The sequence below is a fragment of the Xenopus laevis genome, chromosome 7L, assembly GCF_017654675.1.
Source record: "Xenopus laevis strain J_2021 chromosome 7L, Xenopus_laevis_v10.1, whole genome shotgun sequence".
Lineage (NCBI taxonomy): Eukaryota > Metazoa > Chordata > Amphibia > Anura > Pipidae > Xenopus > Xenopus laevis.
The window spans coordinates 100870654-100988182 of record NC_054383.1 but is presented as its reverse complement, the minus strand read 5'-3'; the positions used below and the strand labels follow the sequence as shown (position 1 = coordinate 100988182).

Below are 117529 nucleotides of genomic sequence, written 5' to 3'. Positions count from 1 at the left end.
GTATGCTTCTCCTTTACTCGTCACACATGCACCTATCTTATCGAGCAGATATAATGTGACTTCTGTAAATCCGCATTAAAGGGTTGTTGACTTTAAGTTAACTCATTATATGTAGAGATGATATGTCTGAGACATTTGCAATGGTTTTTCATGTTCGTTAGTGTTGTTTTCAGTATTTGTTTTTTCGGCAGCTTCCCACATTTAATTTCAGGCAAATGTTGCTAGCTCAAATAACCCTAGCAACCTGATGATTTGAATAGGAGACAGCATATGAAAATGGAGAGGTGCCTGAATGAGAACATTTTTAGATAAACATCAGTTTAACCCCATTGAAACTGGAAAGAACAGAAGAAAAAGGAATTAATCAAAAACTAATATAAAAAAAATAAACTGTAAAGTACAATAAAAAGTGCTTAGAATAGTCCATTCATATACCATACTGAAAAAAATTTAAAGGTGAACGACCCCTTAGTAAAGCATTAATGGGAAACTGGTTTAATAAGACTACAGCAGACCATGGACTAAGGGTGCCTAGTAAGACCTGCATTTCAGCTACTTCCTTGCTGGCCTGATTGTTCCACATCTGCATATATGAGCTCTGCGCGAGTAATGACATGCCAGGTTTTACTTACTGTTGCTATCCCATACAGGGCCTCCTTTTTCTGCTTGCTTTGCCTACTCTGTCTTTTGTAAATTTATGTGCCCTGAATATGGTACTGGAAGGTTGAAATCCAACGCAGTATGTTTTAAAGGGTTCTTCGCCTTTAAATTAACTTTAGTATGAGAGAGAGAGAGAGAAGATATCAGACAATTGCAATTTTTCATTTTTATTAATGTGGTTGTGATTATTTAGCTTTATTTGCAATTTTTGCCACTTGGTTGTTAGGTTCCAATTACCCTAGCAACCATGCACTGATTTGAATAAGAAGCGGGATAAATGAGCCTCAATAGAAAGAGGAAGTAATAAAAAGTAGCATAACAATATTGAGCCTTACAGGGCATTTGTTTTTTTTTGATGGGTCAGTGACCCCCCATTTGAACTAAATAACTCAGAAGAAGAAGCAATAATAAAAGAATAAAAGATCTTAGAATTTGCCATTCTATAACTTGCTAAAAGTTAGCTTAAAGGGGGTCACTTTTAGTAAACTTTTAGTATGTAATAGAATGACCATTCTAAGCAACTTTCCATTGGGTTCATTTTTATTTTTAACTTTCATAATTATTTGCCTTTTCTCCTTCGCTTCCAGTTTCAAAAATGGCGCCGCTACCCCATTGATAAAGCAAATTCTATATTTCTAGTAAGGTCCCCTCAGTCTGAAAGGAGTAGTATAGATAGGACGTGCCTAGAGCGCAAAGCTGGGAGGCGCCCAGGCAGTAAGCCTCCTTGTTGGACTAAGTCCGTTTCCCTTACTTGCGCGACTCTAGCTTTTTTCGGCCTTTGCGCACGCGAGCGTAGATTCATCGCCACATGCAGCAGACAGCACCACTAAAGGTTGCCAGCCTCAAGGGCGTTCTGCCCAGCGTGGCCCGGCACTGTTCCTCTCCTATTAAACAATCCCGTTTCTTATTCAAAATAAATGCATGTTGCTACAGAAATTTGATCCTAGTTACCAGATATTTATAAAATGAGAATGATGGAAATAAGCAGCTGCTTAAGTAAAAAGCTAAATAACTCAAAAAACTACAAATAATAAAAAATGAAACCAATTGCAAATTGGCTCTAATATCACTCCTACCATCATACTAAAAGTAACTCAAAGGTAGACAACCCCTTGAAGTTAAATCCACCCATGTGCACAGTGACAGATGCCATTCATACCAACTAGATGACAGAATTGCATTTAGTATTATCATTTTTTTCTGCCACTGTAGAAATGCTTCCTCTGTGTTCGCCTCATTCCATTCTTAAAGGAGCAACTAAACCCCCCTGTAGCCAAAAGTCCCACTGGCCCCCCTCCGCTGCCTACCCTCTGCACAGTCTTACCCCCGAATTGTGTCCTCTAGAATTACTGACCCCACAATGCAGTAGTCTTCGGGTTTCTTCCCTTCAGCATATTTCCGTTACTGTACGCGCATGCACCAGTGTCGGAGAACCGGAAGATTTGCTCCATTTGCGCAATGCGCACTATGCACTGAACATATGAGAAGTGCAGAAGAGCCAAAGATGTTGCCCGTGAGCTCCGCTGCTCTGACTCTGTATGTGCTGTCAGTATTTCTAGGGGGACACAATCGGGTACAGACGTGTAAAGGGGCAGGCAGGAGGGGCCAGCGAACGGGCCAGTGGGGACTTTTTCGTAGATGAGGGGGTTGGATTCCCTTATCTCTTGTGTTTCATGCTTTATCAATAAACAGATCTTCCATGCAGCAATGTGATAAATGTTATGAGGAAACAAGTTTAAAGCAGACACACTCTAATATCTTCACACGAGAAGCCTAGAGTGCACCAGGTAGAGTAGGCAACCCCAATATATAGAATAAGAAAACTCGTGGACTCAAAGGCAAAAGGAAATGCAGGTTGTCCTCTTGCTTTTATTCTTTGTGCAGGTGGGCAACGATTTGGGGTGACCCCCCTTCAAGCAACTTACTGACACATAAGTGCAACAAATATAAAGCAGTGACCAATTAACATAATTAGCCATACACAACTTACTCAACATCAGTTTAAAGCAAAGCTCTCGACCTTTGTATAGCATGTGAAAAAGTTGTTTTTTAAAAAAAACTTTAAAAAACATCACACAATATACATAAAAAACATGTTGTTTAAAACACAAAAATTCTGTGACAAAGTCCACTCGTATATTGTTGCACTAATGTCAGTAGTATGCTTGATTATAAAGGGTCCACCCCCAACTTGCACGTACATTACTGGAGAAAAATACTTCACAGGCGACAGTCTCCAGCTTTCTCCTCAAAAAATAATTTGAAAACTCAGAAACAACCTATTTTCCTTTCTTTTCCCCTCCCCTTAATGGATGTTTGATACAAAATGTGAACACTTTGGCAATGTATAAAGGTGAAAAAACATCAGCCATCACCACTTTAATGCCATCATACTCAGTGTAAAATCACATGTATTTATCAATCTATGTAATGAGTTACATGAATGTATAGCAGAGGATAGAATTCTAATGTGAAACAAGTTATTATTTTGCAGACGAAAAAAAAAGCTTAGCAGTGCAGCTTTTCATATAATCTTTTACACTGCTTTAGTAGCGGTATAGGATTCGTTATCACAAAACCCATTATCCAGAATGCTCCTAATTACGAAAAAAAGGCTGTCTCCCATAGACTCCATTTTATCCAAATAATCCAAGTTTTTAAAAATGATTTCCTTTTTCTCTGTAATAATAATACAGTACCTTGTACTTGATCCAAACGAAGATCCTTATTGGAAGCAAAATCAACCTATTGGGTTTATTTCAATGTTTACATGATTTTATAGTAGACTTAAGGTATAAAGTTCCAAATTACGGAAAGATCTGTTATCCAGAAAACCCCATATCCTTAGTATTCTGGATAATAGGTCCCATACCTATACCATACATTCTTTTCCCCCTGGAATTTGTCCTGTTATGACAGGTGTGTTGAGAGGTACAATGAAATGGCATCATTTTCAGCGCTAGTGTTTTTATTTTGTGTTCTATTTTACACACTGATATAAAAGTACCTCTTAGACATCTATGCTCAAATTCTGATGAATTATTCATTACAGTGATGCTCATGTCACCCTATAGCTGTAGTAGAATAACAATGGATACACTGGGTGCTGTGGGGATTGCAAAGTTCTTAACCTCCTGGTCTTGCCTCAGGTTTGAACCTGATTAATTATTTCCTCCATTCACTAAAGTTGGTTCTATAAAAATGAATATCATCTGATCCTTACAGCAGAAAAGGCCAGATGTAATTGTGGAATATTGGTTGCAGGGCAGTTATCAAATGGAGTGGTATTACAAACAGATTATGTTTAATTAATTACCTGGTATGTTAGATTTGCATGCACTTGATTGCAGGTTGAACCGAAACATGTATTAGTGCAAGTAACTTTGTGAATAACATGTAAATGTATACAATTTTGCACCTGTGTAAATGACCTCTATTCTCTTTAACTGTGTGTGTGTATGTACATACACATATGCATATGACTAACTCTAAATTTCCACCCTTTTTCTTTGCAGGCAGTTTCTAGCAAAAACACAGACAAAAAGTCTCCAAAGAAGTTGGAAAATGATGAAAAGGGTCTGATGGAATCTGATGAACAGGAATTCATAAGCAAAACCGACAACATAGCGTCTAATGAAAGCAATGCTGGAAACGTTAATACATGTCCTTCTGCATCCCCCTTTTCTGATTTGAATGAGGTTTCACGTAATGGCTTAACAGATGACCGTGAGGATGGAGTAGGGTTTAGTCACAAAACATTCTCTGAGCCCTCTAAAGTAAGAGAGGTTTATCTGAATGGCAGTCCATTTGTAGATGAAGACAGCAATCAACCGATGCCTCTGGGGCTCTTTTTTGAAAATGCAGATCTAATGCAGGTGAGTTTTCCTTGATGTCTATCAAACATAATTTTATCATCCATCCTAATATATATTAATATTGCATCAGCACATTTATGTAGTTATCTGTGGAGGTTGAGCATTACCAAATGTCCTATGAACCACCAAGCAAATTGACTGGGTCGTACGTGTGCAGTTCTACATAAACACACAGACTGACACACTTAATATGCACTTGCACATCTTATCCAGAAAGAAGCTCACCTGCAAGTATGGCATAGTGCTGATGCTTTAAAGGGGTCGTTCACTTTTGAGTTAACTTTTAGCATGATGTAGAGAGTGATATTCTGAGTCAATTTGCAATTGGTTTTCATGTTTTATTATTTGTGGGTTTCTTTGGAGTTATTTAGCAGCTCTCCTGTTTGCAATTTCAGCAATCTGGTTGCTATGGTCCAAATTACCCTAGCAACCATGCATTGATTTGAATAAGAGACTGGAATATGAATAGAGGTCTGAACAGAAAGATGAGGAATACAAAGTAGCAATAGCAATAAATGTGTAGCCTTATGGAACATTTGTTTTGGATGGGATGGGGTCAATGCCCCCCCATTTGAAAGCTGGAAAGAGTCAGAAGAAAAGGCAAATAATTAAAAAACTATAAGAAATAAATAATAAAGACAAATTGTGTTGTCCAATTGTCCATCCTATAGCATACTAAAAGTTAACTTCAAGGTGAACAACAAGATAATCAGTGCCACTGCAAAAGAAACCAGAAGATAGTAATAAGAAGTATATAGGGACAGAAGTGAGACTATGGTGAGTAGCAGAATGTATAAATGGGAAGAAAAGCAAAATGATTAAAACAAAAGGAGGCTGCAGAAGCTGGAGATTTAGAGAACCACAAGGTGAACCACAGGAAGAGGTAAGAGGTATAGAAATATGGGGGGAAAATGTAAAAATGCATGAAAGAAAGGATATCTGGGATGAAAAATGATGTAAGAGAAGCACATAATAGAAATGCTGGAATTGCAAAGGGATAGTGGAGTGTAGGACAATTGGTCGGAACTCACCCAGACCTTTAGAACTCTCAAGTAGCAGGTGCACGTGCAAAGTTGTCCACTCCAACTGGCTTGAATACTTAAAGTGATACTGACAAATGTTCTACATTAAAAGTTACCTATAGGTCATGTTGATCATTTTTTGCTGATAGTTCTGCTTAATTGTCACTTGAAGTTTCTAAACCTGACTGTTTTGGCAACCTGACTGTCACTTAACCTGTCAGTTTCTAATGCTAACGGACTCCTACTGCACAAATATAGCAGCCCCCTCATAGAAGAACAGGGTATATGGATTTTTTTTATTATTCTATCTATTCAGGCCTCTCCTGTTCATATTCCAGTCTCTTATTCAAATTAATGCATTGTTGCTAAGGTTATTTGGACCCTAGCATAACCCTAGCAACCAGATTGATGAAAGAGAAAACTGGAAAGCTGCTGAATAAAAAGCAAAATAACTCAAAAACCACAAATAATAAAAAATCAAAACCAAATTGTCTCAGAATATCACTCTCGATATCATACTAAAAGTAGCATGCAGTCCTAGCGGCTTCTGTAAATTGTGTTCTATGATGGCAAGTGAGGTTGGGGTTGGCACAGAGCCAATAAAAAAAGCTACAAGATGAGCCTGGCCAAAATGGACTTGAAAGAACGCTGCATGACTGGATCCATTTTTGCCGTGTCCTGTGAAGTTTTAAAATTCGTACAGATGCCAAGGGCTACTTTGGATTCCTTATCCATTTAAATGCAATAATCTATTATTATATATTTTTTTAAATTATTTTTCCCAGTAGTCACTATTTATTTTCACATTTCATGCACATTCATATGATTAAAATGTTTGTGGTTTCTGTTAGGACCTGCTGTGCCTTGTTGTGCTTCGATGCGCAGAAGAGAGTTCAGAAACCTGCATTTTAGAGCAAAGGAAGAGGAGGAAGATGATGATGATGATGACTATGCTGACGGCTTGGTTAATGAAGGAAATATTTAAATAAGGTATGGGTTTTGTTTCATATTTTTGTTGGGCAACTGGCACTGCAGGCACTTCTTATTCATGTAAATGGGAAAGGTGTTTCCTATAGCTGCCACTGGTGTGTTGGTTGGGATCAACCTGAAACACACCTGAAATGAGTGGAAAGTGACTGCAGGAGTCCAGAGCATTTGACGTGATCACAGTGGTGCATTGGGCCACACATTTTTATTTATAGGTCACAAACAAAGATGTGAAAAAACACTGTGCTCCTGATACATATACACTATTAATTTGCAGTACACATGTGTTAGGATGACACACAAAGCACTAAGTTCAAAAGGAGGGGGGGTCCTTGCTGCAGGGGGCTACTTGAAAGCCTCCATACTTGCTATAAATGAATCCAAAAAAACACTCCTTAAAAATGTAAAAATGAATACATGAAGTGCCCTTTTTTTATATATATTTTTTTTTTTTTGGATTTGCATATATTAATTTGAGCAGGACAGGGGAAGCAGGTGGGCTATTCTTGTTCACCTACCTTGAGGCTTGAGCTGAGATTTAATTGATGTATATACTGGACTGCAGGGCCAGACTTCCAATCTGTGAGTTCTGGCAGGCTGCTGTAAGATGCTGGAGACAGCCATTGTTTATTGGGCAGGTGGAAAGCTGAATGAGCTTCTCTGTACTGGGAATGCCAGCAGTGGCTTAACTAGATATTACTGGGCCCCACAGCAAATTATTTTTCAGGCCCCCAAAATGTTTAGAGATTGACTTGTTTCTCCAATATTTATTGAAATTGTATATGAATTAGGGCCTCATGGGGCCCCTATACCTCCTGGGTGCCCCTGCAGCCACAGGGTCTGCTTCCTCTATAGTTACACCCCTGAATGCCAGGGCCTGTTCTGAATCCCAGTCTGGATTTGCTGGCCTGTAGCAAGAAAGGCAGCATTACTGTACTTTGTATGTACCAGATGTATTCACCAGACATGAAATCAAGCTGGCCATTGGCTGCAGACCTGGCCACTACAGATTGAGTTGGTAGCTTATTGGCCTATGTATGAGCCATAACCGGTCTGCCCAGGACCCTTATTGTGATCTGACTGTTGGCCCAGAGGTAAGATGTTTGACTGATTTGGCCTCCCAAGTAGTAGGCCAAATTAGGTTGATCCAAAACAAACCCCCACTTGTTTGGCAACCTAACCAATCAAAGCAAATCATCTAGTGCCTGGTTAACTTAATTGGTGTGAAAGTGCTTGTGTAATTGTGTTAAACCATACATCAAACATATTAAGGCAATTAAAATGATCATTTTCTTTTTCTGTTCTAGGATTCTGCAGAGCCAAGCTTGAATGTGTGTGTCCGGGGGAATCCAGAAGTATAAATATTTGTCCCAATCCTAAACTTCAGAGTCATGTAATAAGACACGAAGAACAATGTTGATTCATTAGAGTCTTTATTAACGTAATATTTTATATTAAACTCAAAATGAAGTAGGCTGTTTAAGCCTAATTTTTCCCCCCCTCCTTGGACCCAACACACTCCCTAGCTAAACCTGACAACTTGCAATGGTTTGTTTCCACAAGGTATTTAGCTGTAAATGTGAGTTGTACAAATCAAAAAAAAGTTTCTGGAGCTGGGAATGGATTTGTGGTATTTTGATGTATAGTAATTTACATTTAATAGGATACATCTAGATCTTCTACAAGTGGTTTATATGCGGTAGATCCTAAACATATCTTAGTGCAGCTTTTTTTCTCTCCTTCGATTGCTTGTGTAAATTGTTTTTATTAAATAATTTGAATTTTAAAAAGCTTTATTCTGAACTGACACCAAATAACACGGTAAGGCATAGATGTAAAATTAAATTTTAAGACAGCACTGTAGAAACACTGGTGCCAAATGAGGTTACATCTAAACGGTTTATTAGTGCATCAAACATGAACTCTCACGTTCCCCTGGACTCACAAGTAACGTAGCAGCTGCATGGACAATGTTTGTATAGAATCTCTTTTCTTCTGAGTATGTTTATAAAACACCAGAAAATATAAGTGCAATTATTCTTACTTGTATCATAACCAAAGATATACAAACTGTTAAGCAAGGAATAAGAGATAAAATTTGAATTTCCCAAAACTTCAGCATTTCTAAAAGAAATCGTACACTTCTAAAAAAAATGGCAATGACAAAATCCAGGAACTCAAGACAGTTCTTAATATCTAAAATGTCAAATATTATAACGCCAGAAATTAATGTGTTAATTTGTAATAGTTTGAAAGTGCCTGAAAATCATTTGTATGTCACTGGCCCTGACAAAAATCAATTACTTAAAGGGGTTGTTCACCTTTAAATTTACTTTTAGTATGATGATATTCTGATACAATTTACTCTTGGTTTACTTTTTTTTTATTATGTTTATAATTTTTAAGTTATTTAGCTTTTTATTCAGCAGTTCTCTACTTTTCTGTTTCAGCAATCTGGTTGCTATTGTCTCAATTACCCTAACAACCATTCATTGATTTGAACATGAGACTGCAGTATGAATTGGAGAAGGCCTGCATAGAAAGATGAGTAATAAAAGTAGCAATGACAATAAATGTGTAGCCTTACAGAGCATTTGATTTTTAGATGGGGTCAGTGACCCCCATTTGAAAATTGTAAAGAGTTAGAGGAAGAGGCCATAATCAAAAAAATACAGAAAAATAACCCAGAAAAAATGAAGGCCAATTCAAATGTTGCTTAGAATTCGCCATTCTATACAATACTAAAATATGATTTAAAGATAATTCACCTTTAAGTTAAGACCCCTCCCAAACGTCACTGCTGTCTCCAGTACAGTCCTGTTTGCTCTACCTGTTCCCAAATAGCAGAGTAGCACAGCAGGGGTTAAGGGTGTAGGCAATTATTTGAAGAGAAGATTGAGTGATGCAAGATGGAGCCAACAACCCCTGCTGTACTCCTCTGTCGTTTGGAAACAGGTAGGGCACAATAGGTAGGGTCCTTACCTAATGAAATGACATTCATATTCCATTCATATTTCCATTTTTCTTTTTAATGGGATATTTTACACACATTTATTTACATGCTTGGTTCATAAACCAGTTTATATACAGGTCCTTTTCAACTTAGGCCTCCAGTTTTGCTTTCTGTAATAATATAAACTATTCTATTATCTACTTACACAATTAGAATATTCTGATTAATGCAAACAGAATGGGGGACTCCTTTCCCAGTCTTGAGATACACTGGAATATAAGGGAAGCGATTAGAAAGATTTATAACAAATCTTTAATGTTGAGTTTATTTGCTGATCAGAATTATAAATATGCACAAAATCTGTTAAGGATCCGTCCTGTGTATTGACAAATAACGTCAGGTAACTTGTAATTGGTATATAAGGGTGTTTTTTGTTAAAGACTGTACTAGTGATTTGGGCTTGTCCTGCATTTCTGGTACATTTCATTTCTTGTAGAGGCCCAAAGGGCACATGTAATTTATGTTGACAACACGCTTTATGACCAAAATAAATATTGATTGTTCTGTACATGTTTCTTACGTTATTTTGATACTTGGCTCATAATCAAATTCTGAATGTAACCGACTTTAAAACATTCATTCAGGAGTGTGTGTGTGTGTGTGTTTGTGTGCGCGCAGTACCGCATAGCCACATGGATTAAAGGAGAAGGAAAGCTACAAAGGCAGTTTATTACCAATAGATTAGCCACAACAGTGCAAGCTAGAACACCATTTTTATTCTTTAGAATGATTTTCCATACCTGAGTAAACAGCTCTAGACACTCTGTTCTCTAGGGTAGCAGCTGCCAAATTAGCTTGGTGTGACATCACTTCCTGCCTGAGTCTCTCCCTGCTTGCTCTGAGTTCAGATTACAGCAGGGAGGGAGGGGGAGAGGAGCAAACTGAGCATGCTCAAGCCCTGGAGGTTTAAGTTGAAAACAGGAAGTCTGATACAGAAGTCCATGTAAATACGATATAAGGAAAGAAATGCAGTGTTTCTTTTGACAGAGGACTCAGAGCAGCATTACTTTGAGTTTGCTAGTGTATTTATATAGACCTTTCTGATAAAGCTTACTTAGTTTTTACCTTTCCTTCTCCTTTAACTGATAGGTCTGCTGTATTCAGAGCAGATTCAAAAGTCTGCTTGTTTCGAAGTGATAAGCCTCGGTTTTGGACTATGCTCACTGCGTTTTGCATTTCCAAGTCCAGAAACCGATGGCTTTCCCCTTCGATATAGGGTTGCCTGCATTGGGCAGCACTTTATATAAGATGGAAGGGCAGGGGTGGCATGTAGGCTTACACTCACCTCCTAACTTGTGTGTCATTCAGACGTGAAAATTAAGAAGCGCGAGGAGGAGCAGCCTACTGCCTGCTCTGAGGCAAGCGGTAAGTACAGGGCTCTGCGGGCTCCTCCTGGCACAGCTTCTGGTACAGTAACTATACGTAAAATATCTCTAACAGCATATAGGTAACACAAAAAACTTCACGGGTAGATTCATTTTAGATATTTGAAAAGGAAAAACACAAAAAGGAGAATGTAATTAAAGGGGTTGTGATATTCTGAGACAATTTGCCATATGTTTAAATTTTTTATTATTTGTGGTTTTTGAGTTATTTAGCTTTTTATTCAACAGCTCTTCAATTTGCATTTTAAGCAATCTGGTAACTAGGGTTCAAATTACCCTGGCAACCATGCATTGATTTGAATAGGAGGCTAGAATATGAATAGGAGAGGCCTGGCTTGAAGAATTAGTAATAAAAAGTAGCAATAACAATAAATTTGTAGCTTTACAGAGCTTTTGCTTTTTAGAAGGGGTCAGCGACGCCCATTTGAAAGCTGCAAGTGTCTAAAGAAAAAGGCAAATAACTGTAAAAAAATAATAAAAACCAATTAAAAAGTTAATTCAAATTGGCTGTTCTATAACATAATAAAAGTTACATTAAAGGTGAACCACCCCTTTAAATTATCTTAGAGTGCCATTGCTTTTATCAAAGTGACTTTTCCCTTTGCACTTTGCTCCTGGCTATTCTCCATTCACTGCAGCCTCTCACTTCTCTATTCTGAGAACTTTCGATGAGCTTTTGGAAATTCGTTTTTTTCCATGGTCAACTATCAGCCATATGTGCTCCGTTCAAGAGCAACTGGAAAAATTTGCCTCTGAATTAAAAGGTAAAAATCTTGTCAATGTGCATTTGATAAAATTAAAACAATAAATATAGTGTGCTATTTCAGTATGTATTCAAGGCCAGACTTCAGACTCAATTGATGTGGGATAGGAATTCATAAAATACTCCCAAGCAGTTACTGTCTTGTGTAACTGCTTATAAATATATAAAGCCCAGTACCTATTGGAATGTAGGTGACCCTGCATTTTGTCACCTGTGTCACCTACAGCATGCCAATGGCACCCAGCACAAAAGGAAGACCTCGGCCTTCAGCCCTGTGCCGTTATATGGTCATTGAACTCCTTGGTGACTTATAAATATCCCTTTTTACAATAGGGGAGTAGATGATTCCCTATATAAACAATGTATCACCACCAAGGCACCTTCTTTTAAAAGACAGCTCAAAAGTTTCATGACCAGTATAAAACCACTCGGTCGGCTGAGGCATAATTTCGGGGACTCTTCCTGTATTTTTGACACACGACAGCAGATCTGTCTCATACTGCAAAAATGAATGTCAGGGAATTGAAATGTTGTTTATTTTTATAATACATACAAATATTATTTCATAATAAAGCACCATTTTTTGTGTTATTTCCCTTTCAGAAACTCCCAGCTGTAATTGAGCACTTTGCACTAGATCAACTAGTGACAATGATCAAGGTACAATTCGTAATTCGACAAACTACTTTAAATTAGGGATGCACCGAATCCATTATTTTGGATTCGGCCGAACCCCCGAATCCTTCAAGAAAGCTTTGGCCGAATACCGATCCGAATCCTAATTTGCATCTACAAATTCGGGATGGGAAGGGGAAAACATTTTTTACTTCCTTGTTTTGTGACAAAAAGTCACACGATTTCCTTCCCATTCCCTAATTTGCATATGCAAATTTAGATTCGGTTCGGCCTGGCAGAAGGATTTGGCTGAATCCAAATCCTGCTGAAAAAGGCCGAACCCTAGATTCGGTGCATCCCTAATGTTTCCATAGTAGACAGAAATTAATAATTTTTATAAATAAATATTTAAATATTTTGAATAATTTAAAAAAAAAAAAAACAATTAATAATTGAACAGGGTCGGCCTGGGACACGGAGAAAAAACCCGACGGACCCCGGTTCTTGTCGGCCCCGTCGGCCCAGACCGGCTCTCTGGATCATCAGCAAAAAAAACGCATGTTAAAAAACCTGCTCATGTGCATAAAAAGAAACAGTCAGACCCTGTATTTAAATACCATTCCAGCTGACACTGTTAAAATAAGGTTGTAGTTATGGTAGTGTGGCAAAATACATAAAAGCAACAACCTTGTCATGTGCATTTAAATGAAAGAAGTGCATTTAAATGAAAGCATAGTATGAAAAATAAAATTTAGACTTTTGTTTGCTAAATACATAACATGAATTTATTAACATGATTAAATCTAAGGCCAAAAAGCTCTTTGCACTGATATCCAGTTGTGTCAAGATGCGCTATGCTGCCCCAGTTCAATAAAATACATTTAAACACTAAAAAAAGCACAGGACTGTTTTGCAATTTCAGGTACAAGACAACACTGCGTTCCCTATACTCATTATATATAATAATGGGGCAGTCTTTGTAATATATTAATTGTACCATTTCTTATACAAATAATACACAATAATATACATGTTGTAATGGTATCATTCCCTATATTGAGAATGGCTACTGAATAAACACGCTCTCATCATGGCAACAAAACCCACTGCACTTTATTCTTCAACTTAATTGAATTTAACTGAACTCAGCAACCATGATTTAACTTGCTGTTATAACTGCCCTGCCTGGGCTGCATGCGTGATGTCACAATGCTCTGAATCTCACAGCTGTTCAAACAAACAGTTGTCATTATGATGTCATAATGGACAAAGTCAAGGTGTACAGCTGCAGCCCAGAGATTTCTCATTCTTGATCAGGAGACTGAGGTGAGTAGATCTCTGTATATTTGGGAGAAAACTTTATTAAAAATAACCGTTTTACTGGTACAGTTTGAGCTTTGAGACCACTAGTGGTATCATGAATATGGTAGAATTTTAATTCATTGACTAAAATGGAGTCTGTGGGTGATAGCCTTCCTGTATTATGGAGCATTCTCAAAAACAGGTTTCTTGGTAATGGATCCCATAGCTGTAAATGTATATATACGCACACACTCACACACACATATATACATACAGTATATATATATATATATATCACAGTCCAGTGAGTATCCTCACTCCAAGGCAAACTCTATTACGGCCTATTTAGCCGGGGTGCATGGTTAAAATAACCTTCAATTCAAGAAAACCGGCACTCCCATGTAAAAATTCTCAATCATTTATTCCGTTGTACCATTATCCAACGTCCTTGTTAGGACCTTTCTCAAGGATGATACAAAAATACATTGACCAATCTTTAATAGTCTAACACATTCAAATTCTCCAATGGGTGCTTGTTATCTAAACCTGTTAATGAAGTGATTTAACCCTTGTGACCATCTTCATATATGTAACAAACAGGGGAAATTTGTGCTCACCACCAGTTTTTAAAATCATTAGGCGGGGGTGCAATGAGGGTGTGACCACAAAAAACATATAGACAAATACAAGAGTCCTCTGCACTCAACCCATTATCAATATATTTAAGACAGCGACATTTTGTGCATACTGCTACTGAAAAATGCCTTACCCTTTAAACAAAACAGGGATTGTTTGTCCATATATTGCAATATATTTAAGCTGGCCAACTACGTCAAAGTCATCCCATATCTGGCCAGTCCTATGCTAAATTTTCATCTGATTCATTAAGAATTCTATGGTTTAATTATACATTTTATAACAAATTTTATAACCCCTCCAACTATAGTCAGGTGATCCCACTGGTGTCTAATAAAAGGGCAGCCAAGTTTGGGAGTTTTACTTTGAAAGCAGCTAGTAAGTTGCAGGAAAAACGTATTCGTCCCTTTTATAAAATGTATAATTAAACCATAGAATTCTTAATGAATCAGATGAAAATTTAGCATAGGACTGGCCAGATATGGGATGACTTTGACGTAGTTGGCCAGCTTAAATATATTGCAATATATGGACAAACAATCCCTGTTTTGTTTAAAGGGTAAGGCATTTTTCAGTAGCAGTATGCACAAAATGTCGCTGTCTTAAATATATTGATAATGGGTTGAGTGCAGAGGAATCTTGTATTAGTCTATATCTTCATATATGTGACATAAAAATATTTTTTACCCAGATATAGCGATGGGCGAATTTGCGCCGTTAAGCTTCGCCGAAAAATGTGCGAATTTCGTGCGAAACTGCGAAAAATTTGCGAAACTGCGCCGGCGTCTCGTCCCGTTTTTGACGCCGGCGTCCGTTTTTTTCGGAAATTTTTTTGACGCCGCCGAATTTTTGCTGCGAATTTTCGCGGGCGTTTCGCAAATTTATTCGCTGCCGGCGAATCACGCAAATTCGCCGCGAATTCGCGCCTGGCGAATAAATTCGCCCATCACTACCCAGATAGTGTTATCATCATGAACACTCATCGCATATACATCATAAATACCATAAATATCATAAATTAGTGTATAAAAACGTGTAAAAAAATTTACAAAACATTTTGTGATATCAAACAGTGTATAATTTTGTCTACTTGTAAAATTCATTTTGTCCACAAGATGTCACCGGTGTGTTTCATAAGCTCGTGTTACAGTGCTCAATTAAATTCCATATGTTACTAAAGTGTCCTAAAAGGAAAAGAGAAACAAAGTTGTAGCTAAATTGTATCCATAATTTATACAACATTTCCTTTCACTGTAAAAGCCACAGAATAAATAGAAAGTTTGTAAAGGAACTACCAAACTCTATTTATCCATTTAGATCAACTCTACAACTTACAACTTGATCTGCCCATTCATACCTTTTGGTGAGACGCAATTGAGTTCATAAATCCAAAAGGCTTCCCTTTTCAAAAGCGCTTTTCCTACATCACCACCTCCTGGATGCATTTGTATGTGCTCTATCGGCAGGTATCTAAAGGAGGAGGCACTATGTTTGGCCTCCGCCCAATGCTTGGCCACCGGCTGTTGGGCTTTGTCCTGTTTCAGGTCGTCTTTATTCTTATTTTTGACTCTCTCTGGGTCTAACGCTGCCCTAATACTCGCTCGATGCCTATCCTTTCCTTTAGCTGCCTCACCGTCTTGCCACAGTACAATAAACCACAAGGGCATTTGATTATATATACCACTAGTGTGGAGGTGGGGGCTGTTTGGGCCTCATATATATATATATATATCGGGATATTACATAGAACAAAGTATTGGGATTACTAAACTGTTTCTTTACTAAATGGTTTTCTTTTTTTCTCTCCACAGAAGAATATTTTATCGTATCAAAACAACAAAAAAAAATCTAACATCTAACAAAAAAAACAACTAACATCAAAATGTGGAAAACTATTTTCAAATGTTTTTGTTTTCGCAAGGTAAGGACGTTGTTTTTTCTACTATAACATGACATAATTCATTTAGTGAATAACTTCATGGGGGAGAAACTTGTCCTCAAACTCTGTTACTGGATTATCTCTGAACATTGTTCTGTTTGTGACAGTTGCTAATACTATAACTAGTGATGAGCGAATTTGCGCCGTTTCGCTTCGCCAGAAAATTTGCGAAACGGCGAAAAATTGGCGAAACGGCACCGGCGTCTTTTTGACGCCGGCGTCCGTTTTTTCCCGACGCTGCGAATTTTTGCGGGCGTTTTGGATTTTTCAATTATTCACTGGCGGCGAATAGCGCAAATTCGCCTCAAATTCGTGCCTGGCAAATAAATTCGCCCATCACTACTAATAACATGATGATGAGATAGAGACAGACTGACTGCTCCTCAATATATCTGTATTGTGCTACAGTCACTAGTGCTGTTTCCATTCATTTTTGTTATATGATTTGGCTTTAGTATAGGGGATACAATACGTTCTACTTGTGTTTGCATCAACTATGTCATTTACAGGGATGGGCGAATTTTTTCGCCTTGTTTCGCCACGGAAATTACGCCCATAGACTTGCATGGTGGGAAAAAAACAAATGACGCCCATAGACTGTAATGGGAGTCGTGACATTTCGCCGGCGGCAAATTTTTGGCGAAACTAAACGGGTCAAATTCGCCCATCCCTAGTCATTTAATACCAAATCAGTCACTACAGATTACTGACCCAATAATCAAATCCTTATTACCATATTTAGATTGCTGATAACTCCCAATATCTTGTGATTTGAATTCAGCTTCACCAAATCCAAAAACTGAAATTGTATTTAATATGTGCTTTTATTACAATCAAATACATTTATGTGTTTTCTATTAACTAAGGGAAGTTGGATTTATATCATTTATATAATTATAGTTTTCCTATTTGCTCATTTCTTTTTTGTAATAATTCTTTTTTGTCTTCTTAGAAAAGAAAAGTTAATCATCCAACCAAAGAATCTGTTGTGGTAAGTGATGAAGAATTGGACAACATTAAAAGAAGTGACACAATTTTCCTATTAGTACTATCAAAACCAGATTATTTCCTTGCCTATAGATTTATACCTTGATGAAGCTGCACCATCAATTCTTACTGGTCCAAAAGAAAAACACTGGGTAAACTGGATTTAGCCCGTTTATTCACAATTGGCAACATTTCCCAATTATTTCTCATCTGAATAATAATGTCCATGACTTGATAAACATGGGCACCTTCCTTACTTTTAATGTCATTTAATAGTGACATTCAGCTACAGAATAATCCATTACCATTTCCATAGATGGCACATTTCATAACGGCATGGACTTTATTGTTAAAACCGTTTTCTTTGTTGATGAAAACTCATTCTCTCCTGTCTAAAGGAAAACACATTGATTTTATATTATTATCAAAATAAATCCCTATACTGACCGTGCATTTATTTAGACATTATTATTATATCATATTTACTCATATTAGTTATATCTAATTAAAAGCATATTTTTCCAAAACAAGCCACACTCCTTTAGTCATAACTAAGCATATATGATAGGCCTTTAATTGCATAAAGTAACACCACCAATTTTTCACTCAGCAGACTTTGATAAATAACCCCCTTATACCCTTGCCCCCCAACACATACCAGAGATGTGTGGCTCTAATCTACTTTCCTCTCTTAATCATGTACAACCTGTTGGCAATGCCACTTGTCAAGTAAGTTGTACAGAAACATAAAATTGATTGATTTTATGAAGTTGAGTGAATGGTTTATACAAAGAACATGCTAGATATTGAACTACAGCATTATAAGAAGTTCATCAACTAACTAACTTTATTCCTTTTAGGAATTAAAACCAGAGGAAGAACTGGAGCCGGCCATAACCATCTGCCAGGTGGCTCCAGAAACCCCTGATATTGACATCTGTCAGGTAAGAAAAAAATGATATGGTTAGTAATATTATAAAGAACTGTAATATTGAACTACAGCATATAAGAAGTTCATTTCTAAAGGAACTTTAAATTCCAGAATTCAACTCTGGGGAGCAATTGAGCCGGCACAACCAATTCTGGCAGGTGAGCCTGTCCAACCTCCATTCTGAATTGCTGCAAGTGCAATTTACTATGGTGTAATATAAGGGGTTTGGGTGTTGCAATTTTCTTTAACAAGTGGGTTCAGTTCACATATCTAAAATTTTATCTACAGGAGACAACACAGAAATCAGGCAATGACACCTGCCAGCCTGACTCGAAAACCAGCAAGAGAGTGCTGAAATAAACGAGGAAAACCAGCAAGTAGAGTGGCTGAATAAATCAAGGGAAATCAGCAAGAGAGTGCTGAAATTAATCTGAGGAAAACAGCAAGAGAGTGCTGAATAAATGAGGAAAAAACCAGCAAGAGAGTGCTGAAATAATGAGGAAAACCAGCAAGAGAGTGCTGAAATAATTGAGGAAAACCAGCAAGAGAGTGCTGAAATAAACGAGGAAAACCAGCAAGAGAGTGCTGAAATAAATGAGGAAAAACAGCAAGAGAGTGCTGAAATAATTGAGGAAAACCAGCAAGAGAGTGCTGAAAAAATGAGGAAAACCAGCAAGAGAGTGCTGAAATAAAGAGGAAAACCAGCAAGAGAGTGCTGAAATAATGAGGAAAACCAGCAAGAGAGTGCTGAAATAATGAGGAAAACCAGCAAGAGAGTGCTGAAACAAACGAGGAAAACTCAGATCAGATGAGGTATGAGCAGAAAGATCTAATTAAACCTTTATATTAATTTAGTTAATGATATCTCAACCTAGACTGTGTTGGAATCAATAAAGCAAATTTTCACACCGAGACTTGTAGGATAAAAATCCCACATTCAAAATAAAAACACAGGGCAGTATTACACAATGCATTAACATTATCTCACCCCTACGGGGTAGGGTCCTCCATCCTTTTGTCTCCTTGTCACTGAGCATTTCATTTGTATTGTAATTATATTTTATATTTATGTGAATTGTATTTCTAATACTGCACTTACTGTCACTTATTATTGCAGTGACCACTTGTTTGTTACTACTAATTTATTGTTTTGCTGTACAGTGCTTTGCCCTCAAGGAGTGGTATACAAATAAAAATATACATACATACATCTCACTTGCTTATATATAAGGCTTGATTCAGAATATTCATCAAGCTGAATTGATACAATAAGAGAAATTATGGTTTTTAAAAAAGGACACAGCCAAACATAACAATCATTCACCCTGCACCACAACTCTGCTTTCTTTACTTATTTATGGACATGAAGTTTGGGTGTTGCAGTTCTTTTTTAAAATCAAGGGTTCAGATCAGTCATCTAAAAATACATTTTCTTTGTCCTAAATAGGAGATAGCAGAGGAATCAGGCACCAACACCTGCCAGCCTGAAATCTCCAAAATCTCTGAGGAGCAAGTGGGCGACAACAACCAGGTAAGTCTTAAAGCCTTTAAAAGGGTTTGAGCAGAATTATTTAATTAAATCTTTCATTAGTCTATATTTAAATGGTCTGCTCTTCTGTTTAATGAGCTGCTGCTCAGAGACTGATGTAGCTGCTTGTAATTTGAATTTAGACATGTCTAAATGGCTTCTCAAAACCAATCACCAGTTAACTGAGAAGTCTTCTATTTTTAAAAGAAAAACAAAGCTCTTCTCAAAGCTAAGTATAGTTCAGCACGAACCCTGATTAATGAAATGATCTCGAAACAAAAAAAATGTAAACGAGAAAAATGTGCATTTTTATTTTTCAAAGTTTTTCTCAAGTTTTTACTGAAAGCTACCCCTGAAAACCCAATTTTGGAAAAACACAACTCGATCTTTAATAATGTACCCCCATAATGTCCGTTGAAGCACCTGCACTCCAGGGTTCAGTTTGTCTAACAAAAAAAGTTCTCTCTTTGAACCAAGATGTACCAGTAAATATAAACCATAGTATACTTTATATGTGTGAGCCTAGCTATGTTACTGAACATATTGACAACCCCTCTCCAGTAAATATACCTTTCCTTTTCCTTCAAATTATAATTTTAGCAGCTCCCCAAAAATAGTTGATCTAAAAAAATGTTTTTTGTCTTCCCCAGGCATATCAACATCTACTTGCAACTAAATACCCGGTAAGCAGCTGTAGAACTGTATTTTGGAACACTAAGCGACACAAAAGCTCTACTTTAATGGTTTGACTTAAATATTCCAGTCCTCAGCCTTCTCCCCTAATACACTAGTTCCCAGTTCCCCCTACACCCCCTGTGCTTCTTTCATGTTGGAAAGGTTATTTGTCCAACTGCCTTAAATTCAGTTTTGTATTTATCATGTTTTTTTTATACAATGCTATTTTTTTAGAAGCCACGGAGTTATGTACAAGTCCTGGAGCCCATCGGAGAGGACAGCTACGGTGTCATTTATAATGTAAGATATTTCAGTTAGTAGGTAATTTTTGTCATATTTTGGGTGATTCTGTAAATACAGCCAATTAGTTGTACCCTCTAGATTTGTCCCTTCTTTGTTTTCTTGTGCTTCTGAAGCTGCCAATAAACCTTCCCATATCCACACAATATATGCGTTTGCTTTTCCATAATGTTCCAAACAGTAATGATCACAGAGATTCTTTTGCTTCTTTTGTTGTAGGGATGGCACCGTAAAAGAACAAAAGGAGGTGGCAGTTACCATCATGAAAGATGAAGAGGTAATGTGTCTTGATACGATTACTATAATTAAATACTAATAAGCTTTTTTGTAACACCTACATTATATTTATAGTAGTAGGGTAAGTTGCTAAGCTAATAACTATGTAACTGTAAAAATAAGTGAATACCATTTGAGAAATGTATGGGATTAAAGAAATAAAAGAACTGAGAGTGTTAATCATATTATGCAATTCTCGTGTAGGGATATTACAATGTTGACGTTTTTTTAGAACTACAAGTTAGGTCGGGGTATTTGAAATAGTCATTTTATTGTATTGACTTTACTTTTTTTTTTTTTAAACTAGAAGCAGAAAGAAGTCCTCAATGAACTGAAGGTTCTAGAAACCATTTCTGGCCATGGAAACATCATTGGCTATTACGGGGCATATTTCCAACCTGCCTCTGTAAAAATGCCAGAATATGAGGGACTGTGGATTTCAATGGAGCGTTACAGTGGGACATCAGTAAAACAGCTCTTTAACAGCAACATATCCCACTCCTTGAAAGAGGGCTGGATTGCTTACACCTGCAAGGAGGTATTAAAGGTATGTCTCAAGTGAAACTCCTTGGTACTGTTCTGGATAAATCTAATTCATTAAACGGCAAGAAAAATATTTATATTTTCACTTTTCCTTTATTCAGGGCCTGTGCCACCTTGATAAGCACAAGGTGATTCATCATGACTTAAGGCCAAACAACATTATGATAACATCTGATGCAGAAGTGAAGATCAGTAAGTGATACCAAAAACCTGAACAAACGGATATTTATTTCTATCTTCATGGTGGGTTGTATTTATAAATGAAAATTAAAATTCCTGCTTTTGTTATACAATTTCAGGTGATGTCAGCTATGCCACCATTGGTGAAAGAAGTAATAGTACTGCAGGTGCTCTTCCATACATGGCACCAGAAGTACTGGCCAACACTAACTATAAGGTCATAGAATACACCTCTAAGGTATTGTGATGTCTTCTCTCTCGTTTTATATATAATGTATGAACTTATACAAGGTGCACTGTGTGATCTTTTTAACTCACTTCACATACCCCTCTCATAACAGTGAATACAAAGCTGTAATATGGTTTCTGTGATATGAGAGGGGGAATCTGAAGTGAAGGAGAGAACTGCAGGGCACAGGAATGTTAGAAACCAACTCCACTTGACTCTTTATGGGATTTTCCAACTCTGTGTGACACACTCAGCCTGGGGTGTTTGGGGTCATTTTTTTAAAGATCGCATCACTTCAATACTTGGAATTAAAATTTTACATCCTCTGATTTTACATTTTACATTTGGTCCCACCAATATATCATGCTGAATGAATTTTCCTGATTTTCCAACACATAATATGGGGGTTTTACTATATTTTCTTACAAAATAGAATTATTGTGAGGTTGCAGATGCATACATAAAAGAATCTGAATGATCTGTAATTGTTTTTTTCATGTGACCTGTGTATATTCTTTTCTAATAGTTGCCTTTTCTTCCATATTTCAATATGTAGGCTGATGTATGGTCACTGGGAATCTCCGCCCTTGAAATGGCAGAAGGATACTACCGTAAGTAAACCCCAGTGTGTGTGCTATAGTGCATAAAGAACTGTTTGTAAAAAGGTTAGAGGACATTTAGGTGTCACGCTTTAACACGGGATATTATTAAATATTGAAAACTATTGGGCTGGTTAGTAAGGGGCTGATTTACTAAAATTTGAATTTGCCAGTTCCAATACCGTTATTTTGTCAGTATGCTGGCAATCAAGTAACAAATATACAATTAAGTTAATTAGATTTTTTCAAGATTTGTTGTTTTTCAAGTAATGTTGTGATTGTCAATCATATTCTCATCTTGTATTTTCTTCCAACCTAGCATTCAGCAGATTTCCCAGCCATGCACGCATCAAAAGAATAATGCATGGTCCCGCTCCAGTATTGCTATGGGACTCATGGTGAGTGATTTCCACTGAAACAGGAAAAGAGGGTGTGGTGGAGAGGGTGGGGAATGAAAAGGAAATGAGGAGAATGTAGGGATATTGATAATGTGGTAAAGGGGTGTACAAATGTGAGAGTCAAGGAAACATTTGGGGAAATAGGCAAGGGAGAAGTTATGGCAAGGGGGACATTGGGGTGAAGTAAGGATAGGGAAGAGATAAATGGGAAAGAAGTAAGGGGGAAGATAAAGTGTTATATGTGTAAATGCTCAGGTGCAGGAGCTCATGCTTAGCTTAAGATCTTGGGGTTATTATCTGGCAGCCAATACAAGCCAGGCCAAGATGTTGGCAAAACCAGAGACATCATATTATGGTAGAAGGTAAATGTACTCTAATAATTTAGGGTTAGTAAGTAAGCAAAATAGACCCCCCTAATCAAGCAGATCAGTTGAACCATTAGAAGGGAAGGATCTCACTGTCTATTACCTTCTTGAACAGCTTTTGTCTTGTTATGCTTTGTCTGTGTTGTTAATTAGGCACAGAGTAACATGATCAAGATCACAATGTTTAACAAAAGGACTTTCCATAAAATAGAAGCTTATGGGTTATATAGGGCACATGGCTGTGCTGGTTCTATTTCCAGTCTTTTAAATGCATGAGCTCTGGGAATTTAGTTATTATACAACATGAACAATTATAATTTTGCATCTGTTTCTTTTTTCCAGGAGTGACAACTTCCATGATTTTATAAAGAAATGCCTCCAGAAAAATCCGGATTGGAGGCCATCTGCAGAGCAGCTACTGTCACACCCCTTCGTTTGTAACATCTGGAATGAAAGGGGTGTGAAAAGTAATATCAAGTGGCACCTGCAGAGAGGTAAGGGAACTGTTGATTCTCATTATAGTTCACTTGATGTATAGACCATATCCATCTACTGCTCTTATTCATACAATATTCTCTGGCTTTCATAAATATACTATAATTCTGTAACTAAAGCCTATAAAGCCCATAATAAAGGGTGAGATTGTATTAGGGCAGAGGTCACTGAACTAGGCCAAATCTATGAGAGAGATAAATATGATGAGATGGGAGAAAATGTTATTAGTTGTAGTAGTTATAGTTGACCTTTAAATTAGCAGCAAAGGGAATGAGATATAAATAATAGTAAACAAATGTTTAAAAAAATAAATTTCAGAATTATACACATACCGTCTCCATGGCTAACACTGAGCAATCTCTCCTTAGAAATGAAGCACTGAAGTAAGAAAACATCATGGCAGCCATCGGGGGAGGGACGGGGGCACATGTACAAGGGCCCTATGTCATATTTGGGCCCCGCAGAAAAACTTGGTCCCGATGGCAGCTAGAAGATTGACAACAGCGATTCACAAGATTTACATCAATATTATATTTTAAATAATAAACATATTAAAAATACATTGGCCCCTATTGTATGTTTTTTAATTGGGAAACATTGTTAATAACCTCCAAGCCCACTCATATCCATCTTCCTTTTAATATTAGTTTTAATGACCTGGACAAAATCCCATAAACAGTCTTATGTGCTTGTTTTATCCATCCTGGTCCTGCTGGTAATTCCTGTGTTCTATTAATGGGTTCCATCAATATCTTTTCTTGCAGCAAGTGAGATGGCTAGTGCCATTTTTAACATGGTGCAGTGTGCCAGGGTAAATGTCTGCAATATTGTATTCCCTCTAGCGCTCCAGAAGAGCTGTTCATTTCAATATAGATCTTAACCTTTTAAATGCCACAGATCGTAGAATCTACGTTCTGTGGCAAAGGTACTTGAAATGCCACAGAACGTAGATTCTACGTTCTGCAGCATTTCCTGGTTCAGGAGCGGAGGAGCGGCTGTTAGAGCCGCTCGCTCCGTTCCTGCTCGATCCCCTGCCCCTAGGCAACGAGCAGAGCAGGGGATCGAGTGGCCCCTGGGGCGCGATCGCCCAGGGGCCCAAAAACAGCAGCAGGCACGTGTTACTTACGTGTCCTGCTGCTGCAGCCTGCACCGGATCGACGATCTCCGCCCCCACAGCACACAGACAGGAACCACGAGGCAGATGTCTTCCAGGGGCTCTTCCTGATCGCCTGTAACAGTCTCCAGCGACTTTTTCAGGTTAGTGCAACAATTACACACACAAACACACCAACACACACTTATTACAGTAATACACACTTAGATTCACACTTACACACACTTACACATACATTTTTGGGGATTGGGGGGGTCACTTACACTCACTGCACTTACACACATGTGCACATGCACACACGCGCACATAACATGTAATTTACCATTTGTACACACGCACACGCACATACATGGCATTGTGGCTTTTTTTTTTTTCTTATCGCATCGTTTCTTTTTTTGGCTGAAAAAAATGTTTTATTGTCATTACGCATAGCGTATTCGCTAACCGTACTGTGCAATACCTTTTGTATGTTATTTCGGTGATTATGTTGCAATTTTGGGTATTTTGGTGCATTTTTAGCCATTTTATTGAATTTTTAGCCATTTTATTGCATTTTCAGCTCTGCATATATTGTGTTCACTTTTTTCTAGCCGTATAACCTGTTTGGCCCATCTAAAATATTCAAACTGTGATTCTGACGGCCGATAACACTAGTCTGGAAAAAAAACATTGATTTTTGTGGTTTTATTGGATTTTTTTGCATTTCACCCTTTACTGCCTTATTTTGTTTTGCCTTGTAAATTTTATCTACTATATATCCATTTGGGGGTCTCTGTGCGCCACATAGTTTGGTATATCTATGCATATTGGGCATCAAAGTGTTCAGTAGACCTCTGGCGTTCATATTTAGGATGTTTTATGCTGATACGTTACGAAATGTGGGGCATATAATGGGGTAAAATTCAAGCTTTCTGACAATTTTCAGAAATTTGATAAAAACCGTTATGTTCAGCATTGCTTTGCAGTTTGGCAATTTGCAGTAGAAACACTTATTTACCCATATTGGATTCGTCAGAATGTGTACTTTCTGAAAATATATGGTTTTCTGGGGTCTCTGTACTGTTAGGGGGGTCTAATGTCGCATATTACACACACCAGGTGCTTATATTGCAGCAGCCAGCGCGTCAGCCGTGAAAATGTATATACACTATTGTCATTTGGTGGTCTCTGTGCGCCGCATAGTTTGGTATATCTATGCATATTGGGCATCAAAGTGTTCAGTAGACCCCTGGCGTTCATATTTAGGATGTTTTATGCTGAAACGTTACGAAATGTGGGGCATATAATGGGGTAAAATTCAATCTTTCTGACGATTTTCAAAAATTTGATAAAAACCGTTATGTTCAGCATTGCTTTGCAGTTTGGCAGTTTGCAGTAGAAACACACATTTACCCATATTGGATTCGTCAGAATGTGTACTTTCTGAAAATATATGGTTTTCTGGGGTCTCTGTACTGTTAGGGGGGTCTAATGTCGCATAATACACACACCAGGTGCTTATATTGCAGCAGCCAGCGCGTCAGCCGTGAAAATGTATATACACTATTGTCATTTGGGGGTCTCTGTGCGCCACATAGTTTGGTATATCTATGCATATTGGGCATCAAAGTGTTCAGTAGACCCCTGGCGTTCATATTTAGGATGTTTTATGCTGATAAGTTACGAAATGTGGGGCATATAATGGGGTAAAATTCAAGCTTTGTGACGATTTTCAGAAATTTGATAAAAACGGTTACGTTCAGCATTGATTTGCAGTCTGGCAGTTTGCAGTAGAAACACTTATTTACCCATATTGGATTCGTCAGAATGTGTACTTTCTGAAAATATATGGTTTTCTGGGGTCTCTGTACTTTTAGGGGGGTCTAATGTCGCATAATACACACACCAGGTGCTCATATTGCAGCAGCCAGTGCGTCAGCCGTGAAAATGTATATACACTATTGTCATTTGGGGGTCTCTGTGTGCCACATAGTTTAGTATATCTATGCATATTGGGCATCAAAGTGTTCAGTAGACCCCTGGCGTTCATATTTAGGATGTTTTATGCTGATACGTTACGAAATGTGTGGCATATAATGGGGTAAAATTCAAGCTTTCTGACAATTTTCAGAAATTTGATAAAAACCGTTATGTTCAGCATTGCTTTGCAGTTTGGCAGTTTGCAGTAGAAACACTTATTTACCCATATTGGATTCGTCAGAATGTGTACTTTCTGAAAATATATGGTTTTCTGGGGTCTCTGTACTGTTAGGGGGGTCTAATGTTGCATAATACACACACCAGGTGCTTATATTGCAGCTGCCAGTGCGTCAGCCGTGAAAATGTATATACACTATTGTCATTTGGGGGTCTCTGTGCGCCACATAGTTTGGTATATCTATGCATATTGGGCATCAAAGTGTTTAGTAGACCCCTGGTGTTCATATTTAGGATGTTTTATGCTGATAAGTTACGAAATGTGGGGCATATAATGGGGTAAAATTCAAGCTTTGTGACGATTTTCAGAAATTTGATAAAAACCGTTACGTTCAGCATTGCTTTGCAGTTTGGCAGTTTGCAGTAGGAACACATATTTACCCATATTGGATTCGTCAGAATGTGTACTTTCTGAAAATATATGGTTTTCTGGGGTCTCTGTACTGTTAGGTGGTCTAATGTCGCATAATACACACACCGAGTGGTTATATTGCAGCAGCCAGCGCGTCAGCCGTGAAAATGTCTATACATATTGTCATTTGGGGGTCTCTGTGCGCCACATAGTTTGTATATCTATGCATATTGGGCATCAAACTGTAGACCCCTATGTTTATATTTAGGATGCTTTATGCTGGTAATGATACATGGACAATACGATGCTGGAAAGTTGAAGCTTTGAGGCAATTTCCAGATATTTCACCAAAACCGCCAAATTTGGCAAAGCCTTGCGACTCAGTAGTTTGGAGCAGAAAGGCATGGGTACCCATTTTAGATTCCGTAGAATGTGTACTTTCCAAAAATATATGGGTTTGGGGGGTAAATATATATTTCTGTGTTTTTACCCCGCAAAAATGCAGTCAATGTGTTGATTTTTCATTAGCTGAAGTTACCCACAGGACTATTTGTATGCGCTAACTTCATTTTGGGGCCTCTAAATGCCAGATACTTTGGTAAACCTATGAACAATGGCCACCAAACTGTTCGGAGGAACCCTGGCAATCATATTTAGGGTGCTTTTTCTTGGTGCATAACGATACATGGGTGATATGGTGCTGAGAAGTTGAAGCTTTGAGGCAATTTTCAGATATTTCACCAAAACCGACAATTGTGGGAAAGCCTTGCGACTCAGTAGTTTGGAGCAGAAAGGCATGGGTACCCATTTTAGATTCTGTAGAATGTGTACTTTCCAAAAATGTATGGGTTTGGGGGGTAAACATATATTTCTGTGTTTTTACCCCACAAAAATGCAGTCAATGTGTTGATTTTTCATTAGTTACCCACGGGACTGTTTGTATGCGCTAACTTCATTTTGGGGCCTCTAAATGCCAGATACTTTGGTAAACTTATGAACAATGGCCACCAAAATGTTCAGAGGAACCCTGGCAATCATATTTAGGGTGCTTTTTCTTAGTACGTAATGACACATGGGTGATATGGTGCTGGGAAGTTGAAGCTTTGAGGCAATTTTCAGATATTTCACCAAAACTGACAACTTTGGGAAAGCCTTGTGACTCAGTAGTTTGGAGCAGAAAGGCATGGGTACCCATTTTAGATTCAGTAGAATGTGTACTTTCCAAAAATATATGGGTTTGGGGGGTAAACATATATTTCTGTGTTTTTACCCCACAAAAATGCAGTCAATGTGTTGATTTTTCATTAGATGAAGTTACCCACAGGACTATTTGTATGCGCTAACTTCATTTTGAGGCCTCTAAATGCCAGATACTTTGGTAAACCTATGAACAATGGCCACCAAATTGTTTGGAGGAACCCTGGCAATCATATTTAGGGTGCTTTTTCTTGGTGCGTAACGATACATGGGTGATATGGTGCTGGGAAGTTGAAGCTTTGAGGCAATTTTCAGATATTTCACCAAAACCGACAATTTTGGGAAAGCCTTGCGACTCAGTAGTTTGGAGCAGAAAGGCATGGGTACCCATTTTAGATTCAGTAGAATGTGTACTTTCCAAAAATATATGGGTTTGGGGGGTAAACATATATTTCTGTGTTTTTACCCCACAAAAAATGCAGTCAATGTGTTGATTTCTCAGTAGCTGAAGTAAAGTCCTGATCAATTTGGATGTGCTAACTTCATATTGGTGTCTCTAAATGCCAGATACTTTGGTAAACCTATGCATAATGGGTATCAAACTGTTCAGTGGACCCCTGGCAATCATATTTCAGGTGCTTTTTCTTGGTACCTAATATAGTTTGGGATATGCGGAGCAGCAAAATAAAACCTTTGAAATGATTTTTCAGAATTTTGAATTTTTTTTTGAAAAACCGCTATTTTCAGACAAGCTTTTATGTTTGGTAGTTGGGAGTAGAGAGACATAGTTACCCATTTTGTAATCGGCAGAATGTGTACTTTTCAAAAATGTATGGTTTTCTGGGGTAAACCTACGGTTTCAGGATTTTTTGCCTTGGAATCTAAAGCATGCCGTTTTCTGCCTTAGTGCTTTCAAAATTCGGTAATATACTGCCTGGAGTTTTTGCTGTACAGAAATCCTAAATCTCCCTAAAACTATACATATCTGGTATTGGCACGTTCGAGAGACATAAGGCTTTCCAAATCAGTTGGATTTTCATCCCTAAAATGAAATATTTTTCTGGTATAAATTGATATACGATGAAAAATGGTAATTTTTCATTTTTTTTTGGTATTTAGCACTATAAATTTTTTTGCACAGGTGGAAATACATGAAAACTCAGGCAGATTTAGAAAGCTCAGTTTCTACCGAAAAAAACAATGTATAGTTTTCCTAGGTAAACTATAGGTTTCCCCTCAGAAAATGCCCCTAAAGTGAGAGAGCACAAAATGTTTCAAAAACGGCTGGCATTTCGCGTAACCAAAATGTGAAATTCTGCTGGCACTTAAAGGGTTAATAATAATAAATCATAATAATAATAAATCATACTAATAAGAAATAATAATAGTAAGAAATAGTAACATAATAGATAAGGTTGACAAAAGTACATTGAATTCAACCTTTTATAAAAAAAAACCCAATTGAACCTCTCCAATATACCTTGATGGAAAGTAGGCCCAGTCTCTGGATCAATTTTGTACTAAGAGTTCATTTTAGGAACTTATTTTCTCACTTTCCCACCCAACCCTTTCTTGAAGCTTTCTAATGTATCTGCCAGTAGAACTGATTCAGGGAGAAAAATCCACAACTCTTCCTGTAATAAAAATATTTTTTGCAGCTAAGATGAAACCTCCTAATTCAAATAGATGTCCTCATTCTTAGCATGTCATAGAGGATTGCCTCTTTTTGAACCCTGAGGGGTTAAAATGGTTGTTCTTTAAAAATGGTGTAGGGCCCCATAGGTTTAATGGCCCCCATGGCTTCAATTAATTAAAACCCATGTACCATTTATACTTATTTTGCATACCAAGTTCATTGGCCCTTAGGTTGATAACCATTTCTTGCATTACTGTAACATGGTGATTTGCAAGGGGTGGCCCTTCCATTGAGCCTGGAGTCAACAAGGCCCCAGAAATGTTAGGCCCTGAAGTGACAACCCCTTTAAAGAAGTCAGGGAACAGGGACCCTGAGAACAAGGTTAGCTAGTGTGCAGGATAGCCACTGTTGTAGCACTCTCTAGAAGCAGTGAGTCAGTGAGTTTAGTTATCAAAAGCAGCTTCAAGCTTCACCAAGTATAGGATAGATGGGAATAGGTCTCCTGTAGGCTCTGCTTGCTTGTAGTGAAGGTACCAAATACTGACAAGGGAAACAGGCTGTTTTTCTATCCTTGTTCAACGTCTATTGTAGGGATCCAGACCACATGAAGTACTGTAAACCTGGAAGGTGAGCCCTGAAAGTTGCACTTCTGCGTTTAAAACTTTGCAAGGGTTTCCCTGCATCTACATGTCTGGTGTGCCAGTGTGCTTCTTTTACATATATATTAGGAGGTTGCCGTATTGTCCATCATTGAGCACCAAACTTACTATGTAATATACAATAAGGGTGTCTGAGAGCCCCTGAGCATCCCATTATTAAATAAATACACATTCATCAAAATATAACAGTAAATAGACACTTGTTCCTGAACAGCAATTATATATATATATATATATATATATATATATATATATATATATATATATATATATATATATATATTACAATATATATGTATATTACAATAGACAGTGATGCAACTCAATGTTCTCTGCAGGAGATTCGTAACACCAATACTGTAACAAAGCATTGTTATCATATGGAACAAGGGACACAGAATGTATGATGCAAGTCCATGGATCGAATGTTCTCCCGGATCCATAAGGTTATATACGGGATTGGGGTATTGGGTTACAATCAATATTCCCAGGTTAGCACAGGCCCTGTAGTTCCATAATTAGAATAAATGCATCAATGATCTATCACCCTGCCTCTATACCACTTATCCATTTAGCTTTTTTAAATAGAAAATGAGAAATAATTTTGCAATAAAAAGACATGACAAAATCAAGAGTTGGGAACCAGATACTTTAGCTCCTATATATGATACTTGCAAAGGCAGCAAATGGCCAAGGAAACTCTAAAAGACAAAACACTGGGGGTTATTTATTAAAACTCAAATTAATCAAATTTTCTATTAAAATAAAGTCGACCTAACACATTCACGAATTTAACTCATTTATAAATAATTGTTCTTGTAAAAGTTGGAGCAAAATCATGTTGGGATAAAATTGAGCGTCAATTCGAATTGTGTTTGAAGGTCTGAAAACTCGAGTTTATTGGATTATGGGACGAAAATCCCAGTGCAGATCACGATGTCAAGAAACAATTTAAGGGGCATCTGCCATGGACTTCTTCATGACCTCAACTGGTTTGAGATGAAGTATTTAGCAGCTTTGGGATATAATAAATCTCTAAAAATTCGGTGAGTTTTCCCCTTCAAAAACCCAACCAGATAAATTTGAGGTTTAATAAATGGGCTCCTATAAGTTGAAGGCCCTTGGATGAGATTCGGTCAAGGAATAAGAACAGCCCAATTTTTGCACACCAAAGGGCCATAGATACATTTGACCACCTGACTAAACAACTGGATCTTTCAGTATGTTAACATTTTTTTTTTAATAAATATACATACAAATGGTTGTTACAGTACATGTATAAAGGAAGTTACTAGTTGGTGTAGACAATAAAATTGCTTTTCATACTCAAGCATGGCCTTTTGTTAGATATAAAGTTGTCAGACCAGAATCCTTGGCCTCCTGCTGGGGGCTTTCTATTGCTTAATTGTACAAGAATGTAAGATTATTGTGGGAAGAAGTGACCAGCAAATGCCAATCAGTGATCTGTCTGTACTTAAAGCTGCGTACAATAAATTTGATACATTAACTTACCTTAGTTAATTGTTACTGAATGTTCAAGCATATTATTGGCCAGATGGTGAATCAAATTATACTGACCTGATTTTATTGCCCCCTGTAAAATATTAGGGTCCTGGGCACACAAGTGGGGATAGTTGTATCAATTACTTCATGTGATTTATCAGCAAGCTGGCATATTGTTAATGGTCTCTGTGGAAAGGATATATTGGAGTGGCATTTGGTTCACTGTGGCTAGTACGGTATGAGTTATTTTAAGGAAATATAATTGTGCCAGTGTCCTAATTGAAGCAAGAAACCCTTGAACTGTGAGGATGGACTCAGGATCTCTAACAGTCCTACTACATTTCTGGGCCACCCAGCAGTTGGAGATGCTGTTGTTACACCCGTTTGCTTTGAATGCCTATTACTTCTGAAACTATGGCATGGCACTATGATAGGATTGGCAGTTTGTCAGTATTATACCTCCTAGTAAAAGTGATTATTTATATCTAAAGTTATTAGATGAAAAACAATAATAGGATGGCTGGCAGCTTTTACTAAACTGTTTCTTATGACCGTTGTGGTTTTTCCAATTTGGCTATTGAGTTTCTACATCTGACAGTCTTTTTTTTCCCTTCTACTCCTGTTTTCCCATTGATTCCTTTAAAAATAAACTGTCAATTGATTGGCTGGACCAAATCGTTTTATAACCTGATACAAATTTCTTAGAGAATATCTTTAATATCTCCAGTTCAACTGTATGAAAAGAATATACTGGAATTTGTTGTACTTAGTTGTTCATGTCATAATTGTGACATTCCCCATGCTGGTATTTTATACATGTAATAGTGGAGCTTTGTCTTTGCAGATTTAATATGCATGCTATAATGGCAGAAATTCCATTATTTACATAAATGACAGCACATTCCCTATGCTAACTTTAGATGGGTATTTGCGGTTACTAAATTTATGAGTAATTTCAGTCAAATTATTTCTTGCACTTGTTTATACTATTCTGGTATTAATAGCCATTAATGGGCCTTTTAATATTCAAATGCAATGAGAAATCATGACCTGGAATAAGTCCATGATTAATCAGAGATTTCACTTTCAACCCCTGTTACAGGGCAACCCTTTTGGTATATATACAACATTCAGCTCATAGGTCAAAGGACCAACAAAAAGGAATATCAATCTATGTATAAGGTGTCAGTCATTTACGAGGGGACCTGCAGATAAGGTACAAGATAATGTGGGTCAAAGAGGCAGAGTATAAATTAGGGCTGAATTATTGGAGTGTAGAATCAAAGGAATTCCATATGATCTCTTAGTCCATATCTAGGCATGTTGGTATTTCGAACCTGGTGCAGTCCTGATAAGTTTCTAATAAATAACTATTGTATGTGATGATGTACTAGTTGCCCTTTAGAACTGTCCACTTTAAAATCTTAATCCAGTTATGATTTACCGCTTGCAAATTTTCCAAGGCCCTTGGGGCATATTTAAATACAAAGCTTCTTGGTCCAAACATGTATTCATCTAGCCAAAGAGTCGTTTAGATACTGTACATTGAATAGCATATACTGTTTCCAGTTATTTTAGCTACATGAATTACTATATTAGCTGTTAAATTTCCTCCATAACTACAAATCAGATCACTATGAGCTATAAGCAGGCCCAGTGCATGAAAATAGAGAGAGAAAATCCAGTATTTTAGACGAAGTATACAGGGAGCCTGGTTTGGTTAATTGCTGCAGGTCAGTGCTGACCAACTTCTGTGGTACCGAGGGCCGAAATTGTTCTGGCCTACGTGGTAAAGAGTCGATAATGGAAGTCAGTGTTGACCACTCCCCCTTTTAAAGCACATCCACTGTAAACCACACCCACATTACCACAAGAACTTTTAAGATCATATCCACATTAACGGTGATAGCACACCAAAAAAACAGATGGTTGGTGCTGACTATAGGGATATCCCTCATCATTCATATGTGAAAAATGTAAGTTGTGTTAAATCCATATGCCTCCTCCTCTTCCCCTGTGGATTATACAACCGAGTCCCAATCACTTGCACAAAACCAGTGCAGTGCAACTTTTCACATAGTAGGGGAAAAAAATCTAATATAAGGTTTAAGTGTCCATATTACTGCATACTACAACTGTACAATGATGACACCATAAAAGGGACTACAGATTTATCGGTATGCCGGGGGGGGGGGGCATAAAAACATTTGGAGAGTTATCAGAAATGTCTGTAATCTGGACATGATACCTTAAGTGAGCAAACATTTAAGTTGTCAGTCCATAAAAATGGGCAGGCTGAGCCCAATACTCTCATTAGGTTGTTTTCATTAGGTTGGATTTTATCCTGTTAGGAAACTCTAACTTAACTAACTATACCCCCCAGACAATGTAGGTCTCTATAAAAAGATATTGCATAAAACAGCCCATATGTAAAAACCTGCTTCATGTAAATAAACCATTTTCATAATAATATACTTTTTTAGTAGTATGTGCCATTGGGTAACCATAAATAGAAAATTGCCATTTTAAAAAATAAGGGCCGCCCCCTGGGATCATAGGATTCACGGTGCACACAAACAAAGCAAACAACCCATATATGTTCGGTCACATGAGCCAATTAAAAAACAGAGTTCAGTCTTTTGCTTCCCACACTTCTTTCTCTTACACTTAGAGCTGCGGTATTTCTTGTCTGGTGATCTCTGAGGCAGCACAGAGACCATCATAAAATGGGGGTTCAAGGTACGAGATGTAAAAGGGCAATATTTACTTTAATATATACAGTAGAACCCCCTTTTTACATCCCCTGATTTTAAGTTTCCCCTCATTTTACATTGTTGTTTTGTGGTCCCACCTATATTTATGCATAATACGTTTCCCTGATTTTACATTTTCCTGGATTTTATATAATTTTTTTCTGGTCCCCTGAAAAACGTATAATGGGGGTTCTACTGTATACCAGTTTGGTAAGATTCTTTAATATGCCACTTAATATGATATAAACTATCTGTTGCTTAAATATTCATTTTGGGGGTAAAGTTTTCCTTTGTGAGTTGTAGCTCGACATCCCAGACAAAAATACTAAATATCAAATAAGTACAGGATGTTAATCTTCTGATATTAGTGGACCTCCTCTAAAGGAAACCGCTCAATATTCACTGGCATAGTTATTAAAAGGGTGCTAATAGATTTGATAGAAATTTGATAAATATCCCTATTAAATTAGGCAATCTACACCCACCTGGCCCCACTCCCTATACAAACAAACTCAGCCGACCAACTGCTGCCAAAACCCCACCACTTTTTGCAGCAGCTTAGCCCACTCTCCATCAATGTGGCTCCGGATGGGAGTCCTGCTAGTACAAGTACAAAAGAATCACCAGACACTCGACAGCAGGTGAAGTGGGGCGAACCCCTGCGTGTTTAATTCAAGTCTTGTGATGTAACATTTTAGGGGTGGACCCCTTCGTCAGACATGCAAAGTAGCGTGCACTCACCTCATAAATAGCCCTCATAATTAAGAACAATTACAACATGTTAACAATTCAGATTTCCTGATGCAAAGCACAACATGCTTGCCAAAAACAATAATTTACTAGTAACCACTTGTGTATTACATAATATGATAAAAGATAGCATTATGAATAAAAAAATTGTGAAAAGACATTATGAATAAAAAACTGTGGATAAAACCATCCTGTGATCCGCATATATGTGAAAGTGTCCAGTGCTTTCTTCTTTTACATTATCAGTTAATCCAACATGTTAATGCAAGATACAATATTGCCTAAAAACCAGTGATAATAAAGTTAAAAACATTTACACATATCAAAAAGAGTACAAAGTTTAAGAACAACAATACTAATAATAAAGGAAAAGGAACTACTTCACCCTGAGTGAAAACTTTCCCTGGTCTTAGTCTCGTTCACTGAAGGGGATAAATGAAACATTGCAACTACAACAAATTAGGTACAGGAACATAATAGATACAAATAGATTTATAAGTAACAATTCAAGTTAATCTCCTCGTTTAACCCTTGTGGCTGTTTTGCCTGTAGCAGCCATATCCAGAAGCACTCCTTTTGTAATAGTCTCTTTTTTATTTCCTTCTGGTTGCTGCCATTTACTTTTTCTAAGATTTGCCATCTCAATTGATAAACCCTATGTCCCTGTTGGTGAAAATGTCGTGCCAGAGTAGTTTCTTTTCTTTTTTTTTCCTCTGACCCTGTTCTTTTCTCCTCTTTGGGGGGTACATGGTTGCGGATAACTGATTTGTGTTCGTTTAAATGTATTTTTATACTTCTGCCTGTCTGCCCTATATCCGCCAACCCACACGGGCATTTAATACAGTACACAATGTTAGTACTGTTACAAGTAAAAAAAACTTTGACGTTATGTTTCTTTCTTGTTACAGTGTAAAATATGAGTGTTCACAAATGAATCCATAAATGCATTGGCATATGCCGGTGCTTTGCATCAGGAAATCTGAATTGTTAACATGTTGTAATTGTTCTTAATTATGAGGGCTATTTATGAGGCGTGTGCACGCTACTTTGCATGTCTGATGAAGGGGTCCGCCCCCAAAACATTACATCACAAGACTTGAATTAAACATGCAGGGGTTCGCCCCACTTCACCTGCTGTTGAGTGTCTGGTGATTCTTTTGTTCTTATACATATTGGAGAGGTGCCGACCTCTCTTCCGGACACCAAGCTTAGAAATTGGAGAGGCTGGGGAATCAGGAATCTTTGTTGTAAGCTACAAGACCTGCCAGTACCCCACTGTTGGAGGCTTGGAACTGGGGGCCACCAAAAGTGTACGAATTTGCCTTGTGTAATACAAAATATAAATTAGCGGAGAGTTAAAACTGAACACTTATGGGTGAGAGTTGGGGTCCCTGATCTTTGCAAAGGTGTAAAACTATGTATAAAAATAAAGAAAAACAAAACTGGATTGAGATGTATATATTTGGATCTATAGCTGTAATGGGACAGTTTGGCTGAAGACGCTGTGTACAAAGCACCAATACAAAGTGACACTTGCATGTGGTCCAGGTTCCAGGTACTGAAATAATTCGGCTTTCTCTATTACTGTAATGATTGATGGAATGTTTAGAAGTGCAGGCATCTGCATCAAAGGAAAGTATTTAGTATTTTTGAAAAGGAGGAATAGTAGGGAGCCTATACAGTATCTAGTAGAGTGAAGTCCAAGGGTCTGGCCACACAGGCAGAGTCGCCAGGCAAATCTCTTCTTCGTGGCGACTAATCTCCTTGATCTGCCTTCCGCCAGCTAAAATGTAAATTGCCTGGGGGCAGGCACATGGAGCGCTTTGTTTTCCGAAGTCGCCCAAAGTTTCCTTGTGAGGCAATTACGGACAACTTCGGAAAACAAAGCGATCCGTGTGCCTGCTCCCAGGAGTTTAGTAAATAACCCCCTTAATGTCATGTAACAAAGGTGGGTGTGGTTATGACATGACCAACGTGGATTTTGCTTCTCTTCCAATAAATATGTCTGATGGGGGGGGATATTATGGGGTTTTTTTCCAATGAAGGTTCCCAGGTGATTCATGAAGGATCCACAATAATTCATGTTTTCAAGGTTAATTTTTTGGTCAAAAATCCATTGTTCCGGTGAAAAAACACAACAACAAATTTTTCAAGTTTTTAAAAAACATAAAAAAAAAAATCAAATTTTTCGAGATTTATTATAACCCTACCCTAAAAATAGCTAGAATGACAGAGGTCCCTTAAATCAGTTTTAAATAGTTTTCATGATGTCGAGCTTTTTCAGAGGGTATTGCCCGAAAGTTCAAGGTTTTTTCCGCCAAAAACTCGATCAATTAGAGTTTTTGGGTCGTCAACCCCCGACCTTGCTGATTCATATTTTTCCATTCAAGTTCTTAAAGGGATACTGTCATGGAAAAGCAAGTTTTTTTTCTAAAACACATCAGTTAATAGTGCTGCTTCAGCAGAATTCTGCACTGACATTCATTTCTCAAAAGAGCAAACAGATTTTTTTATATTCAATTTTGAAATCAGACATGGGGTAAGATATATTGTCAGTTTCCCAGCTGCCCCAGCCATGTGACTTGTGCCTGCACTTTAGGATAGAACTACTTTCTGGCAGGCTGTTATTTCTCCTACTTAATGTAACTGGAGCAGTCTCAGTGGGAGCTGTTATCTGGTTACCTTCCCATTGTTCTGTTGTTAGGCTGCTGGGGGGAAAGCGAGGGGGTGATATCACTCCAACTTGCAGTACAGCAGTAAAGAGTGGCTGAAGTTCATCAGAGCACAAGTCACATGACTGGGGGCAGCTGGGAAATTGACAATATGCCTAGCCCCATGTCAGATTTCAAAGTTATAACTAAATGCAATTGTCACTGAAAGCAGCTTATATTGGCTACATTGCTTGTTCTGAGTGTAAGTAGCACAATAGCAGCTGATGAACAAACGTGGAGGAAACCGATGTGTGCTACATTGTTTCACGAGTCACAACCAGGGAAAAGAAATAATAACTCATTCTGCTTTCCAGTGCAAATACAGTTACAAATGTATAAATGCTGCTTCCATTGCGCAATAAAAATGTTTTGGGGTAAGATTCCCTTTAAGCAGCTAAACTGCAGCAGAATAAGCAGCACAAAGTAACATGGTAACATGGCACAATGGCAAAGCTACTTGTACCCTCAGAGCGAGTGTTCAGGCAGCTGAGCTCATTTCCCAGTCCCTTCTATCTTCTATCTACACACAGACACACGTGACGTTTCCTGCATGCCTTCTGCTTCACTTCCGCCAGGTTCTTGCAGGCAATTCCGTACTTCTGCTCGCTGTGTAATGTCCTGGTTCTTAACACCGGATCTTTTTTCTCGGCGGAGGTACAGCTACTATACAATTCTTATCTCCTGACACGCATGCTCACTCCTTCCCTGCGCTCTGCCGCATAACCAAGCGCTCCGGTTCGCAGCCGAACTCCATCTCCCAGAATGCTTTGCTTCAAGTCATTTCGCGCTTGCGCAGTACTTGGGTTGTTGTCAAGCGGTGGTTATGGAGATGGGAGAGAAGGAGCGGTGGAACGGGGGTCGGTTCTGTGTATCGCCTCTGGGACTCGGCTGCTGATATTTTGTGCAGCGATTAAAACTCAGGCCTTGCGACAGAAAGTCCGTCAGGCCTTAGGAGCGGTGAGGTTTGTTTTGTGCTGTGAATAATTCTGCTTGAACCGGGGGGATTATTGCGTGACCTGAAGGAGTTCCCGGCATTCGCCGCTTCCTGTCTCGTAGCGTCAAGGGCTTTAGAGTCCGGGTAAGTGATTTGGGCTGAGGGCGCGCACAGTTGCCTTTATGTCGGTTCCAGCAGGTTCCATGGGGCTGTGGGGCGTTACCTGCTGCTGCTGCTGCTGCCCATCACTTTTCATGCCTTAATACATAGCGAACAGTTCCCTTTGCCGGAACACTGGGCTCCTCCACTTCCACACAGGCCATTGATAGGGGAACTAGCGGTACATGAACATTCCATAGAAGCTTCATCATCACACAAATAACATGGTTTTTTTAAATGTCATCAATTAAAAATTCTAAACCATTTCTGAAATATTCGAATTCCTTTTCAGTCTCCTCAGCATCTGCCTCTTCATTGTTTCTTCATGCAGGAGTTGTGAGTGTGAGTGTGAAGGACATCTCAATCCAACATCTCTTATAGGAGGCTCCTTTTGTCTAGAACATGTGTTACAGCTCACACTATTTGTTTGAAGTGGAATTAGTGATTTGAATCAATTCTAACACATCTGATCACAAAGGGACCCCCCCTATAAGATCTATTGGATGTAACTGTCAGTGATTATCTGACACCCAACTGCTGCATGAAGAGAGAATGAAGAGAAACAGATGCTGAGAGAGGGATAGTGAGGATAAACTTTATTTCAGAAATGAAGTAGAATTTTTAATTGTATTTATAAAGTTTCAGTACGATGAAGCTTACATTAAATTTTCGTGATAGTCCTTTAAGATCTTCATTCTCTTTATTTGTACGTGACAATGTTAAGATTGGAGAAACTTCTTCATTTTGATAAAACAGAGTCAGGAAAGGAATCCTAATTTGCATGTGTAAATTAGGGGCAGGGAAGGAAATAACGTGACTTTTTGTCACAAAACAAGGAAGAAAACTTCCCACCCCTAATTTGCATATGCAAATTAGGGTTCGGTATTCGGCCAAATCTTTCACAAAGGATTCGGGGGTTCGGCTGAATCCAAAAAAGTGGATTCGGTGCATTTCCCTACCCGCCCCTAATTTACAATGGATACACTGGGTGCTGTGGGGATTGCAAAGTTCTTAACCTCCTGGTCTTGCCTCAGGTTTGAACATGATTAATTATTTCCTCCATTCACTAAAGTTGGTTCTATAAAAAAATGAATATCATCTGATCCTTACAGCAGAAAAGGCCAGATGTAATTGTGAATATTGGTTGCAGGGCAGTTATCAAATGGAGTGGTATTACAAACAGATTATGTTTAATTAATTACCTGGTATGTTAGCTTTGCATGCACTTGATTGCAGGTTGAACCGAAACATGTATTAGTGCAAGTAACTTTGTGAATAACATGTAAATGTATACAATTTTGCACCTGTGTAAATGACCTCTATTCTCTTTAACTGTGTGTGTGTATGTACATACACATATGCATATGACTAACTCTAAATTTCCACCCTTTTTCTTTGCAGGCAGTTTCTAGCAAAAACACAGACAAAAAGTCTCCAAAGAAGTTGGAAAAATGATGAAAAGGGTCTGATGGAATCTGATGAACAGGAATTCATAAACAAAACCGACAACACAGCGTCTAATGAAAGCAATGCTGGAAACGTTAATACATGTCCTTCTGCATCCCCCTTTTCTGATTTGAATGAGGTTTCACGTAATGGCTTAACAGATGACAGTGAGGATGGAGTAGGGTTTAGTCACAAAACGTCCTCTGAGCCCTCTAAAGTAAGAGAGGTTTATCTGAATGGCAGTCCATTTGTAGATGAAGACAGCAATCAGCCGATGCCTCTGGGACTCTGTTTTGAAAATGCAGATCTAATGCAGGTGAGTTTTCCTTGATGTCTATCAAACTTAATTTTATCATCCATCCTAATATATATTAATATTGCATTAGCACACTTGTGTAGTTATCTGTGGAGGTTCTGAGCATTATCAAATGTCATATGAACCACCAAGCTAATTGACAGGGTCATACGTGTGCAGTTCTACATAAACACACAGATTGACACACTTGATAAACGCACGCACTTGCACATCTTATCCCGAAAGAAGCTCACCTGCAAGTATGGCGTAGTACTGATGCTTTAAAGGGGTCGTTCACCTTTGAGTTAAAGGGGAAGAAAACCTAGTCGCGCAAACCCCCCACCCCCCCTCCCGTTTGTTGCTCCCTCCTCCCTCCCTGGCCTACCCATCCCGCTGGGCAAATGCCCCTAACTTGTTACTTACCCTTCTGCGCAGGTCCAGTCCAGGGAGTTCACCGACGACATCTTCTTCCACCCGATCTTCTTCCTGCTGTGAACAGCGCATGCGCAGTAGGATCAGTTCGCCGGCACGATCTACTGCGCATGCGCGTGACTTTTGGCGCATGCGCAGTAGATCCGTACCGACGAAATGCTCCTACTGCGCATGCGCCAAAACGCAGTTCACAGCAGGAAGAAGATCGCGTGGAAGAAGATGTCGTCGGTGAACTCCCTGGACTGGACCTGCGCAGAAGGGTAAGTAACAAGTTACGGGCATTTGCCCAGCGGGACGGGTAGGCCAGGGGGGAGGAGTCAGGGTGGGCAACAAAGGGGGGGTGGGGTGTTTGTGCCGACTAGGTTTCCTTCCCCTTTAACTTTTAGCATGATGTAGAGAGTGATATTCTGTGACAATTTGCAATTGGTATTCTTGTTTTATTATTTGTGGGTTTCTTTGGAGTTATTTAGCTTTTTATTTAGCAGCTCTCCTGTTTGCAATTTCAGCAATCTGGTTGCTATTGGCCAAATTTCCCTAGCAACCGTGCATTGATTTGAATAAGAGACTGCAATATGAATGGAGGTCTGAATAGAAAGATGAGGAATAGTGGAGAAAAGCAAATAAGACATAAGGAAACAAGAAAACAAAAGCAGAGAGCATGGAACAAAAAGAGGTTAGAAGTATTTTGCACTTCACATTTTATATACACCTGCAATGTATATGGATGTGGGCCTGTGCCCTGAGGCACTTGTGTAATTTAGCAACAGCCTTGTACACATATCCCAATGCTCATGCAAATAATGGTGGAACACATGCACACTAACCCTCTATGGAGGATTCTAATCTGCTCTATCATTGTGTGCTAAGCCGTACATAATGCATGTACTGACTCAGTTTTAATATATGTAGAGAAGTGTTATTATACAATTTATTTAAATAACATAGGGCACTGCCTTTCCCGATAGTTATTTTAGATTAGTGTTTAATGTTCTCCTGCAAGCTGTGCTAACGGAAGGCATTCGAATTGTGCTGCTGTTCTTCCCACAGCCAACAGCCCCATGGTATATAAGATAGAGGCTTCTGAGTAGTCCTCCTCTTGGTCCTAATCCTGAATTTAGACTTGATGCACACCTTAAGTGTAAGTTGTTTAGGGGCTTAGTTTGAAGTGGCTTAGGAAAGTTGGGTGTTAGAAGTAACACAGAAGGACGTTTTTAGTAAGAGTAAATTATTTTCCAACTTTAAATGAGGTGTCCAAATAAGATTTTATCTCCGACCTAAAAAGGTATTTCTGTAGAACCAACATGAAAGTAAACACAAAATGTCATTGTCCCTTGTATCTGGGGGTGGTTCTAGTATGTTCTAGAATGGCCAATTGGTCTTCATTATTTATTTTTAATAGTTTATTCATTATTTGCCTTTTTCTTCTGACTCTTTCCAGCTTTCAAAAGGGGGTCACTGACCACATCTAAAAACATATGCTCTGCAAGGCTACAATTGTATTGTTATTGCTATTTTTGTATATGGATTTTTATTATTCATCTATCTATTCGGGCCTCTCCTGTTCATATTCCAGTCTCTTATTCAAATCAATGCATGGTTGCTAAGGTTATTTGGACCCTAGTAAAACCCTAGCAACCAGATTCCGGGAAGAGAAAACTGGAAAGCTGCTGAATAAAAAGCTAAAAACTCAAAAACCACAAATAATAAAAAATCAAAACCAAATGCAAATTGTCTCAGAATATCACTCTCTCTATTCAAAAATGAACAACCCCTTTAAAGTTGGAAAATCCCCCGAAACTGGTGGCTCAAATGTATTGGTTTATTGTTACACAAGCCAGGCTATATTCCTCATAATTGGTGTTCTGCCACTTTTGACAATAAAACCAGGTATAATGTTAATGAATGAGTTGCTGTAATAGCAAACCAATAAGACTCCTTGTTTAAATAAAAAAAAAAAAAAAAGCATGCAGTCCTAGCGGCTTCTGTAAATTGTGTTCTATGATGGCAAGTGAGGTTGGGGTTGGCACAGAGCCAAAAAAAAAAGCTAGAAGATGAGCCTGGCCAAAATGGACTTGAAAGAACACTGCATGACTGGATCCATTTTTGCCATGTCCTGCGAAGTTTTAAAATCCGTACACATACTAAGGGCTACTTTGGATTCCATATCCATTTAAATGCAATAATATATTATTATATATATTTTTTTAATATTTTTCCCAGTAGTCACTATTTCTTTCCACATTTCATGCACATTCATATGATTAAAATGTTTGTGGTTTCTGTTAGGACCTGCCACCTGCTGTGCCTTGTTGTGCTTCGATGAGCAGAAGAGTTCAGAAACCTGCATTTTAGAGCAAAGGAAGAGGAGGAAGATGATGATGACTATGCTGACAGCTTGGTTAATGAAGGAAATATTTAAATAAGGTATGGGTTTTGTTACATATTTTTGTTGGGCAGCTGGCACTGCAGGCACTTCTTATTCATGTAAATGGGAGAGGTGTTTCCTATAGCTGCCACTGGTGTGTTGGTTGGTATCAACCTGAAACACACCTGAAATGAGTGGAAAGTGACTGCAGGAGTCCAGAGCATTTGACGTGATCACAGTGGTGCATTGGGCCACACATTTTTATTTATAGGTCACAAACAAAGATGTGAAAAACACTGCCCCTGATACATATACAGTATTAATTTGCAGTACACATGTGTTAGGATGACACACAAAGCACTAAGTTCAAAAGGAGGGGGTCCTTGCTGCAGGGGCTACTTGAAAGCCTCCATACTTGCTATAAATAAATCCAAAAAAACACTCCTTAAAAAAGTCAAAATGTATTCATAGCACTTAAAAAGAACAGGTTCTTTTTATAAGTCATATGAATACATGAAGTACCTTTTTTTTTTTTTATTGGATTTGCATATATTAATTTGAGCAGGACAGGGGAAGCAGGTGGGCTATTCTTGTTCACCTACCTTGGGGCTTGAGCTGAGATTTAATTGATGTATATACTGGACTGCAGGGCCAGACTTCCAATCTGTGAGTTCTGGCAGGCTGCTGTAAGATGCTGGAGACAGTCATTGTTTCTTGGGCAGGTGGAAAGCTGTATGGGCTTCTCTGTACTGGGAATGCCAGGGCATGTTCTGAATCCCAGTCTGGATTTGCTGGCCTGTAGCAAGAAAGGCAGCATTACTGTACTTTGTATGTACCAGATGTATTCACCAGATATGAAATCAAGCTGCCCATTAGCTGCCGACCTGCCAACTCCAGATTGAGTCGGTAGCTTATTGGCCTATGTATGAGCCATAACCGGTCTGCCCAGGACCCTTATTGTGATCTGACTGTTGGCCCAGAGGTTAGATGTTTGACTGATTTGGCTTCCCAAGTAGTAGGCCAAATTAGGTTGATCCAACACAAACACCCACTTGTTTGGCAACCTAACCAATCAAAGCAAATCATCTAATGCCTGGTTAACTTAATTGGTGTGAAAGTGCTTGTGAAATTGTGTTAAACCACACGTCAAACATATTAATGCAATTAAAATGATCATTTTCTTTTTCTGTTCTAGGATTCTGCAGAGCCAAGCTTGAATGTGTGTGTCCGGGGGAAACCAGAAGTATAAATATTATACTATAATAATATTATAGTACATTTCATTTCTTGTAGAGGCCCAAAGGGCACATGTAATTTATGTTGACAACACGCTTTGTGACCAAAATAAATATTGATTGTTCTGTACATGTTTGTTACGTTATTTTAATACTTGGCTCATAATCAAATTCTGAATGTAACCAACTTTAAAACATTCATTCAGGTTCTCTAGGATAGCAGCTGCCATATTAGCTTGGTGTGACATCAATTCCTGCCTGAGTCTCTCCCTGCTTGCTCTGAGTTCAGATTACAGCAGGGAGGGAGGGGGAGAGGAGCAAACTGAGCATGCTCAAGCCCAAGCCCTGGAGGTTTAAAGTTGAAAACAGGAAGTCTGATACAGAAGCCCATGTAAACACGATATAAGGAAAGAAATGCAGTGTTTCTTTTGACAGAGGACTCAGAGCAGCATTAATTTAAGGGTTTGCTAGTGTATTTATATAGACCTGTCTGATAAAGCTTATTTAGTTTTTACCTTTCCTTCTCCTTTAACTGATAGGTCTGCTGTATTCAGAGCAGATTCAAAAGTCTGCTTGTTTCGAAGTGATAAGCCTCGGTTGTGGACTATGCTTACTGCGCTTTGCATTTCCAAGTCCAGAAACCGATGGCTTTCCCCTTTGATATAGGGTTGCCTGCATTGGGCAGCACTTTATATAAGATGGAAGGGCAGGGGTGGCATGTAGGCTTACACTCACCTCCTAACTTGTGTGTCATTCAGACGTGAAAATTAAGAAGCGCGAGGAGGAGGAGCCTACTGCCTGCTCTGAGGCAAGCGGTAAGTACAGGGCTCTGCGGGCTCCTCCTGGCACAGCTTCTGGTACAGTAGTTATACGTAAAATATCACTAACAGCATATATGTAACGGGCAAAGATCTATACCATGTTGCAAAAAATCCACGGGTAGATTCATTTTAGATATTTGAAAAAGAAAAACACAAAAAGGAGAATGTAATTAAAGGGGTTGTTCACCTTTTGAGAACTTTTAGTATGATGTAGAGAGTGATATTCTGAGATAATTTGCCATTTGTTTTAATTTTTTATTATTTGTGGTTTTTGAGTTATTTAGCTTTTTATTCTACAGCTCTTCAATTTGCATTTTAAGCAATCTGGTTGCTAGGGTTCAAATTACCCTAGCAACCATGCATTGATTTGAATAGGCTAGAATATGAATAGGAGGGGCCTGAGTAGAAGAATTAGTAATAAAAAGTAGCAATAACAATACATTTGTAGCCTTACAGACCATTTGCTTTTTAGAAGGGGTCAGCGACGCCCATTTGAAAGCTGCAAAGTGTCTAAAGAAAAAGGCAAATAACTATAAAAAAAATAATGAAAACCAATTAAAAAGTTAATTCGAATTGGCCGTTCTATAACATAAAAAAAGTTACCTTAAAGGTGAACTACTCCTTTGATGAGCTTTTCTGGCTTCATGATGGTTTTATAGAGAGGCACTTTGCAGCATTAACCTAGAAATTTGTTATTTTTTTCCATGGTCAACTATCAGCCATATGTGCTAAATTCAAGAGCAACTGGAAAAATTTGCCTCTGAATTAAAAGGAAAAAATTTTGTCAATGTGCATTTGATGAAATTAAAACCATAAATATAGTGTGCTATTTCTGTATGTATTCAAGGCCAGACTTCACTCAATTGTTGTGGGATAGGAATTCATTAAATACTCCCAAGCAGTTACTGTCTTGTGTTTCTGCTTATAAATATATAAAGCCCAGTACCTATTGGAATGTAGGTGACCCTGCATTTTGTCACCTGTGTCACCTACAGCATGCCAATGGCACCCAGCACAAAAGGAAGACCTCGGCCTTCAGCCCTGTGCCGTTATATGGTCATTGAACTCCTTGGTGACTTATAAATATCCCGTTTTACTATAGGGGAGTAGATGATTCCCTATATAAACAATGTATCACCACCAAGGCACCTTCTTTTAAAAGACAGCTCAAAAGTTTCATGACCAGTATAAAACCACTCGGTCGGCTGAGGCATAATTTCGGGGACTCTTCCTGTATTTTTGGCACACGACAGCAGATCTGTCTCATACTGCAAAAATGAATGTCAGGGAATTGAAATGTTGTTTTTATTTATAATACATACAAATATTATTTCATAATAAAGCACCATTTTTTGTGTTATTTTCCTTTCAGAAACTCGCAGCTTTAATTGAGCACTTTGCACTAGATCGACTAGTGACAATGATCAAGGTACAATTCGTAATTCGATGAACTACTTTAAATTAGGGATGCACCGAATCCACTATTTTGAACCCCCGAATCCTTCAAGAAAGCTTCGGCAGAATACTGAACCGAATCCTAATTTACATCTACAAATTAGGAATGGGACAAAAAGTCACTCGATTTCCTTCCCATTCCCTAATTTGCATATGCAAATTAAGATTCGGTTTGGCCTGGCAGAAGGATTCGGCTGAATCCGAATCCTGCTGAAAGAGGCCGATCCCTAGATTTGGTGCATCCCTAATGTTTCCATAGTAGACAGAAATTAATATTTTTTATAAATAAATATTTAAATATTTTGAATCATTTAAAAAACACAATTAATAATTGAACAGGGTCGGCCTGGGACACAGAGAAAAAACCCGACGGACCCCGGTTCTTGTGGGCCCCGTCGGCCCAGACCCGCTCTCTGGATCATCAGCAACCAAAAAAAAATGCACATTAAAAAACCTGCTCATGTGCATAAAAAGAAACCGTCAGACCCTGTATTTGAATACCAATCCAGCTGACACTGTTACAATAAGGTTGTAGTTATGGTAGCGTGGCAAAATACATAAAAGGAACAACCTTGTGATGTGCATTTAAATGAAAGAAGTGCATTTAAATGAAAGCATAGTATGAAAAATAAAATTTAGACTTTTGTTTGCTAAATACATAACATGAATTTATTAACATGATTAAATCTAAGGCCAAAAAGCTCTTTGCACTGATATCCAGTTGTGACAAGATGCGCTATGCTGCCCCAGTTCAATAAAATACATTTAAACACTAAAAAATGACAGGACTGTTTTGCAATTTCAGGTACAAGCCAACACTGCGTTCCCTATGCTCATATACATTATATATAATAATGGGGCAGTCTTTGTAATATATTAATTGTACCATTTCTTATAAAAATAATACACAATAATATACATGTTGTAATGGTATCATTCCCTATATTGAGAATGGCTACTGAATAAACAGGCTCTCATCATGGCAACAAAACCCACTGCACTTTATTCTTCAACTTAATTGAATTTAACTGAACTCAGCAACCATGATTTAACTTGCTGTTATAACTGCCCTGCCTGGGCTGCATGCGTGATGTCACAATGCTCTGAATCTCACAGCTGTTCAAACAAACAGTTGTCATTATGATGTCATAATGGACAAAGTCAAGGTGTACAGCTGCAGCCCAGAGATTTCTCATTCTTGATCAAGAGACTGAGGTGAGTAGATCTCTGTATATTTGGGAGAAAACTTTATTAAAAATAACCGTTTTACTGGTACAGTGGGAGCTTTCAGACTACTAGTGGTATCATGAATATGGTAGAATTTGAATTAATTGACTAAAATGGAGTCTGTGGGTGATAGCCTTCCTGTATTATGGAGCATTCTCAAAAACAGGTTTCTGGGTAATGGATCCCATAGCTGTAAATGTATATATACGCACACACTCACAGACATACCTGTATATACAGTATATATATATACACACACATATATATCACAGTCCAGTGAGTATCCTCACTCCAAGGCAAACTCTATTGCGGCCTATATAGCCGGGGTGCATGGTTAAAATATATATAACCTTCAATTCAAGAAAACCGGCACTCCCATGTAAAAATTCTCAATCATTTATTCCGTTGTACCATTATCCAACGTCCTTGTTAGGACCTTTCTCAAGGATGATACAAAAATACATTGACCAATCTTAAATAGTCTTAACACATTCAAATTCTCCAATGGGTGCTTGTTATCCAAACCTGTTAATGAAGTGATTTAACCCTTGTGACCATCTTCATATATGTGACATAAAAATAATTTTTACCCAGATAGTGTTATCATCATGAACACTCATCGCATATACATCATAAATACCATAAATTAGTGTATAAAAACATGTGTAAAAAAATTGACAAAACATTTCGTGATATCAAACAGTGTATAAGTTATGTGTACTTCATTTTGTCCAGAAGATGTCACCGGTGTGTTTCATAAGCTCGTGTTACAGTGCTCAATTAAATTCTATATGTTACTAAAGTGTCCTAAAAGGAAAAGAGAAACAAAGTTGTAGCTAAATTGTATCCATAATTTATAAAACATTTCCTTTCACTGTAAAAGCCACAGAATAAATAGAAAGTTTGTAAAAGAACTGCCAAACTCTATTTATCCATTTAGATCAACTCTACAACTTACAACTTGATCTGCCCATTCACACCTTTTGGTGAGACGCAATTGTGTTCATAAATCCAAAAGGTTTCCCTTTTCAAAAGCGCTTTTCCTACATCACCACCTCCTGGATGCATTTGTATCTGCTCTATCGGCAGGTATCTAAAGGAGGAGGCACTATGTTTGGCCTCCGCCCAATGCTTGACCACCGGCTGTTGGGCTTTGTCCTGTTTCAGGTCGTCTTTATTCTTATTTTTGACTCTCTCTGGGTCTAACGCTGCCCTAATACTCGCTCGATGCCTATCCTTTCCTTTAGCTGCCTCACCTTCTTGCCACAGTACAATAAACCACAAGGGCATTTGATTATATATACCACTAGCGTGGAGGTGGGGGCTGTTTGGGCCTCATATATATATATATATATATATATATATATAGGGATATTACATAGAAAAAAGTATTGGGATTACTAAACGGTTTCTTTACTGAATGGTTTTCTGTTTTTTCTCTCCACAGAAAGAATATTTTATCGTATCAAAACAACAAAAAAAAAATCTAACATCTAAAAAAAAAACAACTAACATCAAAATGTGGAAAACTATTTTCAAATGTTTTTGTTTTCGCAAGGTAAGGACGTTGTTTTTTCTACTATAACATGACATATTTCATTTAGTGAATAACTTCATGGTGGAGAAACTTGTCCTCAAACTCTGTTACTGGATTATCTCTGAACATTGTTCTGTTTGTGACAGTTGCTAATACTAATAACATGATGATGAGATTGATTGCTCCCAGACTGACTGCTCCTCAATATATCTGTATTGTGCTACAGTCACTAGTGCTGTTTCCATTCATTTTTGTTATATGATTTGGCTTTAGTATAGGGGATACACTACGTTATACTTGTGTTTGCACCAACTATGTCATTTACAGGGATGGCTGGGCAAATTTTCTCGCCTTGTTTCGCCACGAAAATTACGCCCATGGACTTGCATGGCGGGAAAAAAACAAATGACGCCCATAGACTTTAATGGGAGTCAGTGACATTTCGCCGGCGGCAAATTTTTGGCGAAACTAAACGAGTCAAATTCAAATCAAATCACTACAGATTACTGACCCAATAATCAAATCCTTATTACCATATTTAGATTGCTGATAACTCCCAATATCTTGTGATTTTAAGGGTTTGAATTCAGCTCCACCAAATCCAAAAACTGAAATTGTATTTAATATGTGATTTTATTACAATCAAAAGCATACTGCTATCTACATTTATGTGTTTTCTATTAACTAAGGGAAGTTGGATTTATATCATTTATATAATTATAGTTTTCCTATTTGCTCATTTCTTTTTTTGTAATAATTTTTTTTTGTCTTCTTAGAAAAGAAAAGTTAATCATCCAACCAAAGAATTTGTTGTGGTAAGTGATGAAGAATTGGACAACATTAAAAGAAGTGACACAATTTTCCTATTAGTGCTATCAAAACCAGATTATTTCCTTGCCTATAGATTTATACCTTGATGAAGCTGCACCATCAATTCTTACTGGTCCAAAAGAAAAACACTGGGTAAACTGGATTTAGCCCGTTTATTCACAATTGGCAACATTTCCCAATTATTTCTCATCTGAATAATAATCAGTTGTCCGTGACTTGATAAACATGGGCACCTTCCTTACTTTTAATGTCATTTAATAGTGACATTCAGCTACAGAATAATCCATTACCATTTCCATAGATGGCACATTTCATAACGGCATGGACTTTATTGTTAAAACCGTTTTCTTTGTTAATGAAAACTCATTCTCTCCTGTCAGAAGGAAAACACATTGATTTTATAGTATTATCAAAATAAATCCCTATACTGACCGTGCATTTATTTAGACATTATTATTATATCATATTTACTCATATTAGTTATATCTAATTAAAAGCATATTTTTCCAAAACAAGCCACACTCCTTTAGTCATAACTAAGCATATATGATAGGCCTTTAATTGCATAAAGTAACACCACCATTTTTTCACTCAACTGTTTTTATATGTTGTGCTTACTATTATTAGTATCATTACCAAAGTTCATTTTTCTGATTAGATTCCTGGGTCTGCCCCCTCCCCAGCCAAGTTCCAAGCCTTTTCTAGTGGGCCGAGCTCCAAAAGTTTAACCCCATTTTGACATGAGAGCTGTTAGCTCAGTGCTCCCCATTGGAACATCACAATATTCCTAGAGGAGAACACTGATCTAACAGTCTCATATCATTGCTCTTAACCAGGATAACCTGGTGATACTCTGCAGGAAAGCAGAAAAGAAGTGGTATAAAGCCATGGGGCTGACCTCGGCATAGTTGATTGGGCAAAATGGTTACTATTAATGGAAACAGAAGAATATACCATTTAATATGATGTTTTTTGAACAGCTAACTATAACCAATGAACCCTAAATATGTGATATAAATAAGACTTTCATCTACGTTTGGATCATTAATACTTTGGGGGTTATTTACTAAACTCCGAATGCAATACCCCAAAGTTTACAGAGTTTTCAGGTGAAAATTCCAGAAAAATCTTAAAATTTGTGAAATTAGATTTTTTACCGCAAAGCAAATTTTCGGGAAAATGTAAAAATAAGCATAAAAAACTTGAGCAGACTTTGATAAATAACCCCCTTATACCCTTGCCCCCCAACACATACCAGAGATGTGTGGCTCTAATCTACTTTCCTCTTAATCATGTACAACCTGTTGGCAATGCCACTTGTCAAGTAAGTTGTACAGAAACATAAAATTGATTGATTTTATGAAGTTGGGTGAATTTGCTTTATACAAAAAACATGCTAGATATTAAACTACAGCATTATAAGAAGTTGATCAATTAACTAACTTTATTCCTTTTAGGAATTAAAACCAGAGGAAGAACTGGAGCCGGCTATAACCATCTGCCAGGTAAGCATAAGAGAGGAAGAGTAGTAGAGAATTTTAAAAAAATCACCCTATGTTTTATGCAAGATTGTAGTTTAATAATACAATGTTTTTCTTTCCCTTTCTTAACCAGGAGACTCCAGAAACCCCTGATATTGACATCTGTCAGGTAAGAGAAAATGATATGGTTGTAGAATAAAAAATATTTTAAAGGAATATTAAACCTAGATTCACTCAGGGGGGGAAAATTTGTTAGGCACCACCAACTTTTGCACTGGTGAGCAGGCCCGGACTAGCAATCTGTGGGTTCTGGCAAATGCCAGAGGGGCTGCTATGAGTTACCATAGCAAGTCAGTATTTAGTGGGCTGGTTGGGGCTATTTGCCTCTGTGTAACTGAAATGCCAGGGCCTATTTAAATTCTCAGTCCGGATCTGCTGGTGAGCCTGTCCCACCTCCCATTCTGAATTGCCTGCAAGTACAATTTGCTTATGGCCTCATATAGAGGGGTTTGGGTGTTGCAGTTCTTCTTTATTCAAGTGGGTTCAGTTCACATATCTACAAATTCTATCTCCTCTAAACAGGAGACAACGCAGAAATCAGGCAATGACACCTGCCAGCCTGAACTCGAAAACCAGCAAGAGAGTGCTGAAGTAAACGAGGAAAACCAGCAAGAGAGTGCTGAAGTAAACCAGGAAAACCAGCAAGAGAGTGCTGAAGTAAAAGAGGAAAACCAGCAAGAGAGTGCTGAAGTAAATGAGGAAAACCAGCAAGAGAGTGCTGAAGTAAACCAGGAAAACCAGCAAGAGAGTGCTGAAGTAAACGAGGAAAACCAGCAAGAGAGTGCTGAAGTAAAAGAGGAAAACCAGCAAGAGAGTGCTGAAGTAAACGAGGAAAACCAGCAAGAGACTGCTGAAGTAAAAGAGGAAAACCAGCAAGAGAGTGCTGAAGTAAACCAGGAAAACCAGCAAGAGAGTGCTGAAGTAAAAGAGGAAAACCAGCAAGAGAGTGCTGAAGTAAAAGAGGAAAACCAGCAAGAGAGTGCTGAAGTAAACCAGGAAAACCAGCAAGAGAGTGCTGAAGTAAACCAGGAAAACCAGCAAGAGAGTGCTGAAACAAACGAGGAAAACCAGCAAGAGAGTGCTGAAGAAAACCAGGAAAACCAGCAAGAGAGTGCTGAAACAAACGAGGAAAACCAGCAAGAGAGTGCTGAAATAAACGAAGAAAACCAGCAAGAGAGTGCTGAAACAAACGAGGAAAACCTCAAAGTCATCGATGAGGTATGAGCAGAAAGATCTAATTAAACCTTTATATTAATTTATTAATGATATTTCCTGAGACACATATGGACTTGTGCCTTATGAATCGGATAAAAGCAATATTTTCACACCAAGACTTGTAGGATAAAAATCCCACATTCAAAATAAAAACACAGGGCATGTATTACACAATGCATTAACATTATCTCACCCCTACGGGGTAGGGTCCTCCATCCTTTTGTCTCCTTGTCACTGAGCATTTCATTTGTATTGTAATTATATTTTATATTTATGTGAATTGTATTTCTAATAATGCACTTACTGTCACTTATTATTGCAGTGACCACTTGTTTGTTACTACTAGTTTATTGTTTTGCTGTACAGTGCTTTGCCCTCAAGGAGTGGTATAGAAATAAAAATATACATACAAACATCTCACTTGCTTCTATATAAGGCTTGTTTTAGAATATTTATATTCATTAAGCTGAATTTATACAATAAGAGAAATTATGGTTTATAAAAAAGGACACAGCCAAACATAACAATCATTCACCCTGCACCACAACTCTGCTTTTTTTACTTATTTATGGACCTGAAGTTTGGGCATTGCAGTTCTTTTTTTAAAATCAAGGGTTCAGATCAGTCATCTAAAAATACATTTTCTTTGTCCTAAATAGGAGATAGCAGAGGAATCAGGCACCAACACCTGCCAGCCTGAAATCTCCAAAATCTCTGAGGAGCAAGTGGGCGACAACAACAACCAGGTAAGTTTTAAAGCCTTTAAAAGGGTTTGAGCAGAATTATTTAATTAAAACTTTTCATTAGTCTATATTTAAATGGTCTGCTCTTCTATATAATGAGCTGCTCTTATCTCAGAGACTGATGTAGCTGCTTGTAATTTGAATTTAGACATGTCTAAATGGCTTCTCAAAACCAATCACCAGTTGACTGAGAAGTCTTCTGTATTAAAAAAAAACCAAAGCTCTTCTCAAAGCTAAGTATAGTTCAGCACGAACCCTGATTAATGAAATGATCTGGAAAAAAAAAATTCAAACCAGAAAAATGTGCAGTTTTCTTTTTTTCAAAGTTTTTCTCAAGTTTTTACTGAAAGCTACCCTTGAAAACTCAATTTTTTGGGTAAAAACACAACTCGATCTTTAATAATGTACCCCCATAATGTCTGTTGAAGCACCTGCACTCCAGGGTTCAGTTCATCTAACAAAAAAAAATCTCTCTTTTAACCAAGATGTACCAGTAAATATAAACCATAGTATACTTTATATGTGTGAGCCTAGCTATGTTACCGAACATATTGACAACCCCTCTCCAGTAAATAAACCTTTCCTTTTCCTTCAAATTATAATTTTAGCATCTCCCCAAAAATAGTTGATCTAAAAATATGTTTTTTTTCTTCCCCAGGCATATCAACATCTACTTGCAACTAAATACCCGGTAAGCAGCTGTAGAACTGTATTTTGGAACACTAAGTGACGCAAAAGCTCTACTTTAATGGTTTGACTTAAATATTCCAGTCCTCAGCCTTCTCCCCTAATACACTAGTTCCCAGTTCCCCCTACACCCCCTGTGCTTCTTTCATGTTGGAAAGGTTATTTGTCCAACTGCCTTAAATTCAGTTTTGTATTTATCATGTTTTTTTTATACAATGCTATTTTTTTAGAAGCCACGGAGTTATGTACAAGTCCTGGAGCCCATCGGAGAGGACAGCTACGGTGTCATTTATAATGTAAGATATTTTAGTTAGTGGGTAATTTTTGTCATATTTTGGGTGATTCTGTAAATACAGCCAATTAGTTGTACCCTCTAGAGTTTTGTCCCTTCTTTGTTTTCTTGTGCTTCTGAAGCTGCCAATAAACCTTCCCATATCTATACAATATATGCGTTTGCTTTTCCATAATGTTCCAAACAGTAATGATCACAGAGATTCTTTTGCTTCTTTTGTTGTAGGGATGGCACCGTAAAGAACAAAAGGAGGTGGCAGTTACCATCATGAAAGATGAAGAGGTAATGGGTCTTGATACAATTACTATAATTAAGGACTAATAAGCTTTTTTGTTACACCTACATTATGATTTGTAGTAGTAGGGTAAGTTGCTAAGCTAATAACTATGTAACTGTAAAAATAAGTGAATACCATTTGAGACATGTATGGGATTAAAGAAATAAAAGAACTGAGAGAGTTAATCATATTATGCAATTCTCATGTACGGGTATGACAACGTTGACGTTTTTTAGAACTACAAGTTAGGTCGGGGTATTTGAAATAGTCATTTTATCCATTGTATTCACTTTACTTCTTTTTTTTTAAACTAGAAGCAGAAAGAAGTCCTCAATGAACTGAAGGTTCTAGAAACCATTTCTGGCCATGGAAACATCATTGGCTATAACGGGGCATATTTCCAACCTGCCTCTGTAAAAATGCCAGAATATGAGGGACTGTGGATTTCAATGGAGCGTTACAGTGGAACATCAGTAAAACAGCTCTTTAACAGCAACATATCCCACTCCTTGAAAGAGGGCTGGATTGCTTACACCTGCAAGGAGGTATTAAAGGTATGTCTCAAGTGAAACTCCTTGGTACTGTTCTGGATAAATCTATTTCATTAAACGGCAAGAAAAATATTTATATTTTCACTTTTCCTTTATTCAGGGCCTGTGCCACCTTGATAAGCACAAGGTGATTCATCATGACTTAAGGCCAAACAACATCATGATAACATCTGATGCAGAAGTGAAGATCAGTAAGTGATACCAAAAACCTGAACAAACGGATATTTATTTCTATCGTCATGGTGGGTTGCATTTATAAATGAAAATTAAAATTCCTGCTTTTGTTATACAATTTCAGGTGATGTCAGCTATGCCACCATTGGTGAAAGCAGTAATAGTACTGCAGGTGCTCTTCCATACATGGCACCAGAAGTACTGGCCAACACTAACTATAAGGTCATAGAATACACCTCTAAGGTATTGTGATGTCTTCTCTCTCGTTTTATATATAATGTATGTAACTTGTACAAGGGGAACAGGAATGTTAGAAACCAACTCCACTTGACTCCTTATGGGATTTTCCAACTCTGTGTGACACACTCAGCCTGGGGTGTTTGTGGTCATTTTTTAAACATCGCATCACTTCAATACTTGGAATTTTACATCCTCTGATTTTACATTTTACATTTGGTCCCACCAATATATCATGCTGAATGAATTTTCCTGATTTTCCAACACATAATATGGGGGTTTTACTATATTTTCTTACAAAATAGAATTATTGTGAGGTTGCAGATGCATAGATAAAAGAATCTGAATGATCTGTAATTGTTTTTTTCATGTGACCTGTGTATATTCTTTTCTAATAGTTGCCTTTTCTTCCATATTTCAATATGTAGGCTGATGTATGGTCACTGGGAATCTCCGCCCTTGAAATGGCAGAAGGATACTACCGTAAGTAAACCCCAGTGTGTGTGCTATAGTGCATAAAGAACTGTTTGTAAAAAGGTTAGAGGACATTTAGGTGTCACGCTTTAACACGGGATATTATTAAATATTGAAAACTATGGGGCTGGTTAGTAAGGGGCTGATTTACTAAAATTTGAATTTGCCAGTTCCAATACCGTTATTTTGTCAGTATGCTGGCAATCAAGTAACAAATATACAATTAAGTTAATTAGATTTTTTCAAGATTTGTTGTTTTTCAAGTAATGTTGTGATTGTCAATCATATTCTCATCTTGTATTTTCTTCCAACCTAGCATTCAGCAGATTTCCCAGCCATGCACGCATCAAAAGAATAATGCATGGTCCCGCTCCAGTATTGCTATGGGACTCATGGTGAGTGATTTCCACTGAAACAGGAAAAGAGGGTGAGGTGGAGAGGGTGGGGAATGAAAAGGAAATGAGGAGAATGTAGGGATATTGATAATGTGGTAAAGGGGTGTACAAATGAGAGAGTCAAGGAAACATTTGGGGAAATAGGCAAGGGAGAAGTTATGGCAGGGGGACATTGGGGTGAAGTAAGGATAGGGAAGAGATAAATGGGAAAGAAGTAAGGGGGAAGATAAAGTGTTATATGTGTAAATGCTCAGGTGCAGGAGCTCATGCTTGGGGTTATTATCTGGCAGCCAATAAAAGCTAGGCCAAGATGTTGGCAAAACCAGAGACATCATATTATGGTAGAAGGTAAATGTACTCTAATAATTTAGGGTTAGTAAGTAAGCAAAATAGACCCCCCTAATCAAGCAGATCAGTTGAACCATTAGAAGGGAAGGATCTCACTGTCTATTACCTTCTTCAAAAGCTTTTGTCTTGTTATGCTTTGTCTGTGTTGTTAATTAGGCACAGAGTAACATGATCAAGCTCACAATGTTTAACAAAAGGACTTTCCATAAAATAGAAGCTTATGGGGTATATAGGGCACATGGCTGTGCTGGTTCTATTTCCAGTCTTTTAAATGCATGAGCTCTGGGAATTTAGTTATTATACAACATGAACAATTATAATTTTGCATTTGTTTCTTTTTTCCAGGAGTGACAACTTCCATGATTTTATAAAGAAATGCCTCCAGAAAAATCCGGATTGGAGGCCATCTGCAGAGCAGCTACTGTCACACCCCTTCGTTCGCAACATCTGGAATGAAAGGGGTGTGAAAAGTAATATCAAGTGGCACCTGCAGAGAGGTAAGGGAACTGTTGATTCTCATTATAGTTAACTTGATGTATAGACCATATCCATCTACTGCTCTTATTCATACAATATTCTCTGGCTTTCATAAATATACTATAATTCTGTAACTAAAGCGCCCATAATAAAGGGTGAGATTGTATTAGGGCAGAGGTCACTGAACTAGGCCAAATCTATGAGAGAGATAAATATGATGAGATGGGAGAAAATGTTATTAGTTGTAGTAGTTATAGTTGACCTTTAAATTAGCAGCAAAGGGAATGAGATATAAATAATAGTAAATAAATGTTTAAAAAAATAACAAATTTCAGAATTATACACATACCGTCTCCATGGCTAACACTGAGCAATCTCTCCTTAGAAATGAAGCACTGAAGTAAGAAAACATCATGGCAGCCATCGGGGGAGGGACGGGGGCACATGTACAGGGGCCCTATGTCATCTTTGGGCCCCGCAGAAAAACTTGGTCCCGATGGCAGCTAGAAGATTGACAACAGCGATTCACAAGATTTACATCAATATTATATTTTAAATAATAAACATATTAAAAATACATTGGCCCCTATTGTATGTTTTTTAATTGGGAGACATTGTTAATAACCTCCAAGCCCACTCATATCCATCTTCCTTTTAATATTAGTTTTAATGACCTGGACAAAATCCCATAAACAGTCTTATGTGCTTGTTTTATCCATCCTGGTCCTGCTGGTAATTCCTGTGTTCTATTAATGGGTTCCATCAATATCTTTTCTTGCAGCAAGTGAGATGGCTAGTGCCATTTTTAACATGGTGCAGTGTGCCAGGGTAAATGTCTGCAATATTGTATTCCCTCTAGCGCTCCAGAAGAGCCGTTCATTTCAATATAGATCTTAATAATAATAAATCATAATAATAATAAATCATACTAATAAGAAATACTAATAGTAAGAAATAGTAACAAAATAGATAAGGTTGACAAAAGTACATTGAATTCAATCTTTTTTAAAAAAAAAACCAATTGAACCTCTCCAATATACCTTGATGGAAAGTAAGCCCAGTCTCTGGATCAATTTTGTACTAAGAGTTCATTTTAGGAACTTATTTTCTCACTTTCCCACCCAACCCTTTCTTGAAGCTTTCTAATGTATCTGCCAGTAGAACTGATTCAGGGAGAAAATCCACAACTCTTCCTGTAATAAAAATATTTTTTGCAGCTAAGATGAAACCTCCTAATTCAAATAGATGTTCTCATGCTTATCATGTCATAGAGGATTGCCTCTTTTTGAACCCTGAGGGGTTAAAATGGTTGTTCTTTAAAAATGGTGTAGGGACCCATAGGTTTAATGGCCCCCATGGCTTCAATTAATTAAAACCCCATGTACCATTTATACTTATTTTGCATACCAAGTTCATTGGCCCTTAGGTTGATAACCATTTCTTGCATTACTGTAACATGGTGATTTGCAAGGGGTGGCCCTTCACCAAGTATAGGATAGATGGGAATAGGTCTCCTGTAGGCTCTGCTTGCTTGTAGTGAAGGTACCAAATACTGACAAGGGAAACAGGCTGTTTTTCTATCCTTGTTCAACGTCTATTGTAGGGATCCAGACCACATGAAGTACTGTAAACCTGGAAGGTGAGCCCTGAAAGTTGCACTTCTGCGTTTAAAACTTTGCAAGGGTTTCCCTGCATCTACATGTCTGGTGTGCCAGTGTGCTTCTTTTACATATATATTAGGAGGTTGCCGTATTGTCCATCATTGAGCACCAAACTTACTATGTAATATACAATAAGGGTGTCTGAGAGCCCTGAGCATCCCATTATTAAATAAATACACATTCATCAAAATATAACAGTAAATAGACACTTGTTCCTGAACAGCAATTATATATATATATATATATATATATATATATATATATATATATATATATATATATATATATATATATATATATATATATATATATATTACAATATATATGTATATTACAATAGACAGTGATGCAACTCAATGTTCTCTGCAGGAGATTCGTAACACCAATACTGTAACAAAGCATTGTTATCATTTGGAACAAGGGACACAGAATGTATGATGCAAGTCCATGGATCGAATGTTCTCCCGGATCCATAAGGTTATATACGGGATTGGGGTATTGGGTTACAATCAATATTCCCAGGTTAGCACAGGCCCTGTAGTTCCATAATTAGAATAAATGCATCAATGATCTATCACCCTGCCTCTATACCACTTATCCATTTAGCTTTTTTAAATAGAAAATGAGAAATAATTTTGCAATAAAAAGACATGACAAAATCAAGAGTTGGGAACCAGATACTTTAGCTTCTATATATGATACTTGCAAAGGCAGCAAATGGCCAAGGAAACTCTAAAAGACAAAACACTGGGGGTTATTTATTAAAACTCAAATTAATCAAATTTTCTATTAAAATAAAGTCGACCTAACTCATTCACGAATTTAACTCATTTATAAATAATTGTTCTTGTAAAAGTTGGAGCAAAATCATGTTGGGATAAAATTGAGCGTCAATTCGAATTGTGTTTGAAGGTCTGAAAACTCGAGTTTATTGGATTATGGGACGAAAATCCCAGTGCAGATCACGATGTCAAGAAACAACTTAAGGGGCATCTGCCATGGACTTCTTCATGACCTCCACTGGTTTGAGATGAAGTATTTAGCAGCTTTGGGATATAATAAATCTCTAAAAATTCGGTGAGTTTTCCCCTTCAAAAACCCAACCAGATAAATTTGAGGTTTAATAAATGGGCTCCTATAAGTTGAAGGCCCTTGGATGAGATTCGGTCAAGGAATAAGAACAGCCCAATTTTTGCACACCAAAGGGCAATAGATACATTTGACCACCTGACTAAACAACTGGATCTTTCAGTATGTTAACATTTGTTTTTTTAATAAATATACATACAAATGGTTGTTACAGTACATGTATGAAGGAAGTTACTAGTTGGTGTAGACAATAAAATTGCTTTTCATACTCAAGCATGGCCTTTTGTTAGATATAAAGTTGTCAGACCAGAATCCTTGGCCTCCTTCTGGGGGCTTTCTATTGCTTAATTGTACAAGAATGTAAGATTATTGTGGGAAGAAGTGACTAGCAAATGCCAATCAGTGATCTGTCTGTACTTAAAGCTGCATACAATAAATTTGATACATTAACTTACCTTAGTTAATTGTTACTGAATGTTCAAGCATATTATTGGCCAGATGGTGAATCAAATTATACTGACCTGATTTTATTGCCCCCTGTAAAATATTAGGGTCCTGGGCACACAAGTGGGGATAGTTGTATCAATTACTTCATGTGATTTATCAGCAAGCTGGCATATTGTTAATGGTCTCTGTGGAAAGGATATATTGGAGTGGCCTTTGGTTCTCTGTGGTTAGTATGGTATGAGTTATTTTAAGGAAATATAATTGTGCCAGTGTCCTAATTGAAGCAAGAAACCCTTGAACTGTGAGGATGGACTCAGGATCTCTAACAGTCCTACTACATTCCTGGGCCACCCAGCAGTTGGAGATGCTGTTGTTACACCCCTGTTTGCTTTGAATGCCTATTACTTCTGAAACTATAGCATGGCACTATAATAGGATTGGCAGTTTGTCAGTATTATACCTCCTAGTAAAAGTGATTATTTATATCTAAAGTTATTAGATGAAAAACAATAATAGGATGGCTGGCAGCTTTTACTAAACTGTTTCTTATGACCGTTGTGGTTTTTCCAATTTGGCTATTGAGTTTCTACATCTGACAGTCTTTTTTTTCCCTTCTACTCCTGTTTTCCCATTGATTCCTTTAAAAATAAACTGTCAATTGATTGGCTGGACCAAATCGTTTTATAACCTGATACAAATTTCTTAGAGAATATCTTTAATATCTCCAGTTCAACTGTATGAAAAGAATATACTGGAATTTGTTGTACTTAGTTGTTCATGTCATAATTGTGACATTCCCCATGCTGGTATTTTATACATGTAATAGTGGAGCTTTGTCTTTGCAGATTTAATATGCATGCTATAATGGCAGAAATTCCATTATTTACATAAATGACAGCACATTCCCTATGCTAACTTTAGATGGGTATTTGCGGTTACTAAATTTATGAGTAATTTCAGTCAAATTATTTCTTGCACTGTTTATACTATTCTGTTATTAATAGCCATTAATGGGCCTTTTAATATTCAAATGCAATGAGAAATCATGACCTGGAATAAGTCCATGATTAATCAGAGATTTCACTTTCAACCCCTGTTACAGGGCAACCCTTTTGGTATATATACAACATTCAGCTCATAAAAAAGGCAACAAAAAGGAATATCAATCTATGTGTCAGTCATTTACCAGGGGATCTGCAGATAAGGTACAAGATAATGTGGGTCAAAGAGGCAGAGTATAAATTAGGGCTGAATTATTGGAGTGTAGAATCAAAGGAATTCCTTATGATCTCTTAGTCCATATCTAGGCATGTTGGTATTTCAAACCTGGTGCAGTCCTGATAAGTTTCTAATAAATAACTATTGTATGTGATGATGTACTAGTTGCCCTTTAGAACTGTCCACTTTAAAATCTTAATCCAGTTATGATTTACCGCTTGCAAATTTTCCAAGACCCTTGGGGCATATTTAAATACAAAGCTTCTTGGTCCAAAAATGTATTCATCTAGCCAAAGAGTCGTTTAGATACTGTACATTGAATAGCATATACTGTTTCCAGTTATTTTAGCTACATGAATTACTATATTAGCTGTTACATTTCCTCCATAACTACAAATCAGATCACTATGAGCTATAAGCAGGCCCAGTGCATGAAAATAGAGAGAGAAAATCCAGTATTTTAGACCGTGCAGAAGTATACAGGGAGCCTGGTTTGGTTAATTGCTGCAGGTCAGTGCTGACCAACTTCTGTGGTACCGAGGGCCGAAATTGTTCTGGCCTACGTGGTAAAGAGTCGATAATGGAAGTCAGTGTTGACCACTCCCCCTTTTAAAGCACATCCACTGTAAACCACACCCACATTACCACAAGAACTTTTAAGATCATATCCACATTAACGGTGATAGCACACCAAAAAAACAGATGGTTGGTGCTGACTATAGGGATATCCCTCATCATTCATATGTGAAAAATGTAAGTTGTGTTAAATCCATATGCCTCCTCCTCTTCCCCTGTGGATTATACAACCCAGTCCCAATCACTTGCACAAAACCAGTGCAGTGCAACTTTTCACATAGTAGGGGGAAAAAATCTAATATAAGGTTTAAGTGTCCATATTACTGCATACTACAACTGTACAATGATGACACCATAAAAGGGACTACAGATTTATCGGTATGCCGGGGGGGGGGGGGCATAAAAACACTTTGAGAGTTATCAGAAATGTCTGTAATCTGGACATGATACTTTTAAGTGAGCAAACATTTAAGTTGTCAGTCCATAAGAAGGGGCAGGCTGAGCCCATTACTCTCATTAGGTTGTTTTCATTAGGTTGGATTTTATCCTGTTAGGAGACTCTAACTTAACTAACTATACCCCCCAGACAATGTAGGTCTCTATAAAAAGATATTGCATAAAACAGCCCATATGTAAAAACCTGCTTCATGTAAATAAACCATTTTCATAATAATATACTTTTTTAGTAGTATGTGCTATTGGGTAACCATAAATAGAAAATTGCCATTTTAAAAAATAAGGGCCGCCCCCTGGGATCATAGGATTCACGGTGCACACAAACAAAGCAAACAACCCATATATGTTCGGTCACATGAGCCAATTAAAAAACAGAGTTCAGTCTTTTGCTTCCCACACTTCTTTCTGTTACACTTAGAGCTGCGGTATTTCTTGTCTGGTGATCTCTGAGGCAGCACAGAGACCATCATAAAATGGGGGTTCAAGGTACGAGATGTAAAAGGGCAATATTTACTTTAATATATACAGTAGAACCCCCATTTTACATCCCCTGATTTTAAGTTTCCCCTCATTTTACATTGTTGTTTTGTGGTCCCACCTATATTTATGCATAATACGTTTCCCTGATTTTACATTTTCCTGGATTTTATATAATTTTTTTCTGGTCCCCTGAAAAACATATAATGGGGGTTCTACTGTATACCAGTTTGGTAAGATTCTTTAATATGCCACTTAATATGATATAAACTATCTCTTGCTTAAATATTCATTTTGGGGGCAAAGTTTTCCTTTGTGAGTTGTAGCTCGACATCCCAGTCAAAAATACTAAATATCAAGGAAGTACAGAATGTGCATTTTCTGGCATTACAACCTAGGCATCCCAGACAAAAATACTAAATATCAAATAAGTACAGGATGTTAATCTTCTGATATTAGAGCACCTCCTCTAAAGGAAACCGCTCATTATTCACTGGCATAGTTATTAAAAGGGTGCTAATAGATTTGATAGAAATTTGATAAATATCCCTATTAGATTAGGCAATCTACACCCACCTGGCTCCACTCCCCATACAAACAAACTCAGCCGACCAACTGCTGCCAAAACCCCACCACTTTTTGCAGCAGCTTAGCCCACTCTCCATGAATGTGGCTCCGGATGGGAGTCCTGCTAGTACAAGAACAAAAGAATCACCAGACACTCGACAGCAGGTGAAGCGGGGCGAACCCCTGAGTGTTTATTTCAAGTCTTGTGATGTAACGTTTTGGGGGTGGACCCCTTCGTCAGACATGCAAAGTAGCGTGCACACGCCTCATAAATAGCCCTCATAATTAAGAACAATTACAACATGTTAACAATTCAGATTTCCTGATGCAAAGCACAACATGCTTGCCAAAAACAATAATTTACTAGTAACCACTTGTGTATTACATAATATGATAAAAGATAGCATTATGAATAAAAAAAATTGTGAAAAGACATTATGAATAAAAAACGGTGGATAAAACCATCCTGTGATCCGCATATATGTGAAAGTATCCAGTGTTTTCTTCTTTTCCATTATCAGTTTATCCAACATGTTAATGCAAGATACAATATTGCCTAAAAACCAGTGATAATAAAGTTAAAAACATTTACACATATCAAAAAGAGTACAAAGTTTAAGAACAACAATACTAATAATAAAGGAAAAGGAACTACTTCACCCTGAGTGAAAACTTTCCCTGGTCTTAGTCTCGTTCACTGAAGGGGATAAATGAAACATTGTAACTACAACAAATTAGGTACAGGAACATAATAGATACAAATAGATTTATAAGTAACAATTCAAGTTAATCTCCTCGTTTAACCCTTGTGGCTGTTTTGCCTGTAGCAGCCATATCCAGAAGCACTCCTTTTGTAATAGTCTCTTTTTTATTTCCTTCTGGTTGCTGCCATTTACTTTTTCTAAGATTTGCCATCTCAATTGACAAACCCTATGTCCCTGTTGGTGAAAATGTCGTGCCAGATTAGTTTCTTTTCTTTTTTTTCCTCTGACCCTGTTCTTTCCTCCTCTTTGGGGGGTACATGGTTGCGGATAACTGATTTGTGTTCGTTTAAATGTATTTTTATACTTCTGCCTGTCTGCCCTATATCCGCCAACCCACACGGGCATTTAATACAGTACACAATGTTAGTACTGTCACAAGTAAAAAAAACTTTGACGTTATGTTTCTTTCTTGTTGTAAAATATGAGTGTTCACAAATGAATCCATAAATGCATTGGCATATGCCGGTGCTTTGCATCAGGAAATCTGAATTGTTAACATGTTGTAATTGTTCTTAATTATGAGGGCTATTTCTGAGGCGTGTGCACGCTACTTTGCATGTCTGATGAAGGGGTCCGCCCCCAAAACATTACATCACAAGACTTTAATTAAACACTCAGGGGTTCGCCCCGCTTCACCTGCTGTCGAGTGTCTGGTGATTCTTTTGTTCTTATACATATTGGAGAGGTGCCGACCTCTCTTCCGGACACCAAGCTTAGAAATTGGAGAGGCTGGGGAATCAGGAATCTTTGTTGTAAGCTACAAGACCTGCCAGTACCCCACTGTTGGAGGCTTGGAACTGGGGGCCACCAAAAGTGTATGGTTTGCCTTGTGTAATACAAAACATAAGTTAGCGGAGAGTTAAAACTGAACACTTATGGGTGAGAGTTGGGGTCCCTGAGCTTTGCATAGGTGTAAAATTATGTATAAAAATAAAGAAAAACAAAACTATGGATTGAGATGTATATATTTGGATCTATAGCTGTAATGGGACAGTTTGGCTGAAGACGCTGTGTACAAAGCACCAATACAAAGTGACACTTGCATGTGGTCCAGGTTCCAGGTACTGAAATAATTCGGCTTTCTCTATTACTGTAATGATTGATGGAATGTTTAGAAGTGCAGGCATCTGCATCAAAGGAAAGTATTTAGTATTGTTGAAAAGGAGGAATAGTAGGGAGCCTATGCAGTATCTAGTAGAGTGAAGTCTAAGGGTCTGGCCACACAGGCAGATTCGGGGAGATTAGTCGCCAGGCGACAAATCTCTTCTTCGTGGCGACTAATCTCCTCGATCTGCCTTCCGCCAGCTAAAATGTAAATTGCCTGGGGGCAGGCACATGGAGCGCTTTGTTTTCCGAAGTCGCCCAAAGTTTCCTCGTGAGGAAACTACGGACAACTTCGGAAAACAAAGCGATCCGTGTGCCTGCTCCCAGGAGTTTAGTAAATAACCCCCTTAACGTCATGTAACAAAGGTGGGTGTGGTTATGACATGACCAACGTGGATTTTGCTTCTCTTCCAATAAATATGTCTGACAGGGGGGGGGATATTATGGGGTTTTTTCCAATGAAGGTTCCCAGATGACTGAGGGGCAGATTCATGAAGGATCAAGTTGTTTTTTTCCACAATAATTCATGTTTTCAAGGTTAATTTTTTGGTCAAAAATCCATTGTTCCGGTGAAAAAACACAACAAATTTTTCACGTTTTTTAAAAAAAAAAAAAAAACAAATTTTTCGAGATTTATTATAACCCTACTCTAAAAATAGCTAGAATGACAGAGGTCCCTTAAATCAGTTTTAAATAGTTTTCATGATGTCGAGTTTTTTCAGAGGGTATTGCCCGAAAGTTCAAGGTTTTTTCCGCCAAAAACTCGATCAATTAGAGTTTTTGGGTCGTCAACCCCCGACCTTGCTGATTCATATTTTTCAAGTTCTTAAAGGGATACTGTCATGAAAAAACAAGTTTTTTCTAAAACACATCAGTTAATAGTGCTGCTTCAGCAGAATTCTGCACTGACATTCATTTCTCAAAAGAGCAAACAGATTTTTTTATATTCAATTTTGAAATCAGACATGGGGTAAGATATATTGTCAGTTTCCCAGCTGCCCCAGTCATGTGACATGTGCCTGCACTTTAGGATAGAACTACTTTCTGGCAGGCTGTTATTTCTCCTACTTAATGTAACTGGAGCAGTCTCAGTGGGAGCTGTTATCTTGTTTTAGGGAGCTGCTATCTGGTTACCTTCCCATTGTTCTGTTGTTAGGCTGCTGGGGGGAAAGGGAGGGGGTGATATCACTCCAACTTGCAGTACAGCAGTAACGAGTGGCTGAAGTTCATCAGAGCACAAGTCACATGACTGGGGGCAGCTGGGAAATTGACAATATGCCTAGCCCCATCTCAGATTTCAAAATTGAATATAACAAAATTTGTTTGCCCTTTTGAAAAATGGATTTCAGTGCAGAATTCTGCTGGAGCAGCACTATAAACTGATGTGTTTTGAGAGAAAAAACATGTTTTCCCATGACAGTATCCCTTTAGATAAGAAACCATTTAAGGTATAAAAAAAACTCTAAAATTCATGACATCTATATATAAAGGTAAATATAAAGGTAAAGAAATTTACAGTGTTGTAGTGGTTTTTAAAGTTATAACTAAATGCAATTGTCACTGAAAGCAGTTTATATTGGCTACATTGCTTGTTCTGAATGTAAGTAGCACAATAGCAGCTGATGAACAAACGTGGAGGAAACTGATGAGTGCTACATTGTTTCACCAGTCACAACCAAAGAAAAGAAATAATAACTCATTCTGCTTTCCAGTGCAAATACAGTTACAAATGTATAAATGCTGCTTCCATTGCGCAATAAAAATGTTTTGGGGTAAGATTCCCTTTAAGCAGCTAAACTGCAGCAGAATAAGTAGCACAGCAAAAGTAGTCCCTTATCAACGAACCGCTATGGTATTATGGCACAATGGCAAAGCTACTTGTACCCTCAGAGCGAGTGTTCGGGCAGCTGAACTCATATCCCAGTCCCTTCTATCTACACACAGACACACGTGACGTTTCCTGCATGCCTTCTGCTTCAGTTCCGCCAGGTTCTTGCAGGCAATCCCGTACTTCTGCTCGATGTGTAATGTCCTGGTTTGTAACACCGGATCTTTTTTCTCGGCGGAGGTACAGCTACTATACCATTCTTATCTCCTGACACGCATGCTCACTCCTTCCCTGCGCTCTGCCGCATAACCAAGCGCTCCGGTTCGCAGCCGAACTCCATCTCCCAGAATGCTTTGCTTCAAGTCATTTTGCGCTTGCGCAGTACTTGGGTTGTTGTCAAGCGGTGGTTATGGAGATGGGAGAGAAGGAGCGGTGGAACGGGGGCCGGTTCTGTGTATCGCCTCTGGGACTCGGCCGCTGATATTTTGTGCAGCGATTAAAACTCAGGCCTTGCGACAGAAAGTCCGTCAGGCCTTAGGAGCGGTGAAGTTTGTTTTGTGCTGTGAATAACTCTGCTTGAACCGGGGGGATTATTGCGTGACCTGAAGGAGTTCCCGGCATTCGCCGCTTCCTGTCTCGTAGCGTCAAGGGCTTTAGAGTCCGGGTAAGTGATTTGGGCTGAGGGCGCGCACAGTTGCCTTTATGTCGGTTCCAGCAGGTTCCATGGGGCTGTGGGGCGTTACCTGCTGCTGCTGCTGCTGCCCATCACTTTTCATGCCTTAATACATAGCGAACAGTTCCCTTTGCCGGAACACTGGGCTCCTCCACTTCCACACAGGCCATTGATAGGGGAACTAGCGGTACATGAACATTTCATAGAAGCTTCATCATCACACAAATAACATGTTTTTTTAATATCAATTAAAAATTCTAAACCATTTCTGAAATATTCGAATTCCTTTTCAGTCTCCTCCTCTCAGCATCTGCCTCTTCATTGTTTCTTCATGCAGGAGTTGTGAGTGTGAGTGTGAAGGACATCTCAATCCAACATCTCTTATAGGAGGCTCCTTTTGTCTAGAACATGTGTTACAGCTCACACTATTTGTTTGAAGTGGAATTAGTGATTTGAATCAATTCTAACACATCTGATCACAAAGGGAACCCCCCTATAAGATCTATTGGATGTAACTGTCAGTGATTATCTGACACCCAACTGCTGCATGAAGAGAGAATGAAGAGAAACAGATGCTGAGAGAGGGATAGTGAGGATAAACTTTATTTCAGAAACGATATAGAATTTTTAATTGATTGTATTTACCAAGTTTCAGTACGATGAAGCTTATATTAATAATTAATTTATATTCATTTTCGCGATAGTTCCCCTTTAAAATCTTCATTGTCTTTATTTGTACGTGACAATGTTAAGATTGGAGAAACGTCTTCATTTTGATAAAACCTGAATACCCCTGCCTATATATATATATATATATATATATATATATATATATATATATAATATATATATATATATATATTAGGAATGCACCAAATCCACTATTTGGGATTCGTCACAAACTAAGTTTTTTTTTCCTTGGAAATGAAAAGTCACGTGATATCCCTACCCGCCCCTAATTTACATATGCAAATTTGGTTCGGCTAGGCCCAAGGATTTTGGGGAATCCAAATCCTGCTGAAAAAGGCTGAATGACAAACCGCATCCTGGATTCGGTGCATCCCTAATATATATATACAATACTCGTAAGCCATCAATGTCCTGTAAACTTTGACTTTATAAAGTGAGCTGTGTGATGTCATCAGTGTCGGACTGGCCCCGGCGGGAAACCGGGAAAAAACCCGTGGGCCCCGACCCTCATGGGCCCTGCCGGGCCAGACCCCTCTTCTGATATAGGAATTCTAAAAAAAAAAAAAAGTTTTCTTTCGGCGCAGCGCATGTGCCTGCTGTTCGCGCATGCGCGCTGTGTGCGCATTCATGCGTGTGGCCCGATCGGCACCTCACAGTAGGGGGGCCAGAGGGGGCCCTGGACAGAGGTCCCGGTGGCCCCAGGGCCCCCCAGTCCGACCCTGGATGTCATCAGTCATGCTTAGTGAAGTCATTTGCATCAAGTGACTCTCCATAACTTGTTTATTAAGAAATAATTCTGCCTTCAGCCTCATACTTTTGTAAAGTGGTGGAATTATTCTGTGACTTCCAGTACCCTAATTGTGTTTAGTAGGGATGCACCGAATCCGGATTTGGTCAGGATTGGGCCTTTTTAAGCAGGATTCGGATTCGGTCGAAATCCTTGTGCATGGCCCAACCAAATCCTAATTTGCATATGTAAATTAGATGTGGGAAGGGAAATCACGTGAATTTTTGTCACAAAACAAGGAAGTAAAAAAACATTTCCCCCACCTTTTCCTTACCCTCCCCTAATTTGAATATGCAGATTCGGTTCAGTATTCGGCCGAATCTTTCATGAAGGATTCAGGGATTCGGCCGAATCCCAAAAAGTGGATTCGGTGCATCCCTAGTGTTTAGTGATGTCACCCCTAATAAAATAGGATCAGTACAGTTTTCTGCTGATAGGAGCACCGGCTCGGGGTGTCAGGTAAGCAAATATAACCACTTGGTCGATGCCTAACTTGTTGCACCCCCAAGGTAAAATGACTTTACTTCTCCTTGAAGTAGTGACTGTCTATGCCTGTCATCTTTCAGCAGCCCTACAATATAGCTAATAGTTTAACTCCTAGTGACTTAAGTAGTTTAATCCATAGGACAATTTCATTTGCTTTGATTCGTCGGTTACATTTTCATTTATACACAGACAGCGGCCCTGTAGTAAGTGGTAAATACCAGTGTACCATCTCCATTGCACATTTTAATACATATCTGGTTTGGCGCATCAGTATAAAGTACATTCGTTTCTATATCTGGCACTGCTACTGCATTTACCCACCTCTGCCTTTAAGCACTAGCATGACAGGTGCTTATATGATGGGAATGGCAGGCAATTTTAGACATTTTGGGACAACCTTCTAAACTAATAAAGTTGTATCGCCAAACTGCAATAAAACAGAAGAGATTTAGGTCTAATACCCCAACAAAGATTATGATAGACTAGTGGTACAGTACCCTCTGTTTTTTGCTGACCAGTGAAAGCCGCTTAAGATAAGAAAAGATATGGAGCCGTTAAGGTCATGTTTGAGGGCAGTGATATTAATGAGCCCATTATATGGCTACTGCTCTACTGAGGTAACACAGTAAACCATAGGCATATAGTACATTTCTAGATTTATCTGTTTTCAAGCTTTAGCTGAGATGGTTTAAATGCTGTGCTTTGAGTGACATGTGATTGTTTTACCTATAGACCTGCATAATGCCCCACAAGCTTGGATTTGTTGTTGTAAGTTCATCTGGGCATGAAGATGGATTTAGTGCCAAAGAGTTGATGGTCCATGCTCCCACTGTCAGTGGCTGGAGATCTCCAAGGTACAGTCATGTCGTTTTTGCAGTAACTCTTTTCTGTATCCTATTTTTAGTAGGGATGCGCTGAATCCAGGATTTGGTTCGGTTTTCGGCCCGGATATTTCCTTTTTCACCAGGATTCGCCCAAATCCTCGTGCCTGGATGAACCAAATCCTTAAAGGAGACATGCGATATATGAAACCCCTCTAATTTTGTAGGCAATAATGTATACTATATGGGTAAGGATGCACCGAATCCAGGATTCGGTTCGGGATTCGTCCAGGATTTGCCTTTTTCAGCAGGATTCGGATTCTGCTGAATCCTTCTGCCCGGCCGAACTGAATCCGGACCTTAATTTGCTGCAAATTAGGAGTGGGGAGGGAAATCACGTGACTTTTTGTCACAAAACAAGGAAGTAAATTCTTTCCACCCTTAATTTGCATATGCAAATTAGGGTTCGGTTCGGTATTCGGCCGATTCTTTCACAATAGGGACTTTGGTGCATCCCTATATATGGGGCTGGTTTTACTTTTAGTTGTAAATTAATATTGTCTTCAAAATTAGCCCCTTTATTTGAAATCCCCATAGATGTTCTCCTTTTTCAAATAAAGGGTGGGTGTGTCTGTGTCCTAAAGGTCCCTGCCAGAGGCACAGTAAAAGTAGGAGTGGGATAACCAATCACAGCCCTGCAGTCACACAAGCAAAGGCATGCTTCAGTTCCCTATCAGGTCAGCCTAGCTGCTGATTGGTTCCTATCCTACAGTGCAGTGTACAGAGTGCCACAAGCTCCCCTGCACAGCCTGGGAAAGGAGGCAGCAGGAAGTAGAACAGATGGGCAGGACTAGGAGGGTTATTGCAGAATTTTTCAATAAAGTAACCAAAAACACAACTTTTTAAAGAACATTCCTTCTATATCTAAAAGAGTTTAATACACTGGTACATTCTTGTTTTTTTACATAATATGTTTCCTTTAAAATCATGTGACTTTTCGTCACAAAACAAGGAAGTAAAAACATTTTTAAGTGAACTCGCCGATCCTGATTTTTATATGCAAATTAGGATTTGGTTCTGTATTCAGCCGAATCTATCACAAAGGATTCAGGGGGTTTGGCCGAATCCCAAAGTAGTAGATTCAGTGCATCCCTAATTTTTAGCTTCCAGAAAAACACTTATTTCCCTCTACCCTTAGCATATCTGTAAGTGCTCTTCAGCACCTTGTTTTACTTGCTTATTCTGTATAAGTATCTGGAAAAACATTCCTTGCAGCGCCATTCATAGTTTAGTTGCAATCAGTTCAAATGAATGCAAATTTATAAATGATTATAGCCCTGACTTTTGCTCACACACATATATCTGTACCATATTGTACAGTGTGGCTGAAACTGAGGCAAACATCCCATTGTACTAGGGTACATTGAAAATCTACTTATAGTTGCTTAGGCAGCATCAATCTGAAAACAGAATTACGTATGGATTAACCTCATCTGATACAGAGTGTCATCAAAATGTATTAATTCTGTTGTGAGATGATTCCATTGGTTAACTGGATGACCTTGCACCCCCCCCCCCAAATACACATGATCAGATCTGTCTAGATGTCTCCTATTTCTTCTAATAAATGGTTATGCCCTTCATATAGCTGCTTCAAGGCCATATGTATCTATATATATTTCAAGAGGACTAACTGCAAGTAAAATCTGTGGTTAGCCACATCACCCAAGGAGATTTAAAGGGAATGTCAACCAAAACAATTATTTTGCATACTAAAAGAAAACATAATTCTAAGCAACTTTGCAATATACATTCTTGACATTTTTTCTATGGTTTTTAAGTTCTTTGTATATGTATTGCTACTGAAAGCAGTGTTTGTCCCTTTCTATTCTCTGCCCTGATGGCTCAGACTGTTGATACAATGTAAGACAAGACAATCGGAAAGTTGCTTAGAATCATGTTTTCTTTTATTAGGCAAATATTTATTTTGGGTTGACTTGTCCTTTAACTATATAGCTGTGACTTGAATAGTTGGATTGGCAGCTGATGGTGCTCATGGGGGTATTGGTTCTCTCTTTACTCTGTCACAGCAGGCACCTATCTTATCGAGCAGATATTAATGTGATTCTGTAAATCGCATTAAAGGGGTTGTTGACCTTTAAGTTAACTCATGGTATGATGTAGAGATTGATATTCTGAGACAATTTGCAATTGGTTTTCATTTTCTATTAGTTGTTGTTTTTCAGTCATTTAGCTTTTTGTTCGGCAGCTTCCACATTGTAATTTCAGCAAACTGGTTGCTAGGGTCCAAATAACCCTAGCAACCATGCATTGATTTGAATAGGAGACAGGCATATGAAAAGGAGAGGGCCTGAATTGAGAACATTTCTTTTTAGATAACATCAGTTACCCCATTTGAAAACTGGAAAGAGACAGAAGAAAAAGGCAAATAATTCAAAAACTATAAAAAAAAAATAAACTGTGAAGACCAATTAAAAAGTTGCTTAGAATTAGCCATTCTATACCATACTGAAAATAAATTTAAAGGTGAACGACCCCTTTAGTAAAGCATAATGGGAAACTGTGGTTTAATAAGAGTACAGCAGACCATGTGACTAAGGGTGCCTAGTAAGGACCTGCATTTGTCCAGCACTGTCCTTGCTGCCTGCACTTGTGCCAACCATCTGCATAATGAGGGCTCTGGCGAGTAACATTGACATGGCCAGGTTCATACTGTCTGCTATTGTTCCATACAGGGCTCCTCCTTTTTCTGCTTGCTTTGCCTACTCTTGTGTTTTGTAACATTTAATGTGCCCTGACTATTGGTACTGGAAGGGTTGATAATCCAATCGCAGTATGTTTTAAAGGGGTTCTTCGCCTTTAAATTAACTTTTAGTATGATGTAGAGAGAGAGAGAGAGATATTCTGAGACAATTTGCAATTGGTTTTCATTTTTTATTATTGGTGGTTTTTGAGTTATTTAGCTTTTTATTTTGCAATTTTTGCCATCTGGTTGTTAGGGTCCAAATTACCCTAGCAACCATGCACTGATTTGAATAAGAGACTGGAATAGAAGAGGCCTCAATAGAAAGAGGAGTAATAAAAAGTAGCAATAACAATACATTTGTAGCCTTACAGGGCATTTGTTTTTTTTGATGGGGTCAGTGACCCCCATTTGAAAACTAAATAGAGTCAGAAGAAGAAGGCAAATAATAAAAGAGATAAAAGATGCCTAGAATTTGCCATTCTATAACTTGCTAAAAGTTAGCTTAAAGGGGTGGTTCACCTTTTAGTAAACTTTTAGTATGTAATAGAATGACCAATTCTAAGCAACTTTTCCATTGGGTTTCATTCTTTATTTTTTATACTTTCATAATTATTTGCCTTTTTCTCCTTCTCTTTCCAGCTTTCAAATGGGCGCCGCTGACCCCATCTATAAAGCAAATTTCTCATATTTTCTAGTAAGGTCCCCTCAGGTCTGGAACTAGGGGTAGGTAGAGTAGGCACGTGCCTAGAGCGCAAAGCTGGGAGGGCGCCAGGCACGTACCTCCTCTGTTGACTAAGTCCGTTTCCCTTACTTGCCCGACTCTATGCCTTTTTCGCGCTTTGTGCGCACGCGAGCGTAGATTCGCACATGCGCGCGCACACTACACAGGTGCCGAGCCTGCCTAGGGCGTCTGCCCAGCGTGGCCCGGCACTGGGTCCTCTCCTATTAACATTCCCGTTTCTTATTCAAATAAATGCATGGTTGCTACAGAAATTTGGATCCTAGTTACCAGATTATTTATAAGAATGAGAATGATGGAGAATGAAGAGCTGCTAAGTAAAAAAGCTAAATAACTCAAAAACTACAAATAATAAAAAATGAAAACCAATTGCAAATTGTCTCTGAATATCACTCTCTACATCATACTAAAAGTTAACTCAAAGGTGAACAACCCCTTTAAGTTGAAATCCACCCATGTGCACAGTGACAGATGCCATTCATATCCAAGCTAAGAGTGACAGGAATTGCATTAAGTATTATCATTGTTTTTCTGCCACTGTAGAAAATGCTTCCTCTGGTGTTCGCCTCATTCCATCTTTAAAGGAGAACTAAACCCCCCTTTAGCCAAAAGTCCCCACTGGCCCCCCTCCCTGCCTACCCTCTGCACAGTCTTACCCCCGAATTGTGTCCCCTCTAGAAATACTGACCGCACATGCAGAGTCTTCGGGTTTCTTCCCTTCAGCAATTTCCGTTACTGTCGGCGCATGCACAGTTGTCGAGAACCGGAAGATTGCTCCATTTGCGCATGCGCCACTATGGCACTGACATTATGAATAGTGCAGAAGAGCCAAAGATGTTGCCCGTGAGCTCCGCTGCTCTGACTCTGTATGTGCTGTCAGTATTTCTAGAGGGGACACAATTCGGGTAAGACTGTGTAAGGGGCAGGCAGGGAGGGGGGCCAGCGAACGGGGGCCAGTGGGGACTTTTGGCTAAAGGGGGGTTGAGTTCTCCTTATCTCTTGTTTTCATTGCTTATCAATAAACAGATCTTCCATGCAGCAATGTGATAAATGTTTATGAGGAACAAGGTGAAGCAGAGCACACTCTAATATCTTCACAGAGAACGCCTGGTGCACAGGGTAGAGGTACGGCAACCCCCAATATAGTAGAATAAGAAAAACTCTGGCACTCAAGGCAAGTGAAATGCAGGGTTTTCTCTTGCTTTTATTTCTTGTGCAGACGTGCAACGTTTCGGGGTGACCCCCCTTCAAGCATACATACTGACCATAGTGCAAACAATATAAAGAGTGACCAATTAAATTAATTAGCATACACAATTACCAACATTCAGTTTGAAAGGCAAAGCTCTCGACCTTATAGCATGTGACAAAGTTGTTTTTTAAAAAAAACTTTAAAAAACATCACACAATATTACATAAAAACATGTTGTTTAAAACAGCAAAAATTCTGTGAAAAAGTCCACTCTTTATATTGTTTGCACTATGGTCAGTATGTATGCTTGATAAAGGGGGTCACCCCGAAACGTTGCACGTAATTCTGGAGAAAAATACTTCACAGGGGACAGTTCTCCAGCTTCTCCTCAAAAAATATTGAAACTCAGAAACACCTATTTTCCTTCCTTTCACCCTCCCCTAATGAATGTTGATACATAAATGTGAACACTTTGGGGCATATGTATAAAGGTGAAAAAACATCAGCCATCACCACTTTAATGCCATCATACTCAGTGTAAAATCACATGTATTTATCAATCTATGTAATGAGTTACATGAATGTATAGCAGAGGATAGAATTCTAATGTGAAACAAGTTATTATTTTGCAGACGAAAAAAAAAGCTTAGCAGTGCAGCTTTTCATATAATCTTTTACACTGCTTTTAGTAGCGGTATAGGATTCGTTATCACAAAACCCATTATCCAGAATGCTCCTAATTACGAAAAAAGGCTGTCTCCCATAGACTCCATTTTATCCAAATAATCCAAGTTTTTAAAAATGATTTCCTTTTTCTCTGTAATAATAATACAGTACCTTGTACTTGATCCAAACGAAGATCCTTATTGGAAGCAAAATCAACCTATTGGGTTTATTCAATGTTTACATGATTTTATAGTAGACTTAAGGTATAAAGTTCCAAATTACGGAAAGATCTGTTATCCAGAAAACCCCATATCCTTAGTATTCTGGATAATAGGTCCCATACCTATACCATACATTCTTTTCCCCCTGGAATTTGTCCTGTTATGACAGGTGTGTTGAGAGGTACAATGAAATGGCATCATTTTCAGCGCTAGTGTTTTTATTTTGTGTTCTATTTTACACACTGATATAAAAGTACCTCTTAGACATCTATGCTCAAATTCTGATGAATTATTCATTACAGTGATGCTCATGTCACCCTATAGCTGTAGTAGAATAACAATGGATACACTGGGTGCTGTGGGGATTGCAAAGTTCTTAACCTCCTGGTCTTGCCTCAGGTTTGAACCTGATTAATTATTTCCTCCATTCACTAAAGTTGGTTCTATAAAAATGAATATCATCTGATCCTTACAGCAGAAAAGGCCAGATGTAATTGTGAATATTGGTTGCAGGGCAGTTATCAAATGGAGTGGTATTACAAACAGATTATGTTTAATTAATTACCTGGTATGTTAGATTTGCATGCACTTGATTGCAGGTTGAACCGAAACATGTATTAGTGCAAGTAACTTTGTGAATAACATGTAAATGTATACAATTTTGCACCTGTGTAAATGACCTCTATTCTCTTTAACTGTGTGTGTGTATGTACATACACATATGCATATGACTAACTCTAAATTTCCACCCTTTTTCTTTGCAGGCAGTTTCTAGCAAAAACACAGACAAAAAGTCTCCAAAGAAGTTGGAAAATGATGAAAAGGGTCTGATGGAATCTGATGAACAGGAATTCATAAGCAAAACCGACAACATAGCGTCTAATGAAAGCAATGCTGGAAACGTTAATACATGTCCTTCTGCATCCCCCTTTTCTGATTTGAATGAGGTTTCACGTAATGGCTTAACAGATGACCGTGAGGATGGAGTAGGGTTTAGTCACAAAACATCCTCTGAGCCCTCTAAAGTAAGAGAGGTTTATCTGAATGGCAGTCCATTTGTAGATGAAGACAGCAATCAACCGATGCCTCTGGGGCTCTTTTTTGAAAATGCAGATCTAATGCAGGTGAGTTTTCCTTGATGTCTATCAAACATAATTTTATCATCCATCCTAATATATATTAATATTGCATCAGCACATTTATGTAGTTATCTGTGGAGGTTGAGCATTACCAAATGTCCTATGAACCACCAAGCAAATTGACTGGGTCGTACGTGTGCAGTTCTACATAAACACACAGACTGACACACTTAATATGCACTTGCACATCTTATCCAGAAAGAAGCTCACCTGCAAGTATGGCATAGTGCTGATGCTTTAAAGGGGTCGTTCACTTTTGAGTTAACTTTTAGCATGATGTAGAGAGTGATATTCTGAGTCAATTTGCAATTGGTTTTCATGTTTTATTATTTGTGGGTTTCTTTGGAGTTATTTAGCAGCTCTCCTGTTTGCAATTTCAGCAATCTGGTTGCTATGGTCCAAATTACCCTAGCAACCATGCATTGATTTGAATAAGAGACTGGAATATGAATAGAGGTCTGAACAGAAAGATGAGGAATACAAAGTAGCAATAGCAATAAATGTGTAGCCTTATGGAACATTTGTTTTGGATGGGATGGGGTCAATGCCCCCCCCATTTGAAAGCTGGAAAGAGTCAGAAGAAAAAGGCAAATAATTAAAAAACTATAAGAAATAAATAATAAAGACAAATTGTGTTGTCCAATTGTCCATCCTATAGCATACTAAAAGTTAACTTCAAGGTGAACAACAAGATAATCAGTGCCACTGCAAAAAGAAACCAGAAGATAGTAATAAGAAGTATATAGGGACAGAAGTGAGACTATGGTGAGTAGCAGAATGTATAAATGGGAAGAAAAGCAAAATGATTAAAACAAAAGGAGGCTGCAGAAGCTGGAGATTTAGAGAACCACAAGGTGAACCACAGGAAGAGGTAAGAGGTATAGAAATATGGGGGGAAAATGTAAAAATGCATGAAAGAAAGGATATCTGGGATGAAAAATGATGTAAGAGAAGCACATAATAGAAATGCTGGAATTGCAAAGGGATAGTGGAGTGTAGGACAATTGGTCGGAACTCACCCAGACCTTTAGAACTCTCAAGTAGCAGGTGCACGTGCAAAGTTGTCCACTCCAACTGGCTTGAATACTTAAAGTGATACTGACAAATGTTCTACATTAAAAGTTACCTATAGGTCATGTTGATCATTTTTTGCTGATAGTTCTGCTTAATTGTCACTTGAAGTTTCTAAACCTGACTGTTTTGGCAACCTGACTGTCACTTAACCTGTCAGTTTCTAATGCTAACGGACTCCTACTGCACAAATATAGCAGCCCCCTCATAGAAGAACAGGGTATATGGATTTTTTTTATTATTCTATCTATTCAGGCCTCTCCTGTTCATATTCCAGTCTCTTATTCAAATTAATGCATTGTTGCTAAGGTTATTTGGACCCTAGCATAACCCTAGCAACCAGATTGATGAAAGAGAAAACTGGAAAGCTGCTGAATAAAAAGCAAAATAACTCAAAAACCACAAATAATAAAAAATCAAAACCAAATTGTCTCAGAATATCACTCTCGATATCATACTAAAAGTAGCATGCAGTCCTAGCGGCTTCTGTAAATTGTGTTCTATGATGGCAAGTGAGGTTGGGGTTGGCACAGAGCCAATAAAAAAAGCTACAAGATGAGCCTGGCCAAAATGGACTTGAAAGAACGCTGCATGACTGGATCCATTTTTGCCGTGTCCTGTGAAGTTTTAAAATTCGTACAGATGCCAAGGGCTACTTTGGATTCCTTATCCATTTAAATGCAATAATCTATTATTATATATTTTTTTAAATTATTTTTCCCAGTAGTCACTATTTATTTTCACATTTCATGCACATTCATATGATTAAAATGTTTGTGGTTTCTGTTAGGACCTGCTGTGCCTTGTTGTGCTTCGATGCGCAGAAGAGAGTTCAGAAACCTGCATTTTAGAGCAAAGGAAGAGGAGGAAGATGATGATGATGATGACTATGCTGACGGCTTGGTTAATGAAGGAAATATTTAAATAAGGTATGGGTTTTGTTTCATATTTTTGTTGGGCAACTGGCACTGCAGGCACTTCTTATTCATGTAAATGGGAAAGGTGTTTCCTATAGCTGCCACTGGTGTGTTGGTTGGGATCAACCTGAAACACACCTGAAATGAGTGGAAAGTGACTGCAGGAGTCCAGAGCATTTGACGTGATCACAGTGGTGCATTGGGCCACACATTTTTATTTATAGGTCACAAACAAAGATGTGAAAAACACTGTGCTCCTGATACATATACACTATTAATTTGCAGTACACATGTGTTAGGATGACACACAAAGCACTAAGTTCAAAAGGAGGGGGGGTCCTTGCTGCAGGGGGCTACTTGAAAGCCTCCATACTTGCTATAAATGAATCCAAAAAAACACTCCTTAAAAATGTAAAAATGAATACATGAAGTGCCCTTTTTTTTATATATATTTTTTTTTTTTTGGATTTGCATATATTAATTTGAGCAGGACAGGGGAAGCAGGTGGGCTATTCTTGTTCACCTACCTTGAGGCTTGAGCTGAGATTTAATTGATGTATATACTGGACTGCAGGGCCAGACTTCCAATCTGTGAGTTCTGGCAGGCTGCTGTAAGATGCTGGAGACAGCCATTGTTTATTGGGCAGGTGGAAAGCTGAATGAGCTTCTCTGTACTGGGAATGCCAGCAGTGGCTTAACTAGATATTACTGGGCCCCACAGCAAATTATTTTTCAGGCCCCCAAAATGTTTAGAGATTGACTTGTTTCTCCAATATTTATTGAAATTGTATATGAATTAGGGCCTCATGGGGCCCCTATACCTCCTGGGTGCCCCTGCAGCCACAGGGTCTGCTTCCTCTATAGTTACACCCCTGAATGCCAGGGCCTGTTCTGAATCCCAGTCTGGATTTGCTGGCCTGTAGCAAGAAAGGCAGCATTACTGTACTTTGTATGTACCAGATGTATTCACCAGACATGAAATCAAGCTGGCCATTGGCTGCAGACCTGGCCACTACAGATTGAGTTGGTAGCTTATTGGCCTATGTATGAGCCATAACCGGTCTGCCCAGGACCCTTATTGTGATCTGACTGTTGGCCCAGAGGTAAGATGTTTGACTGATTTGGCCTCCCAAGTAGTAGGCCAAATTAGGTTGATCCAAAACAAACCCCCACTTGTTTGGCAACCTAACCAATCAAAGCAAATCATCTAGTGCCTGGTTAACTTAATTGGTGTGAAAGTGCTTGTGTAATTGTGTTAAACCATACATCAAACATATTAAGGCAATTAAAATGATCATTTTCTTTTTCTGTTCTAGGATTCTGCAGAGCCAAGCTTGAATGTGTGTGTCCGGGGGAATCCAGAAGTATAAATATTTGTCCCAATCCTAAACTTCAGAGTCATGTAATAAGACACGAAGAACAATGTTGATTCATTAGAGTCTTTATTAACGTAATATTTTATATTAAACTCAAAATGAAGTAGGCTGTTTAAGCCTAATTTTTCCCCCCCTCCTTGGACCCAACACACTCCCTAGCTAAACCTGACAACTTGCAATGGTTTGTTTCCACAAGGTATTTAGCTGTAAATGTGAGTTGTACAAATCAAAAAAAAGTTTCTGGAGCTGGGAATGGATTTGTGGTATTTTGATGTATAGTAATTTACATTTAATAGGATACATCTAGATCTTCTACAAGTGGTTTATATGCGGTAGATCCTAAACATATCTTAGTGCAGCTTTTTTTCTCTCCTTCGATTGCTTGTGTAAATTGTTTTTATTAAATAATTTGAATTTTAAAAAGCTTTATTCTGAACTGACACCAAATAACACGGTAAGGCATAGATGTAAAATTAAATTTTAAGACAGCACTGTAGAAACACTGGTGCCAAATGAGGTTACATCTAAACGGTTTATTAGTGCATCAAACATGAACTCTCACGTTCCCCTGGACTCACAAGTAACGTAGCAGCTGCATGGACAATGTTTGTATAGAATCTCTTTTCTTCTGAGTATGTTTATAAAACACCAGAAAATATAAGTGCAATTATTCTTACTTGTATCATAACCAAAGATATACAAACTGTTAAGCAAGGAATAAGAGATAAAATTTGAATTTCCCAAAACTTCAGCATTTCTAAAAGAAATCGTACACTTCTAAAAAAAATGGCAATGACAAAATCCAGGAACTCAAGACAGTTCTTAATATCTAAAATGTCAAATATTATAACGCCAGAAATTAATGTGTTAATTTGTAATAGTTTGAAAGTGCCTGAAAATCATTTGTATGTCACTGGCCCTGACAAAAATCAATTACTTAAAGGGGTTGTTCACCTTTAAATTTACTTTTAGTATGATGATATTCTGATACAATTTACTCTTGGTTTACTTTTTTTTTATTATGTTTATAATTTTTAAGTTATTTAGCTTTTTATTCAGCAGTTCTCTACTTTTCTGTTTCAGCAATCTGGTTGCTATTGTCTCAATTACCCTAACAACCATTCATTGATTTGAACATGAGACTGCAGTATGAATTGGAGAAGGCCTGCATAGAAAGATGAGTAATAAAAGTAGCAATGACAATAAATGTGTAGCCTTACAGAGCATTTGATTTTTAGATGGGGTCAGTGACCCCCATTTGAAAATTGTAAAGAGTTAGAGGAAGAGGCCATAATCAAAAAAATACAGAAAAATAACCCAGAAAAAATGAAGGCCAATTCAAATGTTGCTTAGAATTCGCCATTCTATACAATACTAAAATATGATTTAAAGATAATTCACCTTTAAGTTAAGACCCCTCCCAAACGTCACTGCTGTCTCCAGTACAGTCCTGTTTGCTCTACCTGTTCCCAAATAGCAGAGTAGCACAGCAGGGGTTAAGGGTGTAGGCAATTATTTGAAGAGAAGATTGAGTGATGCAAGATGGAGCCAACAACCCCTGCTGTACTCCTCTGTCGTTTGGAAACAGGTAGGGCACAATAGGTAGGGTCCTTACCTAATGAAATGACATTCATATTCCATTCATATTTCCATTTTTCTTTTTAATGGGATATTTTACACACATTTATTTACATGCTTGGTTCATAAACCAGTTTATATACAGGTCCTTTTCAACTTAGGCCTCCAGTTTTGCTTTCTGTAATAATATAAACTATTCTATTATCTACTTACACAATTAGAATATTCTGATTAATGCAAACAGAATGGGGGACTCCTTTCCCAGTCTTGAGATACACTGGAATATAAGGGAAGCGATTAGAAAGATTTATAACAAATCTTTAATGTTGAGTTTATTTGCTGATCAGAATTATAAATATGCACAAAATCTGTTAAGGATCCGTCCTGTGTATTGACAAATAACGTCAGGTAACTTGTAATTGGTATATAAGGGTGTTTTTTGTTAAAGACTGTACTAGTGATTTGGGCTTGTCCTGCATTTCTGGTACATTTCATTTCTTGTAGAGGCCCAAAGGGCACATGTAATTTATGTTGACAACACGCTTTATGACCAAAATAAATATTGATTGTTCTGTACATGTTTCTTACGTTATTTTGATACTTGGCTCATAATCAAATTCTGAATGTAACCGACTTTAAAACATTCATTCAGGAGTGTGTGTGTGTGTGTGTTTGTGTGCGCGCAGTACCGCATAGCCACATGGATTAAAGGAGAAGGAAAGCTACAAAGGCAGTTTATTACCAATAGATTAGCCACAACAGTGCAAGCTAGAACACCATTTTTATTCTTTAGAATGATTTTCCATACCTGAGTAAACAGCTCTAGACACTCTGTTCTCTAGGGTAGCAGCTGCCAAATTAGCTTGGTGTGACATCACTTCCTGCCTGAGTCTCTCCCTGCTTGCTCTGAGTTCAGATTACAGCAGGGAGGGAGGGGGAGAGGAGCAAACTGAGCATGCTCAAGCCCTGGAGGTTTAAGTTGAAAACAGGAAGTCTGATACAGAAGTCCATGTAAATACGATATAAGGAAAGAAATGCAGTGTTTCTTTTGACAGAGGACTCAGAGCAGCATTACTTTGAGTTTGCTAGTGTATTTATATAGACCTTTCTGATAAAGCTTACTTAGTTTTTACCTTTCCTTCTCCTTTAACTGATAGGTCTGCTGTATTCAGAGCAGATTCAAAAGTCTGCTTGTTTCGAAGTGATAAGCCTCGGTTTTGGACTATGCTCACTGCGTTTTGCATTTCCAAGTCCAGAAACCGATGGCTTTCCCCTTCGATATAGGGTTGCCTGCATTGGGCAGCACTTTATATAAGATGGAAGGGCAGGGGTGGCATGTAGGCTTACACTCACCTCCTAACTTGTGTGTCATTCAGACGTGAAAATTAAGAAGCGCGAGGAGGAGCAGCCTACTGCCTGCTCTGAGGCAAGCGGTAAGTACAGGGCTCTGCGGGCTCCTCCTGGCACAGCTTCTGGTACAGTAACTATACGTAAAATATCTCTAACAGCATATAGGTAACACAAAAAACTTCACGGGTAGATTCATTTTAGATATTTGAAAAGGAAAAACACAAAAAGGAGAATGTAATTAAAGGGGTTGTGATATTCTGAGACAATTTGCCATATGTTTAAATTTTTTATTATTTGTGGTTTTTGAGTTATTTAGCTTTTTATTCAACAGCTCTTCAATTTGCATTTTAAGCAATCTGGTAACTAGGGTTCAAATTACCCTGGCAACCATGCATTGATTTGAATAGGAGGCTAGAATATGAATAGGAGAGGCCTGGCTTGAAGAATTAGTAATAAAAAGTAGCAATAACAATAAATTTGTAGCTTTACAGAGCTTTTGCTTTTTAGAAGGGGTCAGCGACGCCCATTTGAAAGCTGCAAGTGTCTAAAGAAAAAGGCAAATAACTGTAAAAAAAATAATAAAAACCAATTAAAAAGTTAATTCAAATTGGCTGTTCTATAACATAATAAAAGTTACATTAAAGGTGAACCACCCCTTTAAATTATCTTAGAGTGCCATTGCTTTTATCAAAGTGACTTTTCCCTTTGCACTTTGCTCCTGGCTATTCTCCATTCACTGCAGCCTCTCACTTCTCTATTCTGAGAACTTTCGATGAGCTTTTGGAAATTCGTTTTTTTCCATGGTCAACTATCAGCCATATGTGCTCCGTTCAAGAGCAACTGGAAAAATTTGCCTCTGAATTAAAAGGTAAAAATCTTGTCAATGTGCATTTGATAAAATTAAAACAATAAATATAGTGTGCTATTTCAGTATGTATTCAAGGCCAGACTTCAGACTCAATTGATGTGGGATAGGAATTCATAAAATACTCCCAAGCAGTTACTGTCTTGTGTAACTGCTTATAAATATATAAAGCCCAGTACCTATTGGAATGTAGGTGACCCTGCATTTTGTCACCTGTGTCACCTACAGCATGCCAATGGCACCCAGCACAAAAGGAAGACCTCGGCCTTCAGCCCTGTGCCGTTATATGGTCATTGAACTCCTTGGTGACTTATAAATATCCCTTTTTACAATAGGGGAGTAGATGATTCCCTATATAAACAATGTATCACCACCAAGGCACCTTCTTTTAAAAGACAGCTCAAAAGTTTCATGACCAGTATAAAACCACTCGGTCGGCTGAGGCATAATTTCGGGGACTCTTCCTGTATTTTTGACACACGACAGCAGATCTGTCTCATACTGCAAAAATGAATGTCAGGGAATTGAAATGTTGTTTATTTTTATAATACATACAAATATTATTTCATAATAAAGCACCATTTTTGTGTTATTTCCCTTTCAGAAACTCCCAGCTGTAATTGAGCACTTTGCACTAGATCAACTAGTGACAATGATCAAGGTACAATTCGTAATTCGACAAACTACTTTAAATTAGGGATGCACCGAATCCATTATTTTGGATTCGGCCGAACCCCCGAATCCTTCAAGAAAGCTTTGGCCGAATACCGATCCGAATCCTAATTTGCATCTACAAATTCGGGATGGGAAGGGGAAAACATTTTTACTTCCTTGTTTTGTGACAAAAAGTCACACGATTTCCTTCCCATTCCCTAATTTGCATATGCAAATTTAGATTCGGTTCGGCCTGGCAGAAGGATTTGGCTGAATCCAAATCCTGCTGAAAAAGGCCGAACCCTAGATTCGTGCATCCCTAATGTTTCCATAGTAGACAGAAATTAATAATTTTTATAAATAAATATTTAAATATTTTGAATAATTTAAAAAAAAAAAAACAATTAATAATTGAACAGGGTCGGCCTGGGACACGGAGAAAAAACCCGACGGACCCCGGTTCTTGTCGGCCCCGTCGGCCCAGACCGGCTCTCTGGATCATCAGCAAAAAAAACGCATGTTAAAAAACCTGCTCATGTGCATAAAAAGAAACAGTCAGACCCTGTATTTAAATACCATTCCAGCTGACACTGTTAAAATAAGGTTGTAGTTATGGTAGTGTGGCAAAATACATAAAAGCAACAACCTTGTCATGTGCATTTAAATGAAAGAAGTGCATTTAAATGAAAGCATAGTATGAAAAATAAAATTTAGACTTTTGTTTGCTAAATACATAACATGAATTTATTAACATGATTAAATCTAAGGCCAAAAAGCTCTTTGCACTGATATCCAGTTGTGTCAAGATGCGCTATGCTGCCCCAGTTCAATAAAATACATTTAAACACTAAAAAAAGCACAGGACTGTTTTGCAATTTCAGGTACAAGACAACACTGCGTTCCCTATACTCATTATATATAATAATGGGGCAGTCTTTGTAATATATTAATTGTACCATTTCTTATACAAATAATACACAATAATATACATGTTGTAATGGTATCGATTCCCTATATTGAGAATGGCTACTGAATAAACACGCTCTCATCATGGCAACAAAACCCACTGCACTTTATTCTTCAACTTAATTGAATTTAACTGAACTCAGCAACCATGATTTAACTTGCTGTTATAACTGCCCTGCCTGGGCTGCATGCGTGATGTCACAATGCTCTGAATCTCACAGCTGTTCAAACAAACAGTTGTCATTATGATGTCATAATGGACAAAGTCAAGGTGTACAGCTGCAGCCCAGAGATTTCTCATTCTTGATCAGGAGACTGAGGTGAGTAGATCTCTGTATATTTGGGAGAAAACTTTATTAAAAATAACCGTTTTACTGGTACAGTTTGAGCTTTGAGACCACTAGTGGTATCATGAATATGGTAGAATTTTAATTCATTGACTAAAATGGAGTCTGTGGGTGATAGCCTTCCTGTATTATGGAGCATTCTCAAAAACAGGTTTCTTGGTAATGGATCCCATAGCTGTAAATGTATATATACGCACACACCACACACACACATATAACATACAGTAATATATAATATATATATATCACAGTCCAGTGAGTATCCTCACTCCAAGAGGCAAACTCTATTACGGCCTATTTAGCCGGGGTGCATGGTTATAAAATGATATAACTCAATCAAGAAAACCGGCACTCCCATGTAAAATTTCTCAATCATTTATTCCGTTGTACATTATCCAACGTCCTTGTTAGGACCTTTCTCAAGGATGATACAAAAAATACATTGACCAATCTTTAATTAGTCTAACACATTCAAATTCTCCAATGGGTGCTTGTTACTAAACCTGTTAATGAAGTGATTTAACCCTTGTGACCATCTTCATATATGTAACAAACAGGGGAAATTTGTGCTCACCACCAGTTTTTAAAATCATTAGGCGGGGGTGCAATGGGGTGTGACCACAAAAAACATATAGACAAATACACTTTACGGCACATTATAAAGGTGGAAAAAACATCAGCCATCACAACTTTAATGCCATCATACCAGTGAAAATCACATGTATTTATTAATCTATGTAATGAGTATATGAATGTATAGCAGAGGATAAATTCTAATGTGAAACAAATATTATTTTGCAGACGAAAAAAAAGCTCAGCAGTGCAGCTTTTCATATAATCTTTTACGCTGCTTTTAGTAGCGGTATAGGACTGTTATCACAAAACCCATTATCCAGAGATGCTCCTAATTACGAAAAAAGGCTGTCTCCCATAGACTCCATTTATCCAAATAATCCAAATTTTTAAAAATCATTTCCTTTTTCTCTGTAATAATAAAACAGTACCTTGTACTTGATCCAAATGAAGATCCTTATTGGAAGCAAAATCAACCTATTGGGTTTATTTAATGTTTACATGATTTTCTAGAAGACTTAAGGTATAAAGTTCCAAATTACAGAAAGATCTGTTATCCGGAAACCCCAGATCCTTAGAATTCTGGATAATAGGTCCCATACCTATACCATAAATTCTTTCCCCCCCAGAATTTGTCCTATTGACTTCAGCGAGTTATGACAGGAGTGTTGAGAGGTACAATGAAATGGCATCATTTTCAGCGCTAGTGTTTTTATTTGTGGTTCTATTTTACACACTGATAAAAAGTGCCTCTTAGACATCTATGCTCAAATTCTGATGAATTATTCATACAGTGATGCTCATGTCACCCTATAGCTGTAGTAGAATAACAATGGATACACTGGGTGCTGTGGGGATTGCAAAGTTCTAACCTCCTGGTCTTGCTCAGGCAGTTGAACATGATTAATTATTTCCTCCATTCACTAAAGTTGGTTCTATAAAAATGAATATTATCTGATCCTTACAGCAGAAAAGGCCAGATGTAATTGTGAATATTATAATTATAATTATTTACCTGGTATGTTAGATTTGCATGCACTTGATTGCAGGTTGAACCGAAACATGTATTAGTGCACGTAACTTTGAGACTAACATGTAAATGTATACAATTTTGCACCTGTGTAAATGACCTCTATTCTCTTTAACTGTGTGTGTGTATGTACATACACATATGCATATGACTAACTCTAAATTTCACCCTTTTTCTTTGCAGCAGTTTTAGCAAAAAAACACAGACAAAAGTCTCCAAAGAAGTTAGAAAATGATGAAAAGGGTCTGATGGAATCTGATGAGACAGGATTCATAAACAAAACCGACAACACAGCGTCTAATGAAAGCAATGCTGGAAACGTTAATACATGTCCTTCTGCATCCCCTTTTCTGATTTGAATGAGGTTTCACGTAATGGCTTAACAGATGACAGTGAGGATGAGTAGGGTTTAGTCACAAAACGTCCTCTGAGCCTCTAAAGTAAGAGAGGTTTATCTGAATGGCAGTCCATTTGTAGATGAAGACAGCAATCAGCCGATGCCTCTGGGGCTCTTTTTTGAAAATGCAGATCTAATGCAGGTGAGTTTTCCTTGATGTCTATCAAACTTAATTTTATCATCCATCCTAATATATATTAATATTGCATTAGCACATTTGTGTAGTTATCTGTGGAGGTTCTGAGCATTATCAAATGTCCTATGAACCACCAAGCTAATTGACAGGGTCATACGTGTGCAGTTCTACATAAACACACAGACTGACACACTTGATAAACGCACACACTTAGACATCTTATCCCGAAAGAAGCTCACCTGCAAGTATGGCGTAGTGCTGATGCTTTAAAGGGGTCGTTCACCTTTGAGTTAACTTTTAGCATGATGTAGAGAGTGATATTCTGAGACAATTTGCAATTGGTTTTCATGTTTTATTATTTGTGGGTTTCTTTGGAGTTATTTAGCAGCTCTCCTGTTTGCAGTTTCAGCAATCTGGTTGCTACGGGCCAAATTACCCTAGCAACCATGCATTGATTTGAATAAGAGACTGCAATATGAATAGAGGTCCGAATAGAAAGATGAAGAATAAAAAGTAGCAATGACAATAAATGTGTAGCCTTATGGAGCATCTGTTAGATGGGATGGGGTCAGTGACCCCCCATTTGAAAGCTAGAAAGAGTCAGAAGAAAAAGGCAAATAATTAAAAGACTATACTAGAAATAAATAATAAAGAAAAATTGTTTTAATTAGAATTGTCCATCCTATAGCATACTAAAAGTTACATAATAGAAATGCTGGAATTGCAAAGGGATAGTGGAGTGTAGGATAATTGGTCGGTATTCACCCAGACCTTTAGAACTCTCAAGTAGCAGGTGCACGTGCAAAGTTGTCCACTCCAACTGGCTTGAATACTTAGTGATACTGCCACTAAAAATTTTCTACATTAATAGTTACCTATAGGTCATGTTGACCATTTTTTGCTGATAGTTCTGCTTAATTGTCACTTGAAGTTTCTAAACCTGACTGTTTTGGCAACCTGACTGTCCCTTCTTAACCTGTCAGTTTCTAAAGCTAACGGACTCCTACTGCACAAATATAGCAGCCCCCTCATAGAGGAACAGGGTAGTAAGAAGGTAATGTAAAAGCATCAGGCAAATACTTTTAGGGCAAAATTATAAATAGCATTCAAAGACAATGTTATGATAGATAATAAAAATGGTTATTTTCTGATGTCCGTATCTCTTTAAGTAGTGAAATCACAGAACCATCCGAGTTTTGTAATATAAAAAGTCTTTATTGGAATCCTAGCTCAGATCTCAGACTAAACTGTTTTGTCTGAGATCTGAGCCAGGATTCCAATAAAGGCTTTTTATATTGCAAAACTCTGATGGGTTCTGTGACTTCACTGCTTAAGGGATAGTGGAGAGAACCAAATAAGACATAAGGAAACAAGAAAACAAAAGCAGAGAGCATGGAACAAAAAGAGGTTAGAAGTATTTTGCACTTCACATTTTATATAGACCTGCAATGTATATGGACATTGAGTCACTTGTGTAACTTAGCAACAGCCTTGTACACATATCCCAATGCTCATGCAAATAATGGTGGAACACATGCACACTAACCTCTATGGAGGATTCTAATCTGCTCTATCATTGTGTGCTAAGCCATGCATAATGCATATACTCAGTGGCGGAACTACTGGGGGAGCAGGGGGTGCGAGCGGGCCAGGGCCCGCACCACCTCAGGGCCCCCCGGCAGCACCGCAAGCCACTGAAATCCCCAGTAAAATCGGCCGTTCGGAGGGGGGCGGGGCCGGCTGCGCGTCACGCACCAGGGCCCGCCCCCCTCTAGGAATGCTACTGCATGTACTGACTCAGTTTTAATATATGTAGAGTAACGTGTGTGTAACTTAGCAACAGCCTTGTACACATATCCCAATGCTCATGCAAATAATGGTGGAACACATGCACACTAACCCTCTATGGAGGATTCTAATCTGCTCTATCATTGTGTGCTAAGCCATGCATAATGCATGTACTGACTCGGTTTTAATATATGTATAGAAGTGTTATTATACAATTTATTTAAATAACATAGGGCACTGCCTTTCCCGATAGTTATTTTAGATTAGTGTTTAATGTTCTCCTGCAGCTCTGCTAATGGAAGGTATTCAAATTAGCAGTTCTGCAGCAAGTGGAGGGCCAAGAGTTGCCATGCCTTATAGATATTAACATATATCATTGAACTAAGTTGTTAAAAGACAAGTGAAGCTTGTAAGAACATTAATTTAATTCTTTTGAATTGTGCTGCTGTTCTTCCCACAGCCAACAGCCCCATGGTATATAAGATAGAGGCTTCTGAGTAGTCCTCCTCTTGGTCCTAATCCTGAATTTAGACTTGATGCACACCTTAAGTGTAAGTTGTTTAGGGGCTTTGTTTGAAGTGGCTTAGGAAAGTTGGGTGTTAGAAGCCACGCAGAAGGCAGTTTTTAGTAAGAGTAAATTATTTTCCAACTTTAAATGAGGTGTCCAAATAAGATTTTATCTCCGACCTAAACAGGTATTTCTGTAGAACCAACATGAAAGTAAACACAAAATTACATTGTTTCTTGTATCTGGGGTTGGTTCTAGTATGTTCTAGAATGGCCAATTGGTCTTCATTATTTATTTTTAATAGTTTATTCATTATTTGCCTTTTTCTTCTGAATCCAGCTTTCAAAAGGAGGTTACTGACCGCATCTAAAAACATATGCTCTGCAAGGCTACAATTGTATTGTTATTGCTATTTTTGTATATGGATTTTTATTATTCATCTGTCTATTCAGGCCTCTCCTGTTCATATTCCATTCTCTTATTTAAATCAATGCATGGTTGCTAAGGTTATTTGGACCCTAGTAAAACCCTAGCAACCAGGCTATATTCCTCATAATTGGTTTCCAGCCAGTTTTGACAATAAAACCAGGTATAATGTTAATGAATGAGTTGCTGTAATAGCAAACCAATAAGATTCCTTGTTTAAAAAAAAAAAAGCATGCAGTCCTAGCGGCTTCTGTAAATTGTGTTCTATGATGGCAAGTGAGGTTGGGGTTGGCACAGATCCAATAAAAAAAGCTAGAAGATGAGCCTGGCCAAAATTGACTTGAAAGAACACTGCATAACTGGTCCATTTTTGCCATGTCCTGCGAAGTTTTAAAATCCGTACACATGCTAAGGGCTACTTTGGATTCATATCCATTTAAATGCAATAATCTATTATTATATATTGTTTTTAATATTTTTGCCAGTAGTCACTATTTCTTTTCACATTTCATGCACATTCATATGATTAAAATGTTTGTGGTTTCTGTTAGGACCTGCTGTGCCTTGTTGTGCTTCGATGCGCAGAAGAGAGTTCAGAAACCTGCATTTTAGAGCAAAGGAAGAGGAGGAAGATGATGATGATGACTATGCTGACAGCTTGGTTAATGAAGGAAATATTTAAATAAGGTATGGGTTTTGTTACATATTTTTGTTGGGCAGCTGGCACTGCAGGCACTTCTTATTCATGTAAATGGGAAAGGTGTTTCCTATAAGCTGCCACTGGTGTGTTGGTTGGGATCAACCTGAAACACACCTGAAATGAGTGGAAAGTGACTGCAGGAGTCCAGAGCATTTGACGTGATCACAGTGGTGCATTGGGCCACACATTTTTATTTATAGGTCACAAACAAAGATGTGAAAAACACTGTGCTCCTGATACATATACAGTTTTAATTTGCAGTACACATGTGTTAGGATGACACACAAAGAACTAAGTTCAAAAGGAGGGGGGTCCTTGCTGCAGGGGGCTACTTGAAAGCCTCCATACTTGCTATAAATGAATCCAAAAAAACACTCCTTAAAAAAGTCAAAATGTATTCATAGCACTTAAAAAGAACAGGTTCTTTTTATAAGTCCTATGAATACATGAAGTACCTTTTTTTTTTTTTTGTCTTTTTATTGGATTTGCATATATTAATTTGAGCAGGACAGGGGAAGCAGGTGGGCTATTCTTGTTCACCTACCTTGAGGCTTGAGCTGAGATTTAATTGATGTATATACTGGACTGCAGGGCCAGACTTCCAATCTGTGAGTTCTGGCAGGCTGCTGTAAGATGCTAGAGACAGAGTCATTGTTTATTGGGCAGGTGAAAAGCTGAATGGGCTTCTCTGTACTGGGAATTCCAGGGCCTGTTCTGAATCCCAGTCTGGATTTGCTGGCCTGTAGCAAGAAAGGCAGCATTAAGGGCCCAATTCAATACCAGGGGGCTACTTTGTCTTTGTATCCGGATTTTTCTCCTGTCATCCAGAAGCAGCGGGCATTAGACTCGCTCAAGTTTGGGGGGTGAGTAGGGTGGGATGGGTATGTAGTATTGTTGGGTTTATGTTTCAATGTGTTTCGCAGACTACTCACTGTATGTTGACTGATGTACTATGTATACTGAATGTGCTTGCTATGATTTTCCATTGGCTTTGTGTGACGGGATGGACACTTCGTTTGGCCTGGCATATACCCGTTTCTGTGAGTTATGGCTAGTTTCTCAATCCTCTCGTGGAACGTGTGAGGCCTCAATTCTAAATTTAAGAGGAGCCTAATGTTCAACTATCTGAAAAAATATCCCCCGGCTATCCTTCTTCTCCAGGAGACGCACCTTACTGGGCAAAAAATTTTAGCATTGAAAAAGCCATGGGTGGGTTGGCATTTCCACTCTACCTTCTCCTCGCACTCGAGGGGGGTTTCTATATTGATCAGAAAAAGTTTGCCTTTTGAGCTCTTGAAGCTCCACTTAGACCACTATGGCAGATTCCTGATACTCCATGGCCTTATTGCCAACAAACTCATCCTATTAGTTAACATATATGTGCCGCCGCCATTCGCAGTGTCGATCCTGGACCTAATGGTGACTAAGCTTTCTGAATTCCCCCCCAGCCCACTCTGTATCCTTGGGGATTTTAATTGCTGTTTAAATCCTTCTTTGGACAAACTAGGCCCCAACCCCCGCACTCTGACTAACCTTACCTCATGGGCAGAGGCCCTGCACCTAACTGACCCCTGGAGATGGAAACACCCATCTCAAAGAGAATTCTCTTGTCACTCCACAACCCACAAGACCTTTTCGAGAATTGATCTGGCCCTTGTCTCCGTGGAACTCTTGCCCATTATTGACCAGGTCAAGTATCTACCCCAGGCCCTCTCTGACCATTCCCCGTTACAACTCACTTTACGGTGGAACCCTGCGGCCACTGATAGACTGTGGCGGCTGAGCCCTCTTTGGCTCAAAAACAATACTGTGGCCGATGCTAATGCCCAAGCTTATGGGGATTATTGGACCTGTAATGCGGGTTCTGCCCCCCAACAAACATTATGGGATGCTTCCAAAGCAGTTATGCGTGGTGCTCTCATGGGGGCCATATCACAAGCTAGAAATGCTACTTTAGAACGAGTCTCTGCTGCGGAATACGATCTCCAGCAAGCTCTCTCTATACACACTCAGGACCCTTCCCCTGCTAATTACACTGATCTGTTGAAGGCTCAAAATACCCTTTCTCAGGCCTCTATTTCCCTCACCAGGAAAGCCCTTCTCTATCAGAATCAACGCATTTTTGACCAAAGTGACAAAAATAGTAAACTTCTGGCGTTTCTGGCCAAGCAGCACACTGCACCCTCGGCGGTTTCACGCATCGTACTAGACGATGGCTCAGTGGTCACGGAACCTAGGCTCATAACACAAGAATTTGCTACCTTCTACCGAAATCTCTACACCACCACGGCACTGTATTCCAAAGCCCAACTCCAGCATTTCTTAGATTCCGTCCCCATACCATCGCTTTCCCTTACCGATCAAGCTTTTCTAGACGCACCTATCACTCCCCAGGAGGTTAAGGATGCCATCGCCTCACTGCCCCCTAATAAGACGCCAGGGCCGGATGGCCTCCCTCCCGACTGGTACAAAGCCCTTTCCGACCAAATAGTTCCCAAATACCTTGACACTCTTCAATCGGCTTTTGATAGTAACTCATTGCCCCCCTCATTCAATGAAGCCCTTATAGTAGTTATCCCTAAACCAGGTAAAGACACTACCCGATGCTCTTCCTACCGCCCTATTTCCCTGCTTAACACGGATGCCAAAATCTTAGCTAAAATACTTTCCTCCCGCCTTCAACGGGTGGTCCCAGACCTGATCCACCCTGACCAATCTGGCTTTATGCCTGGGCGCTCCACCAACATCAACCTTCGCAGACTCTTTACCAACCTACAAATCACTCATGTGGAGGCAGGCACCAGAGTTGTAGCCTCCTTAGACTCTGCTAAGGCTTTTGATTCGGTGGAGTGGGACTTCTTGTGGGAGGTTTTGGCCCGTTTTGGGTTTGGACCCCGATGTTTAACTTGGATCAAGCTCCTTTACAGGAACCCCACGGCGAGTTAGAGTTAATGGCCTCATATCGCCCCCTTTTGCATTAACGAGAGGTACGAGACAGGGTTGCCCCCTTTCCCCGGCCCTATTCGCCCTTGCGATTGAACCTCTGGCGATACTGATAAGGCAGTCCTCTCGGATAAAAGGCTTAACCTTCGGCACTATACAAGAAAAAATCTCTCTATTTGCTGATGATCTTCTCATTTACCTGGCCAACCCTAACGACTCCCTTACCGCCCTTTTAGACCTGGTCAACCGATTTGGCTCTTTCTCTGGCTTGCGGGTGAATTGGGACAAGTCTGTTCTCTTCCCCATTGACCCTGACCAACCTCGACCTTTGCCAGCCGAGACCCCCCTAGAGTGGGCCAATCAGTTCAAATACCTTGGCGTGACAATCCAGGCAGATGTTTCCAAGTATGTCTCCCTCAACTTGGACCCCCTTCTCACCAATCTGACCACCACACTAACCCGTTGGACGAAGTTACCTTTATCTCTATGGGGCCGAGTCAATCTTATTAAAATGATTTATCTTCCCAAAATCCTTTACTTGCTCCATAATGCACCCATATACCTCCCTAAACACTACTTCAAGCGTCTAAACCAGATCATGATCCCCTTCCTTTGGAATAATAAAACACCCAGAATTGCTTGGACCCGGTTATGTGCCCCGTGTGAGGAGGGGGGCCTGGCTCTCCCCAACTTCTATCTATATTATCTGGCTTCACAACTTTACTACCTGCACTGGTGCTTTCATCCGGACCCGTACAACCCAAACTCGCAGCTACAGGCTCTCCTTGTAGCCTCCTGGGAAGGTCTCCGACATTTTCCATACCGTTCCCTTAGGGATTACAGTCCCCTGCCAACTACTTTGACCACCCCTCACAAATCTTGGCAGGTAGCCCTTAAAATTTTGGGCCATGCTCCCCCGTTACTGTCCCCAAACCTACCTTTGTGGGGTAACTCATACCTACCTCACTTCAGATATCTCCCGGATTTCATATTTTGGCCTAACAGGGACATTAAATGCTTACAAGATCTTCTTGATCCCCAGGTGTTTCCCACATATTGTGCTCTTCAGCGTAAGACCCACCCGACGCCACTTTTGTTATTTCAATACCTTCAGCTTAGACATGCTTTTTACTCCCAATTTGGTACCCTTGCCCCCCAACAGTCCTCCCTGGCCATAGAGGAAACCCTCCGTGACCCTAGCCCTTCCAAATTGGTGTCCCGGCTATACCACCGACTTCTACTCTCTGGACCTAAACTCTTTCTGATTACTCAAGAATGGTGGACTGATAAAATTACGGGCCTTACACAGGAGGACTGGGAGGAGGCGATAGATAATGTGTACGCCGGCCTTATCTCTCTCAAGGATAAGTTGGTCCAGTATAAAATTTTACACCATGTGTATATAACCCCAGAACGTCTCAAGCAAATGGGCCGAATCCCCCTTGACATTTGTCCGAGGTGTCAGCAACCAGGCGCAGACTTCTTCCACCTACTGTGGGAATGTCGACTGATTTTACACTTCTGGACGCGAGTGGTTAACTTTCTAGCTGATAACCTTGACTTCCCGAGGGTTATCACCCCATCCGTTTGTCTGTTGGGGGTCTTAGAAGACCTGGTCCCGGCCAAATACCCCAGAATTGCCTTTCGTATCCTCCTTTTCTATGCAAAGAAAACCATTGCAATGCACTGGATGGGTAACCTACCACCTTCTCTTAGAGCGTGGGTGCAGCTGGTTAATAATGCCCTACCCCTTTACAAACTTACCTATGAATCCAGGGGCTCGCCTACGAAATTTGACAAAATATGGGGCTCATGGGCTGATATAGATCCGAACCTCCCTGACTGAACGGTAGTTGTGCAGGCCGTCTGGGTCATACTAGAGGTGGTTCCACTCATCCTATATTCCCGATGAGGTCCCTTGGGTGTTCGATTATCCCAGAAGTCCGTTATTGTCTCATAGCAATGTTTATTTTATGGTGCTTGTAGTTGACTTGTACGTTCAGCCGATTTTATGTACCTATGTATAATCTATATGAACCGGTCTGCTTGACTGTCTGTTATGTGTGTATGTTTTGTGTTTAAAACGAAATAAAACTTACCTTTTAAAAAAAAAAGAAAGGCAGCATTACTGTACTGTGTATGTACCAGATGTATTCACCAGACATGAAATCAAGCTGGCCATTGGCTGCAGACCTGGTCACTCCAGATTGATTTGGTAGCTTATTGGACTATGTATGAGCCATAACCGGTCTGCCCAGGACCCTTATTGTGATCTGACTGTTGGCCCAGAGGTTAGATGTTTGATTGATTTGGCCTCCCAAGTAGTAGGCCAAATTAGGTTGATCCAACACGAACCCCCACTTGTTTGGCAACCTAACCAATCAAAGCAAATCATCTAGTGCATGGTTAACTTAATTGGTGTGAAAGTGCTTGTGTAATTGTGTTAAACCACACTTCAAACATATTAATGCAATTAAAATGATCATTTTCTTTTTCTGTTCTAGGATTCTGCAGAGCCAAGCTTGAATGTGTGTGTCCGGGGGAATCCAGAAGTATAAATATTTGTCCCAATCTAAGTGTTTTAAGATAGTAGCAGCTGCATGGACAATGTTTGTATAGAATCTATTTTCTTCTGAATATGTTTATAAAACACAAGAAAATATAAGTGCAATTATTCTTACTTGTATCAAGCAAGGAAAAGGAGATACAATTTGAATTTCCCAAATGTAATTAACTTCAGCATTTCTATAGAAATCGTACACTTCTAAAAAATGGCAATGACAAAATCTAGAAACTCAAGACAGTTCTTAATAGTTCTGGGACAAACTGTGAGTTTTTCAGCATCTGAAATGTCAAATATTTTGCATAAAATCTGTTAATGAAGGATAACTTGTAATTGGTATATAAGGGTGTTTTTTGTTAAAGACTCTACTAGTGATTTGGGCTTGCCCTGCATTTCTGGTACATTTCATTTCTTGTAGAGGCCCAAAGGGCACATGTAATTTATGTTGACAACACGCTTTGTGACCAAAATAAATATTGATTGTTCTGTACATGTTTGTTACATTATTTTGATACTTGGCTCATAATCAAATTCTGAATGTAACCACATTTAAAACATTTGTGTGTGTTACTGCATAGCTACATGGATTAAAGGAGAAGGAAAGCTACAAAGGCAGTTTATTACCAATAGATTAGCCACAACAGTGCAAGCTAGAACACCATTTTTATTCTTTAGAATGATTTTCCATACCTGAGTAAACAGCTCTAGACACTCTGTTCTCTAGGATAGCAGCTGCCAAATTAGCTTGGTGTGACATCACTTCCTGCCTGAGTCTCTCCCTGCTTGGTCTGAGTTCAGATTACAGCAGGGAGGGAGGGGGAGAGGAGCAAACTGAGCATGCTCAAGCCCAAGCCCTGGAGGTTTAAGTTGAAAACAGGAAGTCTGATACAGAAGCCCATGTAAACACGATATAAGGCAGAGGACTCACTTTGACAGCATTACTTTAAGGGTTTGCTAATGTATTTATATAGACCTTTCTGATAAAGCTTACTTAGTTTTTACCTTTCCTTCTCCTTTAACTGATAGGTCTGCTGTATTCAGAGCAGATTCAAAAGTCTGCTTGTTTCGAAGTGATAAGCCTCGGTTTTGGACAATGCTCTCTACGTTTTGCATTTCCAAGTCCAGAAACCGATGGCTTTCCCCTTTGATATAGGGTTGCCTGCATTGGGCAGCACTTTATATAAGATGGAAGGGCAGGGGTGGTTTGTAGGCATACACTCACCTCCTAACTTGTGTGTCATTCAGACGTGAAAATTAAGAAGCGCGAGGAGGAGCAGCCTACTGCCTGCTCTGAGGCAAGCGGTAAGTACAGGGCTCTGCGGGCTCCTCCTGGCACAGCTTCTGGTACAGTAGTTATACGTAAAATATCTCTAACAGCATATAAGTAATGTGCAAAGATCTATACCATGTTGCAAAAAAATTCACGGATGGATTCATTTTAGATATTTGAAAAAGAAAAACACAACCATTGCTTTTATCAAAGTGACTTTTCCCTTTGCACTTTGCTCCTGGCTATTCTCCATTCACTGCAGCCTCTCACTTCTCTATTCTGAGAACTTTTGATGAGCTTTTCTGGCTTCATGATGGTTTTATAGAGAGGCACTTTGCAGCGTTAACCTAGAAATTCGTTATTTTTTTCCATGGTCAACTATCAGCCATATGTGCTCCGTTCAAGAGCAACTGGAAAAATTTGCCCCTGAATTAAAAGGTAAAAATATTGTCAATGTGCATTTGATAAAATTAAAACAATAAATATAGTGTGCTATTTCAGTATGTATTCAAGGCCAGACTTCACTCAATTGATGTGGGATAGGAATTCATTAAATACTCCCAAGCAGTTACTGTCTTGTGTAACTGCTTATAAATATATAAAGCCCAGTACCTATTGGAATGTAGGTGACCCTGCATTTTGTCACCTGTGTCACCTACAGCATGCCAATGGCACCCAGCACAAAAGGACCTCGACCTTCAGCCCTGTGCCGTTATATGGTCATTGAACTCCTTGGTGACTTATAAATATCCCTTTTTACAATAGGGGAGTATATGATTCCCTATATAAACAATGTATAACCACCAAGGCACCTTTTTTTAAAAGTCTCTATAGTAGGTTTACACTCATTAGCCGCACTTTTAGTATAGCCAGACTATGTGTTTCCCTGGAAGCTCCGTCCCTGGCCTCCTCTTATAAATCACAGTTTTGTCGAAGTATGGGAATCACACTCTGTAGGCAGAATAACTGCATTTAAGATTTATTAAATTTCCACACAACATGTTTCGGGCACCAAGGCCCTTTATCAAGTTACTTACCAAGGCACTTGATAAAGGGCCTTGGTGCCCGAAACATGTTGTGTGGAAATTTAATAAATCTTAAACGCAGTTATTCTGCCTACAGCGTGTGATTCCCATACTTCGACAAAACCTTCTTTTAAAAGACAGCTCAAAAGTTTCATGACCAGTATAAAACCACTCGGTCGGCTGAGGCATAATTTCGGGGACTCTTCCTGTATTTTTGACACACGACAGCAGATCTGTCTCATACTGCAAATATGAATGTGTCAGGGAATTGAAATGTTGTTTTTATTTATAATACATACAAATATTATTTCATAATAAAGCACCATTTTTTGTGTTATTTTCCTTTCAGAAACTCCCAGCTTTAATTGAGCACTTTGCACTAGATCAACTAGTGACCATGATCAAAGTACAATTCGTAATTCGACAAACTGCTTTAAATTAGGGATGCACCGAATCCACTATTTTGAATGCCCGAATCCTTCAAGAAAGCTTCGGCCGAATACCGAACCGAATGCTAATTTGCATCTACAAATTAGGAATGGGAAGGGGAAAATATTTTTTACTTGTTTTGTGATAAAGTCACACGATTTCCTTCCCATTCCCTAATTTGCATATGCAAATTAAGATTCAGTTCGGCCTGGCAGAAGGATTCTGCTGAATCCAAATCCTGCTGAAAAAGGCCGAACCATAGATTCGGTGCATCCCTAATGTTTCCATAGTAGAATATTTTGAATCATCTAAAAACAAAATTAATAATTGAACAGGGTCGGACTGGGACACAGAGTATAAACCCGATGGACCCCGGTTCTCCAGACCCACTCTCTGGATCATCAGCAAAGAAAAACAGAAAAACGCACGTTAAAAAACCTGCTCATGTGCATAAAAAGAAACAGTCAGACCCTGTATTTGAATACCAATCCAGCTGACACTGTTAAAATAAGGTTGTAGTTATGGTAACGTGGCAAAATACATAAAAGGAACAACCTTGTCATGTGCATTTAAATGAAAGAAGTGCATTTAAATGAAAGCATTGTATGAAAAATAAAATTTAGACTAGTTTGCTAAATACATAACATGAATATATTAACATGTTTAAATCGAAGGCCAAAAAGCTCTTTGCACTGATATCCAGTTGTGACAAGATGCGCTATGTTGCCCCAGTTGAATAAAATACATTTAAACACTAAAAAACCACAGGACTGTTTTGCAATTTCAGGTACAAGCCAACACTGCGTTCCCTATACTCATATACATTATATATAATAATGGGGCAGTCTTTGTAATATATTAATTGTACCATTTCTTATACAAATAATACACAATAATATTCATGTTGTAATGGTATCATTCCCTATATTGAGAATGGCTACTGAATAAACAGGCTCTCATCATGGCAACAAAACCCACTGCACTTTATTCTTCAACTTAATTGAATTTAACTGAACTCAGCAACCATGATTTAACTTGCTGTTATAACTGCCCTGCCTGGGCTGCATGCGTGATGTCACAATGCTCTGAATCTCACAGCTGTTCAAACAAACAGTTGTCATTATGATGTCATAATGGACAAAGTCAAGGTGTACAGCTGCAGCCCAGAGATTTCTCATTCTTGATCAGGAGACTGAGGTGAGTAGATCTCTGTATATTTGGGAGAAAACTTTATTAAAAATAACCGTTTTACTGGTACAGTGGGAGCTTTCAGACTACTAGTGGTATCATGAATATGGTAGAATTTGAATTAATTGACTAAAATGGAGTCTGTGGGTGATAGCCTTCCTGTATTATGGATCATTCTCAAAAACAGGTTTCTGGGTAATGGATCCCATAGCTGTAAATGTATCTATACGCACACACTCACAGACATATATACAGTATATATATATATATATATATCACAGTCCAGTGAGTATCCTCACTCCAAGGCAAACTCTATTGCGGCCTATATAGCCGGAGTGCATGGTTAAAATATATATAACCTTCAATTCAAGAAAAACGGCACTCCCATGTAAAAATTCTCAATCATTTATTCCGTTGTACCATTATCCAACGTCCTTGTTAGGACCTTTCTCAATGATGATACAAAAATACATTGACCAATCTTAAATAGTCTAACATATTCAAATTCTCCAAGGGGTGCTTGTTATCCAAACCTGTTAATGAAGTGATTTAACCCTTGTGACCATCTTCATATATGTGACATAAAAATATTCGCATATACATCATACATACCATAAATATCATAAATTAGTGTATAAAAACGTGTAAAAAAATTTACAAAACATTTTGTGATATCAAACAGTGTATGTTATGTGTACTTGTAAAATTCATTTTGTCCACAAGATGTCACCGGTGTGTTTCATAAGCTCGTGTTACAGTGCTCAATTAAATTCCATATGTTACAAAAGTGTCCTAAAAGGAAAAGAGAAACAAAGTTGTAGCTAAATTGTATCCATAATTTATAAAACATTTCCTTTCACTGTAAAAGCCACAGAATAAATAGAAAGTTTGTAAAAGAACTACCAAACTCTATTTATCCATTTAGATCAACTCTACAACTTACAACTTGATCTGCCCATTCATACCTTTTGGTGAGACGCAATTGAGTTCATAAATCCAAAAGGCTTCCCTTTTCAAAAGCGCTTTTCCTACATCACCACCTCCTGGATGCATTTGTATCTGCTCTATCGGCAGGTATCTAAAGGAGGAGGCACTATGTTTGGCCTCCGCCCAATGCTTGGCCACCGGCTGTTGGGCTTTGTCCTGTTTCAGGTCGTCTTTATTCTTATTTTTGACTCTCTCTGGGTCTAACGCAGCCCTAATACTCGCTCGATGCCTATCCTTTCCTTTAGCTGCCTCACCTTCTTGCCACAGTACAATAAACCACAAGGGCATTTGATTATATATACCACTAGCGTGGAGGTGGGGGCTGTTTGGGCCTCATATATATATATATATATATATATATATATATATATATATATATATATATATAGGGATATTACATAGAAAAAAGTATTGGGATTACTAAACGGTTTCTTTACTGAATGGTTTTCTGTTTTTTCTCTCCACAGAAAGAATATTTTATCGTATCAAAACAACAAAAAAAAAATCTAACATCTAAAAAAAAAACAACTAACATCAAGATGTGGAAAACTATTTTCAAATGTTTTTGTTTTCGCAAGGTAAGGACGTTGTTTTTTCTACTATAACATGACATATTTCATTTAGTGAATAACTTCATGGGGGAGAAACTTGTCCTCAAACTCTGTTACTGGATTATCTCTGAACATTGTTCTGTTTGTGACAGTTGCTAATACTAATAACATGATGATGAGATAGAGACAGACTGACTGCTCCTCAATATATCTGTATTGTGCTACAGTCACTAGTGCTGTTTCCATTCATTTTTGTTATATGATTTGGCTTTAGTATAGGGGATACACTACGTTATACTTGTGTTTGCACCAACTATGTCATTTACAGGGATGGCTGGGCGAATTTTTTCGCCTTGTTTCGCCACGGAAATGACGCCCATGGACTTGCATGGCGGGAAAAAAACAAATGACGCCCATAGACTTTAATGGGAGTCAGTGACATTTCGCCGGCGGCAAATTTTTGGCGAAACTAAACGGGTCAAATTCAAATCAAATCACTACAGATTACTGACCCAATAATCAAATCCTTATTACCATATTTAGATTGCTGATAACTCCCAATATCTTGTGATTTTAAGGGTTTGAATTCAGCTCCACCAAATCCAAAAACTGAAATTGTATTTAATATGTGATTTTATTACAATCAAAAGCATACTGCTATCTACATTTATGTGTTTTCTATTAACTAAGGGAAGTTGGATTTATATCATTTATATAATTATAGTTTTCCTATTTGCTCATTTCTTTTTTTGTAATAATTTTTTTTTGTCTTCTTAGAAAAGAAAAGTTAATCATCCAACCAAAGAATCTGTTGTGGTAAGTGATGAAGAATTGGACAACATTAAAAGAAGTGACACAATTTTCCTATTAGTGCTATCAAAACCAGATTATTTCCTTGCCTATAGATTTATACCTTGATGAAGCTGCACCATCAATTCTTACTGGTCCAAAAGAAAAACACTGGGTAAACTGGATTTAGCTAGTTTATTCACAATTGGCAACATTTCCCAATTATTTCTCATCTGAATAATAATCAGTTGTCCGTGACTTGATAAACATGGGCACCTTCCTTACTTTTAATGTCATTTAATAGTGACATTCAGCTACAGAATAATCCATTACCATTTCCATAGATGGCACATTTCATAACGGCATGGACTTTATTGTTAAAACCGTTTTCTTTGTTAATGAAAACTCATTCTCTCCTGTCAAAAGGAAAACACATTGATTTTATAGTATTATCAAAATAAATCCCTATACTGACCGTGCATTTATTTAGACATTATTATTATATCATATTTACTCATATTAGTTATATCTAATTAAAAGCATATTTTTCCAAAACAAGCCACACTCCTTTAGTCATAACTAAGCATATATGATAGGCCTTTAATTGCATAAAGTAACACCACCATTTTTTCACTCAACTGTTTTTATATCTTGTGCTTACTATTATTAGTATCATTACCAAAGTTCATTTTTCTGATTAGATTCCTGGGTCTACCCCCTCCCCAGCCAAGTTCCAAGCCTTTTCTAGTGGGCCGAGCTCCAAAAGTTTAACCACATTTTGACATGAGAGCTGTTAGCTCAGTGCTCCCCATTGGAACATCACAATATTCCTAGAGGAGAACACTGATCTAACAGTCTCATATCATTGCTCTTAACCAGGATAACCTGGTGATACTCTGCAGGAAAGCAGAAAAGAAGTGGTATAAAGCCATGGGGCTGACCTCGGCATAGTTGATTGGGCAAAATGGTTGCTATTAATGGAAACAGAAGAATATACCATTTAATATGATGTTTTTTGAACAGCTAACTATAACCAATGAACCCTAAATATGTGATATAAATAAGACTTTCATCTACGTTTGGATCATTAATACTTTGGGGGTTATTTACTAAACTCCGAATGCAATACCCCAAAGTTTACAGAGTTTTCAGGTGAAAATTCCAGAAAAATCTTAAAATTTGTGAAATTAGATTTTTTACCGCAAAGCAAATTTTCGGGAAAATGTAAAAATAAGCATAAAAAACCTGAGCAGACTTTGATAAATAACCCCCTTATACCCTTGCCCCCCAACACATTCCAGAGATGTGTGGCTCTAATCTACTTTCCTCTCTTAATCATGTACAACCTGTTGGCAATGCCACTTGTCTAGTAAGTTGTACAGAAACATAAAATTGATTGATTTTATGAAGTTGGGTGAATTTGCTTTATACAAAAAACATGCTAGATATTAAACTACAGCATTATAAGAAGTTGATCAATTAACTAACTTTATTCCTTTTAGGAATTAAAACCAGAGGAAGAACTGGAGCCGGCTATAACCATCTGCCAGGTAAGCATAAGAGAGGAAGAGTAGTAGAGAATTTTAAAAAAATCACCCTATGTTTTATGCAAGATTGTAGTTTAATAATACAATGTTTTTCTTTCCCTTTCTTAACCAGAAGACTCCAGAAACCCCTGATATTGACATCTGTCAGGTAAGAGAAAATGATATGGTTGTAGAATAAAAAATATTTTAAAGGAACATTAAACCTAGATTCACTCAGGGGGGGAAAATTTGTTAGGCACCACCAACTTTGGCACTGGTGAGCAGGCCCGGACTAGCAATCTGTGGGTTCTGGCAAATGCCAGAGGGGCTGCTATAAGTTGCCATATAAAGTCAGTATTTAGTGGGCTGGTTGGGGCTATTTGCCTCTGTGTAACTGAAATGCCAGGGCCTATTTAAATTCTCAGTCCGGATCTGCTGGTGAGCCTGTCCCACCTCCCCTTCTGAATTGCCTGCAAGTACAATTTGCTTATGGCCTTATATAGAGGGGTTTGGGTGTTGCAGTTCTTCTTTATTCAAGTGGGTTCAGTTCACATATCTACAAATTCTATCTCCTCTAAACAGGAGACAACGCAGAAATCAGGCAATGACACCTGCCAGCCTGAACTCGAAAACCAGCAAGAGAGTGCTGAAGTAAACGAGGAAAACCAGCAAGAGAGTGCTGAAGTAAAAGAGGAAAACCAGCAAGAGAGTGCTGAAGTAAACCAGGAAAACCAGCAAGAGAGTGCTGAAGTAAAAGAGGAAAACCAGCAAGAGAGTGCTGAAGTAAAAGAGGAAAACCAGCAAGAGAGTGCTGAAGTAAACGAGGAAAACCAGCAAGAGAGTGCTGAAGTAAACCAGGAAAACCAGCAAGAGAGTGCTGAAACAAACGAGGAAAACCAGCAAGAGAGTGCTGAAGTAAAAGAGGAAAACCAGCAAGAGAGTGCTGAAGAAAACCAGGAAAACCAGCAAGAGAGTGCTGAAGAAAACCAGGAAAACCAGCAAGAGAGTGCTGAAACAAACGAGGAAAACCAGCAAGAGAGTGCTGAAATAAACGAAGAAAACCAGCAAGAGAGTGCTGAAACAAACGAGGAAAACCTCAAAGTCATCGATGAGGTATGAGCAGAAAGATCTAATTAAACCTTTATATTAATTTATTAATGATATCTCCTGAGACACATATGGACTTGTGCCTTATGAATCGGATAAAAGCAATATTTTCACACCAAGACTTGTAGGATAAAAATCCCACATTCAAAATAAAAACACAGGGCATGTATTACACAATGCATTAACATTATCTCACCCCTACGGGGTAGGGTCCTCCATCCTTTTGTCTCCTTGTCACTGAGCATTTCATTTGTATTGTAATTATATTTTATATTTATGTGAATTGTATTTCTAATACTGCACTTACTGTCACTTATTATTGCAGTGACCACTTGTTTGTTACTACTAATTTATTGTTTTGCTGTACAGTGCTTTGCCCTCAAGGAGTGGTATACAAATAAAAATATACATACATACATACATCTCACTTGCTTATATATAAGGCTTGTTTTAGAATATTTATTTATTCATTAAGCTGAATTGATACAATAAGAGAAATTATGGTTTATAAAAAAGGACACAGCCAAACATAACAATCATTCAGCCAGCACCACAACTCTGCTTTCTTTACTTATTTATAGACATGAAGTTTGGGTGTTGCAGTTCTTTTTTTAAAATCAAGGGTTCAGATCAGTCATCTAAAAATACATTTTCTTTGTCCTAAATAGGAGATAGCAGAGGAATCAGGCACCAACACCTGCCAGCCTGAAATCTCCAAAATCTCTGAGGAGCAAGTGGGCGACAACAACAACCAGGTAAGTCTTAAAGCCTTTAAAAGGGTTTGAGCAGAATTATTTAATTAAAACTTTTCATTAGTCTATATTTAAATGGTCTGCTCTTCTGTATAATGAGCTGCTCTTATCTCAGAGACTGATGTAGCTGCTTGTAATTTGAATTTAGACATGTCGAAATGGCTTCTCAAAACCAATCACCAGTTGACTGAGAAGTCTTCTGTATTAAAAAAAAACCAAAGCTCTTCTCAAAGCTAAGTATAGTTCAGCACGAACCCTGATTAATGAAATGATCTGGAAAAAAAAATTCAAACCAGAAAAATGTGCAGTTTTCTTTTTTTCAAAGTTTTTCTCAAGTTTTTACTGAAAGCTACCCTTGAAAACTAAATTTTTTGGGTAAAAACACAACTCGATCTTTAATAATGTACCCCCATAATGTCCGTTGAAGCAACTGCACTCCAGGGTTCAGTTCGTCTAACAAAAAAAAATCTCTCTTTGAACCAAGATGTATCAGTAATTATAAAAAATAGTATACTTTATATGTGTGAGCCTAGCTATGTTACCGAACATATTGACAACCCCTCTCCAGTAAATAAACCTTTCCTTTTCCTTCAAATTATAATTTTAGCAGCTCCCCAAAAATAGTTGATCTAAAAATATGTTTTTTTGTCTTCCCCAGGCATATCAACATCTACTTGCAACTAAATACCCGGTAAGCAGCTGTAGAACTGTATTTTGGAACACAATGACGCAAAAACTCTACTTTAATGGTTTGACTTAAATATTCCAGTCCTCAGCCTTCTCCCCTAATACACTAGTTCCCAGTTCCCCCTACACCCCCTGTGCTTCTTTCATGTTGGAAAGGTTATTTGTCCAACTGCCTTAAATTCAGTTTTGTATTTATCATGTTTTTTTATACAATGCTATTTTTTTAGAAGCCACGGAGTTATGTACAAGTCCTGGAGCCCATCGGAGAGGACAGCTACGGTGTCATTTATAATGTAAGATATTTTAGTTACTGGGTAATTTTTGTCACATTTTGGGTGATTCTGTAAATACAGCCAATTAGTTGAACCCTCTAGAGTTTTGTCCCTTCTTTGTTTTCTTGTGCTTCTGAAGCTGCCAATAAACCTTCCCATATCCACACAATATATGCGTTTGCTTTTCCATAATGTTCCAAACAGTAATGATCACAGAGATTCTTTTGCTTCTTTTGTTGTAGGGATGGCACCGTAAAGAACAAAAGGAGGTGGCAGTTACCATCATGAAAGATGAAGAGGTAATGGGTCTTGATACGATTACTATAATTAAGGACTAATAAGCTTTTTTGTAACACCTACATTATGATTTGTAGTAGTAGGGTAATTTGCTAAGCTAATAACTATGTATCTGTAAAAATAAGTGAATACCATTTGAGAAATGTATGGGATTAAAGAAATAAAAGAACTGAGAGAGTTAATCATATTATGCAATTCTCATGTACGGGTATGACAACGTTGACGTTTTTTTGAAATACAAGTTAGGTCGGGGTATTTGAAATAGTCATTTTACCATTGTATTCACTTTACTTCTTTTTTTTTAAACTAGAAGCAGAAAGAAGTCCTCAATGAACTGCAGGTTCTAGAAACCATTTCTGGCCATGGAAACATCATTGGCTATTACGGGGCATATTTCCAACCTGCCTCTGTAAAAATGCCAGAATATGAGGGACTGTGGATTTCAATGGAGCGTTACAGTGGGACATCGATAAAACAGCTCTTTAACAGCAACATATCCCACTCCTTGAAAGAGGGCTGGATTGCTTACACCTGCAAGGAGGTATTAAAGGTATGTCTCAAGTGAAACTCCTTGGTACTGTTCTGGATAAATCTATTTCATTAAACGGCAAAAAAAATATTTATATTTTCACTTTTCCTTTATTCAGGGCCTGTGCCACCTTGATAAGCACAAGGTGATTCATCATGACTTAAGGCCAAACAACATTATGATAACATCTGATGCAGAAGTGAAGATCAGTAAGTGATACCAAAAACCTGAACAAACGGATATTTATTTCTATCTTCATGGTGGGTTGCATTTATAAATGAAAATTAAAATTTCTGCTTTTGTTATACAATTTCAGGTGATGTCAGCTATGCCACCATTGGTGAAAACAGTCATAGTACTGCAGGTGCTCTTCCATACATGGCACCAGAAGTACTGGCCAACACTGACTATAAGGTCATAGAATACACCTCTAAGGTATTGTGATGTCTTCTCTCTCGTTTTATATATAATGTATGAACTTATACAAGGTGCACTGTGTGGACTTTTTAACTCACGTCACATACCCTCTCATAACAGTGAATACAAAGCTGTAATATGGTTTCTGTGATATGAGAGGGGGAATCTGAAGTGAAGGAGAGAACTGCAGGGCACAGGAATGTTAGAAACCAACTCCACTTGACTCTTTATGGGATTTTCCAACTCTGTGTGACACACTCAGCCTGGGGTGTTTGGGGTCATTTTTTAAAGATCGCATCACTTCAATACTTGGAATTAAAATTTTACATCCTCTGATTTTACATTTTACAATTGGTCCCACCAATATATAATGCTTAATGAATTTTCCTGATTTTCCAACACATAATATGGGGGTTCTACTATATTTTCTTACAAAATAGAATTATTGTGAGGTTGCAGATGCATAGATAAAAGAATGATCTGTAATTGTTTTTTTCATGTGACCTGTGTATATTCTTTTCTAATAGTTGCCTTTTCTTCCATATTTCAATATGTAGGCTGATGTATGGTCACTGGGAATCTCCGCCCTTGAAATGGCAGAAGGATACTACCGTAAGTAAACCCCAGTGTGTGTGCTATAGTGCATAAAGAACTGTTTGTAAAAAGTTTAGAGGACATTTAGGTGTCACGCTTTAACACGGGATATTATTAAATATTGAAAACTATGAGGCTGGTTAGTAAGGGGCTGATTTACCAAAATTTGAATTTGCCAGTTCCAAATAGTCAGTATGCTGGCAATCAAGAAACAAATATACAATAAAGTTATTTAGATTTTTTCAAGATTTGTTGTTTTTCAAGAAATGTTGTGATTGTCAATCATATTCTCATCTTGTATTTTCTTCCAACCTAGCATTCAGCAGATTTCCCAGCCATGCACGCATCAAAAGAATAATGCATGGTCCTGCTCCAGTATTGCTATGGGACTCATGGTGAGTGATTTCCACTGAAACAGGAAGAGAGGGTGAGGTGGAGAGGGTGGGAATGAAAAGGAAACGAGGAGAGGGTAGGGATATTGATAATGTGGTAAAGGGGTGTACAAATGAGAGAGTCAAGGAAACATTTGGGGAAATAGGCAAGGGAGAAGTTATGCCAAGGGGGGACATTGGGAATTGGGGTAAAGTAAGGATGGGGAAGAGATAAATGGGAAAGAAGTGAGTGAGGGTGAAGATAAAGTGTTATATGTGTAGCTCTTGAATGCTCAGTTGCAGGAGCTCATGCTTAGCTTAAGATCTTGGGGTTATTATCTGGCAGCGAATACAAGCCAGGCCAAGATGTTGGCAAAACCAGAGAGATCATATTATGGTAGAAGGTAAATGTACTCTAATAATTTAGGGTTAGTAAGTAAGCAAAATAGACCCCCCTAATCAAGCAGATCAGTTGAACTATTAGAAGGGAAGGATCTCACTGTCCATTACCTTCTTGAACAGCTTTTGTCTTGTTATACTTGGTCTGTGTTGTGATTGGGCACAGAGTAACATGATCAAGATCACAATGTTTAACAAAAGGACTTTCCATAAAATAGAAGCTTATGGGGTATATAGGGCACATGGCTGTGCTGGTTCTATTCACAGTCTTTTAAATGCATGAGCTCTGGGAATTTAGTTATTATACAACATGAACAATTATAATTTTGCATCTGTTTCTTTTTTCCAGGAGTGACAACTTCCATGATTTTATAAAGAAATGCCTCCAAAAAAATCCGGATTGGAGGCCATCTGCAGAGCAGCTACTGTCACACCCCTTCGTTCATAACATCTGGAATGAAAGGGGTGTGAAAAGTAATATCAAGTGGCACCTGCAGAGAGGTAAGGGAACTGTTGATTCTCATTATAGTTCACTTGATGTATAGACCATATCCATCTACTGCTCTTATTCTTACAATATTCTCTGGCTTTCATAAATATACTATAATTCTGTAACTAAAGCGCCCATAATAAAGGGTGAGATTAGGGCAGAGGTCATTGAACTAGGCCAAATCTATGAGAGAGATAAACATGATGAGATGGGAGAAAATTTTATTATTAGTTGTAGTAGTTATAGTTGACCTAAATTAGCAGCAAAGGGAATGAGATATAAATAATGGTAAATAAATATTTGAAAAAATAAATTTCAGAATTATACACACACCATCTCCATGGCTAACACTGAGCAATCTCTCCTTAGAAATGAAGCACTGAAGTAAGAAAACATCATGGCAGCCATCGGGGGAGGGACGGGGGCACATGTACAGGGGCCCTATGTCATCTTTGGGCCCCGCAGAAAAACTTGGTCCCGATGGCAGCTAGAAGATTGACAACAGCGATTCACAAGATTGACATCAATATGATATTTTAAATAATAAACATCTTAAAAATACATTGGCCCCTGTTGTATTTTTTTAATAGGGAGACATTGCTAATAACCTCCAAGCCCATTCATATCCATCTTCCTTTTAATATTAGTTTTAATGACCTGGACAAAATCGCATAAACAGTCTTATGTGCTTGTTTTATCCACCCTGGTCCTGCTGGTAATTCCTGTGTTCTATTAATGGGTTCCATCAATATCTTTTCTTGCAGCAAGTGAGATGGCTAGTGCCATTTTTAACATGGTGCAGTGTGCCAGGGTAAATGTCTGCAATATTGTATTCTTTCTAGCGCTCCAGAAGAGCTGTTCATTTCAATATAGATCATAATAATAATAAATCATAATAATAAGAAATAGTAAGAAATAGTAACATAATAGACGAGGTTGACAAAAGAACATCGAATTCAACCTTTTATAAAAAAAAACCCAATTGAAGCCTCTCCAATTTACCTTGATGGAAAGTAGGCCCAGTCCCTGGATCAACATTGTACTAAGAGTTAATTTTAGGAACTTATTTTCTCACTTTCCCACCCAACCCCTTCTTGAAGCTTTCTAATGTATCTGCCAGTAGAACTTATTCAGGGAGAAAAATCCACAACTCTTCCTGTAATAAAAAATATTTTTTGCAGCCTAAGATGAAACCTCCTAATTTAAATAGATGTCCTCATTCTTAGCATGTCATAGAGGATTGCCTCTTTTTGAACCCTGAGGGGTTAAAATCTTTGAAATGGGTGTTCTTTAAAAATGGTGTAGGGCCCCATAGGTTTAATTGCCCCCAATTCCCAGTGGCTTATTTCCTTGTTGCTGGGTTAAAACCCATGTACCATTTCTATTTATTTTGCATACCAAGTTCATTGGCCCTTAGGTCGATGACCATTTCTTGCATTACTGTAACATATTGATTTGCAAGGGGTGGCCCTTCCTCTTTGCCTGCAGCAGTTAATCTGGTGGATGTCCATTGAGCCTGGAGTCAACAAGGCCCCAGAAGTGTTAGGCTCTGAAGGGACAACCCTTTTAAAGAAGTCGGGGAACAGGGACCCCGTGAACAAGGTTAGCTAGTGTGCAGGATAGCCACTGTTGTAGCACTCTCTAGAAGCAGTGAGTCAGTGAGTTTAGTTATCAAGAGCAGCTTCAAGCTTTACCAAGTAGGATAGATGGGAGTAGGTCTCACGTAGGCTCTGCTTGCTTGTAGTGAAGGTACCAAGTACTGACAAGGGAAACAGGGTGTATTTCTATCCCTGTTCAACGTCAGGGATCCAGACCACATGAGGTACTGTCTACCTGTAAGGTGTATACTTTCAACTCCCCTTAACAAAGTGGCAGAGCCTAGAAAGTTGCGCTTCTGCGTTAAAAACTTTGCAAGGGTTTCCCTGCATCTACATGTCTTGTGTGCCAGTGTGCTTCTTTTACATATGTATTGGGAGGTGGCCGTATCGTCCATCATTGAGCACCAAGCTTACTATGTAATATACAATACAATACAATATACAAGGGTGTGTGAGAGCCTTCCTGCTACGAGTATTCCATCAGTGGTGCCATTCTGTGCTGCATATGCTGCACCTGTGATTTACCTGGTATTTATTCTACTACCTCATGTGCTGTGACCATTCTAAACCCTGTTGCGCTTTTGCTGAATTAAGCCTGCTGTTTTGTTTGCAAAGAACCCCTGGTGTCCATTTTCTATTATTTTTACATCTTTGGTAGTATAGAAGGGTAGTTTAACAACAACCTTAGACTCTCTTTCCACATAGTGAAAACCCATCCTGCGTGGCCCATGGTCTACCTCACTAGTTGGTATCTGTCTTTATAAGACAAATTAGGGTTACGGGGGTTTAGTAAAAGGTAAGTACACCCCTTTGTTCATCATGAGTGCATTGAATAGGGCTTGCACAGAACATATTTTTGTGCCTGTTCTTAAATCACAAAAAGATCTTTGATGCTTGTGAGTTAGATCATTCGATTTTTATACAACCCCATCCTTTCAGCCATCGTCATAACTGATTTGTTAGCAAGTTATTTGTTCACTACTAACCTAACTCTCAGGACTAAACACGGAGTAGCTTCAGTTGCCCTGTTTAGCTCAAGAAATGACAGAAATCTATAGATTTATAACGTGATTCATACCAAAACCATAGCAGTGGCTCGTGCCAATTAATACAATGGCACTCAGACTTAGAAATAGTTTGTTGGGGAGTAGTGAATTTGTTTATACTTTTTCGAGTTTCACCACAAAAATGATGCCCATAGACTCCAATTGGTAAAAAATAGTCGTGCTACAAAAGAATTTTGACTCGCTGCATTACGCCATGGGCTTCACAGTGCTGAATAAGCAGTGCAGAACCAAATCTATTCCTTTAACGAGTCAGTTTTGTGAGTTGTAGCTCGACATCCCAGACAAAAATACTAAATATCAAATAAGTACAGAATGTTAATCTTCTGATATTAGGCCACCTACTTTAAGGGAAACCACTCAATATTCACTGGCATAGTTATTAAAAGGGTGCTAATAGATTTGATAGAAATTTTATAAATATCCCTATTAGATTAGGCAATCTACACCCATCTGGCCCCACTCCCTATACAAACAAACTCAGCCTACCAACTGCTGCCAAAAACCCACCACTTTTTGCAGCAGCTTAGCCCACTCTCCAGTCCTGCTAGTACTGTGGGGGATTTATAGCCACTGATGGAGGCTTGGAACTGGGGGCCACCAAAAGTGTACGGTTGGCCTTGCGTAATACAAAACATAAGTTAGCAGAGAGTTAAAACTGAACACTTATGGGTGAGAGTTGGGGTCCCTGAGCTTTGCAAAGGTGTAAAATTATATATAATAATAAAGAAAAACAAAACTATGGATTGAGATGTATATATTTGGATCTATAGCTGTAATGGGACAGTTTGGCTGAAGACGCTGTGTACAAAGCACCAATACAAAGTGACACTTGCATGTGGTCTGGTTCCAGGTACTGAAATAATTCGTCTTTCTTTATTACTGTAATGATTGATGGAATGTTTAGAAGTGCAGGCATCTGCATCAAAGGAAAGTATTTAGTATTGTGGAAAAGGAGGTTTAGTTGGTAGGATGGTGGGCTATTTATCATTTTTATTATCAAATCTTGCCTTCAAAGGCTGACAACTCTAATAACATGCTGGTGAAGTAGGGAGCCTATGCAGTATCTAGTAGAGTGAAGTCTAATGGTCTGGCTCCTCTTCTTCATGGCGACTAATCTCCTCGATCTACGAAAATAAGTTGGTGGAGGGCACAATAGCAAAAACTTTTTTAAGGTATATGAGCTGCAAATAACCCCAGGTAATCCCACAATCAATTACCCAAAACAGTATATAGAAATAGTGATATACCAGTTTATCTGATTTAAAAAAATTATATTGCTATTTACTATAAAAGAAATTTTTTTTAATACCACCTCTGTCTACTAAGTGTTATATTTTTTTATTTAGTGTGCAACCCCTCACCATTTCTCTAATCTCCTCAATCTGCCTTCTGCTGGCTAAAATGTAAATCGCCTGGGGGCAGGCACATGGAGCACTTTGTTTTCCGAAGTCGCCCGAAGTTTCCTCATGAGGCAATTACGGACAACTTTGGAAAACGAAGCGATCCGTGTGCCTGCCTCCAGACGACTTACATTTTAGCAGGCGGAAGGCAGATTGGGGAGATTAGTCGCTGCGAAGCAGAGGAGGTTTGTTGCCTGGCGGCTAATCTCCCAGAATCTGCGTGTGTGGCCAGACCCTAAAGCAACTGTATCTGTAGAAATAAGTCCGAGTTTTCTTGAAAACCTTTCACCACTCATCAAAGCGGCTTCTTCAGTTGGTTGAATAAAATCAATTAAGTGTTACATATAAAAAAGGAAGGGAATTGAACTATAGAAATGTATGGCATTATGAACATTTTCTTTCTATTTTATTTAAATCCCCCCCCCCCTTGGCCTTGGCAAAAATTTAATTATCAGTGCTGTAAACAGAGCACAATTCTTACTTGGCAATAAAACCATCCTTCTGAT

The 117529-nt window shown here is 38.3% G+C and overlaps 5 protein-coding genes, 3 long non-coding RNA genes and 1 pseudogene across 10 annotated transcripts; all 9 read left to right on the top strand.

The window, feature by feature from the left end:
• Nucleotides 1–3917: 3917 nt before the first annotated feature.
• On the top strand, nucleotides 3918–10065 carry LOC121395575 (UPF0688 protein C1orf174 homolog). The gene is made up of 4 exons (XM_041569391.1): nucleotides 3918–3979; nucleotides 4176–4535; nucleotides 6409–6547; nucleotides 7852–10065. Exons 2-3 carry the CDS (start codon nucleotides 4242–4244, stop codon nucleotides 6544–6546), a joined length of 432 nt encoding a protein of 143 aa, XP_041425325.1. The 5' UTR covers nucleotides 3918–3979; nucleotides 4176–4241; the 3' UTR covers nucleotide 6547; nucleotides 7852–10065.
• Nucleotides 10066–16807: 6742 nt separating this feature from the next.
• LOC121395578 lies at nucleotides 16808–18442 on the top strand. The gene is made up of 3 exons (XR_005962567.1): nucleotides 16808–17188; nucleotides 18045–18128; nucleotides 18404–18442. It is a non-coding gene; the product is annotated as an uncharacterized LOC121395578 (long non-coding RNA).
• Nucleotides 18443–18576: 134 nt separating this feature from the next.
• On the top strand, nucleotides 18577–24534 carry LOC121395480 (annotated as a pseudogene).
• Nucleotides 24535–38660: 14126 nt separating this feature from the next.
• Nucleotides 38661–45570, top strand: LOC121395574 (UPF0688 protein C1orf174 homolog). 3 transcript variants are annotated; one of them, XM_041569389.1, is made up of 5 exons: nucleotides 38661–39228; nucleotides 41069–41429; nucleotides 42347–42513; nucleotides 44127–44264; nucleotides 45401–45570. In XM_041569389.1, exons 1-3 carry the CDS (start codon nucleotides 39125–39127, stop codon nucleotides 42395–42397), a joined length of 516 nt encoding a protein of 171 aa, XP_041425323.1. In that variant the 5' UTR covers nucleotides 38661–39124; the 3' UTR covers nucleotides 42398–42513; nucleotides 44127–44264; nucleotides 45401–45570. The 3 variants fall into 3 exon arrangements, with proteins under 3 accessions (XP_041425323.1, XP_041425322.1, XP_041425324.1); XM_041569388.1 differs by lacking the exon at nucleotides 42347–42513 and having other exon boundaries at nucleotides 38664–39228; XM_041569390.1 differs by lacking the exons at nucleotides 38661–39228; nucleotides 42347–42513 and adding an exon at nucleotides 40559–40701.
• Nucleotides 45571–52641: 7071 nt separating this feature from the next.
• On the top strand, nucleotides 52642–53479 carry LOC121395577. Its single transcript, XR_005962566.1, has 3 exons — nucleotides 52642–52816; nucleotides 52926–52961; nucleotides 53375–53479. It is a non-coding gene; the product is annotated as an uncharacterized LOC121395577 (long non-coding RNA).
• Nucleotides 53480–53917: 438 nt separating this feature from the next.
• Nucleotides 53918–59570, top strand: LOC121395573 (traf2 and NCK-interacting protein kinase-like; the record flags this gene model as incomplete). The annotated part of the gene is made up of 12 exons (XM_041569386.1): nucleotides 53918–54070; nucleotides 54727–54813; nucleotides 55469–55501; nucleotides 55728–55793; nucleotides 56015–56071; nucleotides 56381–56620; nucleotides 56718–56808; nucleotides 56916–57034; nucleotides 57457–57511; nucleotides 57819–57897; nucleotides 58591–58742; nucleotides 59108–59570. Coding segments are annotated over 12 exons (1146 nt in total), but the record flags the coding sequence as incomplete, so codon positions are not given.
• A 9474-nt stretch (nucleotides 59571–69044) lies between these two features.
• LOC121395576 lies at nucleotides 69045–84608 on the top strand. Its single transcript, XR_005962565.1, has 5 exons — nucleotides 69045–69573; nucleotides 72278–72399; nucleotides 78716–79075; nucleotides 80952–81090; nucleotides 82395–84608. It is a non-coding gene; the product is annotated as an uncharacterized LOC121395576 (long non-coding RNA).
• A 4835-nt stretch (nucleotides 84609–89443) lies between these two features.
• On the top strand, nucleotides 89444–99670 carry LOC108705664 (UPF0688 protein C1orf174 homolog). Its single transcript, XM_041569053.1, is given in 7 exon segments — nucleotides 89444–89462; nucleotides 90001–90156; nucleotides 90159–90215; nucleotides 90218–90250; nucleotides 90253–90360; nucleotides 93624–93759; nucleotides 99220–99670. Coding segments are annotated over 6 exon segments (504 nt in total). The 3' UTR covers nucleotides 93755–93759; nucleotides 99220–99670.
• An 8333-nt stretch (nucleotides 99671–108003) lies between these two features.
• Nucleotides 108004–113519, top strand: LOC108697014 (traf2 and NCK-interacting protein kinase-like; the record flags this gene model as incomplete). The annotated part of the gene is made up of 12 exons (XM_041569385.1): nucleotides 108004–108156; nucleotides 108819–108905; nucleotides 109561–109593; nucleotides 109817–109882; nucleotides 110104–110160; nucleotides 110469–110708; nucleotides 110806–110896; nucleotides 111004–111122; nucleotides 111662–111716; nucleotides 112015–112093; nucleotides 112818–112969; nucleotides 113328–113519. Coding segments are annotated over 12 exons (1146 nt in total), but the record flags the coding sequence as incomplete, so codon positions are not given.
• Between the last annotated feature and the right edge of the window lie 4010 nt (nucleotides 113520–117529).

Excerpts from the sequence above, each read along its gene's own strand:
- LOC121395574 (XM_041569388.1), top strand. The coding sequence starts at position 39,125 with ATGCCTTCTGCTTCACTTCCGCCAGGTTCTTGCAGGCAATTCCGTACT. Across the intron at positions 39,229-41,068 it reads GATCTTTTTTCTCGGCGGAG|GCAGTTTCTAGCAAAAACAC; the intron begins GTACAGCTACTA and ends TTTTCTTTGCAG. Across the intron at positions 41,430-44,126 it reads AAAATGCAGATCTAATGCAG|GACCTGCCACCTGCTGTGCC; the intron begins GTGAGTTTTCCT and ends GGTTTCTGTTAG.
- LOC121395575 (XM_041569391.1), top strand. The coding sequence starts at position 4,242 with ATGGAATCTGATGAACAGGAATTCATAAGCAAAACCGACAACATAGCG. Across the intron at positions 4,536-6,408 it reads AAAATGCAGATCTAATGCAG|GACCTGCTGTGCCTTGTTGT; the intron begins GTGAGTTTTCCT and ends GGTTTCTGTTAG.